This window comes from Catharus ustulatus, chromosome 1 (genome assembly GCF_009819885.2).
Source record: "Catharus ustulatus isolate bCatUst1 chromosome 1, bCatUst1.pri.v2, whole genome shotgun sequence".
NCBI lineage: Eukaryota > Metazoa > Chordata > Aves > Passeriformes > Turdidae > Catharus > Catharus ustulatus.
In genome coordinates this window covers 13,472,049-13,610,679 of record NC_046221.1, presented here as the reverse complement: position 1 = coordinate 13,610,679, position 138,631 = coordinate 13,472,049, and the positions used below count along the sequence as shown (strand labels likewise).

General features: G+C 38.8%; 1 protein-coding gene across 6 annotated transcripts; it reads left to right on the top strand.

Annotated features, from left to right (window-relative positions):
- The first annotated feature begins 18,922 nt into the window (after window positions 1–18,922).
- Window positions 18,923–137,053, top strand: CCNY (cyclin Y). 6 transcript variants are annotated; one of them, XM_033056339.1, is made up of 11 exons: window positions 18,923–19,158; window positions 90,537–90,611; window positions 95,076–95,084; window positions 96,239–96,273; window positions 106,692–106,792; window positions 109,820–109,855; window positions 113,645–113,702; window positions 113,805–113,924; window positions 124,722–124,888; window positions 128,171–128,333; window positions 134,073–137,053. In XM_033056339.1, exons 1-11 carry the CDS (start codon window positions 19,005–19,007, stop codon window positions 134,187–134,189), a joined length of 1,035 nt encoding a protein of 344 aa, XP_032912230.1. In that variant the 5' UTR covers window positions 18,923–19,004; the 3' UTR covers window positions 134,190–137,053. The 6 variants fall into 6 exon arrangements, with proteins under 6 accessions (XP_032912230.1, XP_032912221.1, XP_032912240.1 ...); XM_033056330.1 differs by having other exon boundaries at window positions 95,073–95,084; XM_033056349.1 differs by lacking the exon at window positions 95,076–95,084.
- Window positions 137,054–138,631: the final 1,578 nt, after the last annotated feature.

Sequence of the window (138,631 nt, the reverse complement as noted above, 5' to 3'; positions counted from 1 at the left end):
TCAGAGCAAAAAAAGACACTATTTTTTTCCAGCTGTTTTAGAGTGACACCTGGTGGAGTATAAATGTCTGCACTTTATTTTCAAACTGATGAAGCAGCCAAAGGATGTTCCAGAAGCAGGGAATTTCTTGTATCTTATGGGGGAGATATGGAGGTTGGGATTTTCTGTGGCTGTTGAGTACACAAACTCATTTGTCCTGCTGTTCCTGTGTTAATATGTAGTTAGAAATAAGTGATTTAAAATTCAGTAGCCTTTCAAGAGGAAAAAAAATCATATTGACAGTTTTTCAATTTATAGTCTTTCTGACCAATAGTCCCATTTAATGACATACAAAATGGAAATTATTTAATTTCGATTAATAATAATAATAATAAATTTTATCTAAATGCTATTACAAATACTACTATTGAAGCACAGTAGTTATTAGTTCCAGGTCACAGAAATTAAATACGATACAAAACCTAAGTATCTTTTGAGATGTAATGATGTCAAGGCAAAATGAAATAATGAAGTTCTAATCCTAGCATATGGAAATATCATTCTGGAAATGGAAGGGTGAGGTAAAAAGGGGGAATTCAGAACACAGGAAAAGATAAAGGCAAAGTAATGAAGAATTCTTCAGGCTAGATAGATTCCACTTTTCTAATAAATTGCACAGGTCTGCATTCAACCATGACTGTATAGCATTCTGTCCCTCACAGAGGCGTCTGCAAGTGACCATGTGGATAGTTCTCACATGTGTTTTTCCACAGCACCTGTGAATTGGGTGAGCTGAGCACCTAAACAGAAATTTTCTAAACTCTTTCAAGAAAATTAGCCAAATACATGAGATGTGATGTCAAGATATAGAACAATTGCATTTGCATATGGTAAGTTTATAGGCCTAGTGTATGAAAAATGAAAATATATATGTGTTTTATGAGTTGTTGTTATTAAGAGATTAAATTAAATATTTATATAGTTTGACAATTAAACCAGTTACTAATGCCCTGCAATTTTTTTTCCCGGTCCAAAACTACTACCATGGTCACAGTTAACTTTGTGTTGTAACATGGATAGTCTGAAGAAGGTCAGTATCTACTTTCACTGTAGTGTATGACTGCAAAGCTTATAAAATGGATTTGCTGTCCCAGCTGTTTTCAGTGTGGCTGGTTTTGGTCAGTGTCTAATGGGATGCAAATCTGGTTGTGTATCTCTTCCCCAAACTAGAGCATTCCTGAGGTGACAAACATTATGCTCAAACAACATCTAATATTAACTCTTGCTGTTTGAGTAGACCACTTGGTCTCACAAAGTCCTTCTGTTTCCAATTCACACACACCCCCACACCATCCCACTTTCAAGAGTGAAAGAAATGTTACATTTCTTTAGCCAGTATTTTAGCCCTGGAAATTCTTAGGTCTTCTGTTTGATCTCCCACTTTGCCATCAGTTCCCTAAGAAATTGATTCGCTCTCATAACCCAGCTGTGTGCTTTTATGAACAGCAGAGGTCTCATTGTGCAACTTGGAAAGGTATGAGCAGAGAACAGAAACAACTTGTGCAAACACGCACAGCAGCATCTGCAGGCCTCTAGAGACACATTTCTACAAGATCTCCTTTGTAAATGACTGACAACAGAACCTCTGCTTTCTACTGCTCATTTGCCCAAAACCACATGTAAGAGGACTTGCTCAAGTTATTAATATTTCTGTAACTATCACTTTTTATTGGCTTCTTTTAGTTGGTTTTTCAAAGTTTTTTTCTTGCTATGCGAGAGAGATGACTCTTTTAGCAGAGCCTAGCTGCCTCTAGGTAACAAAGTTCAAGTGTGGATTTTTCCCTAGCAAGATAGTCAGCTTCCACCTCTGGCAAGGGAACTTGTTACTCTTTTTAATGCACACTTAACACTAAGGGAATAGCTACAGAAATGTCTAAGAGCTTTTTCAAGTGTACCAAGGTGAAGTAAAAGCATGTGCTCAAACTTGAAGGAAGGAAAACTTCCTTCAAGCAGGAGGGCATTCCCATAATAAAATAATCAAAGCTCTGCTCTGAAGTTTCATAACAAACTTCAAATCTGACCAAAGCATTTCCTCATGTACTCCTCTGCCCCCTGCAAAGGTTTTGAAAATACAAAATTTCAACTGTTCAGCCAGTCTAAGAATCTGAAAGAATCAGTTTATAGCAGATTATGTAAAAAATCTGTTTCTGATGCCTGCCTCTGCTGAAATTGTAAGTAAATAAATCTAGTGCTTTCATGGGTTTATTATGCACTGCAGAAAGACTGTATTTAGGACAAAGGAGAGCATGACAGTGTCCACAAACTTTAATTTTGGTTAGGGTAGGGGGTAGTCTTGTCTGTCTGAATTATTCTTGAAAAATCTTCATAAACAAAGGTACTAAAATACAAGGATTTATGCAATTGCATGAGAGAAATTGTGTATAGATCAAACAGAAAATATGAGTCAATTAGTGTCACTTATGAACAGGACAATTGGTAAGTATGTAGGTCACTTTTTAGAGATTAGTTATCTGGGATCTTGGACAGATGCCCAGCAAAATGAAACACATTAAATGGAATTGCTGATATAAAATAATCCTATTAAAATACAACATTAACTTTGTAATAATGTAGAGAAGTGGTGTCAAGACAGCAGCTTTGTTTTAAAATACATACTTGATAAGGAAATAAGCCTATCAAATTAATAGAATCATAAGGACAGTGGCTAAATACATTTTAAATGTGGGTAAAGATTTTATTCCTAATGAATTCATCTACTTTGAGTCTTTAGCAACAGAAAGCAGGATGAAAGATATTCAGAAATACAGGGAATGTAGCTGATATGTGATCAGGTATGACATTTAGGCCAGATCAGCAGGTTTTGTTTGCTCAAGTCAGTCAATAATTGTAGCAGAAAACATAGCTAGATCTTGTAGCATATAAGCTACAAGACACCCTCCCCAACCAGTAGATAACTGAGGCAAAATGAAGGCATGTACTGCAACAAAGGGGCTGGAAAAAATAGTTGTGCCTACTGTCCTACTGTCTTAGCTCAGTATTCAGTAACAGTGGTACAGAATGAGTCTGGAGCGCTACACCTGGTTCTCCTTCAATGTTTGTGAAGCTGAGTGTCCCAAGTGATGAGAGAAGCAGGCCTGCCTGAAGAACAGGGTTGCTGCACAGAACTTGGCCTGTGCCTCATCACTGCAGAAGTGCTAGAGGAGGTGAAACCTTTAAGAGCATCCAACATTGGTGGTACCCAGGAGAACTGCAATGGCATTTGTGAACCTGCAGTGGGAAATAGCCTTATCTTAAGGGCCAGATACTAAATGGTCCAGTAAACTGCTGCATGTCTAAACTTTAGATATCTGGTCCAAATCTGATAATTGGATTTCTCAGTGTGTACAAGCTCTGTACACCATACGTGACTGCTTACATTAAAATTCAGAGATGTTCATAGGAGTAGGCATAGAAAGTCCCTCTCCTTTCTCCTGATTCCTGGATAAGTTAACTGTTAGTTGCTTGAAGTGATATGTGCCTTACCTAACAATGGTAATCTAAACTCTAGGTATTTCTCTGTAGTCTAGTTCTGTATTTCAGTGGGATGGCAGGCAGCGTTTCCATAGTGCAGTCCATAACTTTGAGGATGGAGTTATTTGCCCTTGCTGAAGTCCCTTTCCTTCCACTAAACAAAACAAACAGTTCCTGAGATGAGCTAGGAACAAAGGGCTGATTTTTTCAATTGAAGTTAATCAAGATACACCCAACCCCAATGTTTTAAATTCCTGATACTTTCCAAGATAAATCAACTTTTATCTTGAGGAAAAAGTCCTGAGAGGAACAGCTGTGGTGAGGAGGGGAAGATTTTATTATCAGAATAATGGTATTACCAGAGTAATGGTGTCAGCAGACCCTGACCAGCATGGTAGGTGAAGACTTCCCAGGAGAGGTAAGATTGAACGTTGTTTGGCAGGGGAGGAATTGGACACATCCTACATCTGGGACAGTGGTCCTGATTCTGTGCCATGGAAGATGCCTCATAAACATCCCAGACATGGATTATGTAATTTTAAGGGGTAGAAATAGTTTTGCTTCATATGTGTTCATAAGCTTTATCTGAAAGTATGGAAGTAGGTTTTGCAACTTTGAAGCTGAGAACCATGGTATCAGGTTGTGTTCGGCATTCAGGTTAGGTTGAGTGTTAGCAGCAGCTCTGTGATCACTGGAAAAATTGTAGCTGTTAACAGGAGCAAAACTGTAGCTATGTCAGGACGTCTTAAGGCTGAGATATCTAAGTTCATTCACATCCCATTTTAAGCCCTTGACTTTAGATCTGGCCTTGTTGCAGAATGCTTAGTCAAATATTGTGTTCTCATTAATATTTCTACTTTTGTGAATGTGGATATAATTAAGCTTGAAGTACAGAGATATCCATGACCATTAAATACTAGGTATAAATGATTATTTTGTTTCTCTTTACTCATAAGCTAGTATATTTTAACTTATTTAGCATTAAGTAAAAAGTTATTTCTGAGTAGTTCCTAACATTTTGAATGTATTCTAAAAATATTTTTATGGATATTTACAGAGCTGAACAGTTGCATAAGAATGTAAGACGGGCTTAAGATAATGTGTGACTCTGCAACTCTTGGGAATGAGTCAGTTATTCATTTGGAATTGAAAATACATGATCCCATGAGGATATTATAAAGTGTTGTGGAGCTATTTTGTTAAAATTTGTTGGATTTTCATCAATAGTTAATTTTCAGCATTTTTATGTAAATGAGAATTCACTGCTACCTGTGACACAATCTCAGAATAAAACCATGGAATTCTTCACAAGATTTTTTTCTTTTTCTTTGTTAGCAAGGAAGGTTTAAATTTGAACACTGTACAAATTGCATATTGCAATAAAGTTCCCCGACCCAAATTTCTAGTCTAACCTAGATAGTTATTTAGTTTATGTGGGTTCCTGATGTCAACTTCAAAAGTCATGTTATTCAGATGAACAACATAAATTAATAATCAGTGCATATCTGAAAACGTTTGAAGATATTTTTGTCTTCATTTGCAGTACCATGTGCCACTGATGCTGACAGCTTTAGGACATGTGTGATTAGTTTTCTCTGCAGACAGCAACCTATTTGCTGTCCTATATTTTTGCTTTCAGTCTTACCAGTACCTCACAAAAGATCCTGATTTATGAAGCAGTTACGGATCTTGCTTCTCCAGTTCTTTATACCTGACCCATTCAATCCCATCTGAAAACTAGTGGTTGCCTTAAGCTCTTGCAGTTTCTGTGCACCTCATTCCCTTCATGTAAATTGATTTGCATTAGGATGTAGGATAGTGAAGGCTTTTAATTGTAGTTCAACAGATTAGCTTGTTGAAATAAAACTGTTAAAGTAGTTAGCCCTAAAAACGTGCAGGTTTTTTGGTCCATGTAGCTAAATTGCATACATAATAGGGTTCCAACACATGTGTGCAGTAACTGTAGACTTCAGGATACTCAGATCAATGGTGAAAACAACAGTGGTATAAAGAGCTGAAAAACAGATCCTTATTTGCCAAAAATGAGATGGAGATGTATATTCCTTTCTCAGAAAATCCCACAGATATTGAGTTAGTCTCTTCTGGAAATCCATCAGCACCTCAAGTACTTCAGCAGGGTTTTTCCCTTTATTATATAATGGAAATTGATGAGTGATGAAGGCACATAGGCTTCTGCTATGGCTGGCTAAAAATACATGGTCTGCAATGGAGTAATGTTTCATCTCTTTTCTTATATTAAAAAAAAAACCTTAAACTCAAATCAAACATAAAATGTCAGCGAAGGCTTCTTTCTTGACAACCCAGAAGTGTGAAACCCCAGAAGGATTTGAACAACATTAAAGTTCTCTGTGCTATGTTCAATTGGTCTCTTCTGATCTGAAAAGACCAGTAGACGTGATGAAGATGCTGTTTGTTTATAGAATTTCATAAAATGAACTCTGGAATGTCTAAAATGAGGTGAGCAGTGTTACCCTTTTGTTGGATACCACAAATGCCATTTAGTTTTATCAGGATGCCTACAACACAAAAGCAAGTGGTCAGAGTGCCTGCTCTGATGGCAATTCGTATACTCCTCATGGATATGTGATGAAGGAACAGGACTAAGCAATTAAAATGTATTTCAAAATAAAAGAATAAGGAGAACAGAATATCTCATGTGCACTTCTCTGTGCAACATACAATAAATGTTTGGAGTAAATGTGTGTTTGATAATGCCTAGTTAATGGCATAATGCATGTCTCACTGTTATGTTTACTTATGTGGCTTCAGAATCTCAAATCTTTGAACCTGTAACCTAATTCCTATTTCTACTATAGCCAACAAGGAATAAGGATAAGGAATAAGGTTTAGATACTACACCAGTAGTAAAATCCTGATACTTCTGTCTATTGCCTAAGCTTCCTATCCAGTGCTTGGGGATGATAGTCTTGCAGAGGTGAGTCTGTAAATCACATTGGAGATCTGCTGAGTAGGGTGGTTAGTGAAGATAGCACAGCTTTATTGTGCAGATGTTTGAGCTGAAAACAGCATTAGTCTGAGATCTTGTGTATCGATGCAGTCTGAAAAAATGGAATCCCAGTTGTGCAACATTTCTGTCTCAGGCCTCATTAGAGAACTGAGTTTTGTTTTTATTCAAGCCTAGTGTTTGAATCCACTTCTTGTCTGATAAGATCTTGTATTGTGGGGGTCTGAGGGTTTGAATTCTATTTGTTATTTGTAAAAAATGCATTTTTACTTTGTTGGAGTGACTTAATCTTGCTTTCTTTGAGTTTGTGCTGGTTTTGCCTGGGGTAGAGTTAATTGTCTTCACAGTAACTGGTTGTGGCTGTGCCTCAGACTTGTGCTGAGAGCAGTGCTGATAACACAGAGATGTTTCAGCTATTGCTGACCAGTGCTGATTGAGCATTGAGGCCTTTTCTGCTTCTTATGAGGAGGCTGGGATGGCACAAGGAGCTGACCCAAGCTGACTGAAGGCGTATCCATATGCTAATACTGTGACTTCACAGAGTGTCATTCTCTGCATATAAAGCTGGGGGAAGAAGGAAGGGGTGGATGTTCAGAGCAATGGTGGTAGTCTTTCCAAGTCACTGTCATGTGATGGAGCCCTGCTGCTCCTGGGCATGGCTGAAAAGCTGCCCCTCCCCATGGGAAGTGATGAGTGAACTTCTTGTCTTGCTTTGCTTTGGTTTTACCTGTTAAACTGTATTTATCTCAACTCATGAGGTTTTTTTCACTTTTACCTTTCCAATCTGTCCTGTATCCAATCTGCATTTCTAGACATTCCAAAATTACACTTGCAAATAGACAATTTTTTTCTTGAGTATACAGGGTGCAATAACCTAGACAGCCACTACTCATCACTGTATGTATTGCGGGTGAGGGACGCTTCAAAGATGTAAATGATGCTCAAATGCATAAAATAGAGGTACTAAAAAGGCCCTCTGTCTCTCCTTTGAAGTTGAAGAGAGTCCCTGGAATAAAAATAAAAAATAAAAATAAAAAAGAAATAATAAAAAAAATATTTCCAGGCGAAGGCCCAGATGAATACAGTAAAAGGTAAAAGTATTTCTGTAAATAAAAGTATTAATGAGATATGTGGAACAATACACAAGTACCTTTATCTCAAAAATGATAAAACTGCCCGTTCTTAACCTAGACTTCAAGAAATGAAGGAATAATTTTTCTATTTCAGGTGGACTTCAGTAAACTTTGAGGCAGCTGCAAAGAAAGTAAGATTTAATTCTTCCAAGCTATGTTTGTTCTCCAAATGTGTGAAAATTAGTTTCCTAGGAGTCTCATGCTAGTGCTTCACATATAAATAATACTTCATAATTTCAAAGGTGTTAGGAAGAACTGAGAGAGCCTTGCATTTGTAGGCTCCTCCTCGAAGGTCACCTCAAATTTATTATAATTTGTTAGGTCCTGATGTAATATATTTTTCTTGGTTTTGTGAAGGTAACAGACAGATAAAATCCTTCTCAATCTTCTCTACTAACTCCTCTTATGTTCAAGTAGATTGCTAGAAGTCACAACTTTGTAAGTAGAATCAGGTAGCTGTCTAACTAGTAGTAAATTGGAGTGGGTGAGTAAATGTGCAGTAGCTGTTAATATTTTCTTTTTGAGAAGCGGCATGAAAAGAAACTAAATTTCATTTGGCTGTATAGCCTCTCATTTCCATGAACATTTTTATTTTTCAAAAAATATGTAACTCCTCCTTTGACAGAACGTTACAATTCTAATTTTCCTTTGGCACAGCAGAAAACTTTGCATCTTTTACTTAAAAATATATTTCAATTACTGCACCACAAAGATCCAGCAACTACTGTGCTTGTGAAATGAGGTAATTCAAAATTATTATTTCCATGATGATAGGTAGATGTGACAGATAAATAAATAATAAAAATAATAATAAAAAGCTGGTGCTGGTTTCAGTATCTCTATTACATATTTCTGATTATTGGTCTGTGCTCAGCAATGCCGTCTGATGTTCCAGGTTCTTGAAGTGGAAGCAAATGATATAACCAAAACAAAGAGAACAGCACAGTGGAAGATTTCAGATAAACTGCTGAAGCTACAGTTGTCTGGCACTAGTCAAATTCACATGATTAAAAATCCTCTCCTGCTTTTATTTCAGCATCTTAGAAAAAACATTGAAATGTCCTGCAAAAGCAACTGGCAGTATAGGAGTAGTAATAGGGAGGATTCATGAGAATACATTTGCTCTCAGAGATGATGCCCAAATTTAGGCTGCTGTCTCAGTCCCTTAAGCCCCTTGAGTGAGACCATGACCCAGAAAAACAGTCCTGTCTTTCCCCAGTCACGTATTTCCTCTGCTTCTCCTGAGCCAGTAATAATGTTAGCACAATTACATGGTAAGCTGGGCTAGAGACTAGCTGAAAACTTTGCCTGATTTAGCTTCAAGCAGAAGCTGATAGAGCTTCCTGTATGGCCATACAAATAATAATGTGGGCAGAGGGGAACAGACATGATCCTGCATGTGGGAGATCAGGACAGCTGGTTTTATAACAGTGAACACATAATTCAGAGTGAGTGTCAGTATATCTTGTATTTTTGAGGAGATTAATGTGAAAATTGGGAAACCATCATTAGGGACAGCAAAAGTTCCCAACTCACATTCATAGAGAAGGAATTGCAGACAAGGATTTTTCTTCCTGTGGTTATGTGTTGGTCCCAGGGAAAGGAAAAGGGGACAGTTTTGTGTCCTTCAGTGTTGGCCATTTTGAAACACTTTGTGTACCTTTAGTAGGATCTGGATGACGTTCTGCACATTGGCTGCATCTGTGGTAAACTGAGATTTTCAGTGGTGCAAGTGAAAATTGGGCTGTTGGCTCTTGTTTACTTTCATTGGAAAAGAGGCCTTTACCTCCAAAGGTAAGAGTGGCAAGAATCCCTTCTGAAATGATCCTTGTGCATTTGTTTGAGTGTTGCAGTCATTGGGCGAGAGTGATTTGAGTCTCCTTGGGACAGACTCTACTAGGCAGTTTTTAGTGATGCTCTGTTCTGCAGGGGCCCCTGGCACATTTACTGCTTTGATGGCACCTGCAAAATTGTACATTAAGTTTGAGCAAATCTAAAAGCAGGATATCTTGAAAGTGAGCACTTGCAGTGAGACAGTTAACTCAGTGGTTGCATTTCTGCTTCTCCCAGTGGTTGTTCTGGGAAGTTTTGTTCTGCAAAATTGGTTTAGGTTTTTTGTTTTGTTTTTGGCAGTTTATAATAGTCTTATCAGTGGGATTGTGCATGATTAAGGTTATAGATCAAACTCAAGGAGTCTGTGAACCCTAATGCTCTAGATGAATGATAGAAAATTTATTTTGCATTACATAATGTATATTTTTTCTCCTTTTATTTGCTATACTGTGGCCAGCAGCATGATTTATCCTGGCCCTAAACACTTTACCAACACATATTTGATTAGAAATATTAACCACTACATAGACACATATTTTAGCTATGTAGGCAATCCCATACCAGCTGTGAATTCTTAAGATAACTCAGTCTGAACAACTGGGAAAATTATGAAACCAGTCAACAGACTCAGACAAAATACTGTATTATCCTTATGGATAATCCACAGTATTAAACAGTGAGATTATGTTTGGCAACACTATTCTGGACAAAGACAATTAAGGTTGAGGTTAGAGCCTTTGTAAGCTTGAATACATAATTAGAGTCCAAAGATTGCATTTCACTGGTCTTCAGTCTTTAAGGGGCTGGTGCAAACATCTGAGCTGAATTGCCTAAGTACTCCAAAGAAGGAAGTTTGCTTTATAATCTTGTACCAAATTTTAAAATTCATGTAACTCACCAGTATTAGAAATTAACTTAGAGGTTACAGAAACAAGTATATTACAGAAACAAGTATTTTTTGATGTGTTTTTGCCATTTATTGGAAAGGTTGTGCTGCAATTTTAGAAGTTTTACTACAAAATCTGAAGTAAATGGGCATATGCTTATAGACAGATATTCTGCCCTGTGTTACACAAGATATTTTTCTGGTTTTCAGAATGAATTTAAGGAGGTCTGTCTTTTCTGTTTGGACCCAGGCTTGTCTAGAAGGGCTACGATTTATAGTCATATCTTGTTATATGCTTTTATGTATTCTTTAGAATGTAATTGTCAGATTATGTGACAGTTCAAAGTTCCTGGAATGCAAAAATCTGGTGTCTCTAAATTGTTTCTAGTTAAGTAGCTTTAAAGAGACACTTGTCGCTGAATTAATCGGACACTTACGGAAGTGCCACATGCATGAGCACAATAGAAGTATGCTGCAATAAACCTGGTGATGCAGTGAGCTGGACCTAAGAAAATTCCTGTTTCAATGCCTGCATTTTATTTCCTGAAGCACTCCCTATGGGGCATTTTTTGAGTGACAGCAGAGGACACTTTTGTGAAGTGTTAGCTGAAGAGTTCCAGCAGTGAAGGGTGACATTAACTTTGAATGAAAAACAGCAAGCTAGTTCCTTCCTTCAGATAAAAATGTCTTCATTAATTACACTCTCTTTAACTTGAAGTATAATTCAAATAGAATAGATTCTTCCCAATGTTAGTCAGCAGTTTCTGCAGAAATGGCTGTGCTCAGTTCTCTGTTTAACCACACTTTGCCAGATGCAACTGCAGGTCATGGGGCCTGCTGGCTGGTCAGCTGTTGAAATTCCAGAGCTGCTGCAAGGACTGCAGGACACTGAAAATATTTAATAATTTCCTCATTAAGAAGTTAAAAAGTATGGCTCATTTGGCCTTTTGATTATTTAGAATACTTGCACAATAGTATAATTGTATTTTTGTTAGTTGCATTTGGTTTTATTTTCATATTTGCTAGGGCACTTTGTTTCACCATAAAGTCCTGCTTCTTTAGCTGCTTTAATTCTTGTCATTTTAACTGTGTGAAATGGATTCCCGGACAGCCAACAGGAAGTGTTTTTAGGTCAGCAGCTAATTTTCCCAGGCCCATTTTGCAGACTCTTGTGATTTATACCAACCCTATTTATAGAGGAGAGATGACTTTTTTAACCTATGAACTTGCTATCCTTGGCATTTTTTCTATCAACTGATATATCTGCATGCTGAGTGATGGTGTCAGCAAAGTTAACAAGCTACACAAGTGGCAAAATGTATTGCAACAGACAAGAATTTAATAATTTAATGATGGTCCAGGCACTGCTGGCATCCTGCAGTGTTGGTACATGTCAAAAGCCCCACAGGAGGACATCTGTGATTACTGAGTAATCTCTCAATTTTATTTACTTGGTATCTTTTCCTGTAACACATGAACAACTTGCAGTTTTAAAGATTTTAGTCTTAAAAAAACCCCCTTCATATAGTGATTCCCACTCACTGAAAAGGTTTTCAAAAGTCTTGCACAGTCTGCAATGGAGCAGAAAAATGAATTTGGGTTCCTAGACTGGGCAAATCTCTGAGTGGTTATTCTCAACACTAAAGCAATCATTAGTCTTGTCTCTGTGGTTTTGTAGTTCAAAATGTGATAACAAAAAACCAGGACTCACCTGATGAAAGGAGAAAACTTTCTTCTTCCCTCCCTTTCCTCCAAGTAACAGAAACTTAACCTAAGGATCATGCTAGGTTTTGCTGTATTTGAGGTGAAATTTTTAAATGTTCATGTGGAAGCCACAATTTTAGATCAGCAGGCTTGCTTATGTCCTGGATACTTTTTCATTGAGAGGGAAAGAACTCTTGAATACAAAGAGGTAAGGTTTTTATTACTTTTATTGATTTTGTAGCCTTTCTACTCAACGGGCATTGATATCACTGACTACGATAGGCAGAATTCACAAGAAAAGCTTTTGGCCTGTTTTCATGTATAGTTATCAATCTTGCATTGTTTTTCAAAGGAAAATGTCCTGCCTAATCCCATTAGGGTTTAGGACTTGAGGAAGTGGAACCAAATCTGTGAGAAGTACACACTAAAAATTGCATATCTGTTGATAGTTTGTTAAGTACATTAATTAATTTTTGGTTCTTTACCGCTAAGATCCATATTTCCATTTTCTGTATTTTCCAGACATATACATGGGGGTGTTGTCTGGAGAAGCATGACTTTTGGTCTCTCTACATTTCCAAATGAGTTCCTATGGGTACTCACCATTGTAGTACCCTGCTAAAAATAAAAAAGGCTCATGCCTGGACACTTCTCTATTGAAAACTTGGATGCTTCAATTTAATTTTCATACTGAGAATTTTCTCACTTCTTAATTTCGCCTCTTGATTTGAAAATTAACTGAGGTAAGCCTATTTTCACACAATACAGATATTAATACTTAGTGGAAATTATCTTAAAAATGTCTTTCACAGGAATAATTCTTGAGATGCCTCTGTAAAACTCACCATATTTAGGTGATTCCCTGTCACTGAAACCTATAACTTTTCTTCAGATCTATCCTTCAAACAAAACCCTTTTTTAATTCTGCTATAAAGGGATAGTCTTCAGGGGAGCTGTAAGATAAAGCAATAAACTTCCCTCATATTCTTCTTCTTACAGAGAACTCAACCTGAGCAAATTTATGTATAGACACATCATCTTCTGATGAGCCGTGTTTTGAAAGACTTCAATTTCTTGCGTATTACCCTATGTTAGCTCATATTACAGGACTTGTAAGCTCATACTATGCATGAATGTTTTCAACTGTGAGCTGCCATGATGATACACAAAATTACTAGATATTGACAGCTGATAAAAGTAGGGGATGTTATTTTCTTAAAATGAATTTGACAGAAGATGGTTTTGTATGAACATGCTATCCCAAATTGCTGGGCCTGGTTCAGTTCTCATTCTTAGTAGAAATTAGGCACAGCTTCATTGAAAGTAAAAAAGTTGTATTTGCCTAGACTTGTATGAAATAAGAGACTAACACATACCCCTTTATAGAAGGGGATCTTTCACAGGCGGGACAGACTAAAATACAGTAGGCTCTTATTCATACTCCATATAGACTCTCTAGCTAGCAAAGTGCTTGGTGGCAGCACTGCCTGGTTTTACGCATTTTGTTTTGTTTAGTTAGGCTTTTCTATACAAGGGGTTTTATTGTTAAAGAGGGGGCACTCCCACCCTTGCTCGTAGTCATCGAGTCATACCATGGAGTAATTACTGCTCTTTACATGCCAAGATCTCAGACCAAGAAAAGGCAGCCAATCCTGATACAGGAAGACACACACTGGCACAAAAAAACTAACTAGGGAGACAATGAAGAGAGGAAAACACAGAGCGAGCCTGTATGGGATTGTGCTCTATCTGCCTGTGACAGTAGCATCAGGGGCAATGTTGTTTTTCCCCAGTAGCTTTCCAATATAGTTACTCCATTCACTGATGAATTGAGAGTATGTGAAACTGTGCCAAAGCTAATCAAATCAAATTCCACCCAGCTGGTTAAATCCAATTGCCTGTGCAATGCAAGGGCATCCATGGTACACTCTGCTGAACTGCCTCCTCCCTCCCTAAGCTCACTGCAGATCCGTGCAGTGTGGGTGATCTTCCCCCATAAGTGTAATGCGTGGGCTTCTGGCTGCCTCTGAGTGCAGATCTTATCTTGCTCAGTCCCTGAGGAAACAATAAAAGCAAAAAGAATAGTTACATATCTATAAATATAAAAATATTCTAGCACAGTTGTTCTTCAAGTGTTTCCCCTAAAACAATGAACAATCTTTCCCTGCTGGTGGGGAAGCTGTGTCTTTTTGCAGTGATTTCAGACTGGTGAGAAACACGGCACTAACTAAAAAGATTGTAATATAAGATAATATGCACTTATCTGGGCTATGTATGTTTCGGGAATACTCCAAGACTTGCTATCTGGTGTATCACCTTTCTTCTTGTAGCAACTGTTTCCTTCTGTAGAGTAAGCAGCAATAGGCAGATCCTCCAGTTGCCACACTTCAGAGTAGGAGCAGTATGACTTAGGGCTTTGCATTGTTGCCTAGAACAGTATTTCTTCATGGGCTAGCATGAGACTAATATCCCAATTTATGCACTAAAGTTGAATAAATTAACCAAATAGCACAAATTTCTGCCTTGATCTTCAGAAGAAATATTTTTTTACTCTTTCCTTGATTCTCACCAATTCCAGTAAGGCACTTGGTTCCTGCAAAACAAGTGTGCCATTCACCAGAGGAATAACTTAACTGACACCATTTATGTATTTTTAAACCAGGTCCCATCTCTTACATACTTCTGTTAGGTCAGGTCTGGGTGCCTTTCCTGTGAACAGTAGCTGCAGCTATCTGCTAAGTACAGAAACCTCCTATTTCTGGTGACGGCTCAGGGGTTGGGGCTGGCAGATAACTTATGTTGAGGCTGAAAGGATGTTTTCTGGCAAGCACTGGATTTCTACCTCCAAGAAAGAATACTGTCTTAACCCTGGAAGAATCAACACCTTCAGCAAAAGGGAAATCAGCCACAGGAGCAGTCTGTGCAAATACTTGCAGGACGGAATCTAAGACGTGATCCATGAATGCATTCCCTTGAGGAGCAGCACAGTAAAAGGCTTTGCCATACAGCCTGGGTCAGAATCAAGTGTGATGCATTCTGAACTTGCCTTCAGGAAGGAAGTCTGCTACTGAATTCAGGCTTGTAACAATAAATGCAAATATTAACAATAAGAATTGTCAGAGGGATAATAGCATTCCTCAGGTGTGTTCATCACTGGTTTTAACTGATTTGGAATTCATTACTATTGTCAAAAGAAATTTAGCTATTGCAATCAACAAAGTCTAGGGTGTGATTCAGTTGACCAGACTGAACACTTTGTACATGGGAATGTTAATTTTAAGCTTTTGCTTGAACTCCAGGCAATGATTAGCTCTGTGAGAAAACTGTCTCGATGGCATTTTAGAGTGGCTGTACACCCTAACTGTGAGTAGGACTCCTACTAAACATCAGATGGCAGTGTGGGGAAGGTATTGTGTGACACGAATTTCTCAGGCTGTACGTGAAAGAGCGGAATCAAAAGATCTGGTTATCGCCACTCATCTACCTTAAGAGGTGGGGTTGTTTTTGTTTTTGTTTGTTTGTGTTTTTAAATGTGCTTCCCAAGAACAATTTCATTCGGTTTGTGAAAAGGAAATACTTTTGGATTAAATAATAGTTATAGTTTTTATCTGTTCAAAATAGCTAAAAAGCTTAAGCAAAACACTGGCCTATATCTACTGAATTGAAACACATTCCTTGATAAGGTTCCAGGAAGATTTCCGGGAAGCACAAAATTTAATGGGTCACATCATTAATTTTAGCCTATTAAAATTCATTGTCTTTTGTATAGTGGAATGTCTTCTGTACGGTGGAGATGCTAGAGACATTTTGTTCAGGAATAGGCACTTTTTAAACCAAGGTATGTCAGCACTGACCAATTGTGAAAGCCCTGGCCTTAGTTTAGGGAGCTGTATGGTGCTCCTCAGCTGATGGAGTTGCTCAGGAGGGCAAAGTCATTAAAATACATAAATTGTAAATCTCAAGAACAGAATAGTCTCTAATCAAAGAAGGACATGCATTGACATCTAAGCATGCATCTAGGCATCTAAGTAAGGTACAGTGAACTGTTCTTGCTATACTGTATGAATATTTATCAAATTATGCAGTTACATTTGTATCATGCACTTCAGATAGCTGAAATAAAATAATCACAATCAAACCCCAAATATGTGTTCATGGTATGTATTTCACCTCTTCTCAGCTCTTACATACCAGCAGGAGACCATTACCCTAGAGCAGCATCTCTTTTCTTTGATTTGAAATACATATTGTAGCACCTTTGTCATTATAATGTACTTCAGCAAGCTCTTAGAGTGAAAAGAGGAGGAATAAAGGTAAAAATTTAGACTGAAAGACTACAAGCAAGAAAATAGGTATCTATACAGAATAATAGAATTATTGATAGAATGTTTTGGATTGGAAGGACCTTAAAGGGCACCCATCTAGTTATCACATAGTCACCTCTACTGATCACTTGGTCACAGCCAGTGATCACAAATTTTCAATACATTAAAACAATTACAATGTTTAGTTTTAGAATATTAGTTTTAAATAAAAACCGAAGTTTAAATCAATCCTTTCTAACAAAGAAAACATGTATTTTTAAGCTCTGTTACACTTTTAGAGAAGCATACTTAGTGATTAACCTATCTCCATCATTAAGTGGTGTGTTTTGTTTCCAAGCTTATGAAAATTGTGGGGTTAGTATAAACTGCAAATTTTGTCTTAAGATTTTGCTACAATAGATTTACAGCTGTTACAAATTTCTAAATAATTAGGGGTTATGAAATGTTTATGCAAAAATGTAGTGGGATCGATACAGCAAGGCAACAGTTGCCCAGTTAGCATAACCCAAAAAGTCCTTAAAAGACAATGCCACTGGTGCCCTAGAGGTAGTCACACCAGGAGGCTACAGGTTGAAAAGGCCAAAAGAGAACACACATCCCTGATTCCTACAGGAAGGAATTTAATATACAGGAATTTAACAGGGCAGGTCAGATAAGTCTTCCACAGGGATCTCACCAGCTTGATGTCCTTGTAAGATGTGGTAAGCCAGGTGTGTCAGTAACATCTTATTGTTCTTACTATTCTGTTGTATATACACTGAGATGATTTGATTCTTTAAAAGTTGTGTTGAGATTTTCTGATTGTTCCTTATGCCCGTTTGAGATTTAACCTACCCTGCTGTCAGGTTAAGGTCAGGCCTGGTCTGAGCAGGCTCAGGCTCAGCTGGTGAGCTCCAGCGGAGGAGGTGAGGTGCCCTCAGCACACGATGACATGGTGGTGGAAGGCACTACTTAGCATGACATCCTCCTAGACAGCATTTCTAAAGCAGGGCTCAGCAAAGATTTTCCTTTGGATGCAAACTACTGAACACACTAATACAATAAAAGATGCTAAACCTACCCTTAATTTATCTTGAGTTACTCAAACACAAAGGGATGATGTAACTCCAAATCTACTGCCCATCCATGTTTGGGAAGGGGAATGTCGCAAAACTAAACCAATTTTATTTTGAAAAAATCTCACATTCTTTTTCTTTCTTTTTGATTCTTTGCACCCCGCTAGGGCACATTTGCATCAATAAACATTCAAAAGGTAGTTGAAAATTTAAAATCAGTTTTTCTTTGCAATGTGTGATGTGAAAAATAAATAGGATAAAAACATACAAGTCTTTCATGTAATCATCTGACTTGAGCAGATCTTGTGAAAACACCAGATATCATGAGATGCCTTATAGAATAAGCAATAGCTTCCTGGACACAGGGCTGTAAGTCAAAGCATCTTTTATAAACACAGAAAAATGCTTTTCTGTTATCAAATTATCAGTGTACCCATTTAACTACCATAACTCAGACCTCCATCAGTCAAGACATTTGCTCAGATTACAGAGATTTAAAGAAAAAAACCACAAAATAACAAAAAAAGACAAATGAAAGCCATTCACCATCCCCATCTTTAACAATACTTTGAATATGGCAAAAGTGGATTTTGACCGGGAAAGCCCTAAACATAGGGAAGGTGGTACAGAGGGGCACTTTAAACCCTCTCATTTCTCTGCGGCCTGTTATCTTTGGAACGTTCAGTCTACAGGAGAGCTTAGTAAGTTCTCAAAGAATTCGTGCAGTCCCTACAAAGCTCTGGGGCACCAGTGACGATTTCCTGCTGGAAGCAGGTCCAAAAGGCTGAAATTGGCCAAAAGGCTGCTGTGCCCCGCGGGCAGGTGCGGGCCGGGCTCGGGCTCGGGCCTAGACCCGGCGGCCGCGGGGTCCCGGGGAGCCTCAGCCCGGGCGGGCCCCGCGGGCGGGCAGCGCCAGCCGCGCCCGCTCCCTCCGGCACCAGCTGCTGAGCTGAGCCCTGCGCTGTGCCACAGTGCCCGTGCCGTGCGCGGGACGCTCCCTCAGGAGGGCCGGGGACACGGAGCCAGCGCGCCGGGAACCCCGCGGCCGCGGCTCAGGGGGGCTCCGCCGGTGGCTGCCGGGGCGGCCCCTCGGCCGAGCCGGGCTCCGCAGCCCGCCCGGCGGGAGGCGTCACCGCCCGCTTGAACCGGAACCGGTTCGCGGGGGCCGCCCGGGGCGGCTGCTGCTGCTGCCGCCGCTGCTGCTGCGGTGTCGCTGGCGCGGAGGCTGCGCCGCTGCCGCGTGGGTGCGTGCGCGGAGCGGGCCCGGCGGCTGCGCGGGGGCGGGGGAGGATGGGGCTGTGCCCCGGCGGGCCCCGCGCTGCCCGCCCGCGGACGAGGGCGGCTTAGCTGCCGCAGCCCACTCCGGCGGCCGCGCTGCGGGGCCGTCTCCGCGGATGAGCCGCCGGGGGGAACCGCCGGCGAGTGCAGCCGCAGGGCGCCGCAGCCGCCGCCTCCTCCCCCGCCGCCGCTCCCTCTTGTCGCCGCTGCCGCCCATGGCTTCCCGCCGCCCCCGCTGACCGGCCGCCCCTCGCCTCCTCCCGAGCCGGGCCGGGCCGGGGCCAGGCAGAGAAGATGGGGAACACCACGTCCTGCTGCGTCTCCTCCAGCCCCAAGCTGCGCCGGAATGCCCACTCTCGGCTGGAGTCCTACCGCCCCGAGGCCGAGCTGAGCCGGGAGGACACGGGCTGCAACCTGCAGCACATCAGCGACCGGGAGAACATCGACGGTGAGCGCGGGCGGGCGCCCCGGGGAGCCCCCGCATCCCTTCCCTTCCCCTCCCCTGCGCTCCCTGCGGCGCGCCCGGCTCTGCCCCGGGGCTCCCCCGCGGGTGGGGCCGGCCCGGCCGGTCCCGCTGCCCCGGCACCGCGGGGCTCACGGGCACACCGCGCTCCGTTCCGCCTCCAGAGCTGCTCCTGTGCCCGGGAGAGCTGTGTCTTCTGGCGGGGGCCGGGAGCATCCTTGCGCCCCGCCGCATCCTCTGGCAGGGTGCAGTTCTCCAGCGCCGGGTCTGCGCTGCCGAGACCCTTCGCCCTTCAGAGTGTGCTGAGGTGACATTACGGGCAGTGCCGGAGGGCTGGGACACCCGGGACTCGGCTGTGGCCCAGGGGAGCGTCCCTCGCCCTTGGCAGGGCTGGCGGTGCTGAGCTCACGTCACCTGCCGGGATGTCACCTGCCAGGCCTCTGCAGGGGCGAGCGTTTAAAGGACAAACCCTGCCAGCCATAAAAGTGGGAGAAATGTTTCCCATGACAACCTTCTCTTCCAGGGACTTTTTCTTCCGTTACTGTCATGATGAGGCACAGTGCTCATCATGAATCCTGCCTTGCCCTCTCTGCAGAGATATTAAAAAAGCCATGTTCCTGTTGGTTTAGTCGTGACTAAAGTGGTGCTGTTTGTGCTGGCCAGAACACAGCTTTATTTTAAAGATGTGGGTTGAGTTAATGTATACATGTAATTTAGTTTTTGATTAGCTGAAGTATTTAGTCCTAAAACTTTACTTGCTAAAAGGTCAGCTATCTCATGGGTTTGTTCCCATGAACTGCTTTTGGTAGAAAGCCAGAAAGAAGGACTTTGGTGCCCTTCAGTCTGCCTTCCACATTTTTTCACAGTTTATTACATTGTGATTTTAGTGCAGAATTCAATGTGCAATCACTTCTTGACACTGGTAAAGTTATGAAGCCCATGGAAGCATATAGGTGCCCTCACTGTTTCTTTCAGTGACTTTCTAGATATAGGAATGTTTTCAGATGTCTTTGCTACATGCAGCTGAAAAATTGAGTGTAACAGGATCAGTAGGCATAAAAAAATACATCATGGTCTGATCTGAGAAAGCCAGGGAGATGAAAGAGCCAATTGTTGATCTGAATGATTAATTCTTCCAGCATCAGTGCTGTACAGTTTAGCAGGATGCAGCTCTCTCTGATGGTACGGATTTCTCCATCTATAACAACACAGGCTGCAGTAAAGTTTTTGGTCAGAGAGAGATGTGTGTGCATTTTATGCCTTGTTCTCAATGTGCTTTTTTTTCCCCAAGGATGGGAAGAAAGGCTTTTATGGAAATAGTAAGTGCGTATGTACTTGTTAAAATGTGCATACAATGCAAATAAGTTCCTGCATCTTAGTAGTTATTTGCAAAAAAATCCAGAAGATCTTTATTGGTTGGTTGTTTCATTTGTTGGGTCAAGGTACATGTGTGTTCTGTCTTCTCCTTTTAACTGTGGCATGTGTCAACTGGAGAGTTGTAACCTGTTGTTAGAAAACAGAAAAGACCTCATGCCTTATTTGTTTTTATGATTTGTTGGTTTTCATATGGGACCACTGTCACTGCAGTGTCAGAGTTTCAAATGGGCAAGCTGTCTTCGGATTTGAAAACCAACAGTTATGGGTTTCCTTTTTCTGCTTTGCTCTACTCCTGACCCTTTTTATGGATAGAATTTGAGAAGTAAGTTTTCACTGGGGGGACTGATGTGTAATAGATATCTGTACCTTCAAAACAACTGGACAGACTTGGGTAAAACAACTTTCTGAAGTGTGCTTTGTTGCAGGTCTTTTACCCTGGAGTCATGCTCACTGACAGTCTCTTGGTTAAAGATGATGATTGAGTATTAAATGTAATAGGATGATTCCTGGTTTCTGAAATTCTGTTTTGTATTAGACTGGCTGTTACGTTTTTGGTGTTAGATTGTTTGAAGTTGTAGGGCATACAGATGTTTATGGATGAGACACTGGGATGGGAAAACTGGTTATCTGTGTTGTGAAGAGAGAATGCTGGATGTGTATTCCTTAGCGTTCCTGCAAGTCATAAGGTTTCTCAGATTGGCAGTGTTGCCAAATGTGCTTTTTAAAAAAATTAAATAAATTATGACGAAGACTAATGCACTGAAAGGAAACTCTTTTGACACATAAAACTTGTTTCTCATTGTTCTTCAAGTGAGAGCATTTCTATCCTGCTTGGATATATGTGTCAGTGACAGGTCTCAAAGTGCAAATTCGTGTCTCTAACAAGCATTGACTTTGTCACTGGTGCTTTTAGGAACTGTAGAAATCATATCATGCAGTCTTTGCTACTGTGTTTTGTGTGGAAGTTGTTTTCATGCTCATATTGATGGAAATTCAGGAAACATTTTATTTTTGAAGTGGGTAAAGCTGCTTGAATAAATCAAGAACTTTTAGAACCTTTAAATCAGCTGTGGGCTATTTTAAGCTTTTAAGAGATGTGTGGTTTTCACTGTTGTAGGCCCTGTTTCTGCCAGTATGAGAGGGAGAAGGAAAAAGAGAAAGGGATGTCAAATCTTGGAATGATTTAACTGGAAATTTTAGTACTAGTGGAACCGTTTGACGTCTGCCTGTCTTATGTACTTCATAAGGAAATACTCATCAAATCTGCCTTCAAAATCATGCTTTTGAATTTTCTTCACTCATTCAAGTTCCATACCAAATCCACTAGTAGTTTTTCAAAGAATAGGTTTATAACAAAATACCTCTACATCACTGGTACTTTGCTAGAAAAATCTCAATTTCTCAAATTTCAATATTTTAACAACTGTTTATGAATTGGTATCCGAAAGAGAAGGGAAATTTTGAAAGAGTTTTGATGAACAGGAATTTATCGAGAGACTTATTCTGGAGAATAGCAAAGTTGAATTTACCTCTCTTCCTCTTTTTTCTTCCCCTCAAATTTCTAAGAAGGTAGTGAACTTCTACAAAAATCCACACATGCAAAATTGCTTCTCTGAATATTGAGCAGTCACCAGAATTTGTTTTTGTTTGTTTCTGAATGCTTTTTTTATTTTATTGTTAGTTTGTACAGGCCCATGATAATGTAGATTTTTAATATTTTTCTCTTTGGAGGAAGAGCAAGAGGGTAACTTAACATACAGAGGTTGCCTTCTGGTTTTGATGATTTATTGCTGAGAGTGAACTTCCACATTTTTCAGTGCTTTGCATTTAGAAGTTTACTTTAAGAAAATCATGGCAGTGGATTCAAAACTTGTAGATTCCTATATCTATCTGTTTGCCATCAAGACCTTTTCTTACAGAAGTTAATGGCAGCCATAAGTAAAAATAGTTGAGACCTTTATGTGCCAGATTCTGTATCTCTTTGGATGCAAACTTTTCCCGGTGCAAGCCATGTAAGCACCTTGGTGTATGCATTGTGTAAGTCCTCGCTGGCTGGGCTGACCATAGCCCAGACTCCACTTACTCTTTACATCAGCAAGTCACAGTAGAGCCAGTGGTGCTTTAACTTGTGAGAAGGCAGCACGTGCGGTTCCTCTCAGGTGTGATTCCTCTGTCTGAAGCATGGTTTCTACAGTCAGCTTTTCAAGTGTGGAGCTGTAGTGAAGGGGTGAAAGGGAGCGTCTTACCACAAATATGATGGAATGAAGCAAAGCTGATACCGTACAATGAAATTGGTCAAAAGGCTGTTCTTGAAACAGAGACTAGATGGAGAGTTCAAGAAAAGACAGTTCTTAATGATCAGCTTCTCCCCTTTTTACTCCTTCACCCCACAAAAATCAGATTTATTTTTCCCTTCTTTGTAAACTTCTGCTAATGTCACAAGGTCATGCATTGCTAGCTCAGATAATGTCCTGTGCAACTGTACATCACTGATAAATCTTTTCAGTCCTTTTCATAATGGGTCAGTCATGTTTATTTTTTTGCTGCATATGCACAGGCTCCTAAGAATGGACTGCTTTTAAAAAACCAATTTATTTGTTCATTTAAGTATCTTTTTCCTCCATCTTCTTGGAACTGGCATAAGAGGGTCTCTGGCATGGGATTAGTTAGTATTTTTGTGGTTTTTATCTGCTGAGTTTTGTAAGAATTACAAGATTTTAGCAAAATAGAAGGAAGTTTTAAAATGTCTGCTCCATATACCTAATGGAATTTTGCTGAAAGGGAGTACTGGTGTTTTCAAGAGCTAGGGCATGATGGGTTGCACATTGTGAAGGAACTGACCTACTTCACAAAAGTAAAGACATAAGCATTTCAGAAGCAAATTAAACATCTAGTGTGTGGCACACATACATTCCTGCTAAAACATGGATTATAAAAGGATAGCCCTTCTTTAAAAACAAAGTCTGTTTGGTTTACAGAAAATTCTCTTTCAAAAAATATTCCCTTAGCCAAAACTCCATCACAGAGGTGATCTATGTGTTTTTCAGTACTACTGTTTAGGTATTTGGTATTTGGCATTATCTACCTAAACATTTGTCAGAGGTCATGTATCAAGACACCCCTGTATTTTGATGCATCAAAAAATTAAAAATGCAGCCTGTTGTGGCCTATGTAGGTGCACCTAGGCCTATATTGCACCTTTCTAATGATGGCACTTTATTACTGTCTTTGTTGGTGTGAAAATGTTGCAGAAAACTGCTGTAGCCAAATGCTCAGACAGTGTAATGAAATAGAGCTAGTTCCCAGATTAAAAGCGAATTTTCATCCACCTTGTGTAACATGTCCCATGCTCTTTTCTATCACGATTCTTAGAGTCTGCCCTGTGATCTCCTTCTCTCTGCAATAAGAACAGTCAGCCTTCAACTACTGACTTGGAATTTTCTTTTAAATAAAACTCCACCCAGTCTTAGTTAAAAAGGTTGTATCTCAGACTTTTGCTTGCTAATTTTTTTTTTTTTTTTGTCTGCAAAATGATTCTTACACAGCTGTGGCTGAGATCCAGAAGATATCAGATGGGAAGTGAAAGTATTTACTTTCAACAGTATTGAAACCAATATGAGAGTGTGTTGAAATTTTAAAAGATTCTTTCCTTTGCTGTGCTGGTATTTCATTAAGAGTGGGAATTGATGAGTTATTCTTGCATCTGAAAGTTGGATTTTAAGGAGACAAAACTTACAGAAGATGCAGAGTACTCCAGGGCTTTGTAAAGTCAGGCTACACAAAGTGACAGGATAAAGGTGCAATGTTAGTAAAGGAAGATACAAGACTTGATGGTACAGGAATTCTTTACTAGATTCAGAATTGGATCCAGAATTTAGAATCACTGGCATGCTTAAAATTATTTGTTTTGCATTTTATCCCTGCACATCAGTATTCTGGGAAGAGGCACTTTTTGTTGCCATGTTGTTATTTGTTTTATGACAAATAAAGGGATGCTTCCAACTCAAAAGGAACTTATTACCACCTTTGTTCCTGGAAAAAATACATTCCTTTCAGATATTGAAAGTAGTACTGCATGGGAAAGAAACCATGCTTGTTCAGCAAAGATGTTTTGCATTGTTATCCTACACTTTTTCACTTCTAGACAAGCTCTCTATGGAGGGGCTTAATTAAGAATTGTCAGTAGATGAGGCTGTGTATGTGAAATGACTGGCAGTAGTTACGCTTTTGAGCTATTTATCAACAGTTCCATTTTGCAGTGGTTTCTTTATCCTCCTTCCCCACCTTCCTGTGGAAGGACATTGCATTAGATTAGAAGATCCAGTAGCTGATCCTGAACACAGCAGACCATGGTTCCCTGCTTTGACTAAAAGAAACTTTCAGGCTGTGGTCAGTGAGCTTTACAAGCAGTAATTACATCTCTGAGGTACTTGGTGAGCTGTGTTGTGCTGTAAAGTGATTCAAGTGATCGAAAGACCTTGAAGAAGGTCTTTCAACATTTGAAATTAACTAGATCTCTTCATTCCTAGGCTCATATTAGGAGTTTTAGATCTCATCTATTTCTCTAACTTGAAAAAAGTTGTCCCTATGTTATATATGCAGTTTTCATTCAGTGAACTGTAGCCTCTGCTAATTTGGTGTGGGTATCTCCCCCACTTCCTCCTCTTCAAAGTATGCTGTTAGAATAACCAGTGTGAAATACAGGTCAGAAAAAGAAGATGTTACAACTGAGAACATGCAGATAATCCTAAAAGAAATTTTGATTTCCAGATGGTTGCTTTGCTTATCATAGAACTCCAGTCTCTTGTGTGTTTGGGAGGTAGAACCCCAAGAATTGGGTTCTTTAGTTCTTCCTTCTTCCCCTTTGTTTTGTATCACTCTGTCATAATCTGCCTTACTTGGCTCCTGCCAGTGCTCAGCCCAACCTTCTACCCACAACACACAGACATCCTGTCCCTGGTCTCATCTCCTCTTACTTGACCGTTCTCTTTTGCAGTTCTTTTTGAGTGATGATGAGTGCACAACAAAATAGTTCCTTAGGAACCCAATTCTATTAGGAATTGGGGTCTTTAAGACCTCTTTTTATTCCTGTTTTTTTTGTTTTCATTTTGGAGAACTTTGAAGAACTAATTTTATTTTATTAAGTTTGTGAAATATATATGTTTATGAAATATATGTTTATGAAATATATAACTCAAATAAAAAGAGTTAAAATTCCTATTAATAAGTCCAGTGGCAGAATATTTTGCCTAAAAATTCACAGCATTATTCTGCCTTGTTTGTAATTAGGGAAAAAACAGTTTTGAATTTTATTAGAAAGAATTTTATTTCTAGTAACTAGCAAAGTGTCAACTGCTGCTATAGGCAGAATCTTAAATCTATTGGATCTTGAAACTTAGTAAAATCTGTTGAGGATGATCTTTAATGTGAAATTCTTTGCCCTCTTCACTATCACTTTTAAAATAAGGATTGTAATTAACTGCTTGACATAGTTGTTCATACCTGTGGTTTGAAATCTTAGTGTTTCCTTTTTAAATAATAATCAATTATTGATTTATTTGTTTGTAGCTAACAGTTCCTGAAAAGGGATTCTGAAATTAAAATACATGAGCTTTTTTCTGATTAGTATTATGATATTTCTTGTTAAAATCATGTATAGCAGATTTCAAAGTTCAGATGGTAAAATAAACATCAAGGTAAAATCCAGTTTCACAAGTGAACAACAAGATCTTCTGCATGTGCCTCTGCTCTGAGCTGTGTGTCAATCCCACCTGATGCTCCCTGTGAATGCACAGCTCTCAGTGGCACTTCCTTCTTGGAGCTGGTTGTTGTGACTATTCCTAGCTGGCAGAAATCCATATGCATTTATTCAGTCACTCTGGAGGTTGAAAGCGTGTGAAGAGTTTGGAAGTGCAATTGTATTTTAAGCTTTCAAATCACACTTCGTGCAGCTAAATGTCCTCCTTTCTTTTAGGGTAATTCCCTTGGGATAATTGTCTAAAATGCTGTATTCACAATATACACTCTCTGTGTCAGATATAGAAACTGGAATTATAATTGTATGGAGGATTTTCTGTACTTTTTCATAGGATTAGGTACAGGAAGGATTTCTGTAACTGAGATGGTTCTAAAGATTAAGTCAGTAATAAAAAGAATAAGAGGTAGGTGAGATTTAACTGCTTGTTTCATGGAGAAAAAGAAACCAACACCACCTTTTAAAGCTAAAGGAAACAAAAAGGTAATTTAAAATTCCATATATAAGCAGTGATTCAAATTCTAAATCTAGAAACTAGTTTCCCATGGGCAAAAATGGATATTTAAGTGAAGGGGACAGTGCCAAGTTAAATTGGACTGGAAATGACTGTTTTGTGAAAAATAAGCTCTCAACATTAAGTCACATTTCTTTAAAAACTATTATGGTAAAGAATTATTTTTGTAACAAGTATTTGAGTCACAGTTCATGCAATCCAAATAATGAGGTTTTATATTACTGCATGAGAACCTGAGCTTGTATTGTACAACTGCTCTCATATTCACATACCTGAACATGGGGTTTTATTTTTGTTGCTTTTGTTTTTCTCCTTACTGTGTGTTTTAATTTTTGAATATAAATTTGCAATTCAACAGCAGTGAAATTATGTATGGTTGTGGGTAGAAAAGGAGAAAAGAACTTAAGGAAGCACTTCTGTAGTTCTTTTGTCTCTGATTTTGTGTTGAATATCTCACATTGGGCTCCCATGGATATGCCAATGTATTTGTTAATGTAGGGAGCGAGCAAGTGTATTGTACTGACTCTACAGGGTGGTTGTTCCAGTGAGGAATAGTGCTGGCAATGCTGCTGCCAGGTGTTTGTGCTCCAGAGGAGGTGCTGGCAGGGGGTGATCCGCTGCAAAGCCCTGCCATGGCCCCTGTGCCCGAGTGTCCTCCTGGTCCTGGTGGCTCAGGGCCTGCTCTGGTACCAGCCTGCTGGATAACTGGGGCAAACCCAGTGTGCCATTTGTCCTTGGATGTCTGTGAGCTTCAGGAAGCTCCAGAAGTGAAGGCTAAGCCTCCAGGCTTTGGTAGAAGAGCAGGCTACAGTTAGGTAGCAGATTCTGCCTCTAATTATTTTATTTTTGTGTGTGTGGTCTTGAATGAAAACTTTGTTCTTAAGGTTTTGCGTTTAACAAATGTATTGAAATATAATATTTTCAAAGTAAGAAGTTAGTTTATTGGTTTTTGGCTGGTGTTGCTAATTCAATGGTAAAAGCAGCCTTGAGCCAAAAGATAAATATATTCCTTCTTGATCATTCTTCCAATGATTTTTGAGGATTCCTCCATCCTTGTTGCTTTACCAAGACTGTCTGATTTTTATCTCCTTCCTCCTCTTCCCATTTGTTTTGTATCAATTTCCCTTACTTGCCTCCTGCCTGTGCTCAGCCCAACCTTCTTCTACCCACAGCACACAGACATCCTGTCCCTGGTCTCATCTCCTCTTGCTTGACCCCTTCTGTTTCACTGTTCTTTTTGAGTGATGAGAAGTGCACAACAATTACAGTTTGTTCTAGAGGAGGGTCAGTGAAAATTCCAGGGTGGCATCATAACTGTCAGCATTGATTTCAAAGTCCTGTATTATCTTACGTCATGTTTTCATTTCAACATTTGCTGCACATTCCTACTTTCCTTCCTCTCCTACATGTTTTGCAGACGAGCAATAGTCCTTGTTCTCTTGGATCTGTGATGGTTATCTACAAATTGGTAAGATTTCTGTATTTCTGCATTGTGTCTTTGGACTTCCAAGTGCATTTTAATCTCTATAATTTTCTTCATATCTCTTGGAGATGTGTGTTTCATGATGAGTGTATGTCCTGGATTACAGTTTGGGATTACAAATGAACCATGGTGTAATTCTTAAAACAGGCTGTGAATCTGTGTAGGTTTTTTATTTTCGAAGAGTATGGAATGCATATACACTGCTTTCTCCTGATTAAAAAACTGAAAAGAGAATTAGTCGGTAGGAGTCTAAGATCTGCATTTCATGGAAGAAATTTCCTGTTAATTACCATCTTTGTAATTGATACTCTACCCATTATTCAATGTGTCCAGCTGTATGTAAATCTTCTCTAATCATGTGTTTTTGCATTTCTTTCCTCATGCAAATGAAGAACCTTCTTGGTTGCTATTAGGGGACTGAAGTCTGACTGATTTGGTGTGTCCTACTTGAAAGACAGAGTCTCTTGCTGGAAAATGTTTTCTTTCTATTGAAGGAGTGGAAATGTGCTCGAACTCAGCATTGCCCAGTGGGATTGGTGGCTGGCCTCTTCTGGCCAGGATGACCTGGCAGGGCAGGTGGCACCCTGAGGGACTGGCAGGGCAGGAAGGGCAGTTGCGCTGTCACTGTTGGGTTCCTGGAGTCCAACCCAGTCCTGCCCTGACAGGTAGTTGTAGGACCATGTCTGGTACCCTTCCTTCTCTTGGTTTTGTTAGTCTGGGCTCTTGACCATATGAAGGTTTTAGTTTGTAGGTCAGAAGAGCTCTCTATCCCTGTCGTCTACTTCTAGACAGTGTTCTGCAAAAGGCTGCTGAAGTGGTCATGAGTGCTTGCTGTGCTCTCCTTGCTGGCCATGCTGTCATCTCCACCAGCAGTTCCTTCACACTGGTGATGCTGTGCTGATCAAAGCTGGGGGAGAATGTCACATGCTGAATCAGCACACTGTCAAATGTGGCTGTAGCTGTACAATTTGTCTTATTTATGCAATAAAAACTATATTTTATCACATCTAGATTTCATGAGAATGTGCTGACTTGCTTGAGTCACTGTCAGGTCTTACATGGGGGTTTTCATCCTGGTTTTCATTAAGGTAAAATAGCTTTGATGCAGGTATGCCAGAAATAAGCTGTTACAGGTAACTATCAAATGGGGGGTGGGATAATTCATGATGAAAATGGTTTGGCAGGGGTGCAAAAGTATATAATTAAGTGGGAAGCTCCACTTCAGCAGTGCATGTAAATTGTGTACTCAAGTGCATTGCTGGCTGTAAAACACTGATATTTGCAATGATAATAAGGCATCTAAGCTTCTTGTTACCACACAACCATAGTTAATTCCTATGATAAATTTTGTAACCTGGGCCCATGTGGGAGTAAGTCCTGTTGAAGTCATTCAGAACATGGAACTTGCTCTTGCAAGACTCTTGGTGTTCAGCAAGGCACTTGCTGAAAGAGGTTATTTCATCTGATTTCTAAATAGTCCTATTAGTTTCATATTGCTTGCTGCAGTTCTCTTTCCTCAAGTAACTAAGGTACTTTTTACTTTGTATCTGATAGAAAATAATAGGGTAAGTATGCACTGATAAAACTTGATTATTGATGTATTTTAGAAAGTTGGTAATATCTGTCTGTAGCCTGGAAAGTAAGTTTCAACCAGGAACCTGTTTGATCTCTGGAAAGATCTCTGAGCGTCAAGTAGGATTTGACATTATTTGCTTATTGATTGGAGAGAAACCCAAGACTTGGTTTGAAAAACCAGTTTTATGCCACTACTAAGTGGTGTTACCTGTCTGTCTTACTCTTTGGGTCTGGTGATCTTTTTTCTTTCTAAGTTTTTCTTGTATCCTTCTCTTTTCTTTTGTCTTCTGTTTATCCCTTTTTGGCAGGGTTTATTGTTTTGCCACAAGTAAGCTTTCTTATCATAGCAAGCAGAAGTTATTATCCAGGACTTGGTCATGATAGCATTTTTGGGTGCCATAACTAAACTTGAGGTGAGTGTATTTTCTTAATGGAATTTAAATAAATCAGAGGAAAAAGTCAGAGTTTCCTTCTGATAATATATAGCAGCTATGTCCAGGCACATGCTTTTGTGTTTTAAATAAGCAGCTAGTATATTGGTAGTTAGCATTATTTCCATTAGCTTCATTCCTTTGATTAAAAGGGATCATTGTCATCTCCGTGGTGATGCATTGACCTAGCAAACAATGGAGAATCAGAAATTACTTGCAAATGAAAGTTGTTGTGATGAGCAACACTTCATGTGTTCATGCTTTGTTTATTAGTATATGTTAATAATGGGTAACTAATGTGTTTTCAAACTCAGACAGCAGTAAGAAATTTCTTGGCTTTCTATTTATCAGAAATATGAAATTTAAAAAAAGCCAAAAGGATTAGTGATATAAACAAAGAAAGCTGAAAACTATTTGAATATTAAATAATTTGCAAATATTATGCCTGACTCTTAGGAACAGGATCTATTTGTAAGTTAATATATATCCTCTTCCTCTTAATGGAAATTATTTTATTTCCCTAATATTAAAGACTTTTTTTTGTAGACAATATCTTGGTGCTGCAAGCTAGAATTAAAAATATCAGTTGGCATCTTTCAAGCAAAGCAATCTCCATGTCAGCAAGTAGTATTTGTGAGAGAATGAATGGCCCTTAAACATGCTAGAAGACTTAGAGTGGGTGGGGAAATAATTGTTTTATTCCATGGTTCTGCAGACTGTGGTACAAGTTGCAGCATCTCTAATTTGATTGTTCCAATGCCCTACTCAGGGAATTTAGTAGAATCACATTTAAAAGAATTTGTCATTCATATATATGCATACATTTATGTGCATTTATATAAAACCCCTCACAACTAAAACCTTTTGGTAAAGAAAATTTGGGGTTCTGTGTGAATGTAGAAGATCAGAACATCAAATAGAACTGATAAAAGCCCTGCCAGGAACATGTAAATAGAGCTGATAATAGCCAAAGACTTACTTTGCTAAATCCTTTACAACTCTGTACACTGTACAATAGCTCTTCTTGACTTCTATTGTTCGTTCTCAAAAAAAAAAAGAAAAAAAAGAAAGGGGGAAAAAAAAATATATATATAAATGATATAGACCCCCTTCTTGTTTTCAGTCAAAGCCAAGGTATCCTTTTGGGGTTTGGTCCTTAGTTTCTGGCTTATATAGGAGTTCTTCATTCTCACCAGTCCTGGCTGAAAATACCTTTTTCTGTGCTGACTGTTAAGATGTGAAGGACACACACTGAGAGATGCCTTATGGGACCTGCAAGGTGAACAGCATGTGGTGGGCTCACTTGGCTGGGATGTATCCAAGACAAGATCAGCAACTTTTCTCTTCCTTTGAAGATTAAGTTGGCATTAAATTATACATTTGACTTACTGTTTTCTTTGAGAGGGAAGTTCAGCAGTGTCTCTACTTGGAGTTTAATTTATAGCTGTTTTGATGATAGCTACAACCTTGGGCTGTGGGAAAAAATCCTTTCTGCATTTTCAGCCACTGGGGTTTTAGCGAAGATTTCTTACTATCTCAAATATTTTCTCTGTGAAAGTATATTTAAAATGTAGCTGACCAGGTGGTCTCCTGTTTCTCTCCCTGCCTTTAGACGAAGGGTCCATTCGTGTCGCTGTCGTTTTCTAATGAGTATTTGCTATGAGTATATTATGATAAGATACTCACTAAATGAGACTGACTTTTAGATAGCCAAACCACGTGATTACTCGTAAAGTTAAAACACAAATGCAGAGTAAGTCTTCACTGAATTTTATTTCCTTACAAAAAGTGCCTTACATACTTGTCTTCAAGTGTTGTATTAGCATGTAGCAGAGAATTTGAGAAATCCCACAGTTGGCCAAGACAGTGTCTCTGGTAGCAGCAGCTGCTCAGAGAGAGTGCACAGGAACATCTGCACTGTGCTGTATTAGAATAGCTTTACAGAACTGGGGAATACCTGTGAAAATGTAAGACAGAGGCAAGAATTACAATTGTCTTTGGATGCGACTTTTTTAAAGGGAAGATAGCACTAGTGTTTAAAAAAAAGCAGTCATTGTTTATAAATCTCTGTGTTAGATTTGGATTGCTTCTAGTACAGGAAAGTTTGTCTGTGGGATTGTTTTGGAGTGCCTGTATTTCCCAGGCAGAAGGGCAGAAGTGCTGGAATCCTGCAGAACCATGCTGATATGTGAGCTGCGTATTTGACACTTTAATTTCACAAGACCTAGGCTACATTGATGCTCTATAGGCACAGTTTCAGATAAGTGACAAGTTTTCAGAGCTGACTAGAATGCTAAAATGTACTAATTATTTTGTGTTTACTTAATTTTTGTTCTTAGAAAAAATTATATGTTTTATAAAGACATCCAAATCAAGTTGAATTTTCAGTGTGAAATACAGTTTTAGTGTTTGCATGCTCATAAAGATTAATGTTTGATTTGGATTTAAAGGAAGCAGCAAGGGGCCATCTTTCTCAGTGAGCTATGGAATAGGACAGGCTTTCTAAAACTCAGTACATTTCAGCCCTAGCCTCCTGATTTCTGAAGGAGCTGTACACACCCTTATGGTTTCTTTAGGTCTCAACTTTTTTGCATAGAATGCTGGGGGTGATTTGAGTGTTGCATGTCCTATAATTACACTTTGGTAGGAAGGCAGTGGAGTCATCAGCTGTGCTTCACAGCCTGGGTTTTCCTTGCCTCGGCAGTGCGCGAAGGGGAAAAGAAAGTGGAAACATGAAACTTCTGTTAACAGTTACAGTTTTGCTGCTCTGTGTATTGGGGAGCATTGTTAGCATACACTGAAAAAAACCCCTGGATTTGTATTGGGAAATACATTGCTATTGGATTGAATAGCTTTTCTTCCAGAAAAGGTGTCTTCCAGAATAAAATGCAGTTGGTTATGTAGGCATCTTCAGTAATTGCAAGAATTGCATACTTGAGAGGTAAGTAAAAGTCAGAAGCTAAACTAAAGTTGAAGACTAGCCCTCGAGTTGTGTGTATCAAGTCTGATGATGAGCAATAGATTAAGAGGAAGAAAATTCTATGGCCCCCACTCCCACTGAATTCCATGCTGCACTTTTTTCACGAGACCGATATTCAAGGAGGAAGCAATAATGCAATTTGAAACCACAGGCAAGTGTTCATGCATTTGTGTTACTGTTTTGGTTCCCTTTCATTTCCAATGAATAGAAAAAAACTCCTGAAAGATTGGATTTCATAGAAGATTAGTGTTCAGAATATTCTGTTTATGGTAGTAAACTGAATAAACAGGTGACATTCTACACCATAATTTTTATGGATTTTATCTGAAGCCCATCCTAAATCCTACTGATTAAGAAAATACTTCTACCTTGGCAGTTTGGTTCCGTTAAATAGAAAAAATTTATTTTTTTTAACAATTTTGGTACATGTCTGTTGGTATATATTGATTTGAAGCCTAATGAGGAACCCATCAGATAAAACCTATAAAATGTAGGTTTTCAGTATTTTCAAAACTGCCCCTTACCCAGTTCATTTTCTGAGATTTGAAATCTTGTCCATTTTTAATCTCTTCTGTCATCATTTTAAAGCTGTTATTACTGAAATTGCAAGAAAGTCTCTACATTGTCTGATACATGAAAAGTCTGGATATAGAAGTAAATGGACAAAGGTGATATTATTCTGTGATCTCTCTGTTGTTGCTTGCTCTTATCTATTTGTAGTCGCCACCTGTGACTTCACTCATGACTCAGATGCTCACTTCTGTTTGTTTCCTAAACATAAATGCTTTTTAAACATGTAATAACCAACTGTTTGGCTTTTTGCCATTTCTTATATCTAAAGATAAGAGGGAACCAGCTGATCAGTACCTCCAGTGCAGGTGTACAGTGTGACATGGGATATTATATGAAAAATGGGCATTTTAGCAGTTTCTCTGCCCAGTGCTGTTCTCTGGGGTGGATTCTCTATTTTGCTTTCATTAGATGTGTGCAGCAGTGGCAGCTGTGTCAGGGACAAGGTGCAGCAGCACATGTTGTGTTTCTGCCTGGAAGTCAGAGTCCACTATTGGCAGTAGTCCTGTTACTGTTCTATTTAACTAGAAATTGTTCAGTGATGGGCACTGAAATTCCAATGAGAAGATGGAAAGGCAGCAGAAGGCTTTTAGATTTAACAAAATTAAAGTCTTTGGCAAGACTCTCAGTTCTTTTTTCTGTTTTAACTTTGTCTTTAAGGGAGGGGAAGAATGTTGCTCTAAATAAAGACATAAATTGCAAACAGGTGCTAATATTGGTAATTCTGGTTTGTGTTTATCCTTTCAGCTGTATCTGCTAACAAAGCTATATAAGCATTTTCTTTGTGAGGCTGCTCTTCTGTCATGTTGATGAAATTAAGTTAGCTCTTTGACTATTATGTAATTCCAGTTTTAATTGTATTGCTCTTGAAATATTATTGATGTATTCATCATAGATTTTCATGCTCAAAAGAAAATGAACGCTGCTTGTTTTCTATTTCAGCTGGACTGCCTTACCTCCTTCTGACTGCTGTGTAGAAAGCCCTATAGACTACTAAAGAATTGTCAGCTTTCTGGATGACTGTTTTTGTTTCTACCTTGTTCTGAGTAGTTAAAATATTCCAGTTTTGAAATCAGTATCTTTTCAGATGCTTCTTGTTGCGGTTGAAATCCTATCAATTTACTTCCGATGTTTTCCATTTCAAGTGATGCTTTATAGTCCTCTTGATTATGTATTTTCTGTTTCTTTTTTCTCTATTGCTGTGAGAAAAATGCCTCTTTGTATAGGGTAGTTTCACTATGTGATGCTGTGCTCATTCTTACTTTTTTAAAAAAATGCATAATCTTTCTAGTAACATTGACAATCCCTACATATTCCTGCTTGTGTATAAATGTGTATGTTCTTAAAATAATGGAGAATGGTTTGGGAGTTTAGATCATTTATACACTGCAGGATATTGAGAGGTAAAGGATACATGCAAATACAGCAAGTGGCCAGAAATATTGTTGTAGGGATTTTAAGCAGATACAGTGTCTCTGTCCCCCCCTCTCTGTTTCTCTATTACAGTTGCTTATTAAATGGTTGACATAGAAAATTAACATGGGTGAATATTTACAAAACAGATGCATCACCTTGAAATGTAAATGTGCTAGGAAGTGAGACCAACAATGTTTAATTAATGTTTTAATGTTTCTTAAATTAATCCCAACTAAGAAATAGATATTTCATTGTAATTTTGATTTAGGAATTGATGCCTAATCATACAAATTAACTTTTTTTACAAATGTGCATCTGCTGGTTTTCTTTACTATAAATGTGATGTGATTAGTTATCTGAAACTAAAACTTATGTAAATAATTCAGTTATATTCCCAAAATCTCCCTGGGAGGAGTGCAAGTCAGAATGCCAGCAAGAACAGTGCCAGTCTGGATTGTGTACAGAAGTCAAGAGAGGTCCTGCTGTGCTTATTATTCAATTAAGGAACTTGCTGGGACAGCACTGTGAAATCAAGATACAGGAACCTAATCTTTAAAACCTCTGGTGCGGCGTTTAAGCGTGTGAAAGATTGACTGGGTTATTTTCTTGTCCCCTTTGAAGAAAGCAAAGATTCAGTAGGCTTCAAGCATATGATGAATAACTTTCTTTCCCAGGGAATTTGAGATGTGTTATTTTTAGGCAAACACCAATTCTCATCTGAATGCCTTAGCATTTAAATGTTTAAAATACTAGTTTTGTATTCGTTAACAAAATTGCTGGAAACTGCTTTTTTCATCACAAAGAAGTGGAGCTTCTCATTTTAAGGTTGCTTTAGCCTGTTGATGGATGGTGTAATGCAGAGGGTGTTGCTTTTCTAGCTAAACTGAAGTCAGAACAGAACTGCAGTATACTGACAACAAAAAAAACCTTCAGGGTTAGCCCTGGTCTCTGTGGGCATATTAACCCCTTGGAAGGGAGTGTCTGTGTGTGTTTTGTCTAGCTCTAATCTTTGCTTCTTCAGTGGAGAAACATAACTGCCAGGTAATTAAGTTCTTTTTTTGACAGATTGTTTTCCTTCACAGAATTAATTAATTTACAGATTTTAAACATTCTAAATTCTTGAAAGTCTCAAATTCTGATGCTAATTCCAGCTAAACCTGTGACACCTGTGCTCATTTATCTCAGCCATGCAATCCCTTTTAAGGGCTTGAATTTTCCTTTTTAATCTGCCAGCTCACATCACAGTGTCTCCTTTCAAAGCCACTCATGTGTGCTCTGAAGTTGAACACTGATATCATCTGGGGCTGTGGCAGGCTGGAGCCTCATGGGTTTTATCTGTCTGCTGTAGTGTGCCTATAGTAGGCAAAATTTCTTGTACAATTGTATTTTGTTTGCATTCTGAATAGACTTGGTCGGTTTATTTCTATGACACTGTTAACCAATACAAAACTATAATTTTAAAAGTGTTTGTGGTGCAGTTGGTACAAAGCTGCCATGTGAATACTGGACTTTAGAAATGTGTGAAGGATGTCAAATTTTATGATATTTGTGAAGTGACTGTGCTGTTTATCAGTGTACTGTGGGTCATAAAATGTAGAGCATGCTTTGGTTTTACCTTGGGGGAGTGCTTGCAAGTTGTGTATTTGTTTCCAGAGTTTTATGATATGAATGAGACAGAGGGCTTGAAGTCTGTTGCTCCATGAAGAATTCCCTGCCCCAAAGCCAGTAGGATAGAAATGCTGCAAATTTGCATCCTCTGGGTTAGTCCTGCTTCTTGGAGATTTAATTTAAAGGTATTTCAGTCCTTAGAAATATTAATTATCAGAGCTGGCTTTGAGATCTTGGCATAATGATATGGGGATTCTGGCATGCTTTAAGAGAGAAATTGGATAGTCTTTCCTTACTTTGCAGTTGAAAGCTCCTTTATGTTTTGTCTGTGAAGTCACTGTATCGCTCTTGCAGGAATAGAGCAATTTACCACTACAAATGGAGTTACTGCTTCTTCCCTCTGGGAATCAGTTGGGGATGAATTTGAAATGGAGATAAAATGAAGCTCCAACTTTAGTGCTTCCCATATTTGAGACTTTATCATAAGAGAATTGGGTAGGTTCTAAATTCCTGTAAAGCAAGAACCAATCCTAACCCCAGTATATCTCTTCAGAAAGGTGAATGGATAACTCCTAGAAGCTGTATTTTATAGAGGGTGTATTTAATTTTATAAAACAACAGCCAGAGGGTAAGTTGTTTGAAACAGACATGCAGATAGCAAGGAATGGCAGTGTTCTGTCTCAAGGCAAAAGTAGAAAATAACCATGAAAATATACAGCAGATATAATAACCAATGTATCAAAAATTCTTAAGACATTATATTGAATTTGAGTTGCTTCAACCTTTTTTGTTTATTTGGTTTATTGTTTTGGGTTTTTTTTTGTTGTGAGAGTGGTGAAGACAGAAGGATTCCAAAACTTAGTATGTACCTGGCCTCTGAATCGACAGCAGCCTTTTCTAAAGAGGAGATTTGGTTTGCATTTCTTTGTATATTTTTGTCTTCCATGTGTTAGAAATATTTTCAGAGCCTTTCTTAAAACCTGCAGGTTTTTTATCCAGAACAATCAATACTGTTAAGCATAAGCAGCCAGCTGAGTTTGTGGTTCCTGTAATTTCCAATCTGATTTGTGAGGTTAGCTTGTTTCATACATACTTGTTTAGTTCTGAGTATTTCAGGAACAGGTCCCCATTATCATCCCCATCAGTTTCAACATTGATCAAATTTTAATGGTTTGTTTGACCATTCATACATTATGCTGTCACACACTGAGAGGGCTGAAGTATTAAGTATTAATAATGATAATAATTACAATAATTTCACGATTGTAAGCCACACCATTTTGACTAAAATTTTGGTCCGAACCTGGAAGTGCGGCTTATAATCAGGTGCGGCTTATATATGGACAAAGAATGAAAAGTTGCTGGTTTAGTTTGGAGGACAGGTGTCTGCTGAGAAAGGCAGGAGCTTCTCTTTGAAATGGAGAATCTAAATCCCCTCCCTCCAAATTATTATAATTTTGAAATCAAATGGCTCTCAGGCAAAGATATGGGAATTAGGAATAACAGTTCTTTACTAGGGAAATTAAAATAGAAATACAGTACTATAAAGAAACAAACTCAGGGTTAGCTGACAAAGTCAGAGTACAACCTGACACCCATCAGGCAGGGTGTTGGTAGCAGTCCCATTAAATGGTGGCTGCATCCTCCTGCAGTGACAGATGTGATTCAGTTGAAGCAGTGCTCCTGTACAAGGTGCAGTTTCCCTCTGGAGGTCCAGTGGTGATGTGGAGAAATCCGATTTTCCTCTGGAGTCCAGTGGAGAAAGGGGCTACTTTAGTGTCCCAAAACCTCTGTTTTTATTTTGGTAAGAGATGTTGGGCCCTTCCCCCTGTCTGGAGCAACTTCCAATGGGATGCAGTAATTTTATCAGTCACACAGTGGGACTCAATGGCCATTAGCAGAAAATGACTCGCTGGAGGAAGGATGGGTTGTGAAAAGATAAAGAACAATTCCCTGCCTGGTTTCAATGGATGACCCATTAGCAGAATATCTCCCGCAGAGATAAGGATCACTGCCCCTGCCCTCAACAGATGGTGATAGAATAGATACCTTTTATCACACTCTGTATTGTAACCCAAGACAGTTGCCAACACCCGGACGTGTGGCTTATAATCAGGTGCGACTTATAATCGTGAAATTACTCTGTTTTCCCCCATTCTGTCTTTCTGAAAACAGGAGTGCTCTGTAACTGGCCTTCGGGAGTCATCTGGTGGAGGACTCTGCATAGCTAGGAACTGTTTCCCATTGGACGGGAGGAAAGGGATCCAAATTCAGCCTTTTCATTGAATTTGTTTTCTATACGTTTTTACTACTGGAGAATAACTTCAACATATTTTCTGTTTGCAGAAATGCCTCTCTTCTTTCTGCAAATAAGTTTAGCATTTTACCAGATGACTTTGAATAGGCTTCCTCTTTTTCTCCCTGTCCTCAAATAACCCCTCTTTCAAATTTGGTGCATTTTAGATTCATTTTTGCTATCAGGATTTGTAAGTAATATTTTTACTGCTAAAAGGACAGTACTGTTATATTTTAATTTACTGTTTATGCTTCCCCTTGGCTGAACACTTTCTAATGGGAAAGAAAAGCTGCATGTCTGTGCCTGGCTGATCCAATGTGGACCCATGGCCTGAGCAAGCCAATATTCTCCTTTTTCTTAGGGATGTGCTGAGTGCTGATGCAAACCTTGGAGGCTTCTGTTAGAGGCTAACTTTTGGTAACATTATAAGGATGTATGGGTGGCAAATGGCATGTTACAGACACATGGAAGGTTGTGAATTAATTGTGTGTTCCTAGGGGAAAGTGTCTTGTAAGAGAGATGTTTGCTGAGGGAGTGTTTTTCTGGAGAGCTCCCTTGCTAGCAAGTTTGTTCAGATGTCTGACCATTTTTGCCCTTCCCAGTGTTTGCTCTTCCTTGTGTTGAAGTTTGTTTTTCTTCTGGGTTGAAATAAACCAAGTGTTGATCTGGCTCTGGCTATCTTTTCATTACAAGTTTTTTGAGTTTGTTCTCTTCTCTGTTTTCTGTATACAATTTCAGCAATAGTGTGATGTTGGAGGAAAAAGACAAAAATAAAATGTTGCTTGCATTTTTTTGTTTATTATTGTTTAGTTGTCTGGTTGACTGTTGATGATGGATCAAGAACTTTTTTCCTTCTTTGTCAGGGTAACTTTACAAAGCAGAGGAATAGAAATGAATTAACTAAAATTTATCATTTTCTGGTATGGTAAAGTTGAAAAGAAAGGGGGAATACATTTGTACTTGGAGGTGGAAGTGAAGGACTTAACCTTACATCATCTCTAAGGATCTGTTTTACTGATAAGCAATGAGGTATGCCTGTAGCTCGGGGGCTGTCTATAACATAATTGCACATACATACATATTTCAGTGGATGACAACTATAGAAACCTCTGTCAGTCAACATCAGAAATAGAATGCTGAATGTCTTGTGTAATACATTAAGCAGAGTCTTCTGTTTCTTCTTGGTCATAGCTAAAGCAATCTTAGGTATAGTTTTGTTTCAAGTGTAGCCCCACTGCATACAGACATTCTCCCATGAGCCAACTGCATTTTATTTTTTGTGGTTAAACCACAAAGTGTGTGGTAAACAGAACTATTATCGTGGTTTCCTTCATACTTATGGAAATGTATTATGAGGATTTTACTACATAAAAAGGAGGTTGCAAATTAAGAGTTTTGTGATTCCCCAAACCTTTCCTGTTCCCCTCAAATGGGAACTACAGTAATTTCACGAATACAAGCCGCAGCAATTTGACAAAAATTTTGGTGGAAACCCGGAAGTGCGGCTAATAGTCGGGTGCGGCTAATATATTAATAATTTTCTGACATTTACAACCCCAGACGTGCCAGCCAGAGTGCCGAGCCGAGCACCTGCCAGTAAAAGCCGGCATTTCGCAATTGTTACAGTGTTACCGTGTTGCCCTGGCTCCCTGCAGGCAGCACGGGGGGCGGGGAGAGAGGCGGGAGAGCTCTCTTCTTCCCTCCTCTGCCGCAGCCCAGGGGAGGATGGGGGAGGGGCGCCGCCATTGCCGCGGCTCGGGGAGGAGAGGTGGGATGGGGGGGGGGGGGGGCAGGGGGCGCCGCCATTGCCGCGGCTCGGGGAGCTGACGGGAGCCCTGCGCAGCCATTGCCGCGGCCCGGGGAGGTGGGGGGAAGTGCGCGCCGCCATTGCCGTGTCTCGGGGAGCCGGCGGGAGCCTCGCGCCGCCATTGCCGCGGCCCGGGGGGGGGCGGGAAGTGCGCACCGCCATTGCCGCGGCCCGGGGAGGAGGCGGGGTGCTTTGTCCGCGCCCGCCGCCGGTGCCACGGGCGCGGGAAAGCTCCGTCCCTGCCTGCCACCGCGGGGCAGCGCCGACCCGGGGTGACCAAGCCCAGGGGCAGCGGCGGCCGGCCCCGAGCGGCAGCACCGGGCTGGGCCACCTGGCCCCGTCAGCGGCCCCTAGCGGGCCGAGCCTGCACAGCCTTAGCTCAGCCAGTAAACCCCGCCCTCCCGCGGTTCTGTTACTAATTGCACGCGGGTCCTCGCTGCGAACGACAAAGCGGCTTATATTCGTGTGCGGCTTATCTATGGACAAAAACCGAAATATTTGCCAACACCCAGAGATGCGGCTTATACTCAGTGCGGCTTGTATTCGTGAATTTACTGTATTTTGTAGGGTTATATTTAAATCCTGTCTGAAAAGTAAAGATTTCTATAAATCCAAGCAAATGTCAATGTCTCCTGCTCCATCTTGAGTGGGAAAACTGAACAAATTTGAAGTATTGTTGTTTATCATCTGTCAGAGATCGAATGAAGGACTGTTAAGAGGGAGTCAAAGCCCAGTAAAATACAATCACAGAGATAATGACAAGTTTTCATAGCTGGTTGAAAATAATTTTCCATTTGACAGGAGTTTTGGTATTTACTCTTAATTCCTACTGCTTTCCCATATGCAGATTAACTGAAATGGTGTTAATTATGATGCTAGATAATGAACATCCTGCAGGCAATGGAGTGGTTATTCTCTGCTCCTCAAACCAGCACAAACTGAGACCTCTCCAGCCTTTAGCTGTGCTGTGAAGTTGGCAATGCTTTGATTTTCCTACTGCCACTCTTGTTCAGAGAAACACAGTTTCTTTCCACATGTCCTGCCGGGAAGTCAGCTGGTCCAGATTAAATGAGATGAGTTTTGGTTGTGTGTGGACTTGGGCTTTTGACTTGCGCCGTGACCACGCTTTTTTTATTTCAGACTTCAAAGTAAACTCTCAAATATCTTTCAACCCACACAGCTCCCACCATATGGATCAATAACATTGTGATTTTGATTATTAGGTTAATTCAGAGGAGCTAGTTTTGGTTGTTTTTCTCCTTTAAATGACTGAGCCACTGTATTTCTGTATTTAGGGTTGCAAACTGAGTACTAACATACTTTAATTTCACAAACTGTTCTTTAAACTGGAAGGAACTTTTCTAACAGTTCTGTAAATTTAGTATTTGGGGTTAGTAACTCCGGGTTACATCAGGGGAGTAGCTGCTCCTTACTGACATCTTTCTTATTATTCCTTATTGGCAATTATGGCAAGTACAGAGTGTTAGTATTCTGCAAGAAACTAGAAAACATGTTACATGTGATGGTTTGATTTAGTTTTTTCCAACAGTCTTCCATCTCTTCCTCTTGGATTCATTCCTTCTTCTCTGCAGCTTCTGTTGTCAGATATTGTATTTGCTTTTGGTATTGCTTTTGGTTGTGTATGAAGGAAACCAGTTTGGTATTTTTTAATAAAAACAGATTCATGCTTTAAAGGCCAGATGCTTGAAATTAATCTCTTAAATTAAAAGAGCCCAATTCTTAATGTGTGTGCTGAATGTACATAATTTCTGTGGAAATTGTATATGACCAGCATTTTATCCCTCTTTGATTTAGGATACTAATCTTAGGGAAGTGTTCAAGGTTGAAGCAACTTGTTATGTTTATATTTTAATAATATTGAATGGCGAACACATTTTCGTTCTTATTTTTAAAAAGCATAAATACTGCAAAAGCTAAGTTTTTAAAGCAATTTAAAACTCTCTGTGTTGTGGCTTTCAGTCATTTCCCTTACTTTACCTAGATTTGGTAACTAATGTCTGGGTTGCTGGGTAGAATTTGCTTAAATGCTGTGTGCAGCAGGAGCAATATGTGTAAACTGTTAAAAATGATAATTTGCAGGCTAAGTCAGGAAAGCACAGACCAGCTTCTGCTGAATGGGACCAGGATGTCACCTTCTGTTCTTAGTCTGCTCTTTTTGTGTGTCAGGCAGGTGGTTAGCCATGTCTTTAGTAAGTGGTCTGCCCTCGAGATTGCAACATAAATAACTCTACTAAGACAAAAGGAGGAATAGAATTACAGCATCTTCCGTCTATTCACAGTAACGTAATTTAGCTGTTACAGTTCTTTCTTAATGTACAGTCAGCTAGGAAAGTCTCCTAATGCCCTCTGCAGCCTGGGAATTTTATCTCCTGTCTTTTCTCATAGATTAATGGAAATAGGCTTTCCAAGAGCTGTGAAACAGATGTCAAAATTACAGCAGAGAGCAGTGACAAACTCTGCCTTCTGTGTTTCGTGTTATCGTTGGATCTCGGCATGGTTTCAGATCAGGATGAAAGGAACCACATCAATATAGCAATTCCTTTTGCTTGTGGTGGATGTTTATTTTAAGTGATGGCTTCAGAATATATTTTTACATTCAGAAATCTGTCTGTTACAACAGCAGGAGAGATTTGGTTTGGTTGCGTAGCTGCAGTGTACTGAGGAGTCTCATGCCTTACAATCGCTAACGTGCATGGTAGTGTGTAAGGAATCAAAATGCTGTCTGCAGTTCTCCAGGTTTCCTTTCTCCTTGACTCTGGAAATAAAAAAAAAGTTTTGGAAACTTAAAAAAATAAATGAGTTCTTAATTAGCTCACATTTTTAATGTTTATTAAAAGCTATCATATAATTTCTCCCCCCCAAATATGTAGAGCTCAGATCTTAAGGGATTTGTTAGTCTGGGAGTTTGCAGTTTGGAAAATATGCAAAGGTAAAGTACATTGCCAGTTTTCTTACTGTTAGAGAATGCTTTTTCCCTACAACTTTTACAGTCTTGTCTGTTCTTTACGTATTATTAATGTTTTAGGCCTTGGGAAAGAGGAAGATATCACCATAGAAAGACTGTGAAATAAAAACTGTCTTAGAAAGTATTCATAACGTGTGTTCTGTTTGTGAATAGCCTGAATTTGTATAGTGCCTTGATTCACAGAACATCTACACATGTGGTGCAGTTATGGGCTAGGTTAATGAAAGATATTTTTATCCTCAGCGTCAATAGGCAGTGTCCTGTTTCTCTTAATAATATCAGAATGGGTGAGTTGTTACGCTGAAGGTGTAGCTAAATAGAAGATTCCTGCAGCTGCTCGGTTGTTTCATTATGTTCTAGCTAAAGGCAATTCTATTGCAGTTTCATTTCTTTGCCGTGGCTTTGTTCATATTTAGAATTTTTTCCATTATTTTAAATTAAGAGGTAAGATTTTCTGAACCTATATTACTTATTTTTTTGCTATTTGTATCAGCTTGAGCAGGCACTGGCTCTCAGGGAGTGTTATGTTCAATGGAGATTAGATTGACGTTAATTTACCAAGAAGAAAAAAAAAAATACCAAGAAGAATTTACCACCCGTGCTTACTCTTTCAGTTTTTAACTAAAACAGAATCATGCTTCTAATATGTTTGCAAAAGTTTTCAGACAGCCTGCAGATAAATACTAGATGATTAAACATGTTGTTTCTTGTGTCATGGAAGTCAGTGGCTGTCCCCTTGTATTGGCAGTGAGGCATGTGCCTCCCTTCTCCAAATAAAATAAAACATCAATTTGAATTTACAGTATAAAGGATTGATTATAGCCATTACTTGAAATGTTTTGGTTTTTTAAAAATTGGTTTCTAAATTCCTGCCTTAAGAAATAAGGTTTTGAACCCATGTGGCGCAGTAAAATAGGTCAGTGGCAAATGCATGGGAAGAAAATGAAAAATGTCTCATCGTTTTCTTGCTGTTGTATTTCTAAAATCTTGAAACCACTCCTGCTTAGTCTTTCCTCTAAGGGATTTGACATGGAGATGCTTCAGTGATTTACCACTGCTGTGCAAATGGTTTAGGTATTTTGAGGCACTTTTCCTTCAGGCATCCCAGGCTGTGTGGCCAGTTCAAATGTTTTGACACATAGGAAATCTCCCCAACCAGCTGATAGGTCAAAAAAATCTATGTTGTCCCCAGGTACACTTCTCCAATCTGCAGTTAAAATTATAATACAGGAATGTATTTCTAGATTAAAATTATTAGATGGAGAAAGATTTTATGGAAACACTGGTGAGTTTCAGGTGAGTCCAGAGAATTTTATATTGCTCAAATAAAATGATTAATTTTAGTACTGGGCAAATCCAAGGACGTATTCTCATATATTCCATTTTTTTTCAGTTCTTGTAGCCAGCTGAAACTGATGGAAGTGTTTACTCTTAAAGACATGCAACTTCAATTTGAAGACTGTAGTGAGTTGACCCTGGCTGGATGCCAGACACCCACCAAAGCCTCTCTGTCACTCCCCTCTGCAGCTGGACTGGGGAGTGAAAATATAACAAAGGGTTCATTGGTTGAGATAAGGACAGAGAGAGATCACTCACCAAATGTCATGGCAAAACAGGCTAGAGTTAGAGATATTAATTGAATTTATTATTAACAAAATCATAGCAGGATAATGAGAAGTAAAAACAGACCTTAAGAACATCTTCCCCCCACACATCCCTCCTTCCCGACTCTGTCTCATCCCAGGGAGATGGCAATGGGGGCTATGGTTGGTTCATCACAATTTTCTCAGGGTGCTCAGGGAGAGGAACCCTTCCCTTGCTTCCAGAGGAGACAGTTCCCCATAAACTTCTCAACATGAATCCATCTCATGGGCAGCAGTTCTCCACAAACTGCTGCTCCACGGGTCGCTCTTCCACAGAGTGCAGTCCTTCAAGGACAGGGTGCTCCAGCATGGATCCCCCATGGGGTCACAAGTCCTACCAGGAAACCAGCTCCAGTGTGGGCTGTGCTCTCCGTGGTTCTCCAGGTCCCTGCCAGCTGCCTGTTCCAGCACAGGCCTCCCATGGGGTCACAGCCTCCTCTCAGGCATCCACCTGGGCTGGCATGGATCCCCTCTGTGGGCTGCAGGTGGATCTCTGCATTCCTGTGGCCTTGTCCAGCAGCACATCTATCTTGGGGCCAGCTGGGATTTGCTCTGTTGGACATGGAGAAGGCTTCTAGCAGCTTCTCACAGAAGCCACTCCTGTAGCCACTCCTGCCAAAACCCATCCATACAAACTCAATACAAACACTTAGAAGAATCACCACTTAAATAGTAAATAAATTGTAGAAGATTATTGATCCTCACAGGTAAATGTAAGTTTTATCTAAATGCATTTATCACTGCTTCCAACTATTAGGTTTTATTATAGTTTTAATAATACATTCTGTTGTTTCTACTGTGTAATAATGTAAATGTGCAATTTTCACCTTAAGATATTTTATTTCTTAAGAATTTCATACTCATCAAAATACTGCTGTTAGTGGTTCTTGGGCTCTGTGCTTTCTCACATTCTCTTCTGACAGGTAAACTTTATGATTACTTTATGAGTGGTAGATTATATTTTTATTTATAGTCTTTTATTACACTAAATAATCAATAATCAGTTTGAAACCCAATCAATAGCCCTTTTATTCAACCACTGTTTTTCCTCACTCTTCCAGAGGAGCTGACTGTGTTCTGCTCTTTTTCTCTGCTGTTTGTTGCTGCTCTGATGATAATGGATGGGCAGTTGTCCATCATACAGCCTCTGGGACAGTTTAGCCATGGCAAGGCTTGCCTGTACCATAGTTCATGACAGCCTGCACTTTGTGTTGGTGCTTTATGACTGCCAGGTGTGCCATAAACCAGCAGAACCTGTGAGAGCTGTGACACGTTACTTTCCAGTTTGTAAAATTAAGGGAGCTGGAGACAGTGTTCTAGAGGGTGTTGTGAGTGGGTTTGGAGGGATTGTGGAGGCTGTGTGTGTGGCACAGATGTGAGCAGCCTGTGGGGCACCCACTGGGCATGGCTCCTGCCCAGCCTGGCTGGACGGGCTGGCCCTGCGCGTCGGGCTCCTGTTTGTCACGTACACAGCTCCTATCTCCCAGGAGGAGCCTGGTTGTGGGCAGGCACTGCACACCTGCTGAGCCCTCACCTGCTGGGCACAGTGGGGAAGTGAAGAGTTGAGGCTCTGCCCCTTGGGAGCCGTCACTCCATTCAAGCCACGAGCACCAGCATTTCAGATGACTTGGCAGGGCGAGCTGCCAAACACAATCCAGCCCTCGAGGGCCTGAAGCCATCCAGGATCTGTCCTGTTCTCCCCATTTCCAGCAGCACTCAGGGTGTGGAGGTGGGCAGGGATGCTGTTCCACCTGCTGTGTGCGCTCTGCCCTCCTGCGAGGGAAACACGGGCAGCTCTTCCTCTGGGACGAGGCATTCACACAGTTAGGAACGAATCCAAACATTTGGATCTGTTTTCTGGCAAATTGCCCTGCAGGGAAGTTTGGTGTTTTAATGGTCTTTCTGCCTTAATTTGGAGGGAGGTTATATTTTTATCTGCTTTACTGATCAGGTGGGAATTAGTGTACAATTAAATGCAGCAATATTGAGATTACACAGCTTTTTAAAAAAGAAAAGTAAAAAAATAGAAGACATGCAATGCTAATGTAACTTCTGTTTTTTTGGATGTGAGTTTTTTTCCCTTGTTAGGCTTTCATTCCTGTTTTTTTTTCCCTAATGGACTTTGGTATATAAATAGTATGCAGCATAGTCTAGCTCACAGCTTCTTGCTTTTCCTAACCTTGTATAAGCTTCTACTATGCCATGATAGACCTTTGGGATTAATTAGTTTTCTTTGAAAAAAAATTAGCTGCACTTATTACACTAGGTTTGAATTTTGCACTGTGGTTTCATTTTAATAAGGAGACTGAGGTGTAGGAGGAAAACATCTGTGACATCTGTCCCAGCTATGTTTTCGGTAAATAGTTTTTATACGGCTAAGCTACAGATCAATGCAATATGCAAGTTGAATCTACTGTATCAGCTGTATTGTTTTTTAAAAAAGAATTTAAGCAAAAGCTGTGTTTTTCTTAAATTTTGAAACAAGCTTCTGCATTCTGGACATGCTTTTATTTTTCTGTTTAATTTTGGTATTTTTTTAAATGTCTTTGTTGGTTGTATATTGATTTTGGAAGATCATGATATATAAACAAATGATACTTTTACTGTTATGTGATTCTGTTCTGTGATCTTTCTAATTTGGGTGCTAGTTTGGGCCTGTGAGTTGATGTTTTAAGATGTACATTAACTGCAAATGGTGGCTGGTAATTGTGATTTCTCTTGCCTTGCAAATGTCACCTGAATTGGGATTCTTTCTTGTGATTTCTTACTGCCACTGCTGTTGCACTGCAGGTGAGAAGAGTGGGGAGTGCTACTTCTCTAGCACAGCAAATTTCTGTCCTACTTTTTTGAAAGCATGCCTGAGACTAAGGAAGTACCTTAGTTTCCTTTTCTGAAAATATTAAGACTCTAGTACATAATGTTCTCACAGCAGTTGCCTTTCTGATAGATAAAAATAAGCAGTGATTCCTAAGGAGGACAAAAGCTATCATAAATTCCATTAAGAGCTGAACAAATGTTTCTAAGTGTTCTTGGAAATAATAATGCACAAAAAAAAATTCCCCTGTTACTTACCATATGGCGCTGCTTTAGATCTTGCTGGGAGGTCTTGACTGTTTTATTTTAATAATAACCTCTCACTTCAGAAGCTTGTTCACATTAATAGCTGGCTGAGGGAAGCCTGGACCTTTATCTTCTTTAGAATGGATGGACATCAGGTTTTAGCTTTAATGGGATTCACTGCAGGAATTCAGGCTACCTTTCCTTCTCAGCTTTGTTTTGGAAGCAGGAGGACTCTTCATCTGACTAAGCAATAGTTGATTTCTGGTTTTTTTTTCCTTTTGTATTTCTCCTTCTCCTCCCTAATCAACTGTGGATTTATTTTAAGAAAAATTCAGGATCTGAGACTGCAATTTGTTGGTGTTTTTTAAACGTGGGATGATTTACATGGAGAACAGTTGACATAAGGAATGGTGGACAGCCTCTAAGGGCTGAAGTTTATCTAAAAGTATGAGAGATCAGAGTGATATTTGTAGAAAATATTATTACCTGCTAATTGTCTGCTTCGCATGTTTTTGGATTGTATGATATGGTGTTTTAACAAGAATTGCTAATAAAGAGGATTTTGGTGTTGGATTTTTCTTTCCAAACTTCTCTGATGCATGTTTTTAAATTTCTCAGGCAGTGGGTGAGGGCAGCTCCCTTTTCCTTGGGAGCTTGTAGTAATTTTGAAGCATAATCAGTATTATGTTTTTTTAAAGATTCCTCCCTGACATCTTTTCTCCAGCTTTTACTCTACATACATCTTCTCTAATTTGAATAGTATTAGGAGTCTTCCCTTCAAGATTTTTTTTGTGCACAGTGTAGGAGGAAATGGACTGCAGCACATTACTGCATCTCTGTATGCTCTTAATCGTACTGCAAGATGTGATTTCAAAGTCTGAGAAGACACCACACTAATTGTATTTTTTGCTTTTAGACTAGTCCAGTGAAATGCAGACAAGGCAGTGGGAGCGGGGCATTATGGGCTGGTGTCTGTGATTTGTTCTTGGGTGACATTTAGGATCATTTATTTTTGTTCAGGGATGAATCCTTTGCTTCCGTAACATGGATGCACATCAAAGCAGTGTTCTCCTTAGAAGTACACTTACTGTATCCTTGATTCACTTTAGATTTTTTTGTTGTTGGATTTTTCTTGTGTGTGTAAAATATATAGCAGTGTAGGTATACAATACATTTTTACTTTACAAAATTGGTAAATCTGCCACTCTGAATAATTCACTTTCTCAGTAAGTGTAACTTTTTTATTTAGCTTATACAGTTTATTTGGTATAAATACTTGAACTGTAAAATACTTTCTGACATGATTAAACTTGCGAAAAATAAATCCAATAAGCTATTAGATGCACTCTTTCTTATATGGGGAAGATATTTCCTACAGTTCCTCTCCTACTGTCACACCTGCTTTTATTATTGTAATTTATCCATTTCTGTAATGTAGTTTCATGATTGAAATTGTTGTGGAATTACACGCTGTGTCAGTAGGGATCTCTTCACCTCAATTACTGCCAGCTACCGTAAGCTTTTTCCCAGATGAAAAGCCGTAGCCATGGCACAAACACCAATAACAAAGCAGTTTAAAGATTTGGGTGGATGTACCATAGGCTTCTAAGGTTGCGTGACTGGAATTTTTAGCCCAGCACTAAATCTGTGCTTCCTTTTATGTCTAGTAACAAAATTATATCTAGTAACAAATTACATTATAGTCTTCATTGGCCACCATCTTTGACCTAGATGTAATGCAGGACCATGCGTAGATGGAAGACTGATTTTGAAATTAATGAATTGAGCTTCTGTACTACAAAGTGAGACCAAGTAAACATGCCATACTTGCTCATTGCTGTTTTTTACTCCTGGGACTAAAATCTGTACTTACTTCCCCAGGAAGCTTCATGTTTCCTGCATCTTCAGGTCTGAATTATTTGAGCTTCTGATGTACACACCGTTAATGTGTCATCTTTTGTGTCTTCTGTCTCAAGAAACTATTTGTCCTGCCTGCCCTGTGGAAGACCTATAGCCTTGTACAGCAGCTTTGTGTTGGACCTTGACATCTGCTGACGATGTCAGTCTGTGAATATTTCCATTTTATTTGTCTTAGGCCTACAAGTATATTGAGTCACCTAAGTACCCCGATGTGGAGATACATCCATTTTAGCTGAGTAAGACAAAATCTTCAGTAAGTCTTCAGTCTAAGTAAGATGGTTTTCTTTTAAAATACTGGATTGTGAAGAAAAATCAACATGAGGCACCCAGTGTGCCAGCATCCCATCTTGTTGATCAGGGGATTCTTCAAAACATTCAGCATTCTTCTTTAAATATCCAAATACCTTTAATGATACTTTGTGCCTCAGCATAAAGTGCAGGCAAGTATATAAACATTATGTTTGTTTTTGTGAGACAAACCTTAATTGTGTTTTGCAATCCATTTATTTTCCCCTTCCATAGGGGTTATTCAGGTAACTAATCCTTCTTCCCTTCTCTGCGTTCAAAAATTAGTTTAATGCTGGATGAAATGGACTGTGTAATGGGCTGCCTGTGCATCCTGAGGCTTACTTGAACTCACTTTTCTCTTCAGGTACTTTTTTATTATTTTAAAGAAGGAACAAGGAGTGGAGAATTAGAAATATATACGATAATTGGGTATGGAATCTACTACTTTAAAGAAAATTGACTTAATAGCAAGATAATGATGTTTTGAAATAATGAATTACAGTGGAAACAATCAAAATAATTAATCCTCTTTTTCTTCTCTCTCTCTGTTAACCTTTTTAGACAGTTAAATTCAAAGCTGTGCATTTATTTCTAGCTATGTTCTAATTTTATATTCAGTTTAGTTTTCCCTGACTAAATCACTTTGTGAAGTACTGCTTTCCCCAATACAAATGTTTTTTTTTCGACATCTATAAATAAACATTTACTATATTAAATAGGATTTTGACTAGCTAGTTCAATTGGCTTTTGTGCAGTAGTGGTAAATGGGCTGTAGTGTTGCTGGGTAATGTCAGTGCACTGCCAAGGGACCACTGCCAGAAGTGGACTTGAGGGGGTCCTGAACTTACCTGAACTTGGGTAAGTTTTCCTATGAATTTTTGTTTTCTATCCTTTAATAAAAGTATTTATATTCCATAGATTGTATAGGAAGACAAAGACTTCCCAAATATTTAGTTCTGTCATTCAGTTTTCAGAAAAAGGTCTTGATAATAACCAAGAAGTGAGCTGCAGCAAATGTGCCTTGTGTCCCTGTGAACCCGTGTGCACGGGTGTGTCAGAACCAGTGTGGGCTGGCACAGACTGCTGCTGCATCTGGCCTTGGCAGCAGCCAGGAAGGAGTGGTGTTCATTCTCCAGTAATGCACTCTGGGGTCTTGGGTGTGGAGTTTTGGTTTTTTATAGTCTCCAGCTCCTTCCTGGACAGAGGTGTGCCTGTTGTGCGTTTCTAGCAATTGTTTCCTATAAACACTTTTAAAATGTTGTGTGTAAGCAGTGCCCTTTTTATAGCTACTCTTCATTCTTTGTCTGTGACAAAAGCCTGCTAATCTGTTTTGCCTTTGGCTTGCTATTTATCCCCATATCTTCTGAGTCGTCTTGAAAAATTAAGTGGTGTTGATAGAACTGGGTAGGCTGGGCCTTGGGGCTATGAATTTGGGGTGCTAGAGATGGTGTCTGTATTTCTCTTCAGCACGGGTTCCTTGCAGAAGTGTTTCTGGGGAGTTTTCCTCCCAGAAGGGCTGTGTTTGGGCACTGCTGCAGAAGGCACTCACCTTCAGGGAGAGCCTGCTTGTGAACTGATCATGCTCCTGGAATGAGACAAAACACTCAGGTTCCTTATTGTTGCAAGTTATTTGAAAATTTTTAAACAAACAAACAAAAAAACCTCAGACCAGCTAAACCACCCTCAGTGTTTTTGCCATCATTGTTTTGAAGCCTTTGAGTTTGTTCATGGTCATTTCCAGCAGCAGAAGACCACAGATGGAAGTGTTCCTTCAGAGCAGCAAAAAGCCTCTGGAACATCAGTTTCCAGTTGCCTGTGTGTGCTGGCACCTCCCAGCAGCTTCAGAAGGGGCATCTGTGTTCCAATCTTTATTTAATTTTTTTGCTTTTCCCTTATATCTGCATGGCTGGGCAGTTCTTTTTGTCTCCCATTCTTGATTCTTCCATGGGTGCTCTGTGCTCTATGGAGTGGGCAGCTTAGCAGAGTGGCTGGAGAAAACAGTGTGGGTGTTGGCTCTCTGCAGCTTATTGCCACAAATACTTTTTGAAATGTTTACTTTCCTCTGCATTCTGGGTTTGCTTCCCTTGGGCATTTTTCCATTATTAGAATGGTAATGGAAAACAGTTTCTGTCCTCTCCTGGTGAAATTGGTATACCTTGAAGCTGCTATTCATGTCTTTCCTTCTTCAGGTTTTAGTAATAATAGGTTTAAAGTCTCTTACATTGTGCTGCTCAACAAAATTTTTTGTGCTGTCTTTCTGTGATTTTCTTTAGATTTCCCTTGGTACCATTTGCTCCTTTGTTTTGGTAATGTACCTTCATTTTAGCTGGAAAATGATCTCTCCTACCAAAAGCCCCAGGTGTTTTCATCTACTTATTTATTTTTTTTTTTTTTGAAAGGAGCCTTGATTCTTGTAAGGTTATTTGTAAAAACCACCACCAGATTTCTTTGGATGGATTTGTTTGATTTCTTGCTTTCAGCGGTTGTTCTATTTGAATAAAATGAGAAACATTTTATGTTTTAGGGTTGTTCTCTTTTGTTATAATTTCAGTTATGCAAGGCTCAGTATTTTACTTCAAAAACCTATCCAACAAACATTGTGTATTTTATCTGTCTTATATTTATGTTCAAGGATACTTCTTATTCTGAGTCTATTAGCTAGAGAAAAATTACCTTACATATATATTTGTGACAAAGATCTGTTTGATTCATGCCAATGTAGTGTCCTGTGGAATGGGACATGGTGCTTGTCAGGTAACAGAGACACATAGAGTTCTTAAGATGGAATATATTAAAAATATATTAAAATATATTAATATTTTTATAAAATGTTTCTGCTTCTAGAAAGGAAAATGATAGAACTAGGACAAGAGGGATATCTGGTGGGGATAATAGATCTTTTTCCTTATCCTGCCTTATTTAAACAAGCACTAGTCACTGAAGTTTGTGCCTGGTATATGAAGTGTGTGGAATGTGCACCTAATGTCTGGATTTGATTTTTGCCTTTTCTTTGATCAGTATAGATGTAATCAAAGATATGGCATCTGCTGAAGTACTGCAGAGGGACAAGCTGGGTTGATTTAAGTATTCAAAATTTGTCATCTACTTTTTTGTATCTAGTATGAAATGTTTCCTTCCCATCTTTTAAATTTAGTATTTAATTTCTGTATAAGTATATTCCATTTTCATCTGAAAATCTTTCAAAGTGCTTTTGGGCATCATGAAACAACTGAGCTAATTAAATTTGTTTTCACTCAGCTTTAGATGCACTCTTAGCTCATCAGGGATATTTTTCAGGGGTTTCACATAGTGGTTTTGCTGTCTTGCTCTGTTCAAAGCAGCTGGTATGTGTGCATTTAGAGTAACATCGGTTCTTACCTTCTAGAAGAGCATGTTTTGTGGTTTGATAGTTCATCTCCACAGAATGGCAAATTTGCCGTTTCTAAGATAAGCAAAACTTAGTATAAGGACAAAGTTAAAGGAGTAGATTAAAAGAGATAAAACCAAGTTGTTTTCTTTTGTTCAATGGGGCAAATAGAAATGATTTTTAAAAAACGCTTTAGAAAGGACTTGGCTGAACTTCAGTACACTGAAAGCTTGAGTCTCTAAAGATAGCTCTCTGAAGCAGTAAATTTGTCCTCTGTCCATGCATTTCACTACTTGGTCAACCCTGAGAGCAGGCAGCCTGGCTTTTGTAAGCAAAACTAAAGATTAAAGATGGGTGACGTGTGCAAAGCAGTAACAGATGATAGAAAGAATTATGTCAGAACAGTTCAAACAAGGTATTAATAGAAACTCTTTTTTTCCAAAATATGGTTTGTAAAATGCCTACTTTCAAGGCTTCTGTTTTTCTATGTTTATTATAACTGTCTTCCTGAAGTGTTTTGTGAGATGAAGTTTTTTAGCTCAGTTTATGGCACATAGCAGTCACTAAAATGTTCTGCCACCCCCAGCAGAGAGGTAACATTATTTAATCTTAGCATTTTGAATGGCTGCTCTGAAAGGTAAAAAGTTGCATTGAAATTGCTGAAAAATGTATTTGATACTACAAAGTAGTATTCTGTGTGAGGTGGAAATCCTTGCACAACCAAGTAACATTTAATCAATTTATGAAAATGTCATTGGCTGCTGTTCAAGGCAAAATGCAACAATAACCGAGCTTTTTACAGTAGTGATACTGGCTTATAGCACTGCATTTTCATTTTCTTAGGGTACACTGCTGCCTTTATCTAGCATTTCCTGTCATATTATGACCTTCATCTGCCCTGTGGAAGGTTTTCCTTGCTTTTTTCCTCCTTTCATTCCTTTCTTTTTGTCCAAATTCCCAGCTGTGGATAGGCACCCCTCCTTGTCCATCTGCAGTGTGCGGGATGGTGGAGAGCCCTTACTTGCTCTCCTTGGTTTGTGTGTGGGCTGTCTTTGTAGGGGTGCCAGTTTCTGCTTTACAGAACTTGTTAACAGACATGTGCTGACCCTAACTTTTCTGTGAAATGTCTGATTTGATTTCACTGCACAGGCCCCAGGGTGTTGTCCTGTAGTCGGCAGTAATTGGTTGTGGTGCCACCACTGCCACCATGACTGGGTGGCAGAGCCTTGTCTAAACTTACCTGTGTGGCTTCAGTCTTCTGCTAAACTTCCTCACTGTTGTAGGGAGTATTTACTGCAGGCCAAGTCTGCATGTGCGCCCCCTATTTAAGTGAAAATGCAATTTGAAATTTCCTTGAGTCTCTTTTGCTGGATTGTGATCCTTCCAGAAGCAGAGACTGAGTGTCTCATGGAAGAGTGTCCTGGTGCTCTTGAACGGAACACTTAAAACCGCATTGTTAATCATGAGGAGAAGGACAGGGACATTTTCTTTTTCCTTATTATAACCTGTTAATGCATTTAATTTGTTTGCCAACAAGCTGTTGTATAGTGACGTTTCCAGTTTTCTTAATTTCTTGAGCAATATTTGTTATGGATAAACTTGGTCCAAGTTTATAGTGCCTTGAACTCCTGTGAGTCATTTGGGTCTGAGTTTTTCAACTAGTGTTTTCTTCTTACAGTTTTCCTCCAGTGCTGCTGTCCAGGTGAGGTGGAGTGGTGAAGGCTGGTTTGGGAAGACATCATGTGTCCTGACATGCTGCTCATGTGCCTTTCGAGGGCAGTTATATAAAGTTATATAAAATCAGGAGGCATGGCTTCTGACACAGCCTTTTGTAGCCCAGGAGGAAGAATGTAGAATAAGGCTGATCTTAGGCTTCTGGATGTGTGTTATAAACTGCATAAATATACCTCTAGTAAAAAAACAGCAGAGGGACTCTGGAGCTGTCAGCTCTTCATCACAGCCTCAGGGTCACTTCAGGCTGGCTCTGCGTTTTTCCCACTGACCCATGGTGGATTCTGCTTTTCTGTGTAGGAGAATGCCTGTGGGACAGCACTGGCTCTCACTTGCCACCTCTGTCAGTAAGCTAGTGACAGAGAAGCCACTTGGATATTTTCAATTGGTGATTTTTTTCTGAAGGGATACTTTATTCTTGAAATCCCTTGTGCTGCTTCATTTTAACCCAGTGGCTGAATAAACAGCCTCCTTTGCAGTATATATGGCATAACAGAGAAGTGGTCTTGCTGCTGTGAATGCTTTAGTTTCATCAATGCTGCTGACCAGCTGCTACACAGTTTATAATTGGGATTGAATGGGAATAAAAACCATAAAAGTCTTTATTTCCCTTATAATTGAATAAGACAAAAGAAGAAGTTTTATTTTAGAAGAGCATCTGTAAAGGCTGGATTTTTTGGTGGTTGGTTTGTTTTCTTTGTAGCTGAACTGCCCTGTTTAGTGCAAAAAGGCAGTTGACATTTCTGTGCTTGTAAATATATTTTTTAAGCATTTTATTTTAAAATGAATGACAACTAAATCTTTGGTTTTTATGCCTTGACCTACCCTGCATAATGTGAAACTTTTCTGTTCCATGGCTTTGAGTCATAGGATAAAAACAGTGTTAAACATTGTAAGAAAGCTCTTACTATACTGCATTGAGATAAAAATTCATTACTGTCTGCTTAAAAAAGGTTGTGGCAAATATCCTTGCAGAGATCATAAGTCCTGAATTCATCCACCCTGATGAAGTTGCCCAAGGGCCTCTGTCATCCACAGCATTATTTATTTTTCAATGCACATCTATCTTACTCAGAGTTTTTCTCACCTCCCTTTATTATGGTGAGCAGCTGTTTCAGTCTGCAGAACCTTTGCTGTTTTTATAACAAACAATTACGTAGCTTCTACTTACATCTCTTAAAAATCTAATTACTGATTTAATAATGAATATTGCCTTATTAAGATATGTACCTTTTCTGTTACAGGTATTGTGACCCCTTTTAGTCATTTGGAGGAATGTCAGTGTAGTCTTAAAGAGAAAATAAAATGTGAACTACGTATTTCTGTGTTGCAGTAGTTATTTCCTCAGAGATAGTAGGGTCAATTCCCAGTAGAGCTTTAACCCTCACTGAGGTGCTTATTCTCCTGTCTTTAAAGTGCTGTTTAATAAGCTCCTGTAAATGTTTTGTTGATTTTTTTTTCCACTAGGAAGCACATTACAGAGTGGTTGTGAGTTCATAGGTGGTACATGTGATGCTTAATCCCTCATGTAAAGCCTGGATAATACATGTGCAGCGTGCAGAAGTGATAGCAAAAGGCTTATCCCCACCACCTGGGCTTCTTAATTTGTTCTTCTGATTAAAGATTTTCACCTGAAATATCCTGCCCAAGCTTAAGTTTTCATTCTACATATGTTTTGTGGTACAGAACAGGAGATGGTTTCTGGAGCTTTGTAATAAACGTAGGCCTGTTGTAAATCAGGGCTGAGTGTTGCTTGCCTCACAATCAGTTTAGAGCCATTGCAGGTGTAAACCTCTGTACTGTTTCCTTTCCCAAAGCAATTAGTTGTTGAGTACATGCCTTTTGAATGTGCCCCTGATGAGTTCACAGGCTGTATGCATGGAATTCTCTCTTGTTTGTACCAGACATTTGTGCCCAGAGCAAAGAAGATATCAGTAACGTAATGTGGGACTTGAAGGATTTTTCTGTGCCTACATTTATGTGGCAATTTATTTTTTTCCACCTTCTGTTCAGTGTGTTCCAGCACTGAAAAGGGAAGTCTTTGGAGACTTAAATAGAATGAAGCTTTTTTGTCAGAAGATCCTACAGTGATAAATGCCTTAGAATGTTGATAGGTATTCTGAAAAACTGCCTATCACTCAGAAACCATTTAGTTCTGCTCTTTCAGTGGTGTGTAAACACCCTTAATATAGCCTGATATTTACACACACGCCTTGAATATAAAATGCTGGGAAATACTATTGCTTCAACTTAGTGCTAAGAAAATTGGGGGGTGGGGTAGATGTATTCTAATAAGATGCAAGTTGCAGTGAGTTGAAAATGGACAGAATTTTGGACAGGAATATGATCTAGTGTTTTGCTGCTTGACATAATTTTTAACTTGAGTGATGCCTGTGGAGGTGAAAAACTACATGCTCTTTTATTTGTTTTTTCTCTCTTTTGTCTGCCTCTTTTCAGCTTCCTCTGAAATTTTTAGTGCTAGTGTCTCCAAGATCCAAGTCTTGCTGTAAGTGGGAGTGTACCTGATGGTATATAGCAGCTCCCAATCCTTAGGCTCAGATATGTAGGGAGGGGACAAGCACCTGAATTGTTTCCTAAACCATCTGTGTGAAGTGCTTGCCAAGACAGGAGACAGATAATAAAATTTATATCATCAGTTTATAGTAATTTTGATGCCTGTCTCCATTTGTGTGACATATATGAATTATATATATGCATAACAGATGCACTGTTAAATGAGATATGCAGTGTGCCATCATAATGAAATACTCTTGTGTCTCTTTTTTACATGTGCTTTTTTTTGAGGTGCACATGTTTGGTGGGTGTGTTCTAGCTTGCCAGGTATCCAAGGTAAGAGTGCAGGCAGTGTGGGAAGACTGGGAGCTTGCTAGAGAAATCAGAGATGGAGGAGGCAAGGATTGGTCAGATCTGCTGGGATGAAAAATGCATGTGCTGCCACCTGTCCAGGAGGAATTGAGCCACTTGAAGGGCAGTGAGCATGGGGAGATCAGAGAAGCTGCAGACCCTGAGAGAGAACAGTATGCTTAGAGAGCAAATTCCATTTCCAGCCTGCAGCTGGAACTCTTTTTGTCCTCACCAAAAATTCAGTTAAGGCAAACCCAGGACTCAGCCACATGCTATCACAGTTTTCAATGTGCTTTTGCAAATTTACTCACCATCTTTCTACTGTTTGTTCTACGAACGCACCAAAATAATGTAGTGGTTTAGTTCTATGTTAGTGACTTTTTTTTTTTTTAATTAGTTTAGCTTTTTTTGAGGCGATTCTTCTCCAAATTGAATCGATTTCCCTATTCTATGTTGAAATATCCCCAGAATAGCACATAGGCAATACATTGATCTCTGTCAACTGTGACAGGAGCCTGAGGTGACTAGCCCACAATTTAAGCTTTGTTTAGCAAGATGGGTTGACTGTGAGCCTAGCAAAATGATTTTGTTCTTTTCTGGGGGAAAATTGGTAATATTTAAATGCAATTTAGTATTATAGTCTGTTCTCTGGTCTCATGTAAGTTCTTACTGTTCTCATGCAAACCACTTGAATCCTCCATTTTTCTAGGCCGTATCCCTCCTTGGAGCTGAGCACCCACATAGAAATTTTCTATTTTAGCAACTGAATTTCTTGTATTGAAAGCATAAACATAGTGTGTCCTTTCCATGCGAGAGAATTGATAATGCTTCCCTTGTCCCAGCTGCAGCATCTGTATAGCTCTCCAAAGTTCCAAATGCTTCTGTTTTTCAGTCACTTATGGTATCCTGGGTCATCTCTCCTTCACGCTGACCCTTTTTGGCTGCACTGAAGCATTGCCTGCGGACTGAGTGAGCACATGGGTGCCTCAGAAGTCATTGCCACCTCACCTCTTGCATACTGAGCTGTTTCTCTGTTTTCCACAGTGCTGGAGCTCTTGGATGAGCCCTGCCAGTTTATTTCAGACTCTGATTTTGATATTGAAGATCGAGGTAGCTTGGCTGCTGTAGAGTGGGCAGCCACTGATGCAGCTGCTTTGACTTTGATGCTGCATGTGTTTCTGGATGGATGGATGGAGGTGGGTAAAGAAAACATAGGAAGTGAACCTAGTGAAGAAATAAATAACTGGGTGCTCAGTGTTGATGTAAGGGGAGTAGAGAGAGGTAAAGTTGTCTTTGTTTCTCTTCTGCTAAGGAAGAAAAAAGAAAATGTAGTAAACATAAAAAACCAAAGCCTCAGGGCAAGAGAAATAAATCTGAAAGAGGGAGAAGATAAATTATGTAACTTTAAAAAAGATATATCTCAGGAGGAAAAAATTGAACTCTGGAGCCATGGAGTTGGAAACCTAGGTTCACAAAAAGACATGGAGAAATGCTGTATGTTACTGTGGAATTGTAGTTGTTGTGGAAAAAGAACATCTGGAAAGTGTAGGAAAATTCACTTTTCAAATTGGTAGCACCAAGAGAAGGTTAATGGGAATAGACATGTGGTGGTGTGATACCCTGGTTGGAGATACAAAAGTAGTTTATGTTGTATACCAGCAATAGGGCACTGACATAGAGGAAAACCAGATGCCATTAGTTACGATCTCCCATGTCTTTGTTTCTCATTGCATCTTGAGATTTTGTTAAACACAGATCACCTTTATGTCCTTGTTCCTACAGGATATGAGAACAAACATGAAATTGCTGTCCAGAATGACCATTTGTATTAAGTAGTCTAATGCAATTTGCCTTAATTTTTCTAATTTGATTGGAACATAATTTAGCCTTCATCATAAAATTATTAGTGCCAGGGGACATATTTTAAAGATTGTGGGGAGCACTTAGGATCATTTTAATCAGATACAGATAAGTCCCATTAAACAATTGAGCTAATCTTCCTTCCAGGACAGAGCATAGTATGCTGTATGCAGATGCATGAAGTGTTTAATGAACAGCAAGTCCAGTGAAGTTTCTGTTAAATTTAACTTTTTTCTTAACAGTTGCTTGTGCCTCTGCCCCGTCTTATCCCCATTTTACTGTCTTTGAATGGACATAAGTACTATCTCTGGGATGGAAATGGCAAATGCTGGCGAACCACCATCTCTTGGGATGAACCATCACTACCTCTTTCCTTTTAATAAGGTCTTTGATACACTGCCATTCCTACACCTGGCAGAACAGCCTGGCAACTTTCCCAAAATATGCAGGCAGGTTGTTCATTTGGGTACTTAGCCTTTTATAAAATTTGTCGAAGTAGGTTTTATGCTCAGAAAATTTCAGGGCAGAGGGCTGAGTGTTACCACAGTTACATGCGCCTGATTTCCTTAGGAAGTTAGCTAAAAATAGTGTTATGCTTGAATATTTATCTACAAGCCAAGAAGCTGACATCATCTATTGTCTGTGCGCCCTGTTTACAAGCAACAAAAATAAGCAAGTGTGGCACTTCTGTAGGTGTCACTTTAGAAAAGAGCTGGAATTTCCTAACTTGGGTAGTAAGATTCTCAGTACTTTCCTACTTAGTTTTTTAGCAACATGCATCCTATATTTTCCTTTTTTTGTTGTTTTTTGTTTTACTTTTCTCCTTTTTCCTCTTCTTTTTCCCCCTTTAATTTTCTCTTTTTTGTTTTTGTTTTTGTTTTTTTTTTAAATACATGACAACTGTTTTGATGCAGTCAAATGCATAGGGAAATTGTTGCATATATAAATACCCTGTAATCATTGTTCCATTTTTTGGTAGACTTCTTGGGCTTTTGGGCTAGGTAGTGTGCTCTGTGAGCCAAAAAATGCTTTGCCAAGTGACCTGAGTTTCACTGAGCTTTGATGAAAATGTCTCTTTGGAAACCAGTTTTAAAATTATAATAGTATCGACAATAATACTTAACAATAATAATGATGAAAACTGTCTGCAGATAGCTCATACCTCTCCCTGTTTGTTTTGCCCAAATCCAGAGCTACTTTGTGTACATATCTGGTCTATCACCAAGATGGATAAAGACAGTTGCTGTTTGAGCAACTGTACTTGTACAAATGCTTAGAGTGCCATATAATTAGACTTTCTGTCCAATATCTTCTATGAAATACCTCCTGGTTAACAAACAATTGAAAATTTTTTCTCTTTAAGGGCAATTTATTTGTGTGAAATGTAGCACTTACTGGAATAAGCACTAATGAAATACTGTCATGTCAATCATGTGTCAGAGACAGATGATTTGGATGGTTATTTTTATGCCCAGAATGTTACCTTCATTTGTTGTTCCAATTTTCCTGTTTTTTCTTCTTTCTTTTCTATGTGGGTAAGCATGTTTTTTAGTGGGAAAAGCCTCACAGGGAAATGAATGCTGATTGTTATTTAATGAAGAACTGGAGATTAACAAGACTAACAGCTAAGCTGCTTTATTTACTTGGGAAACACTAAACAGTGTAAGAAGGCACACATTAATGAATTTGAAGATACAGCATAAAAAACTGTTCTGACAGCGTCATGTGTTTTGTTCTTCGTGCAGACCAAATGACACAATCTCAGTTGATGCTAAAACTTGATTTTAAAAGTATTTATTCAGAATAACAGTCTGTGTAGTTACAGTAATTTCACAATTATAAGCCGCACTTCCGGGTTCAGACCAAAATTTTAGTCAAAATGGTGCGTCTTATAATCGTGAAATTACTGTACTAGCATAGTGTGTTTTCTCATTTACAAGCAGTTTGCAACTGTTTTAAAGGACTGTGTCATTTATTTTATTTTTGGGAAGCTCACAGCCAAGTAACTTTTGTTATCATGTGTTCTACACTTGAACTGTAAAGCAGGAACCACTCATTCTCTTGAACATTTTATTGCCCCAACAGTAAAAAAATATATTTATTAATTCTTGCTTTCTGGAGGCAATGAATAGATAATCTAGAAAGAAATAAAATTTTAAAAGTTCTTACAGGGTTGCACTTGTAGTGAAAAATTTCAAATCTGGATTAGTTATTTAAAGTTATTTATTTGTTAATAACACATGCTTCATTTTTTCCCCATAGTGCAATGGGGATTTATTTATTTATTCATTTGTTTATTTATTTATTTTCATTTTTGGCTAAGAGTCTTTTATTTCAAACGATTACTTCAATAGAAGATGTTTGCTAAGCAGGAAAACCAGAAGAGAAGAACCTGGTTTTAAAATGATGTAGTGGTCAGCTGTGATGCATAGTTCCTGTTCCTTTAAATTTATTCTGTAAAGGAAGTTCAGTTATAAAGCAGATGGGCAGTGGGCTCATCTTTATGAAATGCATTATAAATAATGAATTCAAAATATACTAAGAGCCAAAAATTGAAAACTTGAAAAATAGGAAATATCAAGAGTTAAATTTGCTTTTCAAGTTTAATTCATCTTGTTATTCCCTTCCCATTATGCACAATCCAGAAGTGTGGCCAGTCTCTTGCCTTATTCAGTAGCATTGCTCACCTAGTGGACTGCTTTTCAGCATCTCTCGTTTGTTTGTCACAAATCCTGTTCCAAGTAAGTTACACAGTAGTGCTTGTGAACACAAGCATTTTTACTTGTCTTCCAGTTTTATCAGATTTATCCTTATACTGCACATGGTGAGCTGACATACAGAATAATTTTGGAAAGGCCTGCAAATTTAGTCTTGTTTCTAAGTACCCAGGAACTCAGTTTACAGGTTCTGTGCCTTTTGGAGCAGTTCATGTTCTTAGCAAAGCTGCTGTTGTTGGTTGAGATTTGCAACTCTTGATTACTTTGTCAGTTTTTAAATGAGGCCTTAGGAAGAGTTGGGCATGGAATCACAGAATCCTTTGGGTTGCAGTAGACCTCTGAGATCACTGAGTCCAACCATTAACCTAATGTTGCCAAGTCCAGACATGCAGCACATGGAGAACTTGCAGCCTCTGTAAAGTTTGGGGTTTGCCTGGCAGCAAACAAGCTGTGTCTAGAGGCAGGGGAGCCTTTTTTTCTGACGTCACTGGAGACTGGTTTCTCTTTACACAGTCCACTGCACACCTTGTTTTCTGTGACGAGAGGAAGAGATCCTTTAACTGCTGTCTTCATTTGGTGCTGCAGGTTTGTTCCTACAGCTGCCTCTTTTGTGTGTAGTGCCTCTGTAACCACGGGGGAAGGGGAAGTGTGCACTTGGGGTAAGTGGAGGCTGTCAAAATGAAGGAAGCCTGATGAAGGCTACACACAGACCAGACTGCTTTGGCTGAACTTCTCAAAGTCTCAGAATAATGCTGAAAGGTTTCTGGTCACTTTTTCCAAAGTTTTCCAAAGTTGCAAGTAATAGGGCAAAGTGTGCATTTTTGAAACAGGGTTATCAGCTGATAGTGCCAGGAAGACTGTTAGCCTAACCAAATACAATTGTTTTTCAGAATACAGTATTCGTACCTTAACATTACCTTGTGTATTTATTTCAGTTGTGGAACTGTACCTTGAACAATTGATGAGAGTTTGCTTGTTCTGACAAATAGGAGATACCAGGATATCTCAGGATATTTAGGGGAATAATTAGGGTAATGGTTCAGGTCATTTCAGAATAATAGAAACTGGCTACACTTTGAGTCCTCTGTCCAGTTCTGAGTCCCTCAGTTCAGGAAGGACATTGACATACTGGAGCAAGTCCAGAGAAAGGCAACAGAGCTGGTGAAGGGTCTGGAGAATAAATCATGAGGAGCAGCTGAGGGAGCTGGGAGCATTTAGCCTGGAGAAGAGATGGTCTTATCACCCTCTATAACTCTCTGAAAGGAGGTTGTAGCCTGCAGGTGGGAGTCAGTCTCTTCTGCCAGGCAACCAGTGACAGGATGACAGGATGTAGTCTTAAGCTGCACTCGGGCAGGTTTAGGGTGGAAATTAGGAGGACTTTATTTGCAGGAAGGGTGGTTAGATGTTGGAATGGACAGTCTGAAGAGGTGGTGGGGTCATTGTCCATGGAGGTGTTTGGGGAAGGACTGGACATGGCACTCAGTGATGTTGTCTGTGTGATACAGTGGTCTTCAGGCACAGGTTGGACTCAGTCACAGAGATCTTTCCCAACCTGTTTGATTCTGTGATTCTTTGATGTGTACTTCACACCTTTCAGTTGTAATTTCACATGCAAATTATTTCTAATGCTATTAGTGTTTTCCTGGCTCCTTTCAGAGAGAGGAAACTGTTGTGTTTTGTTACACAAGCACAGAAGAACCACATGAGGACAGCCTCAAAGAGGTGGTTCCTGTGGAAGGGGCAGGCACTGATCTCCTCCCTCTGGTGAGCAGTGACAGGACCCGAGGGAAGGGCATGCAGCTGTGTCAGGGACTGGTTTTGGGAAAAGGTTCTTCACCCTTTTGAAGAGGGTGGTTGGGCACTGGAACAGGCTCCCCAGGGAAGTGATCACAGCATTGAGCCAGCCAGAGTTCAAGAAGAATTTGGACAATGTTCTCAGACACAGTTTGATCCTTGGGATTGTCTTGTGACTTCGTTAGTGTATCAGTGGCACCCTGATTGCCATATTTGTGAGCCAGATTTGCTGTACTTCATCATATCATCAGTCTGCTAGCTTGGGAACTCTTCTTTTGTGGTGTCCACTTGATACTTTAGGGTTCAGAGCAGAATAACTGAATGGTCTCTGTGGTCGAATATCTGACAAGTCAAGGGAAGTGCTCTCCTGGATTAATGTCCTTCCATACTGAGATGCTGACATTTCCAGTAACATTCCTAACCATAAATTTTACTAGTGTTCAAGGTGTTATATCTGCCTGAGTTGTGTGCTGCATTCATTTAGTTTAAGTAGAAAATACGTCCACGTAGTGATTATATTACACATTAGGAGGTTACGTGGTGTTAGAAATTTTGTTACAGAAGCAAATATTAAATGTGATTGTGTAATGACCCTGACAGGATGTATAAGATGACAGACAAGCTTGCTTGTTTGTTTTTTTAACAAGGGAAATTGAAATTGTTTTAATATATTTACCAAGATCACAAAATATATCCGGGGAACGCTCAGATAATACTGTGGGCATTTCTGCTTCGAAAGGCAAAAAGGATACAGGTTCTCTCTCTATAATATGTAGAAAAAATGGAATAATTTCCTTCAACCTATCAATTGTACCTCTCATTTCAGAACAGAACTTTATTTTGTATTACACCTTCTGGGAAAAATGCAGATGATTTGGTTGTACTTGGTGTGCTCTACCAGTAACATTTGTTTTACTATAAAATACAAAAACATGCAGTGTGCCTTGCTTCATGCTAAGCATCTCAAGGCATTAAAATTATTGTTAATAAACAATTTACATTGCCTTACAATGTTTTAGGAATAAGGGAAACAAAAAAATTTAAAAATTGTGAGTTGTTATTCAAAATATTCTTCAGTCAAGCTGTTAAACTTTTATGTCTATTATGGAATTAAAAAATTATTGAGATAATAGTGATGTACTGTATCTCTCTGTAATTCTGTGTAAAAGTTGTTTCAGTCTCTATGTATTTAAGAGGTATTTTCCTGGTTTGGATGGAAAAAGTGTCTGTCTGTCTTAGAGCTAAAAGAAACAAAAGAATGAAGCTGCTTTTAAAGGAACCAAACCAGCTGACTGTTTATTAATTATTCATGAAGAATATGTTCATGTGAAGTCCTTCATTGTCTGAAGTGTCAGGCATCCTGATGAAATATAATAAACCTCTTGGTGAAAGGTTTCTATTTATATACCTTCAAGCTCCAGAAGGAATGATTGTGGTAAATAGGACTCTGCATATTTTTGAATGCCTGATTTGTTATTTTTCTGAAATCTGTTTTGTTACTGTTTTCCCTGATGTACTTTTAGTCTTTTGATCTTCCAGCTAATCAACCAAATCTGTATAAATGTAGAATGAGTGATAAAATTCTTATGTAGTGTAAAATTTTTTTCCCAATGGCTGAAAGTTTTTTGTTCTCTCTTAAAAACAAACAACCCCTCTGTAAGACAGTGAAATTGTATTGCAGGTTTTTTGTGCAATGTCCATTATGTCAATTTTTAGTATTTTTTCCTCTCACTTTTGTCATACTTTATATATTAGCATCTTCAACACTTTGTTTCTTTTAACATTAAAAATAATTAGGTCAAATCAATTCTGTTATAACTATCTATCACCATGTCATATTAAAAAAATATTAAGGAAGAACATAAATAACAATGAGAGGAAAATTATTATGGACTTTGAAGTTTACTCCTTTCCTGAGTCTGTCACAATTGCTGAGTTGTCTCAAGATTTTACCTCCTTTTTCCCTTTTCCTTCACATGCTTCAGTCAGTCTCTGCTCCCTGTTGATTTTGTTCCTCCTGCTGTTACTGTACATTGCAGGCACCTGCCATAATTTTCCTCTTGCGATGTCTTTGGGGAAAGCTAGACTTTTGGGAATTCAAACAAGATGAAGAAGAGAAAAAGAGAACACCTGAAGGAGGACTGTGTTGTTTTTAATTAAAAATCTTCCTGAATTAACTCCGAGGTCCTAAGGACAATCCCATTAAAAAAAAAAAAGGACCGTTTTTCACAAGCACCTAAAGTGTCTGAAACATTTTGCAAAGGAAAAAATGAAAACAGATTAAGGTATCAAAACTGGAAATGGAGAGAGCATGATATTCATATTCACATTCACTAATAGTTGGTGACATCTCCCTTTGAAATAATAAGCATAAATTTGCTTGTGAAATAAGCAGCATATGTTTTTGTGGTTTAAAACTAGGTCTGTTTGCCAGTCTGCTGACACAGTCATTTGTGCCATTGATCATTGTTAGCTTAAAACCAACAGCTCTTCTCCAGTAGTATGGCAGGATGATGGTAGAATATCCGTTCATTTGTTGCATAACAGGGAATTTAACTGTGTAGTGTCAACTGTAATGCATAAATTCAAAGGTGCAGTATAAGAAATGTAATCCTAAATGGAAAGCTTCACTTTGTAGTTTCAACTGTTTATTTATAGAAACTTGATTTTGGAGCAGTTTGACAGCAAGATGTCCATCAAGCAGCAGCTGTAGAATAGGCTGAATCTGTTTTATAGGAATGTTTTTTGTGAACCAGAGAAGAAAGATCTATGGGTTAGATCAGCAACTATATTCAATTAAAGATTAAACTGTGTGTAAGTGAATCTTTATATTTCTGTTAGAATATGCTAAATGATACCTTTTATATTTGCATGATGATGAGGGTCTCCAAATATATGTCGCTAGCAAAATGCAAACTGCTTTAGAATGATAAACTGTCTGATATATAGCAAGGGTAACTTCTAGTGATATTTTGTGCCTTTCAAAGATATCTGTAGTGATAGTTGTACTTGATAGAAGTTACACTTGAAACTGTGCTATCACATAGCTCACTTTAAATGTGGTGTATGTCAGGCTCTCTTTACCGGAATATAGCTGCTGGTGTAAAGTACCCTGAATTTGTTCCAAATGCAGTCATCTACTGTTGTTTGGTACCCTCTGGCCATCTTGAAAATGTATTTCATACCAACTTGGTAACTGGTTTATTTTTCTCAAGGTTCTCCCCTATACATTGATGCCTGAAGTTGAGGCCTAGGGTCTTTTAAAGTGCACATATTCCGCTTTTAAGAGAGTGGCAACTTCTGGCTAAGATTTTGTAGCCTATTGTGGTCTAGAGAGTATTTAGAGAGCCCTTATCCAAACATTTTATTAGCCAGTAAGATGTGATCAGAAGAGCATTGAAAGGCTGGCAGTGTTGGAAATCGTTGTGAAAGGATGTACTAGAGCACAAGCTTGGATGGAATGGGACACGTGTGGGAGGGGAGAACGGTCAAGTGAGTGATGGATGATCATCACCTGCTGCTAGTTAGACAGACTTAGTTATACTTGGAGATAGGAAATTGTCATATCTATTGTAGAACGGGTTACTTTTGATGACCTGGGTAAGATTATTCTATTTAATTTTTTTGTTTGGTTTATTGAAGACTAAGGAAGCAATGAAATCCAGTTTGAAGGGTACAGTGATTTCATGACTATAAGGCGCACCCTTTTGACTAAAATTTTCCCCCAAACCCGGAAGTGCGCCTTATAGTCCGGTGCGCCTTATGTGATGTACAAAGTTGCGACATTTGCCACCCCAGAAGTGTGAGCTGTGAGCTGTGGGGGGAGCCGGCAGTGCCGCGGCAGCCGGGTGGAGGCGGGCCCAGGGGCCCATGGCTGCCTGGTTGAGGTGGAGCCTCGTCCAGCAACCGCACAGGGGGAGCTGGGGGCGGAGCCTCGCTGCAAAAAAATATGTGCCCTATAGTCCAGTGCACCTTATATGGTCTACAAAGTTGCGAATTTTGTCGACTCCTGGGGTGTGCGCCTTATAGTCCGGTGCGCCTTATGGTCGTGAAATTACTGTAATTTATCCAGAACATGTTGCAAAGTTCAATTCTATGCTTCTGAGGGCAGAAGAGTTTATTTTTCCAATAGTGTAATAATATTTTTAGTTCCCAAAATAATGTGTATATATAAATGTCTCAGTTAAGAGACTAATAATCTCCTTAAGAGAACAGAACTGACCCTCAGATGGAAGTAGCTGCTGAGTGGACACCAGGCTACATTTTTGGTGTTGAGAATGTAACTATTTGCATGAGATATTGGAATGAACTAGAAAGAAGATATTCCATAGCAGGATATTTCTTCAATCTCTGCTTTAGGTCTGAGTAGAAATTAAATAATAATGGTACAATGGGGTCCTCTTTTAATTTAGGTTTAGTCAAGGACTTTTACCAATAAACTGTATGAATCTTCATCTGCCTACACACAACAAAGGCTTCAGATAACTGACCATGGTGGAATTCCATTCTCTGTGCACTGATCTATAATTTCTTAGGCCTTTACTACTCTTTGCTTTATGAATAGAAGATAAGTGAAGTTTAGGAGTTGCCAATGTGGAAATTAGAAAGTTAGAAATCAAATGAGCCAATGAGAAATAGGAGTTAGATTCTGTGACTACAGTAGAGGCTAAGACAGCCTGAATTGCTGTGAAATGTCATATACATAAATGGGCAGTATTAGCTGCCTTATGGCCTCTGCACTTCATTTGCTCACGTTTTTAAAGTTTTTTAAACTTCTGTTGAGAGTTTTGTTCAACAGAAAAGCATATGTCATAAGGAAAATTAACACTGCATCAACCATCTGTCTGTAAATGGTGAAATCTGTGATAATGCAGAGGTTATACATAACTGGCAAAAATGTGCATTCATGTGCTTTTTTTCTTTTCAGGCAATATGAAGGTGGCTTAAAAAATGCTCTTGGTGGTGTTAATTTTCTTTTTCCTTTGGGGAATCCAATAAGGAAAAAATGGTATTGGTAAAAGAAAGGGAGGCAAATAAACATATTTTGAAAGCTTCTGTTCTAGTAATTTTATATTTTATTGCTTATTGATTTCAGTGGGGGATTGAAGGGAACAATTTTCCACTTGATTGTATGTGTGTTGCTTTATGACAGTTGCAGACATACTAATTCATTACAGAATGACTATGGAAATTTTCTAGTCGTGAGAAGTGGGAGAGAGAGCAGAAAGAAAGATTTTCTTATGACAGTTAATAATAAGAAGAAAAATTTACTTGTGAAAAAAACATTTAAATAGAAATTTCTTGCAGCTCTTTGGAGACCAACTTCTCTTTTTCTCTTTGTTTTGATCACCTTGGAGTCAGAAGTGAACAAAACTGTGTTTTGGAAAGGATGCCCTCTGTAAAAATAGGATTCTTCTGATAGCAATGCGACCAACTTGGAACAAAAAGTGAGAAAACAAGCTTATGACTTACCAGAAGAAAAAGGTATAAAGTATGTAATACTTTTCTGCTGTTTTCTGGTTTTGCAGGTTTAAAAAAATGGGAGTAGACCGACATGGATTGCTTGTATAGTTACCTAAAGCTCAAGAGTAGCTTTTTGCATGCTTGCTCTTTGCAGTATCAGTAAACGGAAGCTTACTCATCAGTGATGGATTCACCCAATGGCAGAAATGCAGGAATTTTGATTTGCAGTGTGCTGTCTTTTCCAGAGTCGATCTGACTGGTCGCATTGGTGGAACTTACACTAATTGACTTGAACACTCCTCAGTCTCAGGGTTTCAGCAGTGCTGGGACATCTGCTATGCTTTCTGTATCTCAGGAAGCCTTTGTATTGGTTTTTTTTTTTTTTTTTGGCACGTCTCAAAGATTTCCTGGTTTTAGGCCTATTGTTACCCTGTCACAAAAGAGACAGGGTAACACTCCAGCTGCCTTCAGCTTTCAGGTCTCTGCTAACTTCCAGGATATTTGGAACCTAAATATGAGTGTCCCAGGTCTCCATCCATATTGGTTTTCTGAGACACCCAGTGCATGTATAGGAGCGTGTTGTGTCATCCTAAACTTACTATTTTAAGACTTCATTGCTTTTTACTCACTAGTATAAATTATACACAGATTAGGCAAAAGTCTCTACCCTCTGGTCTATTTCCACTTCTGGAACTCTTTTGGCTCAGGAGAAAGATCCACAATTCTTTTGTAAGTGCACCCATATTCACCCCTTCCCCATCTTAAACTTGCCCACAACCTGCCTGTGCCAGCTCTGTCCTCTTGGCTATTTGATATTGTCCAGTCCCCAGACTCATCTTCTTAGCTAGGAAGTTTTTCTCATTAGTTCTTCAAATATTTTGTTCAAGTTTGGGTGTTTTAGTCAGTCCTCTTAATTTGGTTGGTACATACTAAAGTCTGCTCTAGAAAGGATAGATCAGAGCATGCCAGGATATGGCAGCTTAGTAGCAACTTCTGAAAATCTGAAAGTTGTCATAAGTCTATGTAAGCTCTTCCTCTGAATCATTGCACATGGCTATTGATTTGAAATTATCTTGTGTTGCCTTAGTGCAGACAGCCCCTTACTGACTGCTACATGAGCATTGAGAAGCTAAATGGCATTCTTGGAGCAAGAAACAGCTCAGTTCTTCTGAAAAGTTTGAAAGCGTCAGTGATCGAACCATTAGGAATCCATGAGAGAGTTGAATGCTTACCCTGCATCACAGGACTCCCAGCCTTTTGCCTCTACTGCAGGGACAACCTTCCTGTTACTGTGCTGAAGAAAAGAGATTACTGGGAATACTGGTAGCTGATGGGCCCAGAACAAATGCATGTGCCTAAAGCATGAGGCACATGGCAGGCTTTTGAGATGGGTGTCTCAAAAATTGCTTCTGTCTCTTCAGTCATCCTGGTATTTTGAAGAACTGAAGCACTGTGGGCTTTCAGAATATATTGCCATACTCAGTTGATCAGAATAACTTAATGGCATCACTTGTCATTGTTGGTGAAAAGTGATTAAGATCTCAAAAAGATTTTGGAAATATCGGTGATTTTCCACTTATTTATATGGGAGCAAATTGGTGTCCAGTTGTGGAAGTTTCATTTGCATGTCTTAAAGAAGAAATGTAAGGTAAAAGAAGGTCAAAATGAAAACATTCATGAAAGTTTTTCAGTATGCAGATATAATCATATTGAGGGCAAATAGTTTTCTGCTTTTGAAGTTAGATTGGAGACAGCATCAAGTTTTAGTCTGAGAGAAAACAAAGATGATGCTAATGATTTTTCAAAGGCAGGTACATTTCAGCTGGATTCAGCTTGCTACTGCTTGTGCTGTAAAAATGTGTTGAGTTGAACCTTGTCTCTTTTCTGTGCTTTTCTTCAGTTCTGTGAGTCTTCAAACAGAATAATTGGAACTTTTCTTAAGACTGTGAAAGTGAATGTTAAAACTTCTTCTGTGGTATTTTCAAAAATCTTAGCCTATCAATGAAAAGAGTGTGACTTCATTGCTAACTGAAAAATTGCCATTTGCCTTAAGACCAGGGCATATGGAAGAGTGGTAGATAAAGGGAACAGGAAGACCTGTGTAACACTTCTGTCACTGGAACTACTGGTGTGTTATGTGCCTGAGTGTTTATTGAAAAAAGGCTAAGGTTCAGCCAGTCCACAGATTTCAGAAAAAGCTGCCAGCAGCAGTGACGTCAGTGTCAATTCTGGTGGCTGTATTTTACAGTGACTGATCTCCTGGTATTTGGAATGAAACCACTGGAGTTACTGGATAGTATAAATTGGTGTAAATCCATTAACTTTTTTTGCATTTGTTCTTATTTATGGCAGGACTGAGCTCAGGCTGTTTTATAGATGTCCTGTGTTTTGTAATTTACTTTTTTTTTTGTTAGTTTTACCCTCTTGCCTTTGTGGTTTTTGGGTAGCATTTTTTATGATACAGAGTGAAGGAACTCAATTGTGATTTCAGCTACATGGATGTGTACTTTGGAGGAGCATGCTGTCGAGCTTTTGAATGCATAAGAAGTGGCAGGTTTTCAGGCAAACCTCCAAATCCCTCCCACATATCTGGAGATTATATAATCAAATTGTGTGTGTTTCATGTTGCTAGGACAAAGTAGAAACAGCAAATTGACATTAATTCTCATTTTGTGTAAGGAGGCTGTGAGGTGCCAAATTTTGAGCATTGTTACAGTAAAAGTAGTAGGGAATTTTTTGAGGGGGATGGCAAGGATGAAGTGCAGATTGGGTGAAGACTGGTCACAGGCAGTATGTAAAGCCGGTCAGTCAAGCCATTTTTCTTCACAACCCAACTGTGAATGAGGGGCAGGCAGAGAAAGACAACTCTGTTGCCTTCTAGACAAGAGTTTTCTTTTGTAGGTTCTCCGAGCCCAATTGTGTCATTTAAATCATAATACAGCACTGTAAGGCAGTGAGGAAACATATAAACATCATGGTTTGAGGATTTTTTATTTGTTTTGTTATGTTCCATTTCCAATTTGCCTCACTAGCCAGCAGTGATCATGATTTACAAAGTGTGGGAGATCTGTTTTAAAAAATGTGTGTCAGAATGCAAACCTTACATTGAAATTCGAACTTTGGTATTTTGAAAAAAATATTGACAAAAATTATTTCGCCAGGGTCTTAGGATGTTTAAAAAAACAGTGAGAGTTTTGATCTGCATTTACTGAGGTGTTAAAAGTTTATCTGTGTCTCACTGAGCAGTGCTGTGCTTTAGGTGTGTCAGGCAGCCTGGTGTAGGCACCTGGTGAAGTCAGGATCCAGTCCCTCCATACAGCCAAAGCTTTGTTGAAACCTCACTTTGTTCTGTACATGTATTGTAAGCTGTACATTGAATAACATGTGTAATAAGTATCAGTAAAAGTGTTCAGCGGGAGCTTTTAGATACTAATTCAAGTTAGCCTGTGGTTTGGCACCTCCCCTGCCCATTGCTGGGTAGGCATTTGCATGATAACCCAGATGGAAACTCAGATCTTGTGGGTTTTTTCATAGGTAGAAAGGGCTTGCAAAATGCTCTGCATTTAATCAATTTTCAAGAAGAAAAAAGGAAAACAACTCAAAATATGAATCACAAAACCTAAAGCCTCTGTTCCTCTCTACCTCTAAAGTGTTTTTTTTCTGCAGAACTAGAAAATCTAGTTATTGTTTTACAAATGTTTAATCTATGGCTTCAGGGTAGATCTATACCAGTAGGAAAAAGAAGGTTCATGATGAATTCCTCGTGGGCTTGTCCAGGTCCTTAGGCAATTTGCAGTGGATCAACATGTATTTAGTAAGAGATAGTACATGAGTGTTGTTCCAGCCAGAAAAACTGCAACATGGCAGTGCACTGACCTCAGAGTTAACTGGGGCAGTAACATGGCCTGTAGCAGATCAATAATTGAACATTTGGTTTGGACTTGTTTCACTCCTGCCTACTGTGTTTTGATTCCTGCAGCTGATGTACAAGACATAGAGTACTTCCCTTTCCTGCTGCTTCCCAGAACTACCAGAAGGACAAATGCTTCTGAGGATGAGGAGCACGAAGGTGCTCTCTAAGGATCAAAGTCCATATGCTGCCGTAAATCTGATGCTGGCTGGACAAGCAATCTGATTCAATAGAGACGAATTAGTTAATGTTAAACTGTGAGGCAGTGACAGCTTTGCTCCTTGCTTAAAAGGTACATGCTTGCCTAGTAAATTCCCATAATTCAGATATTTTGGTAGCTCTCAACAATAAAGGACCTATTTGGTTTAATTTGTTTATTTTACAGGTTTATCAGATTGCAGTGTAACAGGATTTCAATGTGGCGTGCTGGTTATACTGAAGTTCTGCCTGACCTTCTTGCCTGTCCCCTTTGTGAGCCAGTGTCAGAGTAATAAAACAGGAACATAACAATATTTGCCCTAAGACTGCGCCCTGGGAATTCCCTGAGATGTTACTATGCACTTTCCAATTACAAGTGAATTTGTCTTCTAGGAACCTCTCTAATCCCTTTTGAACCCATTGGTACTGTAGCACTTCAGTGGTGTGTGGAAAGCAGTTGCACCACGTTAATGTTGCTGAGGAGCCTCCTCCTTTTGTGTGATTTGAGTATGTCCATATTTGATTGCATTTTTTCCCAATTCCTATAACATATTTTCTGAGAAGGAATACTCAAAGCTCATAATATTAAAGAGGAATTTTGAATGTTTTTTCCTGTGTGCCCCAATTCTTGCATTTATTTGCATCTACCATTTTGTCAACCAGTAACAGATATTTTTCACAGTTGATGCCATTTGTGATGTTATCTCCGTCATCTGCAGATTTTGCCATCTTATTAAAATCACTTCCTGGTTTTGAATGTACTGAAAAATGTCAGGGAACAGTTGTTGAATAGTGACCATTTCATCGTGTGCTTCCTTTCCCATCTTTTTTGCAATTTGTGCCTGGCCTTTCTAAGCACTTAGTGTTTACTTAGTTTTAGAAGCAAGTGGCCTTGTTAAAGCCTTTTGGTAGTCTTAAGCTGCACCAGAGAAGATTTAGGTTGGACATTAGAAGGATTTTTTTTTTTCAAAAAGAATGATTAGACATTGTGATGGGCTACCCAAGGACTTGGTGGAGTGTTTAAGGAAAGACAGGACACGGCACTCAGTGCCATGATGGTGTTTGTCATAGGTTGGACACGATGACCTCAGAGGTCTTTTCCAACCTAATTGGTTCTGTGATTCTGTATATGTGCCAGAACTCCCTTATGCAAACATTTTTTACCCTGTTAAGGAGCTTAAGAAAATCTGAGATGTAACCGTCCATTACAAAAGCCTGCTCAATTTCCCCCACTCTGCATCTGGATACTTTCAGTATCAGGACACCATTGTTAAAAATAGGTTCTTCAGAAGAGTAGGACCTCCAGGTAAATATATGAAGTGATACATGAAATATATGAAATGGTATTTTTTTGAATTTTAAAGGGTTATCAGAGTTGGATTTGGTACTTGCTTCTGTACATACAACACAGGCCAGGAAAACTCTCCTATGATGTCAACTGACATGTTTTAAAGAAAAAGCCTTTGATAATATTTGAGATGAGGAGCTGCTGTCCTGAGTAAAATGACTCACTGTATTTAATTATTTTATTGGCAGATTAGACATAGGCCTTTAAATTGGAAAAATTTCATGTCTGCTTAGCAATTGCTTAAGCATTTAATCTATGGTGTGACTAAATGTGTTCCTGTCAACAGCACAAATTGCTAATGATGTGGTTATTCTTCCCTGTCAGTAGATTCCCTCAGTAGATTGTCTTGGAGGAGACTTGATGAAATCAGTCTGATTAGCATGATGCATTAGGTATTCTCTTTTCTGATTTAATACATTGTCTTTCTGATTCTCTTTTCTCATAGCAACTCTTAAAGCAGTGGTTTAGGCTCACGTGTGGTGGTTTTAGCTGTTGCTGCTTTCGGTGTGTCTAATGGGTTGAGCACTGGTCTGAATTTGGCATTGAACATTTGAACACATTGATCTATTTAAAGCAAAAAAAAAAAGGCTTTGAAGAACTGAACTTGGTGAATTAAATTAGCATTTCCCTGGCTGGCAATAATAGGAAGTGTTTGTTCTAAAATGTTACATTACATATGGCCTGACATTTGGATGTATCTTTCCAGTAGCCTTGGTACCTGGAACAGTTCCCGTAATCTGGAAATAAGATACAGCTTAATAAGTAAGCAACACACAGTGTCAGTGTGAATAGTTAGAAGCATGACTGGGTTAGTGTAGTGCATTGTTTTATATATACTTTTAATAAATTTCCTGGCATAAATGTTTCAGGAAAGATAAGGGAGGTCCATCTCTGTGCCTGTGGAAGAACGGAGACCAAATTATTTGATGATACTACTTGACATTTTGATAGGTCCTCTCCTGAATCTGGAAGGCTTCTCAGGGCAACAGGTTTTTCTAAAAAAGGAATCCAGATGTTCAAGCAAACTTAAAATATACTCATGGTTTTGAGAAAAAGCTTGAAATATTAATGAAGAGAAACTGATTCTGGGACTTTCAAGATTAGGTAGAATCAAAGAAATTTATTCCATCTTTCCCAGATTTCTTATATGCCCATATGCTGTTTTTTAACAGGACTGTCCTGCCTCATCCTGTACTTGGACTGGTCCAAGTAATGCATCAGTCAGTGCAGTGAAGGGGATCTTGTCTGGAGGAATCCAGTGTGATTTGTTGGTGCAATAAAGATTGTATATGGAGAATATCAAGAGAGGGTGGGATGTGGAGACAGAGTCCAGCTTCATTCATGATGGCTCAGGTATCCCTGTTCTGGGTTTGGTCTGTAAGGTTTTGTCTGCCTGGACTTAGAATGGCTGCATTACTTGATCAGACCAGCCTCAAGAGTTGAGTATTACATGTGATGTCACCTGGCTTGGGAAAAAACCCAAGATAGGAAATTGCTTTTATCCTTTTTTCAGTTGTCCATGGCATTTATGAAGAGCTGGAGAGCTGCAAGATACTGAATCTGAAACTAGTTGCTGCACTGGGACTGGGTGTTACTAGTCCTGGGCATTGAGCCAGTGTAATCTTGGAAGTAATTTCGTGTTTGGGACAAGAACAGAACATTTCTGTAGGATTTTGACTTAAAAGTAGGTTTAAGACTGTTCTTTGGTTGTTTAGAGCTATTCAGATATTCAGATTAATATATTAAGTCATGATGAAGACAGATGGCAATTGACCATTGCTATAAATTCACAGACAATATACTGCTTTTTATCTTACTGGAAATGGTAGCTCCTGTAGTGACAATTCATATCACATTCAATTGTTGTGAGGTTCTTCCTCAAGATCAGCACTTAATGACTCTGAGCTGCCTCTTCTGAGAACAGATGTGGATTAAAGAACTAAAAGACTTAAAATAAATGTCAATTAAATATCTGTATCTCTTTTCTTTGGAGTTCAATTATAATCTTCCTTCTTCTAGCTCTTTTTTGTCTGTTATATGGGATGCATGAGTGTGGAAATCGCAGGGGTTTATTTTAGAAGGTGTAGTGTCTGGAGAATGGGTATAATGGCACGGCTGCAGATGAAGTGGGTGTGTGTTCAGGAAGCAGTGTGGTGCCTGTTCTGCCCTCAGACTTTAATGGGTCTGAGCCTTCTGGCCATGTGGACAGCGCAACAGCTGAGCAATGCACATGTGTGCATATACATGCACGTGTGCTTTAACTGTGTATGTTTATGGGCTTTGCATACACTGACAGATGTAGAGACTCTGATAAGAGAGGTTTGCAATATCAGTTGACTTTCAGTTTTAGGTGACGATTTGTATGTATGATTTGGCACTGTATCTTGGTAGCTCGGTGATTTGGTTGCCATGTGAATACAAATCTGCAGAGGAAAAATTGAAAGCCTGTTATTGAAGTTTGCCAAATATCCTGGAGTCCTCCTCAGAAAAGATTACAAGTTATATTTTTGCATATTAAAAAGCAGCTGCTGTCCTTGAAGTCAGAAATGTACCTTTGCATGTGTTGTATAATGCACTAAATTTTCTGAGAAACCAGGGTCGGTATTTTTCTCTTTGTATTTCACAGATTACCTACTTTAACTTTGGGTCACACAGCTCAGTAGGGAAGCAAAAGAAAAGAAGAGAGCCTGGAAAAATGCCATTTTCACTGGCACTTTAAAAAATCATTTCTGTAAGGGAACAGGGAAAGGTAAGCTCATCCTACCCTGCTGGGCTGGTGTGAGAGCTCCTCAGAGCTTCAATCAGTATCATAAGATGCCTTTTTCCAGATGTAGAGTTGAGCTGCAGCTCAGGCTCCTGTGCCCTGCTTTGCAGAATATAATGAACCTTTAATATCATGCAGTTTCTTACTGATTTGTGTGGCAATAATGTCTGTGTTTTGAGGAATGGTGAAGTGCATGCACCTTGGTGCAAAGCTGCAGATAATGCTTCAATCTAAGATTCAGGCTCATAATGTCAGCTCAGCTGTGAAATTACGATGATTATGCTGCTAACTTTGTATTGATCTATGTCTTCAAGTAAAATTGCCTCACTTTGCTGTAGGTTAACCCAACAACTTCTGCTGACTGGTATTGTGTGTTTGGTTCAGTGACAATAATCTTCTGCCAGCTGCTAACCTCTAGGTTAAATTTGTGGCAAGAGCAGCTGGGTTCTCAGCCAGCCTCTCTTGGGGCATGGATGGCTTTATGTCTCTTGATGGGAGAGCATGGTAATATTGTTTGAAACAAGTGAAATAATTTGGTATGGCATCAGCTGGTGTAATTTGTTTAGGTCTATAATGATAATGTGTTTAAAAGATTTTACTTGTGTCATGTAAAGTAGGTATCATAATTAGTGGTAAGTGAATTGGAATATAATTTTTTTCTGATGCATTTATGTGAAGAAAAATAAATTGGTGTTTTTAAATTTTTTTTAAAGTCTTTCACAACGCTTTATGTTCCCTTCTGTCTGCCTTTGAACCTAATAGGGCAGGATATATTAATAAATTAATAAATAATAATAATAAATTAATTTTAAAGTGGTGTATAAGTTAAGTAAAAGTGTGTTAGGAAGAAAGCATTTATGGTGCTCAGTGTCAGAGGGTATTAGAGAAATGTGTAAATTTCAGTTTGAGGTTAGTAGGACACTGGCTTAATTCCTTTTGTTGCCACATGTGTTGTAAGTGAGGTACAAAATGTTGACAAAGCAGGCAATAGTTAAGGTGTTAATAAATACTGCTGGAAACAGGTGATGGAGCAGTTCAGTGGTGACTTTCTGCTGCTTTATGTAGAAATGCACTTGGAGCAGTGAGACACCAGCCTGTGTTTCTGAAGGTGGCCACAGGGATAGGATCACATCCAGTGTCTCTGTGACATTTAATCAAGGAAGGTTGGTAAGAGAGAAGGTAGAGCTGGGAACCTGAGTACTGTGTTCTCAAGTGCCCACAAGTGTGTCTAGTAACAAAATGAAAAGGTTATCAGTGAGAAAATGAGCAGCAATGGTGATGAGCAGCAAAGGCCAGGAGTGCAAGCAAGATGCTGTTAAAATGGGCTCTGTGGTTTGTCTGCCCAGCCTACATTACTTGGAGGCAACTATATCATATATGGTTACTGGGGGAAAGAAAAGGTTTTGTGGAGTTATTGTTTATATATTATATAATTTTAATATTTATAGTATATTTATATTATATTTTAATATAATAATATTGTGTATATATTATTACTTATAATATTTAGAGTGGACCATACTTATGAAAAAATGAGAACAAGCTTTACCCCCTGTTTGTCTTCTAACAGCAGAACTGAAATGCCTCACATATTCCTTGCCTTTTGGTGTGAAGTGTTCAGAGCAGTTTCGCTTGGCTTCAGCTGTGTGTCCCTGACAGTTGTGTTCACCCAGATGACTGGAGGCAGGTGCTGTTTGCAGTTCTGAGACCTTTGAGGGAGGCTGCTGCACCTGCTCAGGCCACCCGAATCTTCTGGGCTGAAACCTGCTCTGTCCTCAGTGCCAAGAAGTCAGAAGCAATGGGGGGAGGTCTTGTGTGTGATGGACTTGCAGGGCTCCACTTGCTGTCCCAGTGCAAGCTTTTCATTCTCAAAGTCATGTTAAGCTCTCAGTATTGTGAAAAAGGTGTTTCAGAGTGAATTTTTGCCCATGAAAACCTGTAATGTCCTAGGGTTTGTTTTGCTCTGGTGTCAGTCTGTGTGTATTCCAGCATGCCTGCTTGATATCCCTGGATATCCTGCACATGAGCAAGTTTTAAGCCCAGTTGTGACTCTTGGGCTAGATTCTGTTGAACTCTTCTTAAAAAAAAAAATTAATTATTTTTACAAGACTGGTAGGAGGCTCTCTATGAGGACAGTTTTCAACTAAAGGGTTATCAGTGTCCTTTATCCTGCAGCATGCCTTGGGCAAGCTGTCAGGAAGGAAGGCAGGCATGCTCACACAAGTGCTTGTCACCATTCTTGCTAATTTGAAAAGGAAACTGAAAATCTTAAAGGCACTGTATTTGAGAACTTGTTTCACTTTGCTGGCCTTAGATTTTAAGCCAGATAAGCAAAGGAAAAGTGATGTTCTTATATGTCAAGATATTTTGATCTAAAGAAGTAACTTTTAGAATAGACAGTGTTTTACATTCCATTATTGTATTTTATTTTTCTTTCACTTCAGATGTTTTAGGGTAATGTAAAATGAGTCATGCTTCATGACATTGAGGTGCTGGAGTGTGTCCAAAGGACAGTGAGGCTACTGAAATGACTAGAGCGCAAGTGTTAGGAGAATGGGCTGAGGGAGCTGGGGGTGTTTGTCCTGGAGGAAAGGAGGCTCAGGGGAAGACCTTATTGCTCTCTACAACTCCCTGAAAGGAGGCTGCAGCTAGCTGGGAATTGGCCTCTTCTCCCAGGCAATCAGTGATAGGACAAGAAGAAATGGCCTCAAGTTGCACCAGGGGAGGTTTAGATTGGGTACTAGGAAACAATTCTTTACTGAGAGGGTTGTCAGATGTTGGCACAGGCTGAACAGGAAAGTGGTGGAGTCACCTTAGAATCACACAATGTTCAGAGTTGGAAGGGATAATCCAGTCCCAGCTCCCAACACCTTCCACTAGACCAGATTGTTCAAGTCCTTATCTGGCCTGGCCTTCAACACTGCCAGGGTTGGGGTATGCACAGCCTCCCTGGGAAGTCACAGTTAAGTGCTCCTTTGAGCTATAGACTTGAAGAAAAGGTCAACCTGTTAGCCTGACTCCAGCCTGCCTTATGTCCTCAGTTATCTTCATGTGTAGGTCCCAGAAGGAAATGACCCTCACTGGGATAGGTCTTTAATTTCTGCACACCTTGAAACATGTTCCAAAGACTTGGAACAGTGCAAAAGGAAAAACTTGAACATTTTGAACATTTTTTTTCCTCTAAGTCTTTTCTTGGTTCTCTAAGGTTGCTTAAATATTTGCATTCCATTGTTCATATAGCTTACTTTTAAAAATGACTGAATAAGTTTCAGCGGTTTTTAAGTAAATCTGTTTTGACTACCAGTTCTTCTTTGGTACAAGAAGGAAAAAAAAAGAACTGAGTAGTGCACTGAAATTTCTCTTTTGCCTTTTCATCGCTCATTTCTACAGTTACCCAGGCTAAATTTATCTTGACCAAATTTACTGCTAGGGTATTAGTACAGGCTAAAAGACTTAAAAAAATTTAAATTTTAAAAGTGTGCTTAGAAATCTTACAAAGCAGGAGCGTATATTATTCCAGCTGATATTTGTGTTATTAGTATTAATCTCAGAATACTTTTTACTTAGATTTTCTCTATGATTTTAACTTCTACAAGAAATAGTATTTAATGTCTCCAGCTTAAGTTAACATTCAAGAATGTTTTTATTCTCTTGGGTATTTGCTGTGGAACTTGGGTTGCCTGAAGGTCATGCTGCTGTATTTGGAGCACTGTCTTTGTAGGCTTCATTGAGCTGTGTAGCCTGTCAGTGACAATACTGTCCCTGGAGGAATCTTAAATACTGTGTGTGTGACACTTAGGGACATGGCTGGACCATCCAAGTGGTGGACTTGGCAGTGCTGGGTTAATAATCTTAGAGGTCTTTTCCAACCTAAATAATTCTGTGATTCAGTGATTCTATGTTGTACTCAAAAGCCGGAGGAACAGTATTTGAGTATGATGGAAATACGTGTATGTATTATGTGTCTTACATGTTATGTTAGGCACTTTTTACAGTGGACAGTTGTATTTAAATAAGGAGAGTGCTCCTGATTTAATAATAGAATTGTTGCTGTCTTCAGTCCATGCTGAATTCTGCATGTAATGGGGTGAAATAGTCTTTTCCTCTGCATTTTCCTGTGAGGAGGGGAATGGAGAAATATTTGCATTAGTAATTTCTTTTTTCTTGTCTTCTGTCTTTTATATCAATAAAACTTTTAAAACAAATTTTTGTTACAGTTAAAGCAAAAACTAGTAACTGCAGTACTGGAATGTCTAAAAAACTTCCATGAGATGAGCTTGAGAGGGAAAAGATTTATTGCTATCTTTCATGTTCTAAATATAAGGAGACATTAAACAAGAGGCTTATGTATCATGTAGTGTCAGATCATTCAGTTCAGTCTTAAAATGTGTCTGGTTGGTTGGGAGAGACTGCGGTGTAAGGGAAAGCAAGTCTTGAAAAGTGATACAAAACTAAAAATCCTGCATACAAACGTTGTTTACCCTGTGGAAAGTTATATTTGTAATTTGCCTCTAGAAGAGAAAATAAATATAGCTGTGCCCGTAAGAATTGCTCTGGGCTGTAACTTGGCTGGCTGGTCAGGCATAACTGCAATAACATAACAGAAATGAGCATTATTTGCCACAGAGGGTTTCTTTTATTGGTGAGCTATCTCTGCTTCCCTCGAAAACCAAGATCAGAGCAGAGCCTGGAACAGAGTCACCGTGTAATTGGAACTTGCTGAGAAATGTCATGCCCGTCGTTTGCTTGGAATGGTAGGCAGAGAATACCATAGCTCCAGGGTAGCAAAGATCACATCCAAGTTTTTCCAGCAACCTAGCCAAACCTGAAGGAGTTTACCCTTCCAGCCAATTGGCTCTTGAAAGCCTTCCAATTTCCAACTTTCTTTTCTTTTAATAATCCGTGTTAAAGTGTACTGGAACATGATCACAAACATTTGTTCTTGCAAGAATACTGCATGCAGCTGAGAGGCATTTTCATTTGTGGTAGGTTAGTTGCTGCTTAGATTAGGCTTGGTGTTGTAAAAAGTTACAGCTAGATCCTGTGGTCTGATACGGGTAAATTTTTATGCTGTGCTTGTGTGGTGTTTGAATGACATGAGCTGAAACTTCTGGTAATGGATCTCATATCTTGGAAGTTTTAGTGTAAAAGCAGGTGCAGTTATTGTTACTAGCCAGTGAAGTCAGCCTATGCATTCAGTCTTGTTTTGGCTTGAAAGTTTTTAAAACCTCTGAACAGAAAGCAACCCAGTGCTTTATTTATTTATCCCAGTGAATTATTTTAGTCCCAGTGTTTGATGCATCCCACGTTTTGGAGACATTGATGTACAGAAATCTCATATAGAAACTTTGCTGCTAGATTTAGTCATAGGGCTTTCCAAATGTAAGGTTGTATCATGCCTCTTTTGCATAAATTATAGTGCTTTAAAATAAAATCTAAGAAAGTGGATAATAGTGGTGAGAGATAGTCCTTGTTTCTTTGCTCTCTGTTTTTAGTCTTTGTTTTTAGCTTCTACTAGAGACAAATGAGGGAGATCCTCTTAGTTGAGGTGTCCTTTTAACTCTTACCAACTCCTAAGGGAATGCTAATAACATAATAATGTTTAAGGGAGTATTTTTCATTACTGTACTTGTGGCTAATTGCTGTTAATAGAGGGGAGCAGCCCAGCAGGCTAAGAAAGAAGCAGAAGGGCATAAGGTGTAATGAGAATTTTGGAATTTATTTCAGCAGTTTTTTCTAGGTTCAGTGTTGGGGAAACTTATCTCCCTGTCTGTACCTGGAGAATACTGTTTCTGTTTCTCTTCACAGATGAAATCAACTCATTCCTATGGACTGGTACAGTGAGAGCAGGAGCAACAACTTCACTCTTTCTCCCAGTTGAAGTCATTACACCTCAGGTGCTGCTGGGGCACAGAGGTGGCATGGGCTGGGCAGTCACAGCTGTGCTGGTTCCCATCCATGTCAGGGCACATGGAAAGCCCTGCCTTTGACATCTCCTTGTGATGAACAGCATCCCCCTAGCTCAGGTCATCTGTGCTTCCCTTTTCCTTTGCTCTGGGTGATTGTTTTCTCTTCCGTTTTGACACGCTTCCTGGAAGTGTGGAGGGCTTGGACATTACTCATGGCTTGCATTCTTGTAATTGCTCAATAAGAACCTTTGTGGTGTTTTTGTTGTTTTCCACCCACTACAGGCAGTCACACTGTAGTGTCAGGCTGTGGATGGAGAAAAGGATGACAAAGAAATAATTTGTGTACTGTCTGGTCTGCTCAGTTTCCTCTGCTGCATACCCTGGACAGGTCTGTTCTTACCTCAAGTCCCTTTCATTAAATTAAAAAAATAATCTTATAGGATGAAGAAACATGGATTAATTTAATTTTGAAGCATATGATAAGTCATTAATATGGGACACTGTCTCTTTCCTAAGTAATAATGGTGGCTGTGCAGTGGCAGTGATAGCTTGTGGTCCCAAAGGGAAGGAAGGAGAGAATTTCACCAGGTTATTTCAGAATTGAGTAAGACTAAAACCAGTGGTTTACTCAGTTTAGACTTTATTTTGTTATCAAATCAGCAGCAGAGCTTTGGTGGTGCAAACTTACCTGACTTTCATTGTTCAAAAGGAAGGAAATAGCATCTTATTTTTCTAACAGAATAAACACATTTTCAGTCTGCTCCCTGCTGCAACCCACGTGCACTGTTAGAAAAGCAGCAACTGTGTTGGTTTTTCCTGTTTGTGTCACACAGAGGCTTTGATGAGTATTGCTCAGAAGTTAGTTGCTGCAGCACCCATCCTTTATTCTGTCATGCTCTCTCCTATCACAGCAAGACTCATGAGTTGAAGAAGCAATTGGTTTTTTTGTTAAAGTTTTACCACAAAAAGTTTAGTCTCATCCTTTACTGTTTTTATCTTGCATAATGTTGTCTAACCACAAGTTTGAAAATGTACCTCTTTCTGAAGAATTGCGGCAGAGCTTGTTGCAGTTTTAGAAAGTTTACAGATGTGCCACTGAGATTTGCTGAGCTTTTGTGCTTAATAATTTAAATATTCCTATTTCTGAAGATTTTATAGACCTTGGGCTTGAGGCCCATGGGATTATCTGATCTGACCTGCATATGAATCATAAGCAAGTAACTTGCATAAGTTATTCTTAAATTGAGCCCAAATAGTCATGCTGGACTAAAGCCCAAAGATGTTTGGCTGAAGCAATTTTCTCGAAAAGGAAAACATCAAGATAAGTTGAGTGCATGTTCCTTGGGTGTGGAGCTTCACTGCCTAATTGTCCTCCCTCTTTTGGCATCCAAGGTCATAATTAAGATCTTTGTGCTTTCATTTTCCACTGTTTTTGATATATTGTGTGGTAGATTAGAGAGAGCGTTCAATTTACAAGTTGTATGTAAAAAACAGAGACCTCCTAGTTTTCCTTTTTCTTCAGCTACAGTATCAAGACTCTCAATTGAAGGCATTTTCAGCAGTCTGTCACTCTTGTAGCTCACCTCTACACTCATCTAAACTTTATTCTTACTCTTTGCTCTTTAAAAAGTGCAAACTGAGGCTGTGTTCAGTTTTTTTGGTCTCAGTAATGCTTTTTAAGATCTTGTTTTGAGATTTAAAATCTTGCCTGGGCTTTAGCCAAGTCTGGAGCCAAACTGTTTCACAGTTTGCTTCTTTTTATGGCCATATTTGAATGCAGCTGCTGCAGCTTTAGGCATTAAGTTTCTCATAGTGTACACAAGGGTGAATCTTGCTGGGGTCTTCTGTTGGTTGTCTTTAACTTCAGCACGGTTATGTACCAAATTAAGTTATATGCACAATCTACTCTTATTTTTTTCCCTCAGAGAGCAATTTTATTTTGATGTGATGCTTTGAAATGGCTGTTATAATAACTGTTAATTTGGCTGCTGCTAAGCAAATAAGAGAATACAATCTGAAGTATATTTGTATGCATTTGTAACTGTTCTTGTCCAAATCCTCCAAAACTGTGTGAATTCTGTTAGACATGTGATCTCTTATTTGAAGTGTGTGTGTCTGGCTTAGCTTTGGCTAACCAAAACTTAGGTTTCATTTATATATGCAGCTATCAGTCAATCTATATGTATAGGTATGTGCATGTGTACATGTATTTATAGGCACAAACCTTTGGTTCCTCATCTTTAGAAGACAAAAACCCTGAAATTTTCTTGGGGTACTAGACTGTTGAAGTCTTTACAGGATGTGGATTATATTTTGCCTAACTTAACAGTCCTTTAGTAACAAAAAAACCCCAAAACAAATTCAGTCTTTGAACTTTAGAACAAGATTCCCATTTTATTTACCAGAAGAGAAAGCTACAGTGAAAGATTTGGACTATCTACTTTGGACTATCTATGAGACCATGGCTTTTTCTGTTTTGGAGTGCTGGATAACTGTTGGAAGAAATACCCACTGTTATTCTTTCATTTGAGGACTGATGAGTTGCAGAGCAGACTTAGTAATGGAGAACATTTTTGTGCAGGTTTTGAGACTTAAAATTCTGACTCTCATTTTCCTCTCTTTTGAATAAAAGACTGTTGCTTGTGTGAGTTTAGATCTCTTTTTATCTTTGACTGTTTCATAACAAAATGGGTAAACCTTTCCTGTTGTGGCTGATTTTCATGGTACTTTTCAAATACTAGAAAGAACTAGTAATAACACAAAAGCAGTGTGAATATACTATTTTCTTTAGGATGGAGTTAACCTTTTAATGATAATGCCCTTTGGTGATGAGTTACTAACTTTAGATATTTGTATCATTTGATCTCTTTCTTCTGTAATGTGTTTTGTAGTGACAGATCTGTCCGGATTTGTTACCATGTTCAAAAAGACATTTGTTTTAAAATTGTACAATCAATTAAGACATCTGAGAACCACCAGGGACTGAGATCTTACATGTTGTGAATCATCCATTCTAATACTCCAGTGTGCCAACAGTGCTGGTCTGGAGTGATGTGGTGCCACAGGTGTCCTGTGGGATGCTTGGATTTGCCTGACCCTTTTCCTTGGAGGAGCTGGAAGGGACTGGCTTGCAGATGCACACCAGGCAGTGTTTGCTTCTGCCTGCAAGAGCTGTGCTGTTCATCAGAGGGGCATGGGGAGCCAACCCCTCTCAGCAGGCCCCTGTCCCCTTCTGGCCACGCTGTGCTGGGTAAGTCAGGCTTTACCTCTTCCCATACCCATGTTCTCCTTCTCTGAGTTTTGTGCAGGCAGTTTGAGAAGGACAGATGGATGTGTTTGGTCATGGCTGTTGCTGGGGAGGATGTGAGAGAAGGCACAGAGAGAGGAGGATGTGTGCTACCCTATAGGGTTCAGTGGTGGGAAGGAGCCACGGTTGCTCCCTGGCTTGGACTGTTGGCTCTGCCAAGATAATTAAAAATCCCTGGACTGTCGTCTGCAGCTGCTGAGATGGGTTTTGCTGCCCTTAGAATAACAGTTTATCTGAGAACCAGTGCTTCTTGGTAATTCATGCTTTTTTCAGACAGACTTTTAAGTCCTTCTTTGGTTTACTGCTTCTGCAAAATAGCACCTTGTAACGCAGGCATCTTTGGGTAATGTGACTTGATTGTAAGATGTGGCAATTGGTTTTCCTTTCTTTTCAGCTCTGCAAACAAACTGTGAGCCTGTACCAGGTTGTTATTATTTCTCAAACAGATAATTTTCTAGGCTCAAAGGAAAGAAGTGCTTTTCTGGTTTTCTGTTATTTGCAAGCTGGATTCAGTGTTGTGTTCCTAATCCTATTTTATTGACTGAATTTGCACTGCTGTACTTTGAAATATTTGCATTTAAAAAATCTGTAGTGTTTTAAAGGCTTTTTTTTTTTTCCTTTCATTTTCTGGTGATGTATTGTGCTGATAAAAGAGGGAGAGGTTGATAAAAGATAATTTTGCATTTTTAAGTGCTGATTACTATTCACATAAGGAAAATCATCTTGAATTTAGCTTAACAGAAAAACCATCCTGAAATGGAAAGCAATCTATACCAGCATTGTCTATCTCAATGGGTGGTTATTTTTTTCTTCTATATGTCTAAATAAGATGCATAGAGTAACATGAAAACATTCTAGTTCAGTCCTTTGAAGTCAGAACTTCTAGCATAAGATGGCATTCTTAGGATCTTTTCCAAACTTGTCTGTGTTTTTTGGGACAATCGAGATAGTCTTCCCTTGAAATCCCTAGATTTTCTTTCTTTTGTAGCATTGTTGTTAATGATAATACTAATAAGAAGACCATTTGCAACTGAGAAGTTACTCTTCTGAGTTTCTCAGTTCTTTCTTGTAGCAAAAAGATGAAGTTGTGCCCAGGTTTCCAGCAGCATGTCAGGCTGCTCATCTCATGGGCTACAGAATGCAGAGAGGTGAAAAGGAAACCAAGAGAGCATAAAAGGGAAAAATACAAACAAAAAGTACATTATTAAAAAGGTGTGTGGTGAGGAGAAAAATGCAGGGAAGTGAAAGACCTAGTAAATTATTAAATAAAGGGCAAGGAGAGCAGAGTATGGGCATGGATGCTGAAGGAACAGGAGAAACTGTAGGCAGAAGAATTTGTCTCTGGGGCAAAAAGACTTTGTTTTCCTAAGATCTGGAACTTAATTTCCAGTTTTATTGAGCTTTCACAAGGATGTAAAAGGGAAATGAGAGAATTGTAGAAACTGGGATAACCACAGAAGATAAAAGTGTCAGTGCTCCTATGTAGTTTCACATAAATGCCTGCTTAAAATGCGTGAGAATGTGCATTTGGAGATAGAGAGAATGTAAGAGAGCTAAGGTTGAGGAAACCACACTGGGAGAGCAAGGAAATGCTAAAAAATTCTGTACTATTTTAATAGCGTGTTTTCCAGTGGATCCAGACCTGTTAGCTTTAGCAGATTGGTAGTGGAATGGAATTTGGGAACAAATAAATTCAATGGATTTTAACCATGATAAGGAAAATCATTCATATAAGTTTGTATAATGTATGATAGATTTGAATTTGTAACTGGTAAATATCTTTTTGGACTGGTTTGGGTTTTGGGGGATTTTTGGGGGTTTTTTTGTTTTTTTCTTTCCATTTGTGGGGTTTTTTTGTTTTTTAAGGTTGTTACAGCAAAGAGTGTTAAACTGTGAAAGTGCCATGTTTTTCTAATCTTAACCATATAAAACACTCTGGTCTGGATTTTACTTGTTTACATTCAATTGCAAAAACTACTTTTAATCATGTCTAATCTTGGAAACCTGTCTATCTGTAGAGAGTTGTGCATTTGTTTGTAATGCTTAATTCTTCAATAATTACATTTAACAAGCTGTGTTCCTGTGCCAAGCTCTGGCTTTGGGGCATGGTGGGAAGAAAGTGATAGTAAATGGGAAATTCCTGACTTCTTGTGTATCAGCTTCTCAAGCTTCTTTATCTGTTTTAATCCAAAAGCAGCCCTTAGAACTGAAGTTTAATCCCAAAACTCTGTTGCTGCTAATGATTTGCTTGCCAAAAAGAACCACTTGTGCAAAGAAGGATAAAAAAGTGGGCCTCAAGATGGATTCTGTTTTACAGTAGCTGCTTAAGTATGTAAACTTGGTGTTATTAAAAAGAATGAGAAAATCTCTGTCTGCCATTGAATAATCATAAATGGTTTCTGTGCTGTTCTTTTTTTCCAGATTTGAACATGGAATTCAACCCATCAGATCATCCACGGGCCAGTACAATATTTCTCAGTAAATCACAAACAGATGGTAGGTTACTGAATTTATTACAGTAGTTATGTCTAAACCCTTTGTTAGAATGCATGTGGTAGTCCTTTAATATGAATTACCCCCTCTCTCCCAAAAAGAGGCATTTAGAGGCATCATGTTAGAGTTTTAAGGAGTCACAACTTTAGTTGTCTTGTCAGACCAGTAGGACAAATATAGATGAAGCTTAATATTATTATATTTTAAAAATATTTTCTCTAAATCTGAAAGTTTCGTGTAACTGTTTCTTCTTTATTTTTTTTATACTCTGAACATTAGGTTTCTGGAAAATATGTAGAAAGTATTATTTTAGAAAATGCCAGTTTATATTAGCTAAGAAGATGTTCCAGGGTTTCTCTGATACTGTACATGAGTTCAGCACTGGATTTTCTTAACAAAATAACTCCCATCCTACCCAAACATTCCCTCTTCTTCTCCTCTCGTTATGGATTTTATATAATTATGTTTGTCTGGAGTTTAGTTGTTTTTTTTTTAATATGTAGACATAATGATCTCTAAAATTAACATTGGTTAAACAAGCCTCCTGATAGAGTTAGTGGAATAGAAGCCGTTTACTCTGGCTCTTTTGTTCCCTGTTGGACATGTATGACATGTTGATTTAGAAATAAATGAATAATGCATACAAAATACATTCTTTTCTAGCAGGACTTTCAAAGGAGGTCCTGCATTGTAATTCTGACTGTTCAGTATGAGTTCTTTGTCCTCCTTTCTGCTGCCTGTAAATGCTGCTTTTGATTTACATAGTAAATTGCAGTGTCAAACACATCACTTGAAAAATAATGTAGTTTTCACTTACTGTATATTTTTTGCTAGTTTTTGAGCATGAGAACAAAGAGGATATACATTTAGGCCCTAATTGAAGAGTTGATTATGTGAGTACCTCCTTTGACCTTGAGATTGTCCTTCTGAATTCAACCCTGGTTCTGTCAATGCCTCATTATATGGGTTTGGATGCCATTTACCATACTGATTTGGTTTGGTAGTCTGGAAAATGATAATATTTCCATAGTATTAGGAGGACTGATGTCTATTTTATAGTGAATTTGCTGTGTTTTGAAACTGTCTAATCCCATATGGATACTACTTGTTTCTTGTTACAGCTTGTTGAAAGAAAGGACAAAATAGACCCAACTTCAACAACTAAAATTTTGACCAGACCGGATGATTATACTTACTTATTATAAGAGTGGTTAATATAGAGTTAATTTTAAGCATTTTATAAATGCTTAACCATGCTAGAGCTGGTCTATGAAGCTTTGTTCTAGTTTAAGTAACATGAAGAACATATTTTTGAGTAAGAACAATGAATTTAGTGCAACCTTATGGAAGTGTTATCAATGGGAGTGTAAGATCTGTTCAACTGCCCTTTGATACATTGGAAAAAATACAAAGGCTATTTTGTTTGTATAAAAATAAAAAGATTCTGCAAACATTTATCTACTGATGTATTGCCAAGAACCATCATGTTCTTGTGGAATAGCTCCCAGTACTAAGCATTTTGCTTGGCTGTACTTTGGACCCCTTGTTGGACCAAGCGAGCTGTAGGGGTTACCACACTGTTCAAGGATGTTGCCTAACCAAAATGCAATAAAGTGCTTGTTTAGAGGAAAATAGAGGGAATTTTTAGGGTATGTAGGGTTGTAATCTGACAAATCAGGTTGCTGGAATCTAGGGGACCCCCAAGACTTCTTCAGGTGATGTAGAGGAGGAGACCTAAGCTGGCTGTGTTGAAAACACCTAACTTGGGCAAATAACTGTTCCATTACTTGCATAGTATTGGGCTGGTAAACCTTCCTGTTGACTGTAAGTGAGAATATTTCTCTAGATAAGACCTGTGGACCTTTAAAATGCAGATTATACGATACACAGAGTTGACTGGCATCAGGATTCAGGGTTTCATCCAGGATCTGGCTCTGACTATGAGCATACATCTCATGGTTTAACACTGGGAAATGGCCAAGTCCATCATTAGGTGCTAGAGTGACTTGGCAGTGTTACCTTCAAACAGTTGCATGTTCTGCTTTCTAGTAGCCCCATGCTCTTTTAGCCTCACTGGTAGCCTTATACCATTTTCTTGGCTTAGGAGCTGTGCTTGACCTGCTTGTGATCAACATTTGAGCGAAGAGCAGCAAATAAAATGGGACAGGATGTGGCATCTCGGATTATTACAATTGTCTTTGTTCTGTGAAGCCTGGATGCCATGCTAAGCATGTAAATTATCCTGCTTCTCTTAGTTAGTAGTCTGAATGAATCCTTAATTACCTGTGCATTCAATTAATCTGTAGAAAAGTTAGTCACAATAAATATTAATTTGATTCCTAGCTAGAGGATTTTTTCTAAATGTTTCCATCTGTTTTGGGAATTTTCAAGGTGCTGAATTGTTATGTGTGGAATTCTTCCTATTTAGGGAGCTGGTACAGGATATTGCTTATTGTTTTTAACTTCTGTGAGTGCTTTATGCAAGTTCTCCCTTGTTTGCTGAGCATGGCCAGTGAGCTGTGGGTGACTGGAAACCCATGCGCTATTTAGTGTGTGGCTGTGATTAACACAGGGTTTCCAAACAGCACTCGAACAATGTGACTGCCTTTCCTTTATGGTAGCAAGAAGGTAATGTTTGCTCCTCCAGGGTGCTGGTAATGGTGTTTCCTGTCACTGGGTTCCAGCTGTACTCCTCTCTTAACTTAGACTGGGCTTTGCACATTCAATGTAGTGGCTTAATTTTGCAGTGTCAGTGCAACAATGAGCTTCAGACAAAAAAGATTTTCAAATTGTATTTATATAGGCAGATAGAAGTGGAGTAAGCTGCTTTTTGTCTTTAATGTTAGCTGGGACCAGTCTTTTCAATTAAAACAAAAATAGATGAGTTTCCAACCGTGGTTGATAATTCCAGCTGCCAAAATGCAAGAGATGTTCTCATCCTTGTAATCCTCAAGGTTTTTTTTTTTTGATCCTGGTATGATTGACATTAAAATAAGTCTTTAGAAATGTCCCAGTGAAAGTTTTTATTACAGCTCAGTGAAAAATACATGTATGCATACATATACCCACAGGTGCCTCTGTGTGTATTTCGTCACTCCCTTTTAATTTCAGGATTCTTTCCTCCTCTTGCAAAAGCTCAGCAGTAACAGTTGAAAGTGCCTGCAGCAATAGGAATAGGTCATCGACTGTAGAATGAGGAAAACTGAGACAATTTGGCAACACCTCAGGCTCCACTTGAAGAGTTCCATTACAACTTTGAAGTTTTATATTGTTTAAAAAAAGAGTAGGAGTTTAATTGTTTAAACTGACTCCAAATCTGTTTGGTTTCACGTCATCAAAATCCCATGCCTGAAATCCAGAATCCTGGAGTTGCAGTTAGGAGTTTATGCTGAAAAATGCTGGTTAATTCTAACAGTATGGTCTGGCCTGCTGCAGACCATAAGTTGTGTGAGCAGAAAAGCATTTTTAAACTGACTGAAGGCAAGTGATGGAATTACCTCTTTGCCTTGTGCAGTAATTGGCTTTCCCTTGTTTAAAGTGGGGGTTGTGATTACAAAAGAGAATGATTGGGACAGAATGTGTTTCTGCTCTGCCCAGCTCCCCACTGGCATGTGTTCTGCAGAGAGCTGAGCCTTCCTCCATGGCAGAGTGAGCCAGAAGCACAGTAAGAAGCAGCTGCCTTCCTGTAGTGCCTCACCTGAGAGTCCATGCTGACTGAATTTCTGTTATATGGGGAGATAAGGAAAGGAGGTCAGCATGCTGCATTCAAAGATGTGCACAAGAAGTGCTTGAGCAGGCAAAAGGGAGGGGTGTGTGTAAATACATTAACATATTCTTCTGGAGGCTGGAAATAGCAAGTGGGATTGAACTGTGAGCAATGTTCTTGCTTTGGATAGTAGAGGATTGTACCTTCATGAGGAATTGAATAAAGTATACAAATGAAAAAAAACTAAGGGAAATAAAGGTCCATAAAATGGAATTTGGAGTATATGGGCAGGCTGTTTCTGTAGGATTTGAAGAACTTTGAACATGGTATAATTATTTGTGATTAAAACTGTTACATACTTTGTTCAAAATTTCACAGTTAATAGGTGCTAACTTTGAGTTAAACTGTATGCAAACCTAATATAGTACTTATCAGAATGGTTTACTGCCTGTACAGTGTAATATGTGATACTAGACAAATACTTAGGCTGCTCTTAGAAGTATCTACTGTCATTTTGTTGTTCCCTTGTAGATGTCTTATGTGTTTTGCTGATGATAAATGCAGTGTGTGGAACTTAAGTGTAGTGCAGTGTTTTAGCAGAATTTCAAGCAGTGTAATGATATACTAGATCATCAGAATTTTTCAGCCGTTCCTGTTTAATTCTGTTTCTTATGCAATGTCCATAATTGTGGATCTGAGCATATTCTAAGTGACATGGCTAACATCTGTCATGTGTGATTCTCCTTTCTGCTCCCTGGGAGGAAAATTATGTAAGGATTTTTCAAAGTTTTTTCTTATTTTTTTATTTTCATTTTATGTCTGCATTAAACACAATTATTTCACAGTATTCACACATACAGCCTTGTTTATGTGAGATTGCTTGCTTATAATAAATCACAAATAATGGCTTCTCATCCAACAGGGAATGGACAGGCTATCCCACCATTGTGAACTCTCTTATTTTGCTAAGTGCATTGGGTTGCATAGCTTTCAAATCATGATGCACCAAAGTGCATTTAATCACCTACAGCATGAAACCATTATTATTTTAATCCTGCAGTTTGATTTATGTGTTAGTTGCCTCCAGAGTTGTATCCTAAATGCTGTGGTATTTTCAGTGGAACAGAGCTCCGCAGGCTCTCTATGGGGTGAGTTAATTGGGGAAGTGCTGTAAAAAAATGAAATAGAGTATATTTAATCAGCTGTAATAAGCATTTGCCTGACAGTTAAGACTTTATACATCTATCTCCCTTTTTGTTGCTATTTACTTTCTGACTGTTTTGCTAATTGTGGCTTTGACTTTGCAACCATTGCTTGTGGTGACTGGTTCATACTCACCAACAAAATATATATTCATTGTTACATCCAACATGAGTAATAGTTTCAGGCTTGTGCCTGATCATTATAGCAGACAGTGATGTAATCCATACGGTTTCAAGGCTCCTCTGTGGGAGTTAGTGCACAGTAAGCTGTGATGAGAATTTGCTAACTCCATGGTGTAACTGTTTAGGTGCTTTCATACCTGTAAAGTGATGTAGGCCACTTTGCAGCAAGGTACCTTGCATGAAGGCGCTGGTGGCTCAGGAGTACCCACACAGAGAGCTGGGGAAGAATGGCCAAGCCACTGCTACTTTGGACTGCAGCTTACTGCATATTAGCTTGCCTATGTGGACCAGCACCTGGTGAATTACCCTAATGGATGAGAATTTTAACCCATCACCACACTAGTGAGCATAAATGCTTTTATGCATACAGATATATGTTCCTTCTGTGTTTGCTATATAAATATACTTGGTTAGTGCAAAAGCAATTATAATGTTGCACATAGATAGTCTCCTGTTCTTTTTATTATAAATGGTGTATAAGAAGCTTAATCGGGAAAAATAGTCATGTAATATTTCTATCATATTTTGTGTTTTTGCAGTGAGAGAAAAACGCAAGAGTCTCTATATAAACCACGTAAGTGAAAATGCCTCGCTATGCAGCTTTCTCCTTGTTGTCTATTTTATACAGTAAATGAGAGTTATCACACATGATTTCCACATTGCTGAGAGGGTGCTGATGCTTCACATGTCTGTTCTGCATCAGGATCCTGAAGTATAGGCCTTGACTATTGAGTTAGTGGAACGAATCTCTTGGTTTGAAGACAATGTTATGCTCACAACCAGTGTATGTAGGTAACTGGTGTCTGGGAAAATGAGCTGCACACACTGGTATGACTTTTAAAATTACTACAGAAACTCTCAAAACTTTAGATTACATTTGTATGCAAGTTTGCATTGGCAGGGAGCTACAGTATTGGATATTTACACAGTTGTTCTGAAGTGTTGATGCAAGGTAAATGTGGATTGACATGTGCTACGTGCTGGGTACAAAGACGGGGTTTGGTATGCTTATGTACCCTGGGCATTTTTCAATTCAGTTTTCTTCTGTTTGAATCAAATTCTCAGTGAAGCTGAGAGCAAATACCCTGTAGCCTGCTTTGGGTACAGGACCAGGCTCTTCACCTCAGTTAGCATTGTTTGCACTGCTGAAGCACTTGGAACCAGTGTGATTCCAAGTATGTGAAGCCTTGTGCTGAAATATGTGGAGTCATGGCTCAGTAAAATTGAGAAGGGAAAGAACTAATTGTCTACCAAATGCTATTTGCCTTTAAGATGAATGGGGAGAAGCTCTCAAGTTTTTCTCTATCTGGAAATATAAGCTGTCATTGCATTTTTATGACACTACAGCTGCTGAAACAGATGTGGTTTATACCCACGTCATCTCTTTGTGCTGAGGTGAACAGTTGCCTAGCTCCAGATAAACTGGATTGGGGGACAAATGCAGGTGGATTCAACTGAATGCCTAAGTGGAGCTCCTAACTGTGTTTCACTCCAGGGCTCACACCTGCAGGAAGGGAGGGACCCACAAGGACAGGAATGAACTCATGTGTGGGGTGAGAGAGCAGGACTGCTTCATTTTTTGATAGAACTGGTTGGTGTTGAGTATTTCTAAAACTACTGCATAGTTTCCAAAGCAAGCTGAGATTTTCAGTTTTCCAGGAGTAAAGATTCTGAGAACTCATTACATACTGTGAGGCTTACTAAAGCCTTGAAGTTACCCTCACTAGGTTGGCAGATGTTCTTGGTCCTCATTTTCTATTGCTGTGTAAAACATTTCTATTGCTTAGAGTGCATGTGAGGGTAGTTTGCAGAGCAGTTGTCTTGTTATAAAATTACTTGGAAAGCCAGTGTACTGGGTTCCTGTAAACTTAATAATGTGTACTCAGTACTGACCGTTTCATATGTAAAAATTGTGTTGTGGATTCTGATTCTCCAGCAGATTAACAAAGATGACTATTACAGATGCTGCTGGAAGCACACTACTGCAAACCCTGGTATAAAGTGTTTATAGGTTAGGCTGGGCATATTGCAGAAAAGGGAAGGGTGGTTGTATCACTGAGGAGTTGTGTTGTTGGGAGCTCAGTGTAGCAGCATATGCAGTTGATGTGCCAAGTGCTGTACCTGTTCTTAATTTGTTTTGTTTTTTTCCACCCAAGTGCCATTCAAAGTATTGGCTGAGGCTGCTTACAAAGTACTTCTCAATTACAAAACTAAAAATAACCTTTATGAAACTGAAGTCCTTACCATGCCTGTGTTTTACAGGTCAGTTAAGTTTTTTAGGCAATAATCATAGATAAACTGTGTTTTCAAACTTGTCCTGTGATATTTAAGTTGTTCCTTCAGCACACCTGTGAGTATTCTTTCAGCACCTCCTAAATCTTCAGTGTGCTAAACCTGATATACAAACTGGTGATCCTTTTTGAAGGGGTAGCTGTGGCTTGTAACTGGAAACTGTGTTTAGGTTTTCAGGCTATAGGGAACCATCCTGGTTTTCCTAGACCACCTTGTTGGAAGAAATTAGTGAGATTTAACAGTTGTATGTGACAAATGATGGGTTTTGTTCATATGGTACAATGGTTTATGATACAACCTATTCACTGGTCAGTTCTTTTCCGCTGTTTCTCGGTGTGTGCTAACAGGAGCTATTGCTACTCATCTGTTTCCCTGTTGATGTGAAGTGCTGGGTCTCCACATCTACTCTGGAGGAAACATTCCAGAGGACATAAATTCTGTTGTGTTATTTCGTCTTTTTTAAAAATAATTCCTCATCATAATGCAGCACTTTTTCTTTTGTGTTTTTTTCATTATGTAATCTTTTTTGTTGTTGTTTTTTTTTCAGTGCTTATTCTCCTTTTGTGTTGAGATGAGCAACAAAGTATTTTTTGTCTTTTTTGTGCAGTATCTGCATAACTGATTATTTTGCAGGCAAAATTGAATTTCTCCAAGTGGGGGGCTGGTTAGAAAAAGAAGTGTCAAGAAAAGCTGTGGTTTTTTTTAACTGCTTGCCAAATTCTGTGTAGTAACAGATGACAATATTAGTTTATACAAATTCAGCTTTGAAATATTACTTATGAAAAAAATTAATATTGAGTCTTCCTCATTTAAAAATGCACTTTCTCAGCATGGTCGCACCACTGTTCTTTTTCTTTCTTGTTTGCTTTTGTTTGTAGAATATTTTATTTGGTTGAATAGTTTCCTGTGATCCCCAAACACGAATAGTGGGTTCCTGCTTTGATTTGTTACACTTTGTCAAGGGCTGACAGTTGCCATGTTTCAGATTCACCTTGTCAGTAGGTGTGATGGAAGAAACCAGCAGTTGTTCTTTTTTTTGGGGGTGGGGAAAGAATGAAAGGAGGGAGTGACAGAGTGCTATGGAGGATCTGTCATATCTCAGTCTTCCCACAGAGCCCAAGGAGACAGATGGCAGGTTGGGAATGGTGCTGGAAGTTCCCTACCTCCAATATACCTGTTTGCTTTCTTCCAGCCTGTTTTAATTCCTAAGCAGTTGCAGCAGACTCTGCTTCTCTTTCCCATCGCACTGGCAGTCACTGTTTTTTGTTATTCTATGTTTATTTTATGCTGCCTTGGTGTGCACATGTCTTTTAATCTGCTTAGTCAAGCTGCTGAGAAGGATAAAGATGCAGACTGAGATAGGGGCGTTTCCTTTCTCAGAGAAGAGAGATTGCATCAGTATCTCTGACTGTACAAGGAAAGCAAACAGGAAGACAGACACGTTTTGTGTTTTTAGAGGAGGTGGTGGAGAAAGAGTGAATCTTTTACTATTGTTGCAGTAGGTTATTCTTTTTACTGTGTTTTTTGTAGAGGAAAGGAGCAGGGAAGAAAAAAGGTTGTTTTCTCCTTCAAGTTTTTCTAGAAATTTTCCCTTTCAGACAAGGAGAAAATGCTGTTAGCCCAAGTAATTTCTTCTCTTTTAGGCAAGATACACTTAAAATGAATCTGTGTTTATGAGCAGTAACACCCTTTAAAACTGAGGAATATTTTTTGCATCTTGGTATATTTCTGAAGGAAGATAAAGGCTAGGAAAGGGGAAAGAAAATAAAAGGAAGTAATGTCTCACTTTTGCATATTTTTTATTCTGGAGACTCTTTGCCAGCCTTGTAGCAATAGCAACCTTTCATCATTATATTTTTAGGTATCTGGACATAGCTTCCACTGTCTGCTGCCTGGCAACTGGATGTTCAAATTCCAGCAAACTAATACTGTTTTAGTCATTCCAGGTAGATAAATTAACACCAGAATTATTTTTTTTCACCATCCTGGGGAGAAGTTACTGGGCAGCGCTTGTGTCACAATCCTGGTCCATGTAAGTGACCTACTGGTGATTCCCATCGGATGCTTCTCCCCAGACACAGCCCTGGGGACTTGCAGAGGGGGCTGTTACTGTATGTGGTGAGGCAGGAACAATTTCTGTGAGCCTTTTTGCATGCTTGGAATAATGTATGGCAGTTACTCCTATGTAGCCCCCAAATTTTCTTGTCAGATTGAATAAAGAGGCTGTTCTGTTTCCCTATTGTGAAACTACTGGACATGTGACTGTTAATAAAGCACCTTCAACTAGTGATTAATGAGTAAATAAGATACATGCTGAAATGGGAACATAGTCTGAAAAGTAGTTTAATCTGTGAGAGCAAAGCACAACATAGAAAGTGAAATGTTGTTTTCAAGTGGACTGCCTGAGGCTGACTATTGTGAAGGTTTAAAATTGTTGTTGAAATGACTTAAGATATTTTAATTGACATTCCTTACTTGAAGAGAAGAACAAGATAAACTAGAACATAGATTAGAGGCTTTTCAGGTACTCTTGAACTTCTAGAAATTGCTTAATGTGATCCTTGCTCCTCTCCATTGCAAAATCACAAAAAAGTCTGTCTTGAGGGGGCATTTATAGGCCACCTGGTCCATTTAGGAGATTCGCTACACTGATGCCACTCCTAATAGATGCAGCTTAAGATTCTTTCCAGGCATCTAGTAAGTTAAAATTAACACATTTTATTTAACGGTTTACCTGAACTTACTGTTGGAAATGTGTTTTTCTAAAGTCTTTTAGTTAGCTTCTCTTCCTGTCATCTAGAGTGAGGAATTTTACCTCTCCTGTCAGCCTCAAGGCACTAGGTTATATGAAGTGATGAACTTTTTTACAGGGAGAAATAAAAGCTAACTTTTGAGTTAGAATGAGAACATGCAGGAGAGTTCTTTTACAAGGGGCTATGTCATACTTGCTTTGCTGGGAATGTACTGAGTCCCTCTGGTGAAATTGCACAACAGTAGCAATTACATGCTTTGTAAATATAAGCCTTTGAGCTGATTTTAACAGTCAAAGAAATATTTAATCTTTCACATTTGTAAAGCAGGGCACTTTATCAGTGGTTAAATAGGGCCTGAATGTGCTGCAGAAGAGTTTGCTGACATAATTTTCTATGTTGACATGAGTAAGGACAGACTTGGGAGTGCCAAAAACTTGGGAGTACAGATCTAGTCTAAGCTAGGCTAGTTTTGGACATTATCAAACATTGGTGAAACTAATCAACTGAGACAAAGTTGAATCATGAGGAACAAGGAATATTACTTAAGAGTAGTTGGACTGGATTTTTTCTTTAATTGCAGTTGTTGGCAGAGGAAATGAACATACAACGCTGCAGTTTCCTATTACTTTTGTTCTGGTGAATATACCTACACCAAAGATAGACAATTTTGCTGTATTGACAGTGTGCAAGATGAAAATAAGTGCAGAGCTTTGCAGAGCCATGTGTTGCATGGTTTGCTTGGTTTTGGAAGCGCTTGTTGGCCTGTAAAATCATGTTTCTTCCATGAAAAGTGTTGTCAAAACTAAATCATGTCCTGAAGCAACAGAAGATCCTCAAGACAGGAACCTCTCTTTTCCAAGTCAGAAACAGTCCTGGTATTTTTGCTTACTGTTGTAATTTGGCTTCATGTGCATTTTTATGTGCCAGTTTTGCCTTTTAGCATCTTGGCCAGCCTCTGCTGCCTGGAAGCTAATGGGCATGTCTGCACAGACAAGAGCAAGCAAGCCTCAGTTTTTCCATGGGGGAAAATATTATTTAATAGGACCTTTTAAAACCATACACTAACACACCTGGTTCATAGGAAGAAGAGACACTACTATCATTATTTAGTACAGAAGCTCCAAATTATCTTTTGATGGGCAAGTGCAAAAGAGCTCTAGAAAAGGCTGAAGCTGCTTTGCCCAGCTGGGAGCTGACAGGCTAAGGGCCAGGGCTGGTACAAAAGCTGTACAGCTTCATTAGGGGAGAGTTGTGCCCAAACAAAGGAATCCTGCTGAGCATAAGGGCAGAGAGCCACCCTAGTGCTGCTGCAGAGGCCAGAGCTGGCCCTTCTGGTCAATTCTGAGTGTGGGTTTTGGGCAGTGTGCACCATCCATTAGATGTTTTTACACAAAATCCTTCTGAAGTGCCTACTTTAACAAAAGAAATAGTAACATTTCTTCTTTCCCCAAAAATATAGTTCTAAGTTTTAAGTGATGCTTCCTGAGAGAAATTAACTCTTTTGTACATTCTCATTGCAAAAAAGTTAGGAATTCATTGTGATTCCTTTCAAAGCAGGTACCTAGAAGCAGTTCTGCAGTGTTTGTATGATTTTGATGGCAAACTAAGCCATTAGATTTCTGATAAAATGCTTTTATGTAAACTTCAAGTAAAAACTTGTAGTTCAAACATCTTAAAACACACAGGATTTGGAAAGTTGGAAAATGTCAGGATGAAGGTGGAAGAAAAATAAAGCAGTGATATTTGCTTAGTACTTGCTGTGCAAGAGGAAAAAACTGCTAGTCTCAAGAGATAGGAACACCTGCATTATTGGAAACTGAACCTTGATCTCTTAGAGCTTTTTCTGTAGCACATTCAAAAACGTCACAAGTTATAAAGCAACGTTTTCTATTCTACATCTTTTCCCGTTAAGAAGGAAATTCCACGTAACACCTGTTTTGTATTTTGTGACCTATAATGTCAGCATTTCTTAGTGAATGTCTTTGGTTGAAATGAGAAAAATAGCAAGTGCTTGTGGAGTAAAGAGCTACAAATCCTCTCCACCAAAAGAAATCACCAAATTGGCCAGAATTCATCTCAAGAGCTTGTTCAGTCTGGTTTCCTGTCTGGAAACAGAAGGCTGTCTCTAAGCTATTGCTGGCATGTTTGTTTTACCTCTTCATTACAACTTTCAGTGATGGAGATTCTATCACTGCTCAAGTTATTTAGGCTTTACCTGCTATTAGAAAAAGGTGGTGGCTTGGGGTTTTTTTGCCATCACCTCCTGGACTTTCATGTCCAATTTTAATTTTCCATAGTTTAATATAAGCCTGCTCTTTCTTATCCCATCCACAAGGGTCATGGAGAACAATGTCCTCTTCTATGGTGCTCTCTTCAACATGGCTTAAGGCCATTATTTTTGCTTTGTTCAGGAGAAAACCTTTCCAGCCTGCCAGCTTTCCCTTGTCAATCAGTTTTTTTGAATCTCTGATTGATGTTGCTTCTCTGTCCTCCAGATTCTCTGAAAGAAATTAATCTTTCTTGAAATACAGTGTACAAAACTGGACATAAAATTCCAGCTGAGCAGAGTGAATGGGTGCTCTACCCTGTTGCATACAGGGTAACTCTATCAATTCTATTGAAATACTGCTTTTTTTGAAAGAAAAATGTCCTCTGCAAGTCAGCTACAAATTCAATGAAAATTCAAGAAAAAATACTGTGATCAAAGTTGTTGCTCAGTATTTTATGTGGAGTTGATCAGACCTCTCTGGAATGTCCCTTACTTCATCCTTCCAGGTTGAAAGTGATCCCTGGGTAACCAGAATATCGTTTTCCAAGTAGTTTTGGCCATGGTTTCCTTGGTTTGCCCTTTGGGAATTTTATGTGAGATGAAGTTGGAAGTCTTGCTGAAGTTGAGAGGTGTGACATCTATGGAATCTCAGTTGGGGTACAGAAATAGTACTGCAGCTACTCAAAATACATGTAAAGTAAATCCCACTTCATATCAGTGAGGTACTTTGAATTAGTAAATATTTGTAATAGCGGAGGTGGTCAAGGCTTCACATGTGGCCTGTGCTTATTTTTCCATACGAAGATTTAGAAAAGAGGGTGTACCAGTCTGTCCTTTTTCCCAGACCAGCCTTATGGTGGGATAGAACCTTAGAAGGATTTAATTCGATGGTTTGACTAAATTCTCCAAAAGCTCTATCGTAATTCTCAGCTTTTCTGTTTTTTTCTTAATTATAGCCTGTTTGACTTGTCTAAATGGGGGTATTTTTGTGGTCAGCTGTGATGGATTTGAAATACAAAGGTGTTAAGTTCCTGTACAGTTTTGGTCACAGACTTAGCCATTGAAATGGACACAGAAGAGAGTTTGTCTATAGGACAGTGCTGAGTACTGAGCTGATACTCAGTAACCTCTTCTGTCCTTTGCAAGGATGGAGAAGGTTCCTGTGTAGCATTTTATGGGGGCTCAGAAAAGTCTGATTGGCTGTACTGTGGAACTTCAGATGTCTCCCAGCTTAATCAAGGTAAAATATGAAGCTGAGGGTGTTTTCCAGCAATTGGAAAAGGCAGAAAATTTGTTACCTGCTGTGTCATATGGCTGCAGTTGGACATCAGAGTAGAAGCTGGGAATGTGGATCTCCCGACAGGTCAGTTATTCACGTGGCACAGGTGTGTGTATATTAACCCAGGGGTGGAGGTTTATACTTGGCACCATTCTTCTCACTCAGAGAGGTGCTCCTTCCTGCCAAGTTGTTGTGAACAGAAAGTGAGGCATGAGACACCACGTATTTTCCTGAGGTGTGAAAAGTTCCAAGCCTAACGAGGTGTGATGTGGGCTGAAAATCCAAGAAGAGTTCTGTGATGTGGTAGTTTCAGAAATAAGGTGCGTTGCTCTAATTACTGATGTGTGTCAAATGTTAGAGTGCTGTTTACATAAGAAAATTTATATCTGATAGTGATGTTGCTGCAGAGTTATTTTCTGGTTTTTAATTGTACTTCCTTTGAATGAATCCGGTGTATTTATCTTAAATTTTATCTTTAAAGCATGTTGACACTTATTATGCAGAAAGAAAACTTTCCATGTGTTGGGTTTTTTAAATAACAACGCTGAGATGTGTGTACATCTCCTGTTTTTTCACCAGCTACTAGAGTTTCATTTTTGTTGTTTTTAAGTTGCTTTGCCTTTGTCATGCATTTGGAAGGTACTCAACCGACTAATGCAGATATTTAAACTAAACTGTGGTAGAATAAGAGCTATGAATCACCAGTCCCCTAGTAATTCTCTCTATGCATCAATGCTAGATAATAAATTTTATGGCATTAATATTCACAGTGCTTCTAGTTTTTCTCTTTCTTGCCTAACATACAATAGCTTGAAAGGTAGATGGGTTGTCAGCTTCCAAAGTATAACAAAATACCTTTCCAAAGTTCTGAAGGATTTTTGAAAAGGGGTATTTTTCATTTTCTCAGTAAACCTTTTCACTTCCAAGAAAAGGCACTTCAGCCAACAATTTTATTGCTCAAGTGAAGGACCTCAATAGAATTTGTTGGTAAGCTTTCAGATAATTTGAACATAATGTTTCTACAACTGTGGCAGCTCCAGAAAATGTTGGGTTTTTTTTCAATTGACAGGAGACTTTGTGTGGTTTTTAACTCACAGCTGTGAAATACAGAAAGATGACTTAGATGTGTGTAGGTTTTACCAGGAGTCTCTCTGTCTGTGTAATGAATGCTGTTAAGAAGTCAGCTGCCTATGGGAAGTGGAGCATTGGTGAGCTGATGGGTACTGGCACATGTAATAATGTCTGTTCAGGAAATTTGGAAAGGGGAAGATGTACTGTGGTAAGAGTCACAGGACCATATCCTGGATACTCAGTTGCTCTGAGCTGGTAAATACCTGTGAATTCCACTGATGGTATTGACATTGGCCTCTCCACTGAAATACTGGAAACAACATTAATTGTAGGATGAATTAACATTTCCATGTTGATATGCCAACTGAATTTTAAACCTATTCTGTTGTGAGTTAAAAGTGTAATTTGACTGATCTTCACTTTGCTGACATAGGTTCTTGGTCAAGTTATTTGCTGGAAGATGGAATAAGCAAAGATAGAATCAAAGAGGATTAAGGACTGTGATAGCTATTAACTGATGTGATTGGGTAGCTGTTTAGCCTGGTGGAGTGCTGGCTCCTCTAAACAGCTGATAGAGAAGCTCTCTCAGCAAAAAATGTTTAGAAATAAATACTGGTCTCAAATTCCATTTTTGGGCTGAATTTTTCAATGTTTTCCTATGGTAGTGCAGAAAAAGGATAGAAATATATTGAAAACCTTTTCTATTAAGAGGTGGGGCTTTTTATTTACTTACGCTCTTTTCTTCTGTCCTTTGATCAGTTTTCTTCCTTTCTGATAATAATCTATTATTGATGAGTTATTTTTTCTGAATTGTCTTTATTAATTTAGTAGTTCTACTGTAAATACCTCTTTCCCCTACTTCATTCTCTTAGAAGCTTTTTTGAGGGTTTAAATTTTTTTTTTCTGTCAGCATGGTGGCTAAACCAATCTGTTGCTAAACCAGTCTTCATTGCTAACACAATTCCTTTTTCACTCTTCCATTTACTCTTTTGGAATGAGGACAGAAATATAGGTTTTACTCATCTTTGCATTCCAAGTGTATGTATGTATTTGAGTAAGCCTGCAGAAAATTTTTTTACATGGTTTTGGGGAAGGAGGGACACAGGGGATTTGGGACTTGAAAGTATTAGCAAGTCTCAGGCAGGGATTTTTGTGACTTTTGCACTGTTAATTATTTCTCAACTTTCTGAACTGCTTCCAAATGTGATTACATTACTGTGTGTGTCATTGTGAGAGACAGAAATCTGTCATTTTAAATTTCTTATATCTCCCCAAAAAATGCTTTGGTATTACATAATTGCCATTGTTCTTTTGCATGTTTTTCATAGCATCCTCCTGGGCAGTTGAGAAGGAAGTACAGTTCCTGCTCCACTATTTTCCTGGATGACAGCACGGTCAGTCAACCAAACCTCAAGTATACCATCAAATGGTGGGTTTTAAATTTTATTTATTTATTTTTGCTAGCACTTATATTTTATGTATGTATTTATATGTACATATTTCTGAACCATTATTAAGGAAGCGTCAAAGGTTTTAGTTTTTGAAGTAATAAATCAGTCATGCTTTAGAGTTACTGGGTGATGTCTCAGATGAGCATTTTAAATTTCACTGGTGCCTTTTTACTTTTGAAGGGAAATGAACTTGATATTTGTGGAGTATTGTTCTTTACATTTTGTACAGTAAGAGGAAAATAGAGACCAAATGCTCAGGCATTTTCCGCTCTTGGTTAATGGCTGCTGAGAGCCTCTCTTGAGTTGTCTGTAGGTTGGTTACCTTGATAAATGCAGATGCAAAAATTTATTAAGACAGTATTTCTGCTGCAGAGGTGTTTACATGAGAGACAAATCTATTCAGACTAACACATCCAAAGGAGTGTGTAATATTGGTCACTAAGACAGTCCTTAATTTTTCTGTTAAAGGAAAAAGAGAGGAGAGGAGAAAGGTTTTGTAGTTAAACTGATGCCTGATTCCTCGTCAACTCTTTCTGCCCAGAATATAGTCTTACTTTTCTTCAGGTTTCCATCACTAGTAACTTTAAAATAGTTTTTATTAACACTTGAAAAAGGTTTTGCATTTCTGAGGTGTTTGGGGTTTTTTCCTCCTTGAATCTGACTCCTCTTCTCTAAAATCTTTTGTATGTAGAATAAGTGCAACCTTTTGGGTCTCTTTTTGCATCAGAACTGCCATGGCTTGTGGGAAGAAGAGATGGGTTCAGCTGCAGCAGCCAAAAAGCATTTTCAGGGGGGTCACAGGGCTGGCAGAAGCCTTGTGAAGGAGGAGACAGAGGGATGAGCTGGTGGTGGGGAGAAGGGTGGTGTGTTTGGGAGAGACTCAGGTGCATGGTGAGGGGCAAGAATTGTGGGGGCAGAAGAGCTGGAAGAGCCCAAGCTGGGATCAGGTGGGAGCTGTGCAGGCCTGAGCCCAGGCATGGCAAGGGCTGGAAGCTGCAAGGGCTCAGAAGGCTTGAAAAGGGACTCCAGAGGGTGAAAAGCTCAACTCTGGCACACAAAGTCTCTTCATCTTCTGTCCAGCTGCACATTTAGCAGGTTGAAGGGTGAGGAGATTGTAGGATTATTGCTTTTGTAGTACAACTTCATTTCTTTCCCCATGCTTTGCAGTCTCTGCAGGAAAATTACTATTGCACATAAGTAAATCTCAGAGGGAGGCCTTTTGCTCAGCTCATTTATCTCTTCTAGATCATGTTACACACTGGTGTGTTTAAAATATTACTGTGTGCACTGCAGCAGGAGGGGTGGCTGGGGTAGGGTGATGGAAAGCTCCATAATCATCATTTCTGCACTCTTAGTGCCTGCTGAACCAGCGAATGAAAGGTAGAGTGAAACTTGGATGAGTTACTCTGTTACAGCCTTGAGAGACTTTCACATTCTGATACAGATTTCTAAATAGTAAATATTTTCTAATTTAATTTGACATTTTGTTACAAAGGCAACCATATGGGCACCAAGCAGAGCTGTGCACACAGATTCTTACATCTGCTTTCATAAAGTGAGCTGGAGCTACAAGTGTGTTCCTAGGAGCATAACTTAAAATTAAATTTTAGGATTATTTCATTTTGTGAATAGCTTTCTGTCAAATCACATTCATTAATAAATGTGAGTTTTTCTTGTGTTCAGTTACAACTGTGGCCTTTAAATGTCCATGGTACACATCATCTCTTGATTCCTTAAATATGTATCTGTACAAAAAAGACAAATTTAAAAAACATTTATGGTCTAAGAACTTCTAATGCAGATAAAAACTCATAAAAATTTAGTAAAATATATTCACTTTTAAGACAGAAAAATATTTTCTACTCTATGGCTGTTCTAAAAAAACCCCCAATCAAACCTGAACTAATTTAAAATTCTACTAAAGTTTTGGCTCAAACATATTCTTTTCCCAGCATGCAGTATCTCAGTTTTCATGTAAAAATTCTGGAATAAAATCAGAGAGCAATCAATTGACTCTTAAAGGGTCTTTTAGGAAAAAGAAAAGGTGGGAATTTTGCATCAGTATAAGACATAAGCATCTAAAAGTGAATCACTGATGAAACAAACTGTCTACAAAGAGAATCAGTGAATTCCCTACTCCATCCTCTTTTCTCTTTAGCTTAGATTGATTTCATGCTGCTGCAGTAAGTAGGGAGAGTGCTGGCTCGCCTTCGTTCTTCAATAAAAATGTATTGTGAGTGAAGCATGAGCTGGGAGTTGGAAGCTGTAGCATAATCATAAGAATCATGCTTTCATTTTGTTCCATCTCAAATGTGAATGAGATCAGTTAGTTGTGTATGTAATCAAAATTTTAACTTTCTGTGAATATAAGGACACTTTTTGTCTGTGTGCAGAATATAAAGAGGAGTGCTTTGGAGTGTAGTTGAGAGTAGGGGAAATGCATAATGCAGTAAGTTATTCAGGGAGTCGTCTTTCCTGAGTTAAAATAAGTAACTTGATGCCATAAAACTGTAGGAGCATGGTATTTGAGTCTGCTGTTTGAGCAGCTACTTAAAGACAGACACAAACAATGAATTTAAATGTACAATCATAAGCCAATGGTGAGTCAAACATTTTGTGTTAACCTGGCAGCAAAACTAAAGAGAATGTCCAGTGCCTGTGATGCTTTGTCTTCAACTTTGGAAGCCAGTAGGAGTTTAATCATTGAGTTTAGTGGAGTAGGGTGCTAAATGGAAAGTGTGTGCAACTTGAAATGTGAAATATGAAGATTATTATAAAGTACTTAATTACTAGTAAAAGGATGTAGTTGGAATGTACAAAACAAATATTATAAAATAATAGTTTCTTACAGTAGTTTTCCTGATATCTAAGAGCGAACTAAAAAAATAGGTTGTTGACCATATACTGTTTGTCATGCTTTGTGCTAGGTTTTAAATTTGCATGTAATGTGACAGAAAATATAATGTGGCAGTCCTGAGATATTAACTCTGTATTTTTCTTTACAGTGTAGCTCTTGCAATATATTACCACATCAAAAACAGGTATGTGAATAATGCAATTTTGTACTGAAAATATCTTTTATTGAAACAACTAAATGGCTCAAACTCTAAAAATCCATGCTTAATTTCTTTCAAAATGTTTTTGGGTAGTAGTTTTCTTAACTCCCATGCTAGCAATAAGAAACACACATGTTTTCTATATACTATTTTACATAGAAAAATTAAAATTGGAGGATTAAGTAGCATAAAAAATGGAACATGAGCAAGCAGCTCACCATTGAAAAGCTCTGATGATTCAGTGTTTGGTTTTATATGCATTGACCACTTCTGCATTGTTCCATTTGTTGCAATTACATGTAAAAAATCTGAATAGTATCTTTCAGTTTTATATTTTTAGCTGCACCTTTGTAAAGGTAACTGTGCATATCAGTGATAGTTAGGATTTTGAAATAAAACCCATGAATTATACAGTAAGAGTGGCATTGTGAGCAGATGTAATTCAAGTGCCTCAGAAACAGAGCAGGTCCTGGCTTATCTCTCCTGGTGTAGTATGTTTTAGATCTCTGCTCAGTCAAGTTGATTGAAATTGAATAGAAAAAAGGTTCTCTAAAAAGTAACTTGGCACATACATGAGTTTTCTTCATGTTGAATTGTGCTTTTGTATCTTAAATTCCCTGTCCTCATGATGCGTCACAGTATCCTAAAATAATAGTTCCTGACATATCTAAGGAGAGTTTGTATAAATAATTTAAGTGACTTTTGTGTCCATGGTTTTTCAATTGGCCTTTTCAGAGAACTTGGCCTAGATCTTGATTTAACAAGCCACTTAGACGTTTTTTTTCTTCTGGACTGTAAGAAGTCCAACTAGAACAAAAGGAATTACTCATGAGTTTAAAGTTCAGCTGGTACGTCATTCAGGACCATGGTTCAGGTCACTGGAACCCATCACACTTCTTGAAACAAGGCTGACATCTCAAGAGAAACCTTTACATGTGCACAAGGGCAGAAAGGCTTAGGGCTTGATTCTCGCTGAAAGCTCTTAGAAGACTTTCCAAGCATCAGTGGGCCTTGGACTGAAACATGGCAGTATATAAAGCAAAAGTTGGAGAGAAATCTTCTGTCTAATTCTTAACCTCATTTACCAGGAAATAAAGCATGAGTGGAAATGCTTGGATTACTTGTTTATCCATCTGTGGTTCCTTTTTCTGTCTTTTTTCCATGGTCCCTGGATTAGTTTGGTTAACTAGTGAGTTTTTGCTATGTTTGATTAAATAATAGATCTCAAAGATAATCAGACACCAGAATTTTGTGGAAATTAATTATTAAGTGGTCTGCTAAGTACCATGGCAGGTGAGTAAAAGGTTTGAGAGACTCAGGCACATTCGAGACTACAGAGGGTGAGAAACCTCAGTAAGAGCTCACAAGTGAGCAGGAAGAATCCAGAGTCAGGGGCATGCAGAGCCAAAGTATGCCAGACTTGCTTTATGCTGATTGCCATGGAGCTGATCCCTGTCTGCAGTAAATGATGCCCACTTGTGGGTGTGCAGAGCCTGATGCAAATTTGACCTACAGCTGGTAGACAAAGAGTCCAAAACTTTACAACATAAAGAGTACTGTGTCAGCATCTTGAAAACACATTCTGCTGTTACTTTCTTGGGAAAGTTGCTATCTGTCCTTTCACTTTTGAGATGGAGAGGTGATTTAGTTAGGAGACTGGTTCCTGCTTTCCCTGGAATGTGCCTGGGGTGGGGAAGTGCTGTGGCTGCACTTGGGACAGACAGTCCCAGCAGTGATGCTGGAGCCAGGCTCACATGTGTCAGTTAGCAACTCTGAAACGAGGGATGGGAAACAATTTTCGATCTTGGGTTGTCTCTGATTTGGGAATGGAAGAACAATGTGATAACAGCACTCAGTTGTGCTTGCTGCTGAAGCAGCAACAGCAAACATATGTTCTGTTTCCTGCTGTTATCGGCGAAAAGGAAGTTGTTGACGTATGCGGGAGATTTTGGTTCATTGTGGGGGATGGGGGGTATGAAACCACTGTGACTCTTTGACTCAAGGTTCATTTTGACAGAAAATGAGTCAAGCATCTGCTTTTCCAGAGAAAAGATTCTTTTCAGACAGTATTTAGTTGGTCCTATTCTCCTGTATAGGAGACCTAAACCAAAATAACTTCCTAATATTTCAAACTCTCACCAATCTAATTTTTTTGAGAAACTATGCATAAAATATAATATTTCTTCACATGTTTCTCACACTTCATTTGATTGTAACATTCTAGTTACCATTCCTCCTTTTCCCAGTGTGTCCTATCATGGTTATACTGATCTGTTTTCTTTGTATTTTGTTGTCTTAGTTATTAAAAAAGTGATAAAAAACTATGCCCATCTTGTTTTTGAAGGAATGCATAAACATTGGTGAATTTGCTGAAGAAATAAAATAAACCCCTGCAAACTAACCATAAGAATGTTTGGGTAATCAGTAGATGGTCCGTTTTTGGAAGAATACAGTGTGAATTGTAGTGAGGACAAAACCTCTCAAGTTTTTTTTTAAATAGATTTTTGAGGGCAGTCACATGTGACTTCATAGCATACAGCAGCTACAACCTGAAGAAATGAAATAGGAAATATTTCCATTTGCATTGTGAAATGCCATGGTTTACTGTAGCACACCAATCTTTTCAGGGAGACTACTTCTGCATTATGACACTGTTTTTTAGGTAGGAGTGAAAGAGTCTGGCCTGGAATCCTTGCTGATAGGAATTTTCTAGTTATTACCCCAGTCCAGGGGTGGTTTTTTTTGTTGTTTGTTTTAATTTAGGTACTCTTCTTTTTTTTATATATTTAAAAATGTGTTTATTTCCAGTGTTAGCCTCAATTTTAGTAGAAAAAAAGGCACCTTCAGATGTTGAGGTTTAAATGTCAGCTGTTAATAAATGCATTTTGCAGACATGAATCCACTGTAAAACTTGTGGTTTGCATGCTCTGAGAGACACGTGCTGCTGTGTAAAGATAGAAAATATTTTCAGTGGTATGTTTCTTAAGAACTACATAATCAGAGTACCAGGGATGCTAAAAATAAAGATGGGATTGTAATAAGTATGTCACATTCTGGATCTGTCCAGAAAGTGCAGTTCTGGTACAGTTATACCCCTTGATTTTGTGTTTACTAATGTCCTTGCTGAGGTTACGTACGGCAAAAATCTTATATTGCATCCTGGATGTTAGGCTTGTGAAGTTGCATCAACGTGCGTGTTGATATTGAACTACTGGGATTTCAGAGAAACATCTTATAAAATCAGTGAATAGGAATGTTATTTCATCTGAATATTTTGTTGTATGTGCTTCTTTTGGCTTTCAGAAATCATTAGTACAATAGGGTTTTTCAAATAAATTAAAAGTGAAGTATGCATGTATTAATGAAAAGATTAGTGTTAAACAGCACTGCATATAAGTAAGTGTTTACAATGCTGGCAATAAAAGGAGGAAGAGGAGTTGAGAAATTGCAGGGGTGGACATGATTAAGTTAAAGGAGAGTAAGCTGGGCTGATTTTATGACAAGTTTGTCGTAGTATTTCTTAAACCTCACAGTAAAGATCTCAACAGTTTTGTATCTTGGGCACTGAAAACTGAGTGTTTTAGCATGCTTTGTAATATGAATTTCATATTCCATGTCAGCCTTATGGCAGAGTAGGTCCAACATCCATTGGAAAATCACATTTCATCAGTGTTTCTAAGCATCCCACAGCATGGGGAGTGTTGGAGTTGTAATGGTGCACTTGTGTCTGTTGTGTTCAGATAATGACAGTGCTTTGGTTCTAATACTTTTTAGGGACACAGACGGAAGAATGCTCTTAGATATATTTGATGAAAACCTTCATCCCCTTTCGGTAAGTTAATCTGCCTCTCCTTCCCTTTCATGTGAACTGTCTTTTTTTTTCTGTCTGCTTCGTTTTGTTTCAGTCACCTATTTGGAAGTATTTCTTCCTTAGAAATCCGAAGTGCCACCAGACTATGACAAACACGATCCAGAGCAGAAACAGATTTACCGCTTTGTCCGGACGTTGTTCAGTGCTGCTCAACTGACTGCTGAATGTGCCATTGTCACCCTGGTGAGTGTCTGAGGGATGACATCAGCCATCTGGCAGACCCAATTTTGTTCTCAAAAGTTGTGTTTGTATGATTTAATAGGTGTAGGTTCTGCCGGGGAATTTTCTCTCACTATGGAGACTGAGGAAATTTCTTGATGGGAAGAGATGCCACTGTTCTTTTTTATGTGTAGAGTAAGTGAGAAAGAAGAGATTGGGTAACATGTGACACAAAACCTGGGGTCCTGTCTTCACAGAGTGAGAGTGTTACAGGTCAGCAAGGTGACTGATAGAAAATATTGGTGGCATAGGTGGTCTGAACATGAGGGACTGTTAAAAGCAGAAAGGCTTCAGCTTTCGAGGGGTTTCCTGTGTTTCACTGTAGCTCCCAGGAGAGTCTGGGGAACAGCTGTGGGTGATTTGATAGCACTAATGAGAATTGATGGGCACATGAAGGATTCAGTGAGTGACTGGGACATGTTGGCTCTCTTCTACTTCCTCTGTACTTGTCATGGGATTGAACAATTGTATTCAAGTCTGAAGTTTAGCTATTTAGAAATAGCACAACACAAAAGAAGGTTCAAATTTTCAACTGGTATGGATCAGCATAGCAATGTAGATTAAAAGAGCTAAAGTGATCTCCACCAACTGGGAATTTCTTAATTTTCTTGAAATTTTTATCCTGCCAATTCTGACAAGTCTTCAGCTTTCAGTCACAATTTTGGCCATGTTCTTCACTCAGAGATTTTAGAATAACAAAATGGTTTTTTACCACTATAGTATGTGGTTTCTTAACAGCTTAGTTATGCATTTTAGATGGAAGAAGGGGAAATTGGAGAAGGTGAATTTTGAAGCCCAGGCCTACTCATTTCCTCTGTTAATCTATTTCCCTTGGCTTCTAAGATTAGTTGGCAGGATTTTCTCCTTCAGACAGTCAGAATGAATTGTACTAGCCAGTGAAGAACAGGAATACGAGAGAAATAGGGCAAGAAACACCCTATAGTGCTCCACTGTTCCATTTTGTAGTTTTACTCTTCCTAGTTGCTTGACACAGCCAATATTTGTTTTCTGAAATGACATTTTGCCTGTCTCTTTTACATAATTGTACTAAGTGCTTGTCCTTCTTCCTTTTCTTCCTAAGTGTTTTCTGCTAGAGACAAGATATGTTGTGTGAATCAGTATGTTTTTTCTGTAATTTAAGTAACCCACTGTCAAATACCTTGTTGTATTTATCTGGTGTTCAGTCTTAAATTATTTGATCAGTGAGGGCACTGTTTAGTAGAATGACAGAGGCCTTTTTTTCCCTCTTTTTTTAATAGCATTACCTTTCTGTTAGTGCAGTGCATGGAAGTTCTTCCCCAGTTTTATGTAACAACTTCCTTGGCTCTTCTGGTTCTTGTGTGGTTTCCTTGCAAGTAACTCTTTTGGTGTGATCTCCAATGAGTATAAATGTTTTTAGTTAATTTGTTATGTTGCAGAAGCAGTTTCCATAGTTGTTGGTGCCTGAAGACTTAGGTGACTTGTTTTTTGGTTTCTTTTACCCAATACAATGGTAACAAGAAAATATGTTATAGACTAGTTTTCAAAGGAAAATGTATTACAACCTAGTTCTCAGAGCAGCCATGCAGATATTCATGGATAGATTTGGTGCAGGTGATCAGTGTTTACCATTCTTCTATTCTTGCCTGTGTTGTGAGGGTAATAGCACCTGCCTGACCCCTCTTTCCAGAAACCTTCAGAGTTCATATACATAGTGTTTTACAAGTGTGAAATTCTGCTACTGCTGTTCTCAGTTTCCTCTGTACTTCTAGATCCCATTTCTTTATTCATTTGTGTCATCAGGAGAGGCCTCAGACACAGATTGGGTTGTTTCTGAAATACTCATGTGTGGAAAATTATCTGTGAAAAAGCAATCGACCCTTTCCGCCTTCCCACACTCCTGAAATCTTAATAATGTTGATACTGCTGTTCATGAACCTTGCAAGTGCTTTCAGTTTTGATATCCTGTCTGGAGAAGAAGAGATCAGCATTCTCTGCTGGAGCTTGTGTTTTGCCATGGTCTGGCTGTCCGTCAGAGAGCAATCTGATAGTCCTGTCTGCCACTTGTTCCTCCTGGGAGGGTTGCCAGAAGGCAGGAAGTCTGGGGATCAGAGACATTTTGAACAAGATGGTACAGTTTTATCTTTCTTTCACTCACTCTAATTATTTTTAAACAATTCTAAGCACCCTTTTTTACTGCCCACATTATTAACATGGTCTGAAGTGTGTGGTTGAATGCACCCACTGTTTGTCTTGGTACATGCATTAACCAGGTAAAAGCAGCAGTAACAATTAGTTCTACAGCGGGATGTGTTCAGCACAGGAGCTGAGTAAATGTGAAACTCCAGACTGAGATAAGCTATTCTGCAGCAAAAAGCCAGCATTGTGTGGATTCAAGCACTTAATTAAAATATTTCAATTAAAGCTTCCACTGTTACAGCAAAACCAATTTATAATTAAACAAAAAATTTAATTTTCACATAGCCTCCAGAGCTGCCAAGAGATTTCCCGTACTGATAGGTGGAAAATTAAAATCTCAGGTTGAAACAATTAAATACTAATTAACATTATTTATTCATAAAATAATACCATAAGAATAAAATTAGTTTTAAGAATTGTTTTGCCAATTTAAAGCTTGTGTCTAGTGGTTCTAACCCAAGTGAGTGGCATAACTGTATTCTGTGACCTTATTGAAAAAAGTTTCTCTTGCCCCAGAGTATTTGCTAAAACTGAGAAATGCCTGTCTCATCTTTAGCATCAACTCCAGTGCAGAGGTGGAAAGTTGTGCTTGTGTTAATCTACTAATTGGATGGCAAATAAAACTGTGAGCAGGAGTGTTACTCATATGAACAGGAAAACAATACAGTGTTTGCATGTCAGGAGAATTAAATATTTATGCTTTGTTCTTTTGTTCTGTGGAAACAATCCTATGAGCTAGACCTGAAGAGCAGAACGCTTCAAGGTTTCTGCTTTGCCCTGGCACGACTTTCTGAGATTTTTGCAAATAGGCCAAATTTAAGGTTCTTTGAATATACTTCTGTGTCCTTAGTGGTTTCAGAGAGGACACATTTTGCATTTGCAAATATGCTGGATCTGTATGCTATAGACAGATGAGATACAGTGATATGTAAATACATACATGAGCTGAATTATTCTGAGAAGTTCAGAGGAGCATGCTTTTGGAATACCTTACAGAGTTCATACTGTGACCGAGGGGATTTGATATTAGCAAATTTGAAATTAGAAGTATGTAAGAATAAATTTTCCTTATGAAAATAGGGATTTAATTAATCCAGCCAGATGTTCCTGAGTTCTTGCTGTATTTTACAGTCACATTTTTTGGCAGCTAGACAGAGAGAATAGTGCTGGGCTGTATTGTGAAAATTATTCTGTTTGCAGAGAATTTTGTTTTGCTTTCTATGTATTTGGAGGAATGGAGAAAGTTTTTTTTATTGGTTTCCTTTCACTAGGATATTTTTACTTTTGAATGCTGATAAAATACTTTATTTCAAAAGTATATTTCAATTGATGTATAAAAAACCTGATACTTAAAAGCAAAGGAAAGCACAAAAGGGTGTCCAGAGTCCATAGAGACACTTGATCTGCAGAGGTCCTTTTCTGCTGGCTCAGTGTGACCAGCAACCTTTATGCAGCTGGTGGAAGATGCAGCTTTCCCTGAAGAGCTTGGAGGGCAATCCAAAGCAGTGCTTGTTGCCTGAGTGTGGCGGGGTCTGAGCAAGGTCAGGCAGTGAGGCTGGGCTCTGTCTTGTGTCAGGAAACCATGAGCAGAGCTGTGTGTATCCACTGTGGATGGTGTCCACCTTTGTCCTGCTCTTTAGGTATTCTGGGGAAGGTGCCAAAGCTCAGCACGTGGCCACATCAGAAGAAGGTCTCCAAGGTGTAGAGAGAAGGCCCTCAACCTGTGCTGTCCATCCTGAGCCCCTTGGCCGCTGGACATGGCTCAGGGTGCTCTCTGGAGGAGGCCAGGAGGAACCTGAGCTCTGGGTGCATGTGGGATAAGGAGATTCTGATCCCTGCTTTTGGGACCATTCTTACTGTTTGACTGCGGACTGGCGTACAACACAGGAGTGATTATCACTTAATACTTACACATCTACTTTGTCAATTCTTGCCTTAGAGTTACTGGGATATGCGCTTAATGAAAAGAGAACAATTAAGGTGGAGACTGAGGGAATTCTTTTTAAATCTCAAGAGAAGAGGACATTCAAAGAGTGTATATCTGCTGATGTCTCTTGGGCTTCTGTGTGGGCAAAGAATGAATACTGATCCCAGTATTAGACTGGAAAGTCAGTGTTGCCGAACAGTTGGAGTTGTCTCAAAAACAGTAAATCAGGGGGCAAACCTAGAGATGCATGGCTTTTCCTTTAGTTCCATTTGTGCTTTCTATAAATATCTGTAATGATACTTTGCAGTTGTTCACCTTTTTTCATAGTTCTGTGACTGCTTTTGTTATTTCTTTTCACCATTTGGTCTCAGAAATAAAAATGGGATGAGTTTTCAATGACCACAATGATGTGATGTCTTTTTCCACCAAATGGGTGGCACCAGACTTTTGTAGAATATTTTAAATGCCCAGCTGGGCAATTGCAAACCACGGTTATTTCTGGAGAGTCGTGGTAGGGAACTGGCTGATTGCTTAGAACAGAGCATATGGCAGTTTAGTGATTGGATTAGAGCCGTGATTTGGCTGTGTGAGACCTGCTACCAATTATAATCTTTTCCATAAAGATATCATTTCAGTTTCAAGGCATTGTGACACACTGAAGTTTTCTCATTAGAAAGAGGTGACTCTATTTCTCTATAGTATGTTGGAATGGAAATATCTTTGTTAGTTACTCTGTGCTCCTGCAATTTACAGTGTGGGTTACCTGAGGACGGAGGGAATGAGGTGTTTACAAATAAATGTTAATTTGTAGTTTCTCAATTATAGTAATTAAAATAGCAAAGCCATTGTCTCCTTTCTGTCAGTATAAATCAAGTGAGAAATAATTTAAGCTATTAGCCATATAAAGCCGTGTAAAAATCACATGGAAGGAGATAAAGTTTTGCTTTTGCTGCTGCCTCAAAATTCAGAATTATTCTAGTCATGTCAGTGACTGCCCATTGCATGAGTGTGCTGAGAGTCCCAGTCAGCTTCCTCAGGGGCACCACACAATTCCTGACCTCTTAGTGTGGCACCACAGGAAATTCTAGTACTGCATACAAATGTAATTGCATAATGATTTTGGTTGGAAGGGACTTCTAGGGGTCATGTCTGGTTTGGCCTTTGCTCAGAGCACAACCAAGCTGATCAGGGCCTGACCAGTTGAGTTCTGAGTTTCTCTGATGATGTAAATCCATAACCTCCACGGAAAACCTTCTCCATTGCTTTAGGGAAGCCTAAAAAAAGAACTGTTTTTTTTAGTGCTTAGACTGCAACTCTAATGTGATAAGAGGTGGAATATCGGAAGTTCATGTTGGACAGCTTCAAGATGAAGTAACAAAAAGAAGCAAACCTATAAGAAGCCCATAGTTTTAAAAAAAATATGAGTAATTTTTGTGATTGTGAAATACTGAAATGAAATTATTTGTCACTTCCATATTTGGTATATATCCTCCTGAAGAGAGGAAAAAAGATAAAGAAATCTTCTCAAGTATTTTAACTTTTCTTGTTACTTGGATGTATGATATAATGTCCAAAGTCTGCTACAATATCCTCTGAGATGGGAAACATGAGATGCTGTTTCACACTAATTAAAACTGAACTCTTCAGTGCTGCCTTTAGTTTTCACTTTCTTCAAACGATTTCTGTTCTGTTGATTGGGATGTTGTGTAATCAACACTCTGCTCTCCAGGATCATGGGGAGCCTGACATCTTAGATAACTGGGACAACACAGGGTACTGTGATTAGTTACTATTAAACACTTGGGAAGAGCAGGATGGATTCACCCATCTGCAAATAACCACCCTGAGGATTAGTTCAGCTCAGCAGTGGCCCTGCTGGAGCAGCACTTGCTGATCCTGATAGTTTGTGCCATGTTATAGTTCTGTGTGTGGATAAAAAAAGCCCCCTCAGGACCAGTGGTTATAATAGATGGCCTAATGCTATTCAGCATGCCACTGCAAGTCCAGGTCCTGGGAGTCAAGATCAGAGGCATCCAAAACTAGGTCAGCATGGAGTTGTTTCAGGTCTGGCAGATTTAAGAGCTGATGATATGTTCTGAAACAAATCAGTTCTGTGCTTCTGCTGGACCTGAAATGGCTTTGGAAGCCATTTAACTACATTCCTGTGGTGCATCTAAGCTAATGAACCTCTCCAGAGTTCATTGAACTTCCAGCCAATTTGGGATTATCTATACTCATGGAGTGGTAATTTTATTTAATTAGTAGAAATAAAGTCTCTTTCATTCAGATAAATTAATTTTTAACAGAGGCAAATCACCAAATTGGTTTCACTTATGATTAAATAATTATTTGCTGATATTCCAAGTATAAAGGTCAGTCATTGTGAAATCTTGGTGTTAGTCTGTGGGAAGAGATGGAAAAGAATAATGCAATATTGTTCCTTTGAAGTCTTAACTCTAAGCAATGTGCCTTCTGACGTGTCTTAGCTATTAAAACATCTCCAATGAGGTACAGCTGTTGTCCATCAGAACTTGTTAGACTGATAGTCATGTAAAATCATGTGGTTCATTCCCAGATGCAGAATGTGGGCTATAATGGAGGTGTACCAGACTGAGGTATTGAGTTTGTAAATAAAAATATATTGAGAGCCCAATGACCATTGGCATTTTTCCAATCAGAATTATATTTTCATTTCAGCTAGGATTTGAATTATGCTACAGATGAGTTCTGAATATTGTAGTTGTTGAATATTGTTTTTACTAACACTGAGTTGTATTTGTTCTTTGCAATCTGGAAAGAATTAAGAAGTATGTGTTGTTTGAAACCACTGAAAGTTTTTGCTCATGTCACGTCAGCAATTTTAATCTGTGTAAGTAGTCTTGTTATCATTCTGTAAAAAATATCTACACATACAGTCACAGAACCGATGGGCAACGATAAATGTGATGAAGATGGCTCTTGCATGCTATGAAAGTGGTTGAGCAGAACCAGTTGTTAAATTAAGGCAGAATAAATCTGAGTCTTGGGAATTCAGCTTTCGAATGTTTAGTAGAGAAGTACTGAAAAGTTCTGCCTCAAAAGCTTACTTTCAGGCACTGCAAAGGATGAAGCAGTAACAGTGCAACAAGTTTAAAAGTAACAATGGTACAACAGCTTCAATTTGTTTTAAGCTTTAGTTCCATTCTTGAGCATGGATACAGCTGTTAAAAGTTTTATTTTAACCTCTGGACACTAAAAGCTCTTTAGTTCTACTTCCATAAAGGAATACCTGCCAAAATAATCAAGAGGGATACTTCCTAGACTTATGTTTAAAAAAAGAAAGAAAAATAGTGTTTCTCACATTGTTTCATCTGCATTTTTTATCTTTTGCCATATAATCCAATTTATTCCAGCATTCTGAGATGCAAGTTGTAATATTAATTTCTATTGTGACCTTTTAAAATTCGACTTTATATTACTTCATAGCAGCTAGTTCTAAAGATGTAGAAAGTGTTTTGCTTTTGAAAATTAGGCCAGTGAAATTCATTATGAGACAACTACACCGAACCACATAGTGCACTCAAAATCCCAGTCAGTTTGATACAAACCCCATATTTAAGAAAATGACCCTTGTATTTAAGGTACTGTTCGACGTGTAGACATAATTGCATGCAAATGGTATTTCTACATCTCACATTTGCCATTACAGGGCCAACATTTTCAGTGATTTTTTTTTTTAATGAGGTGAAGCATGCCTCCCTCTGTGTGTGGGAAGAATCACTGGCTTTTGCCAGCAGAAGCAGGTGGTGTTCTCCCACAGCCATGAGTTTGTTTGGGATGAGTAGTGTAGTGATTAACCATCCCACCAGCCTTCCTCTTCAAACAGGCTGAGAGCCACTTGGCCCTGCTCCCAAAGTCTCTCCTGATTCAGCACATCTTCACAGCAGCCAAAAGCACCCCCTGCAGTAGTGTGTGCATGGCAGACTCTACCTGTCCCACTCTGATGTCCCAACATGGGCTGGTACTGTGTCTCACTAGGGCATTGTATATTGAAATGCTCTGAAATGAAACCAGCTCCATTTATCAGAAATAAAGGCACATTTACATTGGAGACAGCTCACTTGGCTCTGTGTGTGCTGCTGTTATGAGGTTGCTCTACATCAGCAGGGTGAGAGTTCTAGTATGTACCAGCCTAAATTTCCTGATCTTCAGTCCATGGATTCTCTCTGGGAGAGACAGGGAGAGCTGCTAGAAGGACTGTGTGTAGCCAGCTGAGCTTGATTATAAGTTGAAGACCTACACTAGTATCTCCCAAAGATACACTGATGGTGTCACAAATCCTAGATTACAGTGAGTTCTCACCCTGATTGAGGACTTTATTAAACTTTTACAAGTGTTTGCTGGAAGTAGTCTTGTTCTTTTTCTGTCTTCTCTTACTTGAACATATAACCCAAGACTGAGTAAAGGAGGCCACAGCAAGTGAACAAAATAAAATGCTCATTTAAGGCACATTCAAGAAAGGAGTTGAAAGCTACAGTAATTGCCTTTCTCATGGAGAGCTGTTTATCATCCTCAGTTTTACTGAGGGATGATAAAGAGCCTCATTCCAGCAAACAGTGAGTCTGGAGTCGAGCCAAGTTATCACCAAGGAAGCAAGAGTGATTTTTCACAACCCTCAACATGCTAGTGGAAGATGCCTCAATATGGTAATTAAGTAGGTGTAGGAATAGAGTCTTACAAACTCCTATTTAATTTTTAATGCTGATTTCTCAAGTACGTGCTGGTGGGAAAACAGTGACAAGTTTATGCTGCCTCTTTCCTGAGGTGTAATTTCATCTGCTGTGCAGGTGGACCTTGACAGGCTTGAGAGGCTGGCCTGTGCAGTACTCATGAAGTTCAACAAGGCCAGCTGAAAGGTCCTGTGGGTCAGGGCAAGCCCAAGCACAAAATGCAGGCTAAACAGAGGATGGCTTGAGAGCAGCCCTGCCAAGAAGAACTTGGAAGTGTTGGCTAGGGGAGGAGCTAGACATGGCCTGGCAGTGTGCTCTCACAGCCCAGAAAGCCAACGTGTCCTGGGCTGCATCCAAAGCACTGTGGGCAGCAGGTGGAGGGAGTCTGTGCTCTGCTCCCTTCTCCTCAGTGCTGCATCCAGCTTTGGGATCTCCAGCATAAGAAGGGCATGGGTCAGCTGGAGCCAGTCCAGAGGAGGGTGCTGAACCTGATCAGTGGGCTGGAGCACCTCTGCCATGGCAGGCTGAGAGAGCTGGGGCTGTTCAACCTGAAGAAGAGAAGCCTCTGGGGATGCCTTGCAGCAGCCTTGCAGAACTTCGCAGGAAAGCTGGAGAGGAACATTTTATGAGGGTTTTTAGTAATAGGACAAGGGCTATAAATGGCTTTAATGTGAAGGAGTTAATTATGTGTTAGGAGGAAGTTCTTTACTGTGAAGGTGGCGAGAGACTGGAACAGAGAAGTGGATACCCCATCCCTGGAAGTGCTCAAGGCCAGGCTGTGTGAGACTCTGAGCAACCTGATCTAGTGAAAGATGTTCCTGCCTGTGACAGGAGGGTTGTAACTAGATGACTTTTAAAGGTCCTTCCAAGCCAAACTATTCTATGATTCTGTGTCTTTCCTTGCAACATAATTCTTGCCTGTTTGCATTTTCTTCTCTCTTTGAATTTCAGCCCCCACAAAATCCTTACTTAGTTTTTCTGTTCTCTCTCTTTCTAAACTAGAGCTGCACATAAGAAAGGATATATTTTCTGATTTTTGTATGCTTTATGTATCTATAAATGTGGAGTATTCATTCTAAATCTACTATTACTGGATGTGAAAAGTTGAGATTTAAAAGGTTTGCATTAACAGTAGAGAGTCAAATTCTGCACTGATGTGAAGCAAGTTTGTCTGCTAATTTGAGTGGCATAATATTACAGCTTCCATATGCTCTCTGCTTGTGAAGCTCCCAGTATTAGTATATTGCTTTAAAGAAGTTTTTTGCTTCCCAGGGATGACTCCAGGGAATACTGTATTTTCATTATTTGAGGAGCAGTTTTGCTTGCAAAGTTGACAAATTGCCTTGTGCAGTAGAGAGTGTAAGCAGCTTGTTTACACAGGCTGTCTAGAAAGCAAAAGACAGTGTTTTGCACAGAGTCCCCAGGTAATGCAGATGCCAGGGAGATCCATGTGCCACCTTCTTACTGAGCTTTGTGTTTCTGCAGTCTCACCATATCAGATTTTGTACATCAAAGTCTTTTCAGAATGATCCACTAAGTAAAAAGTCAAACTTCTATCTTCAATAATGGGCTTGACACATAATTTGGAATTTTGTGCTTAAATAACATTCTGTCTTCCTTAAGAAGGAAAACAAATTTTTTTAACAATTAGTGATATTTTATTTTACAGTATTATAAGATAATGTTAAGGTTTTCTTTGGCTTTAGGGTGTATTTAGGAGTCTGGTGTCTGACCTCTTGAAATGGGTAATAGGATCAGAAGGCAAAGGCCAACTAAAGGGGATTTATCACATCCAGTTTTGAGCCTGGGATTAACAACTTTTATAATAAAATAATCTTCTTGAAAACAGATTACTGTTTTAGAATTGCTGGAATGGGAATAGTTTTCTTTTTCATTTCTATTTCATAGCAAAATAGATCAAGTCATGATTTTGATGTGTTTCCACAGGTATATCTTGAAAGACTCTTAACTTATGCAGAGATAGATATTTGTCCAGCAAACTGGAAGCGAATAGTACTGGGGGCAATTCTACTGGCATCTAAAGTTTGGGACGACCAGGCAGTGTGGAACGTGGATTACTGCCAGATCCTGAAGGATATCACAGTGGAAGACATGTGAGTGCAGTTTGTCTTTGTCAGTGAATGCCACGATCTGTGTCTGTGAGGGTGATGGGAAGTTCTTTCACAGATTATATGAAGTTTGTATATTTGTGTTGTATCTAAACTTGGTGAATGCTGATAGATGGCATGAGATTGGCTTGACAGCAGCTTACATAGAAGACATGAATTGTTTTTGTTTTCTGGTTGAAGTGTATTTTACCACTGGATATTCATGCACAATAATGAAAACAGATCTATAGAATATTTAAATGTATGGTTTGATAAAAATCCCCACATCCAGTGAGCCTGCATGTATTCACTTCAGCATCATTTATTGTCATGTTAATTCTCTATGTGGATGTAGATGCACATGTAAAGCAGGAAAGAAGTTATCTTAATGGCTTTTAGATAATCACCCAGTTATTTATTGCCATTATTTAAAATGGATGCTTTTGGGTTTTGATGTTTTTCCCCCCAGTATCCTACTGAATTAGTTTTCAAGTTCTTAAAAATCCAGTCGGAATGAGGTTTCCAAAATAAAAGAGGGAGATGGACAAGAACCAAAAGCAGACCCTTCACATTTCTGTGTGCAATATTATTCCATGAAGAATAATTTGCTAATGGTTCCTTAACTGGTTGAGTGGAATCTAAGTGGTTTTACAAAGATACTTTTCCCCTTGATGTTTTTCTCATATTTTTTGAGTATTTAGTAGCAGTAGGGGCCTCCCTTCATTCAGCTCTCCTCCAAGGCAAATCTGGATGGTTTTAAAGTGTTCTTGAAGCTGGGACATGAGCTGAAGTGCTGAACAGCTTGAAGCAGAGTCACAGGTTTGACTATGCATATGAGAGTATTAATCAGGAATGGTTATAAATGTGAGGTTTGAAATTGCTGATTCTCAGGGCTTTTCTTGAAGGTGGTGTGAAAGGAAACAAAAAGAGAGGTTATTGTTTCTGACAAACAATGTGATGGTGAAACAGTTAGAAGCTGCACTTGAGCTGTGTAACACCAGTACTGGCATGGCAGACCTGTGCCAACATCAGCCCCTTTCTGCACTGCACATTCCCTAAGCCAAACTGTGATGGGTCCTTGTCCTCAAGGTTTTGAGCTTCTTACACTTTCCTTAAAAGATTTTAGGGTTGTCACAAACTGGAAGCCCAGAAGCCTCTGAAGAGCCTGAGCACTCTATATTTATTTGGTGATCTAGTTAATGAGCTTTGTGTTTAGGGCTCCATGTGAATCCCCCATCAAAGATTCTGGTGCTTATATTCCTGCTGTCAATTTTTCCAAATTTTGTGTTCCTCCTATCTGCAATGTAGCATGTAGTGGATTTTTTTGCTTTTTTTAGTTAGCTGGGACAGTACAGTGTGATGATTTTGAAGTGTCAGGCTCTAAGCAAGACAAGGCCTTTCATTGTGTGAGTAAGGGAGAGGAAGAGCTCCAGGTCAAAATCTTTAATTTGTGTGAATCATTCAGCATAACTATCTTGCAGAACATCAAGCAGACATTGCAGGGTTTTATAAGTCAGCATCAGTGCAGTGAACTGTGTCTAAGAGTGAGCAGAGACCTTGGAAGGACTGAAGTGCAATGGGTACCTGTAGTCACGTATGGCATTACATTGGATTTCTGAGTGGCACAGGAAAACACATGCTGAAGCAGTCTGAGGGAGGTGTGTGGGGTAAGAAGGGTATGGTGGTTAGTTAAATTACATAAGTTCAATAAGAAATACTTGCATTAGTCCTTTCTGATCTGTAGCTAAACCACTGATCCAACTTTGAGATCTTGGAGGTAGGGGATAAGAAGAATCTGAGGCTGTATATTTGATATTTTGAGGGTGCTCTTCAAAAGGGGTACTGCCAATGTCTTCTGCAGTAAAATAGGCTTTATATTATCAGTTAACACAGAACTTTAGGCTTAGCTTGCAGGATGTACAATCTCAGCAGCATAAAAGGACATGTAAGGGTAATACTATTTCTATTTATAGACACCTTAAGGTGTAACTTTTTTACTTGGATTTTTAAGTTGGAATCTTCAACAATGTGAATTTAAACCAGACTCCATATATCCAACTTTTAGTTAGTCTTTTAGTATTAATTAGTATTTATCATTATGTAAGCATAGAATTTTGGCACGGAGAGTGAGGATAAGGAAGGACGATGATTATGATGTAGGAATTTTATAAGGGTAAGAGTGAGAAAGAGAAAAAGAATTCATTTTTGAAAAACCACTGTACCAGTACTTTTTATCTTCAGCTCATTCCTCTTTTATTGCCAGTTGTGCTACTTCTGTTTCATATTCCTTGCACACTTGCACAGCAGTCAAAATGTAACTTAAAAACAATATAATCATCAGTCTGCCCACTGGAAGCACAGCAATGCTGTCTCTGGGCTCTTCAGCAAACATTGATAGCTTTCACTACCCATTTATTTTAATTTCTCATGTCTTGAAATCACTGTTTTGAATGTATCATATGTCCCTGCATAAGTATTAAGCAGGATATCTGATTACTGTGCAATTTATGAAAATTTCCAGTCCTTAATTTTGTTAGTTAGCTTATTTCTCAATGTACTTTTTAATGTATTGGTGTAGTTAATAATGTATTTGTATGCCAAGTTTTACAGGGTGGAAGCTCAAACAGGAGTTCTGTTCCTATCAGGGATTTTGATAAACATGTTTGGGTTAGGTACTGGAAAACAAGTGATGACCACTGTGAATTTTGGTTACACGTCTAAGGGAAAAAGTGCTTTATTCTCTTCATAAAGACAGTATGATGAAAAATTCATCTTTCCCATGACTAATTCTAAATGGTTGATTATGAAGAGCTGCAGGGAGTAAATAAGTTCTTCAGTAATTTATGTGTTACAGTAATTTGCAGCATTTAAGAGAGGAGTCTGACAAATTTAGGGCAGGGGTGTGTGTGTGCTCTTGTGGCATAGCTGTGTGTGCAGACCCACCTAGTGGAGGTAAAGCAGAAACTACGAGAATTTTTTTCCCTGCTAGGTTTTCTTGCCAGAGTCGTGTTAGCTAAACTGATAAAGGTGCCCTTTCACTAGCAAAACTTTGTGTCTGGATTTGATTGGCATTGCAGTAGCAGCTGCAAGGTGCAGCATCTCTCATATTTCTCACTGGTGTGAGTACACTGATAGAACTTGGTAGGGAAGGTCAAACCTTAGGCTGGGATAATTGCATCTGGCAAGAATAAAAAATGAGCTCGTCTTATACCATTTGCAATTTAAAGTAAAATTACACTCAGAATTCACAGTCTGAAATATGTTTCCATGTTTATCTTCTTCCCACAGGAATGAGCTAGAACGCCAGTTTCTTGAGCTGTTACAGTTCAATATTAATGTTCCCTCCAGTGTTTATGCCAAGTATTATTTTGATTTGCGTTCCCTGGCAGAAGCGAATAACCTGAGTTTTCCATTGGAGCCTCTCAGCAGGGACAGGGCATATAAACTTGAGGTAAGACTCTTTTGAGATGGCTCAGTGTTAAATATATAGGGGGATTGGGAATTTGTGCTGTTTCTTCCTTCTCCCATCTCTTCCCAGATACTCCCATGAGATATTAGAATATCATGAGCCTGATTTTCATAATGGGGTTTTTATGCTTTGAGTATTCCTGGCTGTGGGGACAGCTTTTTGCTTCATACCTTACATTGCTTTCCATTTCTTTTCAGTTGCAGTTGTCTGTATTGGCCTTGTGAAAGTACTCACAAGTTTCATAATTATTCAATTCACAGTCTAGTGTTGTTCATTCATTTGGTTTCTTAAAACTGATTATCCACCTTAAATGACAGAATATTAACAAGTGTTGCTGAAAATAGCTATTCCGTGTTCTTCTTATCTGCAAGTGCTCAGTTTCATGTGGATCCAAGTTTGTTGTCTCCCATGGTGTTTTCCTCAATAAAGGGAGAATAGAAATGAGCACATGCCTTTAGCAAATAAGTCACGAATGCTTATGGGGTATACCATATGCCAGAAGCACTGTTAGATGGTCTGGACCTACGAAATACTGGGCACTGTGAATACCACAGACACTGGAGGAGTTAAAAATATCAACTAATTGTGGGCCCTTTGCAAGAGCTGTAACATATTTTTCCTAATTTTTCGGATGTGTCTTTCAAATATGGGCATTATTGCACTGGGTGTGCATTTTGTTACTAATTTTGAAAACTTTCATTAGATGCTGGCTACTTTTAACAGCGCACATCTTTAATTATATAACATCTTTGCACTGGAGGTTGTTTGCCTGTGGGTTAGACTGAGCTTTGCATGTTCTGAAATTCCTAATGCTCCTGCAGAACAGGCAGGCAATTCTGTGCACGTTTTTGTGGGGGGAAATGGTGCGTGGGAAGGTTAATTGACTTGTTTGTGCCTCTAATGGGAACTAAAAGTGGTAGAGAAAGAATCAAAGCAAATTTCACTTAAGTTGTATTTCTCAGTCTTTCTTAATATTCTTCCTAAATTTCGCAGGTAGCTCCCGTAATGTCATTCTCTGTATGGAATGTGTTCTAAATTTGCATCAGATTTTGTTTCTATTAAAGAGAATATTTTAAAAAAATCATTTGGGTTGTAATCTTATTTGAAAAGAGGTGCTTTACTAAGTTATGGGATAGAAGTGCTATTACATATATCAAAATTAAGTTAATTACTTTTTGATTTAGCCCACAGTTTCTTTAAACTGTCAGTCTATATCACACACAATGTATAACAGCAGGTTACAAATAAATGTAACAATGATGGCTCCTGAAACCTTAGAAGGAAAGAAAAATGAGAAATGACTGTAAATAGCCAGAGAATACTGGTAATTCTTCTGTACTAGCTAAAGAAAAGGCATATTTAAAAAGAACTAATGGAATATTTTTTTCAATAAATCTGTATTATTTAAAATTTCCCCATTGGGCGTGCTTTGAGCTGCCAGCACAAGTTGGCTGTAAATAAATAACCCTGCTAGTCAGAGGATGTCTTCAGGGTAGAGGAAGAGTGTCTGCTGTGAAACCAGCTTGGTCTGCCACCTCCTTGCCTCTATATTCTGTGGCCAGAAGGAAGGGAACTGCCTTGTTCCCTGGCAGTACGTGGTTGTCATTAGTGTGCCCTTGAAACTACTTGACAGCATAATTTATAGCCCAGTTCCCTGAGCACAGTTAAGCATTTAGCTTGCCAAGAGTCATCAAAATGCGTTTGCAGCACTTCTGTACTCTCTTGTGTGCTGTTCAGACCAGAGTATCTGTTTTAAAACAGTTGCCTGGATTGTCAAGTGGAGTAGATGTAGTACCACACAGGCTGTGATATTTTTGATACTGAGAGAAAAGCTGCAGTCTGTGATGAAAGACAACAGCCTCACAGCAAATGTATTCATGCAGTGAAAGGATTTGCCTTGTGTGATAAACTAAAAAGACCTTGCTCAGTCCAGAGATTAAAGCAACTTACTGGCATTTGAGATCACAAAAGGTGTTGTGTAGAGAAATAGGTATACTGTAAGATATTTCTGCTACTTTTACATTTTAAAACTATTTTTTATATCTAAAGCAGAAGCTTTAGATCTGACATGGCAGAATCTGCATTGCGTTTTCTGCAAGCATGAAGTTGACATACCCATGATGATGAAAAAAATACATCCTAAAAAGACCAAGGACAAAGCTAGCAAGAAATGTATCTCATCAAAAGGAAATGCTGGACAAGATCCATGAGCTTAGAGGTGTTAGGAGAGATTGCAGTGCTTGTTAAAAATTACATCACTTTCTCAAGCATCTGCAGTGGATGTTTTCTCTTGTTTAATGTTCTCACAATTGAGACTTTAAAAGCGGCTTTGTCTTTTCAATGACAAAATGAAAGTTTGTGGGTTTTTTTACCTTTTAATTATCTGTGGACTAAAGTGTCCTGGATTTGTTATACCAGTCCACCTAGTAGCCAAAAACCATTTTTATGACCCCTCTTTTTTTCCCCCTGTTCTACGGTATCAGACAAGTTAAAAATGGCAAATTAACTTTCATTAGATCATCCAGTCTGTCCACCTGCCAATGTTGTTTGTTCCAAACAGCATATGTTATAGTGTGTTTTATTCTTCCTTTTAATTATGTCAAATGTCAAGGCTTCCTTTGCTTTTCCTGAGAGCTGTTTTCTAACATGGGAGAATTTTTCTGCCAAGAAGGTTGTTGGGTGTCCAGCCTTAACCCACTATTTGATAATTTCCTACTCTTGCACCTGATTTTTCTCCCATGTACTGAGCCAAATATGAGTCAGATTCTCCTCTTTGGGTTAAGTAGACAAAATATATCTGCCTATTGCTGCTTGTGATCTTAGCACTGTGCTAGTTTCAAGTTAGATTTTTCTAAGAGCATTCATTAGTCATTCCCAATTTAACTGACTGTATGTTGTCTGAAATCTTTATTGTTAGGATTGTACTTGAGCACATAGTTCAAACCCTTTGAAATATGTGCTGTTTTCTTGACACTAAAGATACACTCCCATAGATCAAACAAACAAAACCAGGAGAAAAATATGTAAGTTACACGAAGAGAAGTGTTTTTATAGCTCTTCAACTTTCCAGTGTCACAGTGATCCGACTACAGTTCTGTGTGTTTGTATGTTCAGAACCCTCAAATCCAGGAGGAAAAGGAAGAGCAAAACAGACCAAAACTCACCTTTTTGGATTTTAGGAGTAATCAATTGTGCTTTTCTCATGCTTTATAAATTAAGGAGAACCACCTGCTGTTTGTCCCTTCGAAGATTCCTCTGGTTTATCAGTTTTTGGAGGGTGTGCAGCACTCACAGTGTTTGTACATTCCTGATAATGAGCCCATAACCATCAGCTGCTTTCCTGCCCAGCACAAATGTGCATGCAGCCAAAATTTGTACTGCTACTTCTACTATTACTACTACTACTGGCATTCTCCAGCCTTCTTTCTCCTTACTTGTCCCCTCCTCCAGTGATGGAATTTCTGGGAGAGTCATGTAACTCAGCAGAGGAACTGACTTCAGTTCTGTATGCATGGATATAATGGAACAATAGATATGTGTATGCATTCTAGCTGAATACATACATTACAGACAAGTGCACCAAAATTTCACATGATGGATTAGTGTGCTGGTTTTTAAGAATGTTTTGATTTGACATGAGAAAGGGACACTTGCAACTGTCAAAAATTGGTTTCTTTTTCTGGGAATAAAAGCAACAGAATTATCAGATGATAGAAAGGTGATTATAGCTACTTTGATTTATTTTAACCGAAAGACAATAATAAATATTTACAATTTTCTGCTTTTGTCCTGTTTCCCCATATGTTATACTAAAGTTTACTACCTTGCCAAGTATGCTCCAAATGTCGATTTTATAACTTACAAATGAAGATGCATGTCTACTTACAGAGCTGCTTTAAATGGCAGTGTTTCTTATCCATATGATTCATCAGCATAGCCTAGAGATGCCAAATATTAAGTACCACTTCCAAGCAACATTTAATTTTGTCTGACCAAGTGCCAGAACAGAAATTTTCCTGTGTCACACGTGCAATTTTGAAGTGATTACCTTCTCTGACTGTTTGGTGCCTAAGGAAATGGTCTGATTTGGCAGCTGAAGGAAAGTAAGCTCCACCTCAGTACACCCCTTTGTCATACCATGCCTTGGCACATTATTTCATGGATAAACATCTTTAACCTATTGAATTTTAAATCTGATTGAATTGCATAAACTCTCTTTGTCCATCGAGTTCCTGGTTAAATTAAGTAAAATGTTATTAAGCAGTTTTAAGTTAATGAAGTTGCAATCTAAAAAGCAATTTGAATACTTGTGTTATTTTATTTTGTTGTTCTCTTCATGTGCACCATGAAGGAAAACTGTGTTCAAGAGTAGTCTTAATAAAAATATGCATTTTTCAACTGAAAAGTAGCAACTGTTCTCTTGGTGGTAGTAGGTTTTCTGTTGTTTTGGGGTTTGGGTTTGTTTAGTTCTGTTTTGTTTTCTAATTTAATGATGTTTTGTGGCTGGCTTGACCAGAGCATTAGGTGAATGTGTTCTCAGATGTAGGAGTAGTGTGCTTTGCCATGCCTTCCTCCAGTCTTTGCAGGACTATTCAAGTTAAAGGACTCTTCACTGCTACAACTTGCTGTGCTATAGAAGTAAAGATCAAGAGAGAACATGATGATCCATGGAGTCAGGATGTTTAATTATTTGTAATGCCTTGTGTTATAATCAAACACTTCTACTGGGTTTGTTTGTACAGTACTCTTTATTAGACATCTTAAGGCACAACTTGAAAGCATTCCTGAGTAAATAAAAAATGCTGCTTTAGTTTGTTGGTTTTTTGAATTTGACCTTGAGTACTCCTTGCAGTGAGCTTTCTCTGCAGTTCTGCAGTTTGATTGCCAGAGTTAACATCTCTGCTGATGCCAGCCACAGCCTGTCCCAGCCATATGAACTCTAATAGACAGGCTATTTTAGGAAACAGTAAATTCATGCATGCGAGGTGCATGATAAATACTATTTTTAAACTTTGCTAAAAACAGAAGAAACATTAACTCCAGTGTAGCATAAAAGGAGTTGACAATTGAATAATGTTTGTCTCCTCTTCAAAAGGTTTAAAAATGACTGCGTATTTATAATGTGAATTAAATTGTTCTGAATATGAGTTTCATTTCCCTCTGGCACTATATAAGATAGCCTGGTCACATGGAAATGATCATCTGCTTCTGAAAAGTGAGTTAACATCAGCTCAGGAGGCAAAGCAGGGCGAGTGTTCTGCAAGACCACATATCGGCAGAGAAAAATATAATTACTACAAGATTTTTAGGAAATAAAAAATTTAAGAACCACTTGGTTTTTAAATTCTCCAAATACATTTTCTGTTTCTATAGTTGTTTTATTAAGTTTTGCACGATTTTTCACCTATGAAGGATGATACATCAGTTACCTTGTAGAAATGGATAAACATTGTCAGCTCTCCCAGTGAGATTTGTGATGGTTCACGTGCAAGGAAAAGGCTTGGGGTGTGCTGAGTCCTTCATGAAGCTGCCAAGAAAATGCAAGTCTTCCTTCCAAGACTGATGAAATGAAAACTAGGATTGGAGGCGAATGTCTTCGTGTGTTTTGCATAATGAAGTGACTTTGTAATTTCATCTTATGTAGAAATCTGCATTTAGTCTTGCTTTATCTCTACAGCTGTGGGCAATGCAACTGAGGGGTTTTATTCCTTTCTCTTGCAGGCCATTTCTCGCCTATGTGAAGATAAATACAAGGACTTCAGGAAAGCTGCAAAGAAACGGTCGGTCAGTGCTGACAATCTGACTGTGGTTAGATGGTCCCCTGCAATTATCTCCTAACAGAGGAGACTGGAATATTCCTACAGACAAACTGTTTCATCCATCCATTTTTTTCAGAGTGGGCTGGGGGCGGGGGGATAAAGAAAAAAAGACTTTTGATTTTTTTATTTTTAAATCTGTCAAGCTGCCTTTACAGTGCCTCCCCATTGTGTAGCACACGAGTGAAATACCTAACGGAAGGAGAAATGGAGAGAAATCGGTGTTTGGGAGAGAAGATCGGCAACAATTATTTTCTAACTTCCACTAACAGCTTTACACTTTTATGAGGAAACAGCAAATCAGGTGCTTGGAAGAAGAAACAAAAAAATGAAGTAGAGGCAGAAAAATATTTAAGAACTCTGCCATTTTCTATTATACTGTACTCATGAAGGGAAATGGCAGCATGAAAAAAAAACATGTAGTCAGATGACTGTGCACTAGAGGAATGACGTTGGGAGAGTTCCATCTTAAAGGTTTCTCTTAATATCTTCTTTTTGTTGTTGTTATTGTTGTTGCTGGGTTTTTTTGCATTCCTCATTGCTGCTTCCCAGGATAAATTCTTCCCCTTGCACAGCAGGAAATACAAAGTCTGTATTTACAGTAGCACAAGCCCCTGAATAAATAGCGTTGGGTTTTTTCACTGCACTTTTCTCTGTAACCTGTCTTATTAGCATTATTCTTCTTAATTATTATGCATATGTTACATTTCTTGTATGCCTTTTATTGTATTTTGAAAGAGAGAACTTGACCATAGTGCTGAACCAAAAGTGTGTACAGGGATCAGAAGATCTTCATAATTTCATGATGTGTTTTATTTATAGTATACTTGGGTGCGTGTGCCTTCCTGAGTTCTTGGAATCATTTATTTTTCCATGATATAAAGATACAGTTGTTAAAGTCGTGAGATGATGATGATAAGACTTGGGCCAAATCTCTGAAATTTGCAACAGATCTTGTGATCCTTTTTGCAGATTTTCATAGCATTAGAAGTTTAGCAGAATTCATCCATTTTGAAGGAGATTTTTTTTTTGTATGGCCTGACAAGTTCATTCCTTCACCTCCAGGTCCATTGTTGCAAGCAATAGTCTCAATTTTTATATGTTTACTTTAAATCAAAGTGAGTCTGTTTGTATAAAATAAAAAATAATAAAAAAAATTGTTCCAATGAGAAGGCCTATAGAAGAGCAGAATGGAAATCTTAACAAGATATCTGTCACAAGGAGATTTGATTTGGAAGCTAAAATACAAATCCTCATGTTTTTCAGTGTAGGTGCTTATAGAAATTAAAAGTAACTGAACTGTGAATATAATTTCCAACTCAGATTATTAAACTCCTCTGTTATTATTATTTTGCTCTTACTGTGACTGCTCCCCCTCGGCAATTTTAAGAACCTTTTATACAAAATAACTTCTCAGTATAAGCATATTTACTTCGTAACACCAGAGGGTGATTTTTTTCCCCCCACTTTTCTTGTTTTTTAGGGTTTTTTTTGCACAGTTTAGAAAGATAGAGCTGAAAGCTCTCAGTTCCCTGAAATCTGTCCTTGCGACTGTCACTGAAGGGAATGGCAGCAGATGTCCCTGCTTTGTGCACTACTGTTGTAACCCACAAAGATTCAATGTTTGTGTTGTTAAGCCCTATGGGCTTGTAGCAGCCTGGGGGCCCAGGGATGCACACGTGGCCCCCAGGGCGATGCTGATCCGGGCAGGCACCGACAGGAGAGAAGCAGTGAAACCAAACGGTTTCCTGTCAGCTTTCCAATGGGATTTGTTTAGTTTGAGACATGAAGGCTTTGTCCATTAATTCTCCTGATGTTCTTTGGGCCTTTAAAATAATCTAATTCTCATCACTTCTTGTTGTGCCAATGCATCAGAACTGTGAGTATCCAAGTCCATTTTTCCCTTGAACATGGAATGTAAGGCAAGTGTTTATAACAAATTACCGCATTTGAAACCTCTTTACAGATAGTATCAAAAGGAACATTTTCAGAGCATTTGAAATTCATCCTTTATAAGCATAAATTTAGGCTTTAAAATATGTAAAATATTTTGATTTATCAACACTTTGCTAAACTATTTTCCATTTAACTTGATATCAGGAATATTGGTTATATCCATTTCTGGGTGATAGAGATATGAACTTTGGATTATGTAAAGATATCAATGCATCTACTATAATTTTTGTGAAGTTTATTAAACTACTTTAAAGATTGTATAGTCTATTTATTGTATGTATGTACATACAGTCTGATACTTTAAAAAGTGGATTCCGTAAAACCTGGCTCAGTCTTGTTTAGACTATTGAATATCGTTTTAGCCTTGTGCACTGGACTCTACCTCTGTATAGGAGAATTTTCCATATTCTTAATTAGTACTGATTCTGTGATTAACTTGGTTATGTTTCTTGCACTAAGAATTAAAAAAAAATCTGCTGTAAGTGTGGATTTTTTCTTTAGTTTTACCATATGAATTCTCTGCATTTAGATGGATGTTTCTTTCCCTCATGGTTATAGAATAATTCTTTGCTTTTTCTTCTGGTTTGTTCCAGGGTTGCCAAAAAATACAGTACCTGTCAGTAAATCTGAAAATTGTCTTTTGTTTGCAAGGTATTCTATACCAGGTAATTAAAAATGAATTATTATTTAGGATTATGTTGTGTTTAGTGTAGTTTTTTCAGCATTACTGTATGGAAAATACCATTGCAAAGTTAGAGCATCACTGGAGATGTAAGAAGGGAGGAGAACCATATAACATTTTAATTAACAGCACAAAGACATTGTGTTTTGCTGTAAATGTTTTCTGGATTAAGATTTTCATTATTGCTTTGGTCACCGGCTCAGAACTGAAAAGGTGTAGGAGATATAATAAACCTGTCCCTTCAAGCATCATTGTCTTAATGAATTATTTTTATATGTTGAGCCAGTGGGCCATTTGTTTGGTCATTTATGTGTTGATAATTGGATCAATATTTGAAAAAGACATCTTGTAAGGGTTTTGATCATTCATCTGTATGCAACCCAGACTTGTTTCCATATTTTGTCTTTTCACCCGCAGACGTGTTTATATTTGATTTGCTGTTTGTATTTCATTGTTTGTCAGTGACATATATCATTCTGACAGACACTGTCACATGGGACTGAGAGCACTGGAGTCATGGGATAAAGTGCAAAAACAAAACGGTTGAATCACCTTTTTCCACCTTCCACAAACCAGTCAGCTCTTCAAATAATGCATATACATGTTTTCTATTGTTAAAAATATACAAAATCCCATCCTGTAGCAGGGTAATGGTTTTGTCTTGTTAAGGGTTTTGGAATTTTTCTTAGAGAGAAATTAACATATATTGTATAATTGCTGTTTACATTTATAAGACTGTGTTTTAACACCTTTCTCTCCAACTCCCCTGATGCCAGAAATCTTAGCTATAATATAAAAGATTAGAAATAATAAAAACCTCATCAGAAAAGGGCAAGGTTGTAATGGTGGCAGATTACAAAATGACATCTGGTATTGTTGGCTATATATAAAAACAGCAGTATGTGGGAGGGGATAGAGGAACTGAAAGAGCAGAAAAAATCCCCAAAATCTTAACACCTGAAGCAACAAATTATTTACAGTCGTCCTTTGTTGTAATGAGCATTTAGTTTCCCAGTGATGTGTTTGAGCTCCTAACTGAAGTGCTGCACATCACTGCAGACTCGTGTTGCTCTCTGCTTCTTGGTCTTCACGTGGAATCCACTCAGCCTAGCTTTTAGCACTTTCCTCACTTTTGTGTAAAACATATTTTTCTGCAATCAGAACTTTTTAAAACTTGAATTGACAGTTATTGGCAACATTTGCCTATTCTGCAGTGAAGTTCCCACTTAGTGTCTCTAATGGGTTCTGAGGATCAGCTCGACTATAAACACAAACATACCTGTGTGGGTGCACCTAGATGTATGTGAAATGTATCTACACCCAGAGTGCAGTAAGTGTCTTTCTGCTTTTTGTCTTCTCATCAACTGAACTCCATCTTGAGGAAACCACAGAACTGGTGAGACTGAGCTGCATGAACTGAAGGTGATGATGGCAGATAGGTAGCAACCATTGCTCTGTGAAAATGCTTTAAAGAGGGAAACAATTTAGATGAGAAACTGCTACTCATAAGGAAAACAATAGTGATAGCAGATGTAGATTATGATGCTGGAAGTGATTGTTTCATTGTGTGTGTGAACCTGTTTTTCTGGATCTTATGGGAATCCACAAAAAGTAATTGAAGAGTTGTAGAACCAAAGCTTGAAAGGACTGAATGCATTGAGGCACTGGAACAGGTTGCCGAGACAAGATGGGGATGCCCCGTGCCTGGAAGTGTTCATGGCAGGAGAATTATCTTTAAAGTCCCTTCCAAATCAAGCCTTTCTATGATTACAGTCAAGAAAGCCAGGCTCGAGTTTATTTGTTGCCTGGCCTGGATCACTGGGCTC

Coding starts and splice junctions, on each gene's coding strand:
- CCNY (XM_033056330.1), top strand. CDS start 19,005: ATGGGGAACACCACGTCCTGCTGCGTCTCCTCCAGCCCCAAGCTGCGC. Junction 19,159..90,536: donor CGACCGGGAGAACATCGACG/GTGAGCGCGGGC, acceptor CTTTTTTTCCAG/ATTTGAACATGGAATTCAAC. Junction 124,889..128,170: donor GATATCACAGTGGAAGACAT/GTGAGTGCAGTT, acceptor TTCTTCCCACAG/GAATGAGCTAGAACGCCAGT.